The sequence below is a fragment of the Pomacea canaliculata genome, linkage group LG9, assembly GCF_003073045.1.
Source record: "Pomacea canaliculata isolate SZHN2017 linkage group LG9, ASM307304v1, whole genome shotgun sequence".
Classification (NCBI taxonomy): domain Eukaryota; kingdom Metazoa; phylum Mollusca; class Gastropoda; order Architaenioglossa; family Ampullariidae; genus Pomacea; species Pomacea canaliculata.
In genome coordinates this window covers 19601931-19725335 of record NC_037598.1, presented here as the reverse complement: position 1 = coordinate 19725335, position 123405 = coordinate 19601931, and the positions used below count along the sequence as shown (strand labels likewise).

At 38.7% G+C, this 123405-nt stretch overlaps 9 protein-coding genes and 1 non-coding gene across 22 annotated transcripts in view; 6 read left to right on the top strand and 4 right to left on the bottom strand.

Annotated features, from left to right (window-relative positions):
* Positions 1-6506: 6506 nt before the first annotated feature.
* On the top strand, positions 6507-13573 carry LOC112572731. 2 transcript variants are annotated; one of them, XM_025252562.1, is made up of 5 exons: positions 6507-6916; positions 8340-9397; positions 10396-10566; positions 11235-11774; positions 11982-13573. In XM_025252562.1, the coding sequence occupies exons 2-4, from the start codon at positions 8837-8839 to the stop codon at positions 11310-11312; spliced, it is 810 nt and encodes a 269-aa protein (XP_025108347.1). In that variant the 5' UTR covers positions 6507-6916; positions 8340-8836; the 3' UTR covers positions 11313-11774; positions 11982-13573. The 2 variants fall into 2 exon arrangements, with proteins under 2 accessions (XP_025108347.1, XP_025108346.1); XM_025252561.1 differs by having other exon boundaries at positions 8334-9397.
* Positions 13574-14044: 471 nt separating this feature from the next.
* Positions 14045-25164, bottom strand: LOC112572726 (RNA helicase Mov10l1-like). Of its 3 annotated transcripts, none has more exons than XM_025252552.1 (19): positions 24861-25160; positions 23480-24365; positions 23143-23211; positions 22736-22859; positions 22279-22377; positions 21632-21778; positions 21339-21430; positions 20721-20782; positions 20230-20463; positions 19849-19958; positions 19569-19646; positions 18996-19151; positions 18714-18779; positions 18342-18506; positions 17916-18089; positions 15834-15980; positions 15475-15582; positions 15162-15302; positions 14045-14652 (listed from the first exon to the last, which is right to left on the bottom strand). In XM_025252552.1, the coding sequence occupies exons 1-19, from the start codon at positions 24958-24960 to the stop codon at positions 14530-14532; spliced, it is 3081 nt and encodes a 1026-aa protein (XP_025108337.1). In that variant the 5' UTR covers positions 24961-25160; the 3' UTR covers positions 14045-14529. The 3 variants fall into 3 exon arrangements, 2 of the variants coding, with proteins under 2 accessions (XP_025108337.1, XP_025108338.1); XM_025252553.1 differs by having other exon boundaries at positions 24815-24906; XR_003101063.1 differs by lacking the exon at positions 14045-14652 and having other exon boundaries at positions 15838-15980; positions 24861-25164.
* Positions 25165-27866: 2702 nt separating this feature from the next.
* Positions 27867-27938, bottom strand: Trnad-guc. Its single transcript has one exon. It is a non-coding gene; the product is annotated as a tRNA-Asp (tRNA).
* A 710-nt stretch (positions 27939-28648) lies between these two features.
* Positions 28649-41599, top strand: LOC112572719 (potential E3 ubiquitin-protein ligase ariadne-2-like). Of its 3 annotated transcripts, none has more exons than XM_025252540.1 (16): positions 28649-28804; positions 29262-29389; positions 30251-30484; positions 32555-32622; positions 32941-32998; positions 33334-33484; positions 33949-34070; positions 34311-34420; positions 34527-34644; positions 34952-35002; positions 35660-35705; positions 36027-36154; positions 36653-36796; positions 37150-37218; positions 37724-37807; positions 38357-41599. In XM_025252540.1, exons 2-16 carry the CDS (start codon positions 29381-29383, stop codon positions 38426-38428), a joined length of 1464 nt encoding a protein of 487 aa, XP_025108325.1. In that variant the 5' UTR covers positions 28649-28804; positions 29262-29380; the 3' UTR covers positions 38429-41599. The 3 variants fall into 3 exon arrangements, with proteins under 3 accessions (XP_025108325.1, XP_025108326.1, XP_025108327.1); XM_025252541.1 differs by having other exon boundaries at positions 28701-28824; XM_025252542.1 differs by lacking the exon at positions 28649-28804 and having other exon boundaries at positions 28844-29389.
* Positions 41600-43653: 2054 nt separating this feature from the next.
* Positions 43654-46115, top strand: LOC112572244 (histone deacetylase 10-like). The gene is made up of 6 exons (XM_025251819.1): positions 43654-43699; positions 44086-44128; positions 44222-44369; positions 45059-45196; positions 45826-45897; positions 46107-46115. The coding sequence occupies exons 1-6, from the start codon at positions 43669-43671 to the stop codon at positions 46113-46115; spliced, it is 441 nt and encodes a 146-aa protein (XP_025107604.1). The 5' UTR covers positions 43654-43668.
* A 465-nt stretch (positions 46116-46580) lies between these two features.
* Positions 46581-62672, top strand: LOC112572718 (histone deacetylase 6-like). Of its 4 annotated transcripts, none has more exons than XR_003101061.1 (22): positions 46581-46686; positions 46940-47008; positions 47325-47451; positions 48058-48123; positions 48358-48417; positions 48795-48884; positions 49098-49204; positions 49619-49744; positions 50711-50866; positions 51298-51348; positions 51871-51919; positions 52684-52764; positions 52997-53022; positions 53728-53820; positions 53992-54063; positions 54330-54420; positions 55073-55138; positions 55608-55661; positions 57282-57374; positions 57674-57774; positions 58049-58111; positions 58390-62672. XR_003101061.1 is itself a non-coding variant. In XM_025252538.1 (22 exons), exons 1-22 carry the CDS (start codon positions 46601-46603, stop codon positions 58431-58433), a joined length of 1773 nt encoding a protein of 590 aa, XP_025108323.1. In that variant the 5' UTR covers positions 46581-46600; the 3' UTR covers positions 58434-62672. The 4 variants fall into 4 exon arrangements, 3 of the variants coding, with proteins under 3 accessions (XP_025108323.1, XP_025108322.1, XP_025108324.1); XM_025252538.1 differs by having other exon boundaries at positions 57285-57374; positions 58044-58111; XM_025252537.1 differs by having other exon boundaries at positions 58044-58111.
* Positions 62673-65331: 2659 nt separating this feature from the next.
* On the top strand, positions 65332-68173 carry LOC112572721. Of its 3 annotated transcripts, XM_025252545.1 has the most exons (4): positions 65332-65500; positions 65821-65892; positions 66293-66383; positions 67378-68173. In XM_025252545.1, the coding sequence occupies exons 1-4, from the start codon at positions 65465-65467 to the stop codon at positions 68154-68156; spliced, it is 978 nt and encodes a 325-aa protein (XP_025108330.1). In that variant the 5' UTR covers positions 65332-65464; the 3' UTR covers positions 68157-68173. The 3 variants fall into 3 exon arrangements, with proteins under 3 accessions (XP_025108330.1, XP_025108329.1, XP_025108328.1); XM_025252544.1 differs by having other exon boundaries at positions 65821-66383; XM_025252543.1 differs by having other exon boundaries at positions 65332-66383.
* Positions 67710-90530, bottom strand: LOC112572722 (glycine N-acyltransferase-like). Of its 3 annotated transcripts, none has more exons than XM_025252548.1 (8): positions 90248-90530; positions 89589-89671; positions 87899-88018; positions 87527-87650; positions 87239-87350; positions 84918-86721; positions 84569-84796; positions 67710-69512 (listed from the first exon to the last, which is right to left on the bottom strand). In XM_025252548.1, the coding sequence occupies exons 2-6, from the start codon at positions 89664-89666 to the stop codon at positions 86301-86303; spliced, it is 855 nt and encodes a 284-aa protein (XP_025108333.1). In that variant the 5' UTR covers positions 89667-89671; positions 90248-90530; the 3' UTR covers positions 67710-69512; positions 84569-84796; positions 84918-86300. The 3 variants fall into 3 exon arrangements, with proteins under 3 accessions (XP_025108333.1, XP_025108332.1, XP_025108334.1); XM_025252547.1 differs by lacking the exon at positions 90248-90530 and adding an exon at positions 90016-90219; XM_025252549.1 differs by lacking the exon at positions 90248-90530 and adding an exon at positions 90119-90215.
* Positions 90531-94014: 3484 nt separating this feature from the next.
* LOC112572042 lies at positions 94015-100822 on the bottom strand. The gene is made up of 5 exons (XM_025251549.1): positions 100329-100822; positions 97384-97525; positions 96924-97148; positions 95783-96052; positions 94015-95314 (listed from the first exon to the last, which is right to left on the bottom strand). Exons 1-5 carry the CDS (start codon positions 100796-100798, stop codon positions 95030-95032), a joined length of 1392 nt encoding a protein of 463 aa, XP_025107334.1. The 5' UTR covers positions 100799-100822; the 3' UTR covers positions 94015-95029.
* Positions 100823-109550: 8728 nt separating this feature from the next.
* LOC112572041 (adhesion G-protein coupled receptor G2-like) overlaps positions 109551-123405 on the top strand; it is a 23944-nt gene continuing 10089 nt past the window's right edge. The window contains exons 1-14 of the mRNA XM_025251547.1: positions 109551-109717; positions 110284-110444; positions 113654-113863; positions 114688-114826; positions 115079-115171; positions 115664-115789; positions 118193-118355; positions 118692-118832; positions 119335-119429; positions 119718-119883; positions 120329-120568; positions 120917-120956; positions 121241-121338; positions 121815-121939. Of these exons, the coding sequence (XP_025107332.1) occupies positions 109584-109717; positions 110284-110444; positions 113654-113863; positions 114688-114826; positions 115079-115171; positions 115664-115789; positions 118193-118355; positions 118692-118832; positions 119335-119429; positions 119718-119883; positions 120329-120568; positions 120917-120956; positions 121241-121338; positions 121815-121939 (1931 nt within the window). The 5' untranslated portion in view covers positions 109551-109583. The remainder of the gene's footprint in view (positions 109718-110283; positions 110445-113653; positions 113864-114687; positions 114827-115078; positions 115172-115663; positions 115790-118192; positions 118356-118691; positions 118833-119334; positions 119430-119717; positions 119884-120328; positions 120569-120916; positions 120957-121240; positions 121339-121814; positions 121940-123405) is intronic.

Below are 123405 nucleotides of genomic sequence, written 5' to 3'. Positions count from 1 at the left end.
TGTCTTGAGTATCCGGGGGCCATGTGGCAAAATGGCGTCCGACCCATAGCGAAAGTGAAACCGGGCCGTAACAACGGGGTCATGTCGGTTTTAGCCTGTGAAACAAGCGTGGGACGCTTCTTCTCCCCCTTGTGACCGCTAGTCAACCCTGATGGCTCATAGGTACGTCCCATCTTTTTTTTTTTATATATCCCACTATTTATATCTTCAGATTATTGGTATTTTTAGGGATTTCGGCATATCCTGATTTACATATTTCCTAAATCAAGACATGCCAAAATTCCTAAAAAAAATACCAATATCAAAATGGATTAATAATTTGTGTATTTTGCAATAATTATATATATATAACAAGCAGCAAAAGAGTGCACAAAAGTGCAAAATGTTATAAAAAAACAAACAAAACATGATTTGTTATTTATTGGCGTTTATTGAGGTAAAATAAGGATAAAAAGCAAACTAAAAAAATTTTTTTTAATATAAAATTTTTTTTAAAGCATTGTCTCATTTGTATACATAAACAATTTATCATTTATCAAGGTAAAAAATATTATCACAAATAGGATAAAAAGCAAACTAATAAAAAAAAAAAAATAATGTTAAAAATATACAATTTTTTTTAAAGCATTGTCTCATTGTATACATAAACAATTTATCATTTATCAAAGGTAAAAATGTTATCATAAAATAGGATAAAAAAGCAAACTGATAAAAAAAAAATAATTTTAAAAATATATAAAATTTTTTTAAAGCATTGTCTGTTGCATACATAAAAGATGTTTCCTCTTGATATATTAATGCAACATTCGTTATTTAATTATAAGTTGTAGAACGATGCAAAAACCATGTATCCATTGACAAAACAATTAAAATTAAATTGCAGTTTCCTTAACACTAATTACATTTTCCCAAAGAAAAGGTTCAAAGATCTATGACAATATATCAAATGATAAGTATGAACTGAATTGCTGTCAAAAAAGAGTGATGCTTTAATAGACATTTCTAAAAAATAAATCAAAGTCATGAAATTAACTATAAAAGGTTCTAGGTTGGATTGCAGCTTATGGTATTAACTACAATTTTAAAACAGATTAAAATTTTTAAATTGCACCTTTATCACTAAGAAAGGAAACCATCAAACACATGTTTGAAACACAATTATGTTCAAGAATTTTAGAAGGTATTAGAAAAGAACTGTAAACATATAAATGATTCTGAATTTACCACAACACATCTCTTATTGGATCGGGTGAAATATCCTCATTGATAAATTAATGGGTTAGAGTAAATAATAATCACAGCACAGTTTTATATAATTATATAAATCCAGATTTAGTATATGCAGGTTTATGTAAAGAATTTTACAACTGTAGGTAGAAAGTTGCACAGCTTTACTTGTCCTCCCCCAGAACAATTAACTGACGTATAGGCTGTGCTCAAACCCTTTCCCTTCTGCCATTCTCTTGATCCCTAGCACCAGCTAACCAAGTTGATGCATGCAAGTCAGCATCCGTAGCTTCAGGATAACTTTTTCTTGCAGCATCTAAAAATAGAACAAATATAAGAATATGAGGTCTGCATAAAAAAGTAATCACTTAATTGTAGGTTACTGACCCTAAAATCCAGAATATAATGTGAAACAAAAAGAGGTACAAGCAAATTATACTGATATGTAAAGTGGCATAAAAATTTAAAGCGTTATAAACAGAAAGGAACTACAAGTGGAACTGCATTTGAATTTCAGTTAGAATTTCTATAGGCAGAAAAACTCTGGAAATTCTAATTTCAAAAACAATCCAATACATGGGAACTGTAAAGATGTCTATAAACTGTCATTTTAATTCCTTTCTACACAGTGTTAACCAGCTGATTAAAGGACTACAGTCACTAGAAATTGCGTAAACATGTGTCCATATTTTATTTTGGCAATGTAATTCAATCACAATAAAATGAGGTAGGGACAGTTTCTCCAGGCCTGATTTATTTCCTGTCATGCTTTTTTTTTTTTATGACTCATGAAAATTCTTGTCTGCACCTAGCAGAGTCAAAGGTTAAGGTTCATAACTAAAAGATAAAGAAACAATCCAAACAGTCCTATTTTATGACAGGCATGTATTAATGTACCGTATACACACACACACAGAGTCAAATATTTAAATCCTTACCCTGAACTGTTTGTAAAATGAAGGGTGGTTCTTGAGTCCCATTGAAGTTGTAAGATCAGGCCAACTCAGTTGAAAATAGCACAGATAGAATGCCCCTCACTACATGCTTAATGTGAAGCCCGACGCATCACCGAATGGCATTCCTGAAAACAGACAAAAATAAATACACATCATTTAAAAAAAAATTGCAGTGGGCAACATTATAATACCTGTTATGACAACTAGTATTTAAAGACACCCCCCCCAAAAAAAAAAGACAGCAACAATTCAGGAAGTTTCATACACCAAGCAAAAGTGGGTACAGAAAATTTACTATCTGCTCTAATCAATGCACCATAACAATGCCTTTATTACTTTTTAGTACTGCAAACATGTCATTAGTTTTATACAATGAATGGTATGGTATGGAAACCTTTAAAGGGAATCAGATAAAAAGATTTGACTCCTCCTACTAACAAATCAGAATAAAGCACATACAAGCATGTCTTTTTTATGGGTCTGTCTTCATATCTCCCTCAAGACTCTCTACATCTTCTGCTGATTGTTAAGCGAGACTGGAACCCCTCTGGCAGATTTCCGTGTCATTTGCCTTTCCTGTTCTTGTTCCTCCATCCATGTAAACATCCTTTTAAGGTTGTTTGTATCATTCTTCATCTCTTCCAGAAGAGACAGTTGTTGCATCCCAACTTTCTCTAGTTTAGTTCTAACCTAAGAACACAATAGCAGAAAACATGTAAAATAATGATCTTTTCTAGCTTTGCTATAGTTCACAATGCTGGAAAATACCATTAATTTTGGTTAATCTTTACCATTTGTCATATCTATCTGATATGTGATCCATATTTGTTTCAAATTTTTTCACTATGGCAAAAGGCTGGGATTTTCCGCTTCCAGTTTAACTCATAAAAGCACTGTTCATAACTCTTGGCCAAGGGTAAGAAGAAAAAAAAGCTAAAATGATTATAAACAAAATGGCTTTAAATTACCTTCCAAGGGGTTATGGGTCTTTATGCTGCAGGCTGAAAACCAGACAATGGAATCGAAGGCGCTGGGGGTGTGAAGGCAAAGGTGAAACAGTCCTTTTTTGAAAGCTGCTACTTGGGGACACCCTTGAGATGGTGCCAACCACTAGTGGCAAAGAGTATGGCAATGGTGGTGGACATTGCTGCATAACTGAATGGTCAGCATATAGTGATTCCTCGGCATCCTTCTCTCCTTCGCTGTTAGCTGTGCATCCCTGTGTCAAATGAATACATTTGCATAAACTTTTTTCAGCTTAGTACATTTAAAACTGTCAGCTGCTGATAGGTTGTTAAAATTTTTTTAAAGAACATTTTATTGTTATTGTACAAAACTTGTTTATCACTGTATGCTATTTTACCAGAAAGAGGACACAGCTTGTGTCCCTACATGATGTCCACCAAAAAAATTCCCTAAAATTAAGCAGAGGAAATGAAAACAGACCGAAATCTAATCGGAGTTATCCGTATCCTTTTTGGTTGAGTGGGAGCATTTTTGTCATCACTCTCCACCTCCGACATTTTTGTCCCTTGCAGATTCAGCTAGATTCTTGGTAGTTACCTGCATGGAAATAAATATAGAAGGCAAATAAGATTTCACAAATCAAGATCAAAAGTATAATAATAACACACTCTTATAGTGCAGCATCACAACAAAAGCTACACTATCTGTGGTGTAATGACTGTGTTCAAACAGTTCAGGTATTATCTTTTTCTCCTTCCTTAAATCTGCAGCACACAATAACATAGAAGTCATTTTGACCATTAATGGTCACATGCTTCATAAATTTTCTTTCTGCACAAGGATTATGAATATTATGAATCAAAAAGTAAATTGCACTTACTTAATGACTTGTGCAGGAGAACTGGAAGCATAGGACATGAGGAATCAGCTTTATAGCTCTAATTAATGAAGCTTGCATCTGGTTCAATAGATTGTAGTGGGAAGTTGCACACCCTGTGACCACTTCATCTTAAAATGCCAGCAGCCAGCTATCTAGAATAACAGTAAAATAAATATTGACCATTATGCAGTTATTATGATTTGTTGTTGAAAAAGACCATTAAAGTTGTCTGAAATGATACTTCCAGTCACAATCAGTTGTCAATGGGCTATCTATATAAGTTTTTTTTTTGGTTCACCACTGGGAACACAATCCTTATGCGCTCTTTGACAAATATTCTTAATTAGCTGCTGCAGTGGAAAAGTTTGGTGTTTGAAAAAGTCGTTTAAGCTAGCCTAAAAAAATATAAAATTGAGAGGCAGAGTAAGAGTCCAAAGGACCAAATCTGTCAACATTATCAGCAATATGTGACAAGCAAGTACATTTTACACCAAAAATCCTTTACCATACAAACACTGCTTCTTGAACAAATAAACATGAAAGGTTATGCGCCTAATAATCAGCATAGTTCACACACAGCCCAGGACTTGCAAGACAAAAAAAAAAACAAACCCACAATAAATAAGAGAAAAAAATATTATACTGCCCGAAGAAACCTGCATTTTAACGCTATCGTACCAGTAAACAGACGGAACTGTCGAAGCTCTGTTACGTTTCACTTTCGTAATCGCAATTTGAGGAAATTCTGACAGCTCCAAATTCTCTCCATTGCTAACGGCTAAAGAATTATCAAATGCAAGCGTTCAGAACTGCTGAGCACGATTTCTACCTCTGTCTGGAAAACTTGTGCATTTATTGCGTTAATGTGTACTCTTAATCTTTTTTCTCTTAGAATGATATTCTGCATTAAATTTGGACATTTCTGTAGTTAAAATCTCAATAACTATGTTAATATAGAGTATAAAAATTATACGTACTGTTATGAAGCGTCGAACACATGTATCAGTATAGAAATTGACCGCTTGAGAAGCTTTTCTGTTGGGAAAAGTGTAGACTCACACATTTGAAATGGCGGCTTTGCCTGCACGCATGTGGTCGTATGTAGCACGCCATGGCGAAGAGTCATTGCCATTGTTAGGGGTCACGACCCTATATGTGGGCATGATCTCCCGCACTCTGTTTTCGCCTCGGCGAGCGTGGAGCTTGGCTTATGTGCGCATGCGCTGACAGCGGCATGCAAGACGAGTCAAGCATTGCGATAGATTGACCCCCTGTATCACAGTCGGATCAAGACAAACTTGGTGGACCCCTTGAGCTTATGGTTTCCGATGCTGCTAGGGTATATATTTCTAAAATCATTTGCGGGTCATACATATCTGCTCAAGCTGTAGTTTTACCAAATTGTATATTTTTTTGCAAATAATTATAGTGAAGTCTTATTCACTTTGACACCAATAACTAAGGTTCGTGTGAGAGGTTGTATATTTATATATAGTTTTAGATATTATGATTAATGAAGTGAGAATTTATAACCTGCTCTGGAAATGGTCTGCTGCATTCTAAACCTTATCAAAATGCATTTATTTCGTAGTCAAATCATGTTGTGGTAGAATTGACTAAGAGCTGTGGTCATATCAACTGCTGCAGTGGTCAAATCGACCAGCCCCCGCACTAAATATTATATAAACCTTCGAGAACTATTGTTCACATTTGGAAAAAAAAAATCGAAGCGATAAGTAACAGTATACAGAAACACAACAAAATCAGTCAATATTAAAAAAAAGTAAGACCTTTCGATCAATCCTGAGATGCAGTTTGTAACCGCTATGCTATTTGAACCGTGATCTACTTAAATTAATTTTGACGACAGTCTTGATCGAGTGTTGTCTTATATGTCCTATGCTGCACAGCAATGATTTTTCAAGGGAATAATTGAAACCATGCAATGTTTCGCTTAGCACATGGTGACAATGGGTCGCTGACGTCACGGTTCCGAAGTTTTCACCTTCATTGAAACGTTTATCAACAACAACAAAATCAGCGGCCGGCCCAGACAAAATGATTTCGCTGGTCGGACGTACCCCCACCCGATTCATATATAAGATATGTGACTACACGTACAAGGCTGGAGATGGGGTGGGGGACGGACACGCCAAACACGTGGGAATATGATCAACTTTTTCAAAAATTTTAATGTTATAAATATAATGGATGTTTTCTCATACAAGTGTTCCAAGTTGTACTCTAATAAAATGTTTTGAAATGTGAAAGTGTCGATGTACGATTGCACGTCATAATGCGATATAGTTTAAAAATTAAAAAAAGTATTAACTTTTTTCTAATAAATGATGATCCGCTACATTTCAGTTATATATAACGGACATCTTCATTTTGATACTCTTCTATTATCATTATCGACCAACCAGCGACGGTGTAGGGTGCATGTTCAGACATGTATAGTCACCTGCCTTCGAAGTTTCGCGTCGTCTGCTTGCGAGAGGCGACCTAGAAACCAGCCGATTGTGTGTTTGTTTATTCCTCCGGAGCGTGTGTTGCTTTGGTCGTCAGCTTTGAACGAAAGAGGCGTCGACTGTGACAGGCACCGGTAATCCGGCAAGACTTAATTAATACATAACATCATAAGGCGCCTGCTATAATTTTCCTAAGATACAATAGGTGGACAATAATTCCGCGTGACACCCTGGATGACACACGGATCCTGATTGCACAATCAGCTTGATTGCGACCCATTTTTCGGTTCGAGTCATACCTGTATGAGCTTGCCAATTTGTCGCCTCAGGGGTCAAAGGTAAAGTTCATTGTGCAGCGTGATCTGCCGGGCCGGAAACAGCATTACAACGCTGCTTAATTAAGCAGGGACAGTACGGTAAGTGTGAAAATAGTTCGGCTTAGTGGTTGCTAAATTTCTCAGCTAAAAAAGTTAATAGGTAAAATGATGATTCAGTTTACTGATAACAATGCTGGTATCTAAATACTTGTGCATATTTTTTTGGAAGGTTGTGTGTGTGAACTTGATCGAGGTCATACTTGTCAGTGTCTAGAAGAAAAAGTCGGTAGTTTCCTCGTTCAATTTATTCTTTTTTCCACTCATGACATACTCAGTACATAATCTACTTATTCATTTAAACGACTGCTGATCTAAGTTTAAACAAAACAAACAACTCGACACATGTGCAAATTCTTTATCATGCAAGATAATCAGGAAAAGAGGATCTTACACGTTGACACTTGTCTCTTTCCTTATTAGCACTGAACTTCCTGAAAAGTAGTGCAAGTGTACTTAGCGCCAGGTAGGTGTCGACAGAACACGCTTCTAGGGAAACAAGTCTTGTTGCTAGCGTTGCTAGGGGGGCATGTAGGGAGGGTTTCCTCGCTGAGATCGAGGCTTTTGCTAAAGGGTGATGTCAAAGCGCTCTCTCGTGAACCCAGCCGTCAATTGTCTTCTATTAAAAATAAAAATGTTGAGGAAAAACGACCTGATATTTGTATAGGCAAAAGTACTGCATTGCGATCGGAAATACGAAAGCTTTGGAACTAAAAAAGCTTTCTCAACTTTAATCCAGACAAGAATGAAAATACTTGTGCCTCATAATGACCCAACGAGAGTTTGTTTAGGGTTAACCAGTAGTTTAAACGACTGCAAAATACGTGAACCCGATAAGGGTACCTTGGGAGATCATGCTAGGGGTATATCGGTCATTTTCTATGACACCCGTACAGTGTGAGATAACGAGCACCTGCATATCGCGGTGAGAGCATGTTCTTGAAAAGGTGTACTACTAAAATCTTTCAGTAACAGGGGTTAAATGACACACATACACACACAGATCGAGACAAAGAGTGTAAATTTTTTTAAAATATACATACATTCGTGAGTGTGCGGGTGAGAGCTAAATCTCACACAGAGTACAGTCGGACTGGAGCTGACCAAAAGTCACCCCAAAGCACGGATTACAGATAAATGCGCGCGCAAAATTATTAGAAAAAGTGGGCAATCCGACAGCTTCATCCAAACACTTTATGTTTGCATGTCTCGTCCATTTGCTACCGTTTGTGTTTCTTTGTTTTACGGTTAACTGTTGGTTCATTTGTAGTCTTGCAACCCCAGCGGACTGAGCTCGCTTTTGCACGTGGAAGTGTGCTCTATTGCTATCCACTGTGGAAGAAAAACGAAACAGTAACGTGTTTCGTGTAGTAATCGTCACTATGATAATAGAACTAGAGTGTTTCCAGTTGTTGTTTTTGCTGTCAGCTTTATTATTCACCGTTATGAATGTTGTTAGTTGTAGAAGATGAAGCGGAAAGCCTCTCGATCTGCTCACTACGAGCGGCCGGCAAAGATGGTGAAGACTAAGACAGAGAGTACAGTCGGTCGGACTCTCAGCACGCTTCATCGAGAGGTGACCAAGCCCCGAACCCCGCTGCCCCCTCCAAAGTGGCCCAGCCTCCACCCGCCTCCCGTTGATGACAGCGGAACTGCCGCAGACGAGTCGGATCCAGACCCCGCCGTGGAGATGCCGGCCACACCTTTGAGGAGAGCTCCCACCTTGCCTGTGGAGGAACCCAAGGCATCAGATACACATCCATCGAACAAACTAAAGTCGTCCACTCGACGGGGTGAGAGCGTGGTGGCGACGCTGGTCACCCTGGACGACGCCGGTAACGTCACTACGGTCAAACGCCTTCCATCCGGCACGTCGGTAGGGGAGATTACCAGCCTGGTTGCAGCCCCTGCGGAATTCGCCTCGAATTGTCTAAAGCCGCCGCCAGCGTCGAAGAGTCTGGGATGTCCTCAGGCTCCGGTACGGACGGGACAAAAGAGGATGAGGTGGTGGTGGCGGTGGAAGATAAAGAAAAGGAGCGGGAGGAAGAGGCAGCAGAGCCGCTCCCGCCGCCTCCCGTACCGCTGCCGCCCGGGGGTCTTATCGAGATCGCGTTCTCGTTCGACACGACGGGGTCGATGAGCCAATGCCTGGAGGAGGTGCGAGGGCGGGTTGGGGACATGATCCAGCGTCTACAAGCTGATATCCCGGGTATCCGTATCTCTGTCATCGCTCACGGCGATTACTGCGACAAGGATAACTACATCATCAAATGGATCGACTTCGGTTCTTCCCTGCCGGAAATGTGCGACTTTGTCCGCAACATCAGCAGAACAAGCGGCGGCGATTTTGAAGAATGCTACGAGCTGGTGCTTGCACGCGCGCAAACTGAGCTATCGTGGACCCCGGGCAGTCAGCGCTCCCTAGTGATGATCGGGGACGCCACGCCGCATCCCTTCTCGTACTATCGAGACCAGGAGGAGAAGCTGGACTGGGAGGAGGAAGCCAAAAAGCTGGCAAATATGGTAAGCAGGCGGATTTGTTGCCATGTGCGACAGGTGAGCTAAAGATATGAAGCGTTTTACAGGTTAGCCAGTGTAAGGGCAGTGAAGTGTAAGAGGTTCACCGTGGCAAAGTAAGCAAGAGTGAAGAACAACCCTCTCCTTTCGTCGCCTTTTAGTTTCATTGATAAATCATGTACCCATATGCATAGCTCCTCGCCCAGTCATTATTCTAAAGCTACTGGATAAAGCAGGCGCTTTCACAAAGCTTTCTGAGGCCACCAGGCAGCATCTTATTACTCATAATGTCATAAAACCGGCATGAAATATGAATAGATTGACACCTACTTCCTCAGTTTTGAAATCAAAGAACCAAAGTAGGTAAAAAAAAAACCAAAAACAAATACACATTTCAAATCCTCACATCGCCTTACGAGTACCAATATTGCAGTTTGTTGGCTTCAAGCTGAGTCAGTCAGGGTTTGTCCATTACTTTCAGATCAGTGCATTGCAAAGAAAAGTTGTAGGTATGTGTTCTAGGCCGATTGATGGAATCTGCCTAGATGTTGCTACAGCGTGCGAAACGCGTTAAAAGTAATCAATGCACGATTTTTTAAAAAGATAGTCACATATTCTATTAAAGTAGAGGGTTGGAACCCACTTTCCTTACCTCACCACTGTGCCACTTTACAGTTCGTTGTCTTTATATGTGCCGGTTTTCAAAACATCTTTTTTAACTACCAAACATTTCTAATCTTAAACAAAAAGATTTAAGTTCTTCTATGAAAGGGTTTGCTTTATGAAAATGGAACTCATTTTTATTGATTAAATTGCAAAGCTGTCTTCATGTAATAACCCCAAAAGCAGATTTGTTTGTTTGTTTGCTTGAATCTCAAAATGCCAGAAATTTTCTCTCCGACCTATTGTCTCTATTTAAATAAAACTTTTTTTGGAAACACCGATAAAACAAGCAAACAACAAGGATTGCTTTTAAAACACCGATTCATCTGCTTCATTGACAGGATGTCAAGATCTACGCAGTTCAAGCCCTGAATAGGTCTGAGAGTACCAAGTTCTACAGCAGTCTGGCCAGAACAACGAAAGGTCGCCATTTAAAGTTGGATCAGTTCAACAACATCTTCGATATCATCATGGCCGTCTGCTACCGAGAAAGAGGAGTCGAATTCGTAGAAGTAAGCATTTAAAAAGGATACTTGTTAGTTAATGTGTGCGTGCATGCGAGTAGACGTAGTTGCATGGACATGCACGCTGTTACAGTATTTAACAAAAGTTACCTTACATTCATTTCCAGGTTTGTTACCAACCAAAAGTATAGTAACAAACGACATACTGAAAATGCTTTTAGTGAAATTTTTAGTTAAAGATTTAAAAAATATTTAAAGATAAAAGATGTGCTGATTGATAACTGACAAAAAAATAAAACTGTCTTTCACGACTTGATAAGGTTTCTTTGCAGTGCTAAAAACACGGAAATACTTTGTAGGACTTGCACAAAAATTTAAAGTACCAATAAAGAGGCGCACGAGTAAAGAGAAAGGTTGCTGTTGTCGCTAACAGCGCAAAAATACTCGCTTGAAACAAGACACAAACAGTAAAATTTAAAAAAAAAAAAAAAAAAACAACAGAATTTTAACCAGACAACTAGGCTTCGACAGCAAAGAACTAATATGAGTAGACAGTACATAATAACTATCAATGAGTCACTAAAATCAACAAGCAATTCCCAGCGTGCCTTCGAACAGACCGCTCGTATTTTACACTAGTCTTCACACATCGAATATACACGAAACAAGTAAAATGGAGACAAATGTAGTCCTCTGTCTCGATTTCTTCTGTGCAGGCCTATGAGGACGAAGTTCGGGAACGGGAAGGACACGTAGGTCTTCACAAAGACCTCGAGAGCTTGTTCGGGCCTTAAAGATGACGGACCTTCGAGCTCCAAACGCAGCAAGATCTCCAAGGTGACAGCCATGCCAGTTCTGCCAAAGGGAGCTGCTAAAAGGAAAGCTAGTGCAAAGAAACCTGTGCCAAGGTCAAAGGCAAAGGGGCAGCAAAACGAGGACGAGATGTTGAGGTCAAAGGTAAAGCAAAGGCAACGGGTAGCAGCTCCCCACAAAAAACGAAAGCGAAAGGTAGAAAAGTTGCAGGAAAAAGATTGAATGCTAAAGCTTTGCCCAAAAAGGCCAAGGATACTAAGGCAAAAGTTACTAAAGTCAAAGCTACAAAGGCGAAAAAGGAAAAACTGCTTAAGGGAAAAGCGGTGGCGAAAAAGGCCAAAGGAAAAGGGCTGAAGACGGTAAAAGGTTCGAAGAAAACCAAGACTTCAAAACAAGGAGAGAAATCTCCCAAAACTAAAACAAAGACGCCAAAGAAGTTAAAGGTAGGTGGCATAGTAAATTAACCAAGTGTAAAATTATACAAAAGCCAGTACAATGGACCTCAAGGCATTTAGATGCTTAATTTGGTACATTGTCCGGTTAAGAACGGTATTTAGTTTGTGTAAAGGTGTAAACAAGTGAAATTACCGAACTGTACAGAAGTCGCACTATACTGTAGCATAGAACTGACTTTCCACTTGTCTTTACAGCCATCCGCCAGCAAGGTGCTCCGCGAAAGGGCTCAAGACCTTGATCTCGAATCTGGAAAAGGGTTGCCGAAGGTGGAATGGAGTGCTTGGAAGCTAGCCATGCAGTCCGAACGACCCTCGGGATCCAGTCGATCCACATGGCAGCCGCGCCGCAACGGGGCTCTTGGGGTTCGCAACGTCAAGCTGCTCCAGCGCGCCAAGGATGGGTTGACCCCGGCCTTGTACGAGTTCAGCGTCAGACTGAAGAAAAAGCTGCACGTGGTGTACTTCCGCGCATGCGCAACCTGGCGCCGGCAGCTGCTGTGGGACACCGTCCTGCTAAGAAGCCGGCGCTGGAGAAGGAGATCGATGCCATTCTCGCCGCGGGAGGGTCTCTGTTGCTAAGACGGGGTGAGGTCAAAGACGTGGCCTCTCTTCGGCGAGCGGAAAAACATTTGAACACGACCTACGATTATGCTTGGACTTTACGAAGGGCTCGCGAAGGGCAGATCCATCGCCGTTTGAAGAGTAATGGCGTTCTTATCTCGGGAAATAATTTGTAACATTGGCTGATCAGGCTTTTAACCTTGAAGCTGGCTCCAGGTGAAGAAAATAACAGAGGATGGTGCGAAAATGACACTAGTACCACCACCAACACACCAGAAAAGAATGTATATACGTAAAATGTATATAAAGAACCAAAGCTACGTTAAAGATTAGTGATGTCGTACAACACTATGCAATCATGAACCATCGCCAAAGTCTACTTTATCCGAGTTGGGAAGCGGACTGAGTGGGTGTGTTAAATTATCTAAACATGCGGCCTTAATCCTCCCTGAGACATACTCGCAGTCCACGTCCACCATGGCTGTGAGCACACTTTCAGACGTCATGTTCGCGAACTGTATTGTTACCCGTTCATCTAAATCAGTGATGCCCAACCTTTTTCGGCCTGCGGGCCATATACACTTCGGACATGTGTGTCAAGGGCCGCTTCACCGCACAAATACAAAAAAGAACAAAATAGAGCAGATACCATTTTTATTAGAAACAAGTTGTACTTACCATTAATTATGTAGTAATTAGTTAGATATTTGAAGTTGTTTTCCCGAAACCAACTCATGAATGTCTGGCTGCATCGTAGGGACACCCAAGTCGGAGAACTGCATCGAAATGTTCGTCCATCGAAAAAAAAAAAGTTTGAGAGACGCCCCTACGTAGGGATAAAGACTTCTTCTTCCATTTTTTCGGTTGTTTTTTACTTTTAGGTTTTTTAATTACTAACATGCCGATTTCCTGCTCTGTGGGCAGAAGTTTCGCGGGCCGGATGGCACCGAGTCGCTGGCCGGATATGGCCCGCGGGCCGTATGTTGGGCATCCCTGATCTAAATGATCTTTAGTCGCTGACCAAACATTTCTGCACTACTGCCGAATAGTTGTCAAGGTAAATGGAATAACATCGACCATTCACCTTTCCAGTGGTCACGTTTCGATCGTCCGTTTCTTGGCCTAGTATGACATTTTCGATTATGCTTTGAACTTTTCCCTTCTGTTGATAGCTACGGGAGAAGTGGTCTTCTTTGCTGCAATTAAAACAGGTCTGTTCGATCCTTCAGTGCGTTGTTTACCCTTACCTGCGCGAGACACCGTTCACTCTGGCCGCTTTTGCCATCGAACGTGGCCATTTTAACGGGGGCTGTCCCACGGTAGTACGACCCCCTACCCTCGTCATTACTATCACTATTGATGCTTATACTGCTGCACTTACTGCTACCACTGCCTCTTCTGCTCTTAATCTAAGCTGAGCTAGTTGGTAGCGTGGTTCTCGCTTTCTCCCTTTCTTTTTTCTCTTTCCATTTCTGTCCTTCCCTCTCTTCTTTCTCTCTTTCAGTCTTTTCCTTTCTTTTTCCTCTTTCTTACCCTGTCTCCAAAGGATTAATTTCTTTTCAACAAACTCTTTAGTCTCTTTCCCTTCCAACCCTTCATCTAATGCAATCTCTCTAAGCTCTTTTCACTTGTCTCTCTCGAACATGGCAAACTCAACAAAACAAACCGTGCACTATCTCCGCCACAATGAAATTAAGAACAGTTTAGATCCATTTATTTTAAAATATGTTACTTTAACAACAAAATAGTAAAAATTAAAACCTTAAGAAACACATTAAATCCGGAATATAATTGTGGACATGACTTTGATGCTCCAGCACTTAAATCTGCTATCCTTTTAAAAACATGCTCCTTAACTTTAGGATAAAGTAGCATGACTTTCTGGCAGATAAAACCGCTTGCTTGAGGTCCCTTTTCAGGGTTTGAATGTTAGAGCCCTCAGACACTCTTACTCATTTCCTCTCTCTCCTTATTAACACACTCACACATAGATGCTTATAACCCGACTAGTGTAACATAAAAACTGTTGGCAAGTGGCAGCAAACCTGACTATATTTTTAGCTGCAGTCATTAAAATACTGTGTGCCTTGTTTTTCATGGACACTTTGCCCATTGCAGAACTCCACCTGCTGTAGAAAACCATATGTAGTGTCTCAACTTGTTTTGAATCTTTTGCGTCTGTTCACAATGTGTTTTCTGTTTGTTCCTGAGCCAAGTTGGTTCCAAGGAAGACTTCTGGTAATTCACATCCTGTGTAACTTCCATTTTCCACACAGGCTTGAATGAAGTAGTGCCAGTTCTTATCCTGAAAAGAAGTTCACATCCATGCACACACACATGCATGTGCAAGAATATGAATATATAGAAAAAATGAGAAACTACATGAGGTTACTAATTTGACTGATGCCATAATGTAATGCCAAACCTATGGAACAAGCATTTGGAATGCAAAAGAAAGGCAACATACTTAACAAAAATAAACACCTGCTCATAAAGACAGAACAGTATTAATATAATGTTAACCTTCCTCCACTTTCAACGACTCATACATGGGAAAAGAAGGTATCTACCCTAGACAACCAGTTTCATAAATACTTTTGTTACTGTGTAAAGTTAAACAACATACGCAGATCTCCTGCTTAAGATTGACTTGGCTACAATGTGAAAGGATTAAATTCACGACTCTGATAACTACCAATGTAAGAATTATGGTAATTAGAGGAAATTTTTCTACCTTTAACTCTCAATGTCTGGGTCAGGTGCAGTTCAACACTGCTCTGGCAAGTGTAAAGTAAAATAATATTTAGCACTTACCAGTGAAAGAACATATGGGTTTCCAACAACAATCAACAAGGCCTGGGCTCGGGTGATGGCCACATTAAAGCGCTTTGGGTTGCTCACAAACCCCAAGACATGCCGAACATCTGAATTTACTAGTCGGTCATTCGATCTCACCTAAAGTTTGGAAAAAAAAAAAAAAAATCAACCCAAAGTAAAATAAAACAAGATAAAATGTGTGGGAACATATCAGACCACATATTTACTAAATACTTGTTTATAAATATTTTTACACCAAAGTGTCTCCCTGAACATAGCACTAGATGCTGAATGTTTTTAAATCACGTACTGTTGACACAATTATTGCTTGTCTCTCCTGGCCTTGAAATTCTTCCACGGATCCAACTTTCACTTGAGTAATGCCAAGTATGTCCATATATAAGCGAATCTTCTCCACCTGACACCAAGATTAAAAATCCAAACAAACAAAAAGTCAATATATCAAAATTCTTAGGCTCAAAGTTGCTGACAAACTAATCAATATACACTGTCAAAAAATGAGTTAATTAAAATGACAATTTCTCTCCACCAAACAAACAAATGTGCAATCACATCCATTTCATTTTTGACTTAATTGTTCACAGGCAGCTGTGTTGTAAGCTGTTAATGCATACTGCATTATAACATATACAGAGATATGGACCTCACTTGCTTTCTGTAAGGTGTAATGATGCCAATATTATCTGGATGAAGTGGTGCCTTGTTTCCTAGGAGACCTTGCAAGTACTGTATCACTTGTAAAACTTCTCCAGGGTTAAACCATGATGGACTGTCCTCATCACGCATATCTTTGGTCTTCCAGAAAAAGACAATGAATAAAGGCATAAATTCTTTATTCTCAACTTCCTTAGAATGTACATAGAAATATGAGACAATATTATCTTTGCAAAAGTTTTCTTGCCCACACAATAGGAGCAAAATGATTTGCAATAGCGTTTTCTCGGGTTACTAAAAATAGATTGTGACGTCACGCAGCAGAGCTTCATGGGATTGCTTCCCGGACAAACGCTGCACGTTGTTCTGTTTATTCTACGCTACGGCGACTGACGAAAAGCGACATTTTTGCTATTAATCTCTGAAACAATGCTGAAAACTGGAGGAACCAAACACTGCTGTTGGGGTTTATGTAAATCGGACTCCAGATATCCAGAGCGGTTACCGGAGGGGACGTTTTTTATTCCATTTCCAAAGCCTGGTAAGACCATGCAGTGACAAAATGACCCAGTGGGAAAGACAACGGCAAGTTAAAGACTGAGAAAGCAAAGCGCTGGCAGTTTTTATGTGGGCGATCTGATTTCCAAAATGTGGAGAAAATAACCAGGAACACATATATCTGCTCTCTGCATTTTCTTGGTGGAAAAGGCCCAACATCTGAGAACGACAAACCAATATTAGCGACGCTTACTCTTAGTGACTCTTCTAACTGCTGTACATGTTTAAGCAGAGTTTTCTTTCGCTCAACTTCAAGGTCATAGTCTTCATATAAAATCCTGAGTGAAGTCTCCCACATAGATTCCTCTTGTGTAGATGCACTGATATTTTGAAGGTCAATAATGAAGTCATTTATCTGTCTATTAGTTAAACTTCCCCTGTGCTCCTTTGGTCTGGGGTCCCACTTATAAACACGACCATCAGCAAATTTCTTAGACTTGTATTCTGCCTCATGCAGAGGCTTGGGGTTTTTTGACCGTTTTTTCCCCTCTGTCCAAACACAACGTTGTGAAGTGGATGGTGTTGTCACTCGATGCCCATGTTTTCAACGTGATCCACCAGTTTCAGAAGCAGTGCTGCAACATGCACACATCTTCCCAGGGCTGAGACTTACAGTTACAACTGGCCCTGGACACAAATCCACTGACATTACTTAAAACTATCAATACATCTAATGGTACTCGTTTTCATAGAGTGCTGGATGTGTGCTCGCAAAAGTAATCAGTTTTGCTTCTATTGTCCTGTATGTCGTCAATGAACTCACTTTCCATAAGCTTTTTCCCCTTTCTGAGCGGCTTCATGGTAGTAGTATATGATCCATTGTTGTCAGAATCCCCGTCACTGCTGTCGCTGTTACATTCGTGTCCAAAGTGAGCAATGGATTCAATCAGATAGTGGTAAGCAGAGCCATAATTAAACATCTCCGGATGTCCACAGACGGGAATGTTGTCCAGCCGTTGTCGGGCGTTGTAACGGCGGTATCCACTTTAGGTGTCGTTTGGTTACTGATACCCCTCTTTTCAGCTCATACCATTTACCGTTGTCTACCCTGGATTAACTTTTATACCCAATGTAATACACGCACGAACTTTTTCAATTGCCTCTCGTAAAGTTACATTCTTACTTTGTCCGTGGCATTCGAGCCATCGTTTCAGTTCTGTTAGCCGGTATTCAGAGGGATCGCCGACAAGGAAGGCTCCAGGTACATCTTTCTCCGTTAAAACCACCGCTCCATTTGCATTTTTCCAATTTGAAACTGTATTTTTTACACGCTCACGTTTTTGTTTTTGTTTTGGAACAATAAACTGCACAGCAACGCACTCGCTGCAAACGCTAGTGTAGTACATGCGGGGAATATAGTTGTCCGCTTTGCATTCCCAGAAGCCCTTGCGCGGCTAGATCGTGACGTCATCTGTGGAAAGCGCTATTGTTGACTTACATGATTCATCACAGTATTTGTGAAGCCCATACTACAGCACATAAAACCAGCTACCCGTTCATTCTCAATGAGATGCACACCTCTATGCCATGGAAGATAACTGGTACTCCAGGTCTAGGCAACATGAACCAATCCTTGAGGGTATCTGTGAGTTCTGCTGACGCACACTCTCGCAAGTAACCATGGTAGAACAACTTGGAGGGCAATGCTAGAATGGCTGGGTGGCATCGATAATTGTCAATCAGCATTGTCACCTGTAGACGAAGTCATCATTTTAAAAGTTTCTGTTGCTTTTTAGAAGGGAATTCACTTAATGATAATTAGTGAAATAGTTATCTTAATGAGATAATTTAGGATAAAAAACAATGTGTAAAAGCTAACAATAGTTAAACTAGCTGTAATAAAAATTTATATGAAATGTTGATACCAAGCAATATATCAATGTTTTATGTGAGCATTTATTAAAAAAGAAAAAATGTTCTAAAGACAGATTCAAGTAGCTCTACCAGTAATGGGTTGTAGCCTCCATGGTCAGCATACAGCTCTGCATTGTGTTGATATGGCAAGTGCTCCATTAGGCGCTCTAAGAATGAAAGTTCTAGTCCATATACTTTGGCAAATGGTGACAAAAGGACTGGTCCTAGCTGTTTGGGGTCTCCTGCTAGGACAATCTAACATAAAAAGCCACATAATAAAATCAACAAACATTTTTTTTAAATGAAAGAAGAAAAGAGAATAGGTAGTAAAGAAATAATGGATGGATTGTTACTTTGTACAAAAAGATTTGTTTCTGTTTCACTTGTCATGGGACATGCCCATTAAGAAAACAAGCGAGCTTCCAAAACATATTCAGTTTATAAATGATGTTCCTAACTCACCTGTCCACCACCACCAGCAACCAATCCAGCAGGAATGAGGCATTCAGGCTCCGTAGCCTGGCCTGCCTAAAATAAACCACAAATGCAAGTGTGTAATAATTACTGTCGGGTCTCCACATTTGAAAACAAGTTCTTTGCAAGACAGTGTAAATTTTTACTGCTGTTGTTACATGTTCCAAGAACTTAACAAATAAGTCACAAACAGTGTTGATAACAGTCAATCCCCTCATTTTAAGAGATGGACACCCCTTCCCCTAAACAAATCAACTTTCAGAAAGATACCTCATCAACAAAAACATGTGTGAAGTGACCAGTTTTAAGTCCAGCAGTACACAGGAGGCCAGCAGTATTGCATGTGGCAACAATGATGCGATAGTGAGAGATGATGTCCAGTTGTTCTCCAGTGCAGCAGTATGGTAGCACTATGTCCGATATCCCCTGCAAAATATTTTAATGTTTTCATGGACACTCACACACATGTAACATGTTACCTTACCTATGAGAAGTGATACATTAGCTATACCATGACAGCAACATCAACAACTTTTAAATACCCGTATTCCTAAAAACAATGAGTTGTTTTTCTTAGCTTTTTGTCAAACGGCAAACATGAAGATGTGACATGAACTTAAGTGTGGTCAAACTTGAAGGAAAAAAATATGCAAAAACGACATTTTCTTAAAAATAATTTTTAAATAACTTTTCAGATTTAAGATAAGAAACCTGGATATATTCTGTATTGTTAAAGCAGGGGGCAATGAACCTGCATTCTTCCTGTACCACTGTGCCATCCCTATTTATCTTATAATCAATGTGATGAAAGCACAGGTATGAAAGTGTTAAACACTTCCTTACAGTATTGGATCTTTGAAAAGCATTGAGTCGGACCATGTCTGAGTTCTTGATAATTCCACTCATATGAAGTCGTTCAACCTGCAAGACAGCATTTATAATGGATGATCAAAATGAGAATATGGTGATTTTACATTTTCAAGAGTTGTGTCATTCAGTAAGCTCTTCAAGCAACAATTACACAGGTGCACAATCATGTTAGTTGAGCAGTATTCCATATTACTAATATTTTATAAGCATTTTGGCATCCATGTAGCTAGTATAAGATTTTTAAAAAACCCACTAAAAGATCTGCAGCGCTGTTTGAAGGTGTGCAGGCAATGATGCGACTCCTTGGCATATGCGTAAAAATCTGAAGAATTGCCTCAACCACAGTTATTGTTTTACCTGTTCCTGTTGAAATAAAGTTGCAGCAGCATATAAAGATAATGTATCTTTTATTATTCTTTGACCCACTACCTTCTCCATAATGCACTAAAATGTAAAAAGCAGCACAGAAATAAAAAGTAAACATTCACTGCACAGTTCAAAGCCACTTTCCAATAACTCATTGCCACATTTTGTCAATGCTTCATTTTTCTCTTGACTCCATATATTCTGTTGTAATACTAGGTGCAGTATTTTTCACTAGATTTTTGCACAGAGTTTAGTCTTCAATATTTACCTGGTGGTCCAAAAATAATATATGGAAGAGGACGACACTGTCCAAGCAGAACCTGAATCACAGCTGTTTTTTGTTGATCATTTAAAAGAGAATTGTAAAACTGTATTTTGTCCTGGATGGCAGGATTGATATGTGGAATATGGTGATTTGAGTTCAAAGGAGTGGATGCTGTGTGTGGACTGGAGAAAAGCTCAACTTGTGGTGGGTTTAACTTTTCTTGTGAAGGAAACAAAACTGCAACATAAAATGTGTGAAACCCAAGAAATGACATTTTTGCAAAACAAAACAATCAGGATGCAAAAAGAGAGGCTGAACTTTGTAATTCTGCAAATAAAGTTTGTTAGCTCCAAAAGTAAAATCTCATTTAACAAATTTGTTTTCCCCCAAATAATTAATTTTTCCTCCAATATACTAAATTTTTTCTTCTGAAATACTTAATTGGAAAAGCAGTTATCATTTACAGTAGCTAATGCCAGGAAAGGAAAATTTACCTTGATCACCAAGCATTGTAGCAGCTAAGCGACATGCTTGATGACAACGCCTTAGAGACACCCTGTGGAGTTAAAAAAAAGAATAGTTTAAAAAAGGAACGTCTTTTATTGACTAGATCCAAGCTATTTAATATGCAATTCTGACTGCTCGTGTGTTAACATGGAGTGATCAACGGCTACACAATGACTATAGTCATGATCCAAGCCCAGTGTTAAAGAATACCTAACTAATGTTATGACGGTGAAAAATATATGCTACAATTTTTTACAATTGCAATAGCAGTTATTCATTTGTATGCTGCATGGCTTTTTTTTTAAAATATTGAAGTGCAATTATCTGAGGCAAAACTCATGACAACTTGTATTTAAAAGAATGATGAAAAAAGACCAAGAACTCAAGGAATATGTGACAGAATAGTCAAAGGAAATGAGTTCTTAAATAACACTAAATATATATAAACGTTTGTATGGTTGGTTAGTAGGTTTTATGCTATACCAGCAACTAAAGCTATATCATGGTTTGTATGGAGTTATATAACAAAAATCTAATTTTGTTAATAGCACAAACATCATACTTTTTTAGGCTATAAAAATAAATTTTGTAATGAAGACTTTTACCTGTTGAATCTGAATGTAACATTGTAATCTTCTCCATTATAACAGGAGTGGAACTCTGAATTAAACTTCAGCAGAACTTTATCACTGTAAATCTGAGTGAATAGAAAGAGAATAATACTTATATCTAACTGAAACACATTAAAACTTAACATCTTCAAAAAAACAAGCGTGAAATGACTCAAATTGGTTAAATGAGTTTTTTACATGGTAGAGATATCTTAAATATAATTAGATCCCTAACTATCAAGATATTTATATGATTAAACATTTTGGATGACTCATTAAACACTCACCTCATGAATGATTCCTTCATACTGTGGCTCATCAGGATCAACAGGACTCAACAGAATAACAGAATCCCCAATTAACAAAGATGGCCGACCCTCTGCAAGACCAGGCACATGCAGTGTCAAGAACTCTCCAGCAGCTTGCAGGCATACCTAACACAAAAGCATTCCTGATAGTATATATATCTTCAAAATATTGCTCACCATCTACTTAAAGCACCTGTGAATAATTTTGTTCTAAGGCCAGTTGCTAAGGTTCCTCTCATGAAAATCATGGTATAAGCTACATCACTGTGATCATTGGCATGATTAATGATTCATGAGTAGAGTCTTATATTGAGGTTCTTTATATCTCTCATCAGAATCTTGTCCATTCCTCCTCTCCATTATCAGTTGGACATAGCATGTTTGTTAAATGTAAATATATGTGCATGGTTGTTTATGACAGTCTATATTTGATTTAGGTAAAGCGCTCTGAGCAATATTTTTCAGAAAGCCGTTATATAAATCATCATTATTATTATTACACATAAACTTGACTGTCTTGACTAAACTGTCCAAGAGTTTTTCCCTGCCAAGATCCTCCTCTTCATTTTTATTTCCTCCACAAGCACAACACAGCTCTTATCTAAAACCAAGGCAAAATTCCTCACCCTGTAGAGGTCAAACTCGAGAATATTAATCTCCATCTGAATCTCCTCCAGATGTAGCAAGGTGCTCATTCTCTCAATGTAGTTATCTCTCCTGAGTTTCTGCACATATAATAACTTTGTTTCTCCAGCATATCGGGCATCTATGAAAGTTGTACATGAGACAAATACATAGTTTAAAATTTAATATCATGTGTTGGTCTATAGTTCTGAAATCAATAAGACTAAGGTCTGTACATATGCAAGATATATATATAAAGTGCTTGTATGTGTGGGGATACTAGACTTTGCTAATAAGAAATGCTGCCTTGCTGACCAATACACAACTGTTTCAAATAAGAACTTCTCTAGAAAAATAGTTACCTCTGTACATGTGGCACATTGATTTATAAATACAAAAATTTTATGTCATTTCTGTAATACACTTTTTTCTTTCAAGAAATTAAAAAATGCAACCAACTTCAGCCAGATATGGTGCATAGGAAGTCAACTCCAACTGATCAAGGACACATTCTCGTAGTTTTTCTGGCACTGGGTATTGTGGCAGTTTGTTGGGAATAGTCATTTTGTGTGGTCTTAACAGACTGTGAAGCAAAATTAATGCTTTATAGTTTCCCTTCAATTTTCTAGTAGTATTAAAATCAAGCAAGATACATTGTGAGGACCTGTAGCCCAATTATCCGGCTTATTTTCCAGAAATTCAAAGGTATTTTGTTTGTTAAAATAATAATTTAGTTACATTATAAAAATTCCCACAAAAACCAACCAACAGAATTTTTTTTAAATCTTCTTAAAATCAATATTTTCATACTAAACATTCTATGAGACTGCTAGTTAAGTGACTGACATTTTTATACAGTTACATACTTTTGGGGTCTTTGACCAGGAATGATCCATCCTCTTCCTTTGCTTTGAGACTGTTTTATGTATTTTGACCTTGGAATTTACAATAATTTTGGTGAAAGATTATAAATAGTATTATTTCTCATGTACACAAGTGTTTTCACATACACACACACGCACATTTACACACATCTATATACTGATTGCATGTTTATTTACTCTCATGTCCAATGAAATCGATCGTAAGTCATTCAATCAGTCGTTCTGTTCATCAGTCTACAAACTATAATAATTAAATTTATAAGAATTAAAGAACTATCAGAATTAAATTTTAAAAGCAATAAAACGTGTTTAACTATACCTATAGACTCCAGAGTCACTTGACAGAGGACTAATAGTGACTGCCCGCCAACTGCATTTTCCTTGCTGGCTCTCAATAGCGATTACTTTCACACGGTCCCACTTACGAGGCCTGTATCCATTAAGGCAAGCATCTAACCTGAAAAAAACCTCTTCATCAATGTAGCCATGGTCTGGCAAAGATGCAGACACGCACCCTTTAAATGACCATGTCCTTAAAGGAGCCACTTTTGAGGCATTAAATAAAGGTTCTTTCAGGTGAGTGGTAAAGTCTTCCTTCTCTTCCTGAGCTCCACTGGTATCAGAGTCTGCTGTGTCTAGTTCAACAGACACCCAGTCCCCAACATGTGGCAAGTAGCCCTCAACACATTCACCGATAGTGAAAATAATGTTCTTGTTGATAATACCTTCTTCCTCCTTAAGCTCTGTAACCTTTCCTACTTCACCAGTCACAGCTTCAGATGTTAAATCATCATCCTCCCAAGAAGAAACCACAAGGGACACTGACTCTGCCATCCAGCCCCCATCTTTATTTTGTTGTCTAGCAACAACATTGACTGTATCACCAACATGAAGAGGGTTACTTCCAACGACAGATTCTGCTGAAAAGTAAACTTCACCATCGATAAGCCCATGTTCACAAAACAGCTGTGTGATTTTTCCTGTGAATATGGTCATTTGACAGTCTGAATCTTTCTCCTCTTTGTCAACCAAAGCAGTAAGTAATACATCATCTTGATCGAGGTTTCCAGAAAAATTACTTTCGTTGCTCTGACGATCTACCTTAACACAGCTGTTGCTTAAGTTTTCATCTGTTTTCTCCTCAGCTATAACCATTTTAAACAGAAGTCCAACAACTTTGGAAAGAACACTGTACATGTTTAAACCTGAAAAGAGAAAAAAAAAATCACAAAAGAAATAAAGTATATCAATACAGCTTAATTTTAAGAAGCTTTTCATATCAGATCTAAATCATCTGTATATAACTGGGGACGTCATCTAGCAAATACAAAAAGTTTTTCTCTATGGTCATGATCAAATTGAGAGGCAAAGCGTCCAAAGGACCAAATCTGTCAACATTTTATTAGAGGAAAATCTGACAGTTCCGAATTCTCTGCCTCGTTAACGGCTAAAGAATTATCAAACTGCAAGCGTTCAGAACTGCTAAGCCCGATTTCTACTTCCGTCTGGAAAACTTTTGCATTTATTGCATTCATGTGTTTCTTAACTTGTAGTCTATCTTTTCTTAGCATGATATTCTGCATTGAATTTAGACATTTCGGTACTCAAAATCTCAAATAATTATGCTACTTTAGAGAATATAAATTATTCGTACTTTTATCGAAGAATCGAACACATGTATCAGTATAGCAATTGATCACCTGAGAAGCTGTTCTGTTGCGATGGCAAACATTTGTAAATGGCGGCCACGAGGTGCGCACATGTAGAGCGCGCACTTCCGTCAGCTAGATAGTACGCCATTGGCTTAAAGTAATTTCTATTACATGTACATGGTTTTGGAGTCCATCGCCAGCATAAATATGTATGCCATTTACAGTCATTTATCCGACTGCAAACCTTTTAATTATTCCCAACCTACATTCTGACCTTATGACAAAGCCACTGGAACAATTGAAGTCAAAACAATTAAACTATACGCCACTCTTCCCTGTCTTTCCGACCGCCCACCTTTGTGCCGCACTACAAGGCGCGAGGAGGTAGTTCTTACAAGACTAAAGATAGGACACACAAGGATACCTCTTGCGAGGTGAACCACCACCTGCCTGCCCCTGGTGTAAGGGAAATTTTAGTGTGTTACACTTTTTGATTATCTGTCCAGAGCTCCAGACTATCCGTCGACAGTTTTTTGCAGTAAATTCTTTATATGTCTTATTTAGGTCCGTCCCCTCGGCAGCAGTTTTTACCTTTTTAAAAAGGATAGGACTCTATCATCAAATTTAAGTTTTCTTACATTCTGATGGTTCTCTCTTGATTTCTGCATGGTGTGTTGGTGGCCTTTTTGGGTTTCACCACCCCTTTTTACACTTCATTTTTTCTTTTACACCTTGTTCACTTACTATGTTGGTTTATTTTTAAAGATACATGACTTGAGAAGATTTACCCCGAGACATTTAAATTTAAAATTACTTTTGTTGCCGTGATATAGCCCTTGTTGCTGGCACGGCATAAAACACCAACAACAACAGCCAGCATTAATTGGCTCAGCGCACTCAGATTTCCCAGCTGGTGCCACAGCTGTCGCCCGCACGCGCACTGCATTCCCAAAAAATCGAATGTCACAGATCCCGGCTTTCGAAGTCTATTTTTTAAATTTTTGGTCGCACCTTTATTTTAATTTTTATTCTAAGTCAAAGTTTTGCACAAAATAAAGGCCCTCGCCCCTTTTTGTTTGTTTGCTTTTTTTTTTTGAATCTTTCTCCAAACGGCCTGTCCCCATCATGTAAGCATTCTCCCCCCTCGATACACGCGGGACGATCATATTAGTCTCAGCTGACACGTACAGTACTAGGATGATAACGGAAATGCAGTTCAGGCACATTTCCTTGCAATCTGCAATGCCAACGCATTTTTTAAATATCTACAAAGAAAAATAAAGTATTGAAATTTCATTGACCATTTGACGGATCGAGATCCAATTAACTGCCATGATAATGTATCTTTACTCCAAACTGTGTGTTTTAAATGTCTGTATGAGTATGTATGCCTGCCCTTGTGAGGAAAAGAAAAATTTCTGTCTTGGGTCTCCTCGACAGATAATAAAGTCTGATTTGATTTGATTTTTGATTTTTAAACAGTCTAGAGACTCACGCTTTCTTGCGGCATTCAAACGGGCCGAGGCCACGTGCCGGTTAAACGCGCTGGCGATCGAGAGGCCGGCCTGAGTCTATCACTCGCCGATTATTGCTGACCCTTTGAGAAAACACAACGACACTAGGCTCCTTAACAGCGATTTCCATTCAACTCTGGGGAAAATCTTATTTATTTTATTTCTTTTTATTTTTTTTTATTCTCATCGTTATTTTAAGTTTGGCACAAGGCTCACCATCTCCTTTTCTATTTATAGTTTGTATTATTACTATTTTTTTATTCTTGTTATTGTCATTATTGTTATTGTCTTGCCCCCAGCGGCCTGTCCCCTTCATGTCCACGCGCCGTGTACAGAGCTGGCGAGAGGGCGGCCTGATAGTCGATCACTCTATCACACGCCGATTCTTGCCGAAACGTGGGGAAAAAAGACGACATAAGGCATACGTAAACCTCGCGAGCGCTTCTCACCGGACCATAGCCTCCTGCAGGCCATCCGCTCCTGTGGCACTTGGCTTTTATTTCATTTTAGGCTAGGGCAATTCGTTTTACCCAGGTCGAGGATCGAAAGGAGAGAATCTGGTGCAAAGAGAGGGGGGTTTGGTGTATAGGAGAAGGCATGGTGCAACACTTTAACAAATATTTTAACCATCGAGTTAAAATAAGCATCCATCGAAATGCGCCGACCCCCCGAGGCAGAAAGTAATTCAAACAAATCAGAGAAAAGAGGGCGTGAAGGGGGAGAAGGTCTATAATCCCCAGGGGAGGGACTGGTGAAAAACGAGTTGAAGTGAAATCCATATTAAGGCGCTACACTACAGTCTAGTTAGCTTTTATACAAAATGTATTACATGTATGTGTCTCTGGTTAAGCCAAAATGTTACTAAACAGGAAGCTTTGTATACACTATAGCCTCGTTTTAGTAGTTGAAAATTGGTTGCAAGCAGTCCAGTAATACAAGTTCGTAGAAATACCCACACCACTGTAGTCAATTGTGAAATCTACAGTGTTGTCCATAGGAATGGGAATCCCATGGGAAACGTCCCATGGGATGGGATGGGATGGGACAGCACACATTTGTATTTCCCATGGTAGTCGATACTTGATATTGCAAAATAAATTTACTGTTATTTCATTCATCAAGGATTTAAATCTTTCCTCTGAATCATCTATTGTATGTAAAGTAGCAGGAATTATAGAACAAAAGCCGAAAAGTGGTTTTCAGTGTTGTCCATAGGATTGTTAATACCATGGGAATCCCATGGGAAACGTCCCGTGGGATGGGACGGGATGGGACAGGCATAAATTGCCATGGGATGGGATGGGACGGGATAGAAAAATATGTCCCATGGACAACCCTGGAAATCTACTTTTTAAAAATGTAATACAAAAACAGACTAATTTCCGTCATTAATTCCATATCAATCATTGTTGGAAAGTCTTCTGAGATATGTGCACAACTTGTACATACAATATTGTATAATGCTACATCGCTAAAAGTCTATTACGTCAATACTTAGAGTGGGCGTATAGTTACTTAAAGAATGAAAAAAATTAAACTCCTCCCCGGCGGGGAATTGAACCCCGGTCTCCCGCGTGACAGGCGGGGATACTAACCACTATACTACCGAGGAGCTGTTACGCCAGAGAGAAAAAGTAAGTTATAAAAATCTAATTTAGCACCATCCATTGGTCAACTAGCAGGTAGTGTAGTAATTAATATTATTGGCAATGGGTGTGTGGTCAGTAGGCTGTGTGGTAATTTGTATGAACTGAAATAACTCTAAAATACAATCCTATGTTCTGCAAACTGATTCCAATTTATTTACCATTTATATGGAATTTCTTTATAATCTTTAATATAAAATAATTTTACTGTCCAACGATGAATCATCTAAAATACAACTTATTTGAGGAAAAATCACAACAAAAGAAATCATCATGATTGTTGTATGGGTAGCATCGAAGTGCTCTACATAGCGACTGTGCGATCGGAGGCTACAGCTGTCCTCCAAGGATGTTTTGATGACGTCACGTGAAACTGCTCAATGCATTTGACGGATCTACTTACAAAAATCCATGATTGTAATTAACTGCCACAAATAATTTATTAGGTATATATTTGGTAATCGTACTTGCGCTTGAATTACAGCTATTTAGTATTCCTCGATTTTGTTAAAGATATGATTTCACCCTGAAAGTTCTAGCTGTAAGGTGACAGCCCGAGGAATGGGGACATCCTTTGGGGAATACCAGCATGGGGATTCCCTATTGTGTACGTCATGGAAGGATCATTAAAGATTATGTGGCATAGTTTACTCAGGAAGATTGTAGTTCATCAAAATCTAAATGAACAGAATCACACTACTGCTCATAGTTTTTCAGTATTTATATTCACTTAATGGGAAATTGATGCTCGATTATCCACTTCATGAGTTAGCTTTGTCGTCACTTCCGGATGAGAAGGTCTTTGTTGGTTGAACCAAAACAACGCAAAAGTGTCAGTTTGATATAGAAAGGGTCATTAAATTTGGCTTTCTCTTCTGATTTGACGTTAAAAATATATATTCTGATTAGATGTATTTCATTTCTCAAAGATTCTAAATTGGAGATATCTTAAATGGAAGCCTTAACCGTATATGTCGACATACCGAGATGTTGCTGCTTTCCTAGTTTTGGCAATAAACCGTTGAAATTTGCGACCAAAATCTGTTGCCTTTCTGGAGCAATTACGATTATAATTTATCGCTTTTTGCACTAGGAGGAATTTTATCGGTTCTTTAGTTATAAGACATGTTTTAGATAGAGTAATAGTTCCTTGTCATTCCTAGAAAACTAAATTCTCAGGAACTAGTTTGTGAAGGGATCAAGCAGTGTTCTGACATTCCTCTTTTCCTTTAAACGTTCTTATATTTCTAGTAGTTGATATATAATATAAACGATTAATCAAACTTCAGGGTACATTCAGAGAAGGAAGTACAAAGAAAATACGTAAGACAAGCAGGGTTTTCATTAAGAACTCTGAAGGAGGAAGTGAAGAGCGACGACAGCGAAGACTATATTTGTTTTGCATGTCATGTCGCAGGTAAGAAGTCAAGTTTCTTTGTGCTGTCAATGATGAACTATTGTAATTATCTTTTAGCTGGAATTGCCAAGTATCGTTTTGACAGATTTATATGAATTTAGAGTAATGCAGCTGGCCTTATCTGTGAGACCATTTAGATATAAACATATATCGCCTATCATACACTCTCTTCGCTGGCTGCCAGTCATGATTCGTATAGCCTACAAACTTTCCACTTTGACTTACTCCATCATCTCGAATCTTCGATACCTCTCAGAACTTGCTCCCATTTATAAGCCAGCATGACTTCTTTGCTCATCTTCTGACACCAATTTTCTGTGAGTCCCACTAGCTGAGAAAAAAAACATATTTCCTACCAAGCCCCATCAGCCTTCAACACTCTGATTCTTTTACCACCTTTAAGTCTAAACTTAAGACACATCTTTTGTGAACAATGACTTCACTGTGACCCTGCTCTGATCATGAACATGCATAAATACGCATATTATTTTTGCAAAGCACTCTGAGCAAACATTTGGAAAAGTGCTATATAAATCTTCATTATGATGATGATTATTATTGTTGTCAGAGTAATGAACTTCAAAAATTTCTCTTATTTCAAATTATTTGAAGTGATTGAATTAAAGTTGTGTTCTAATGTGTACTGACATAATAAATTGCCTTGATATCTTCAGCTTCTCTGCTTTGATTCTCTCACTCACATTTATACACCTATACATGGATGTGCACACACATGCACACAAAGGTAGAGAGGAAGGGATAGATGCAATACATGCATGTCTTCATGTGTTCACCAAACACATTTTAATTGCTACAAAACTGTAAGACCCTATAATAACTTGTCACAATATTGTTTATAAGGCAGAAAACATGAAGCGACAGCTATCGGATCCAGCATCTGAGGCCAGTGACCAGTCAGAAGACATGGAAGAGGATGAGTTTGATCATTACTATGACGTAGATACAGATGATCTTGACATTGACAAGCCAAAGAAAAGTGATGACCCGGAATATTTTGAATATGACATTCTGCAAGTTGAGGATGCTGAGAGGCTTCTTAATGAAGAAATCGAGGCTTTGTGCTCCACCCTTAAGGTTAGTGTCAAGTTGTTACTTTCTGTCCATTTCACAGTCTTCATTGCTCTATCTATCTTATTAGTGAGGATTTTTATTTTTAATTAATTTTTTTCTCAACAACATTATAGTTTGGTATAGTGGGCATTATAAATTTTATGTTTTAAAGATCTTTATTAAGCATAGTCCCTTTTACTATCACTAGAAAGACTAACACATCTATTGCACGATTTGTGGAAACCCAGCTATGAAAGTGGGATTTCATTGTCATCAGGATATTTTTGTTTGAGTAATAATGATTTGCAGTCTATTTTTCTTAGTCAAAATACTGCATTGTATACTTAAAAAAAAAACTGATAAAAATAACTATGATCTCACAGATTTAAAGGCAGAATTTCTAGCCAGAGGATGAAAGTGGTTTTGCCCATGTGAGGGAAGGTAGAAGTACACGCGATGCTGGTAACTAGGGGCCAGTTGTCTCCAATTACTACACGGATAATAGGCTGGGTAGAGATCACAGGCTTTGCCGATTAGCCTAGCAATAAAACGTTTTTCTTACCAGATAAGCTTTAGGGTCTAAGAGGTGAAGCAAATCAGCTTCTATCTGAACATGCTGTCATGGTTAGGACTAAATGTATGCTCCATAAACAAACAAAAAAAGAATATAAATGAGAGAAGGATGAACAGCACAAATGGCATAAAAAAAAAAAAAAAAAAAACTGAATCTTCAAACTTCATTTTTATTGCTTTTTCCCTTTATTTTCCTCAGTATTTATTTATCTTTCTTTACTCATAAGCGAGGATATAAATATTTAACATTTCCAGTTCAATCCCCTGGTGAAGTGAAATTGGGACAGAAAAAGTAAAACGACTGCAGATCCGTGACATCCATTTTTTCAGATATGTATTATTTACAAGTCCCAAATTGGTAAACTTAGCAAATTTTTTTGTATTGAATGGGGATAATCCCCCAAGTTAATGTATGCAAGTTACATTCTTTCACTTAGGAATAACTGTTACCAAGTGGGGACGACTAATTCCAGACGATGTTATGTCCATTAGGACAACCATCAATTATTATTATGTTTTGTGTTTTTCTCCTTGGTAAAACTTTTTGAGCCCACCTTTAATAAAATCATCTTTATTATTATTAACCAAAGATGATCAGCACATGCCCATCCATTTTTGACATCTTCACATTGAGTGAAGAGGTGCACGAAACTGAATATGCATGAATGTGATCTACAGTATCCTTCACCTTGTGCTCACCAGTAAACAAACCGTGGGGCCTCTTTTGTAGATGGTAAATGGGCACTGTGTTACAGGTGTGAATTGTTGGCCATTTGTAAAAGTATGAACATAACACCCAAAGAAAGACACTTTATGTGCATCACCAGGGGAATAAATGGAAAGTGCTGACTATTGTTATCCCTGCTTATGAGTAAAGAAAGATATAATAGAGATATAAAGAAAGATAAACAAAAGCAATAAAAATAAAGTTTTGAAATTCAGTTTTATATGTGTGTCATTTGTGCTGTTCATCCTTGTCTGCTTTATTTTTCTCTCCATTTTATAGAGAATACATTCAATTGTTGGTCCTAACCCTGACAGTATGTTCAGTTGCAAACTGTTTCACCTTAGCTTTCTAAATGCCAACAGCAAGTAAGCAGCTGACAAAGGTGTTTTATTGCTAGGGTAGTTGGCACCGCCTGTGATCACCACCCTGCCTCAGGGTCAGGGCAACAATTGGGAAAAACTGGCTGTATGTAAAAGTCAGCACTGTGTGTACTCCTACCTTCTTTCGCCTGGGCGTAACCATTTTAAAAACTGCCCACAAGAAGTTCCACCTTTAAAGAGGTTATGACTGTTCCTTTTAGAAATTCATTGGGTTTGCTATATTTAAAAGGCAGAAATGCTCTGCCATGTTATTGTTGAAAAGCCTACTCCCTTTTTTCATTCTGTTATTATGTTGGTATTTCATGAAATTCCACAATATAACTATTTTTACGTGGGCTGACAGTTTTCTCTACTGGGGATGGTGGTAGGTCACGTCTGAAAGAATAGCCCTGGTGATACAGAACTATTTTTCAGATGACACCATCTTTAGCCAAGATGCTGTTGCACATTTATGAATGGCAGAGAGATCACATCATAGAGAGGTATGCATGAAATAAAGCCCTTTCATTGCTTATTTATCTTTAGAAAATATCCATGAATTGAAAACGTTTATCATTGCCTTCTTATGCTTCTGACTAAATGTTTTTCTGACTTCTTGGCTAAGTCTCTTTAATTCATAGTTAAGCATACTAAGCCTCTTTTTATATTTCTTTATATATTTACTTTCTGAGAAGACAAGCACACCTATTAAAAAATCAATTTTTTTGGGGTAGCCTTTATACAGTTAAACCTTACTTCTTTGTTTTAGCACTAGTGTAAACATTAATAATATTATAAGAGGTGTCTGACATCCATTGCAGTTATCGTCGAGATCCTGAAAAACTGCTAGTGGAATCTAATATTACAAGTGCAAAAAAAGCAAGTACATATGACAAATAAAAATGGTTTCACTTGATTAACTGTTAAAATAATATTCACATAAAAACACTTACATTCAGCTTTTGTGCTTTTGCAGAACTGTTATCAGATAGTTACAGAACTTGATTTATTATAATTGGTTGATGTATTGAAGTGTCTACAGGATGGTTATATAAACATACCAGACTTTTCAAATGTTTGTCCATATTTGTCTGGTTAAGAAGGGCCTTAAGAATTGCAATATTACTTTATGTCATAGAAAACTTGGACTGGTAGATGTTAGCATTTAGTTTTGAAAAGATGTACAGATTATAGTTTTTCAAACTTTTTTGCAGGAACCTCCGACAATTGGGAACATCATGTGTTCAGTATGTACAGATAATTTTCCACAGGAAAAATTAATGGGTCTGACATGTGGCCATCTCTTCTGTCAGCCATGCTGGGACATGCATTTTCGCATTCAGATTGTGAATGGCAGAACGATGGGTGAGTTTCAAATATTTCACAAATGAGTTTTTATTATATATGGTTTTGAACACCTTTTTCAGACTTGCCTGGCTGCCTGATTAATCTCAGATAGTTCCCCGTTTAAAACTGTTGCTGAATAAGAAATTGTCAGTGTTTGTTGAAGATATGTACAGATTTTTCTTGCAAAAATAAGGAAGAACAATGCAGGGATGAGAAGAACAAGATTAGGGAAAAATTATGAATTTTTCAGAAAACTATGACTGGTTAAATAATCCATTGCTGTTGCGTTAGAGAATGCATGCTTAATCTTCATGACTGTTTGGGATCAAGTAGATACACTTTAGTGAAAGTACTGATGTCAGCTTTATTTATCTTTATTAAGTACTGAAAATAATTTACAGGGTAAACAAACTAATGTTTGATGCCATCTTTATTGTCTTGCATTTGGGCAAAAGTGACAAAAGTTTAAATTATTTTCACAGGTATAGAATGCATGGGGCAACAGTGCAGGGTTCTTGTACCAGAGAATTTTCTGTATGCCATACTGACAGATCCTAAATTGCGAGATAAGTTTTCCAAGCTCTGTTTTATGGACCTCATAAAGGCAAGTTTACTCTCGTGTTTGTTATGGTTTAGTAAAACACTGAACTGAAAGGGATGGGTCCATTATTGACTGTGGCTTTATGAATGGTAATTTTTTTAAGGTTCTTAGAATTGTACTACTTTTTAAAACCAGTCTGTTATTTTTGTAGTGTGGGAGTGCAAATGGTTGTGACATTTGTAATAAATTTGAGAGCTTTAAAAAAGAGCATCAAAGTAATAGAGTTTTTGTTGTTGTTATCAGGGACATCCCAAATTACGGTTTTGTCCTGGTCCCAATTGCTCTGTCATAATTCATGCCAAAGAACCTCGTGCCAAAAAGGTGGAGTGCTCCACTTGCAAATCTACATATTGGTGGGTACAAGTTTGCTGTTTGCAATTTAGATCATGTGTCTGGTTATTGTGATTGCATAAAGCAGCTTTGGAGATGTGCATGCTTTAATTTTCCACCTTTGTGCAGTTTCAGATGTGGCATTGAGTACCATGCACCAACAGACTGTGATGTTATAAAGAAGTGGCTCACCAAATGCGCTGATGATTCAGAGACAGCGAACTATATAAGTGCTCATACTAAAGATGTAAGTTTCAAACTTATTGGAACAAGCTAGAGTTGTTATCATGCAGCATCTGTTTTAAAAAAAGCATTGAAATACTACATTTTCATCATCATGCTAAATCTGTTGTGCTTAGGACAAAGCATGAAAATATTCTGAATACTTCTGTGCAGGTGCTATGTTAGGAATATTGCCAAAACAGAAATGAGTAGCGAATGTGAAATGTCAAGCTGCATGTAGAATTAAGGTATTTTATGCAAAGATGAAACAGCTACTTGTACAAGTTAGGCATTCTATACAGATATATGGAAGAAGTGTATATTTGTTTCAGTGTCCCAAGTGTCATGTGTGCATTGAGAAGAATGGAGGATGTAACCATATGGTAAGGGGTGCTGTGTTTTTTGCTTTTTGGTTTTTTTTTGGTTTTTTTGATTAGTACTGTTCCAGTAAAATGAAAATATGATCCTCTGGATGAATACTTCTCCATGAAAAGGTGTTTCCTTACCCCATGCCCATTTTACAGTAGTAGATTTGATAATAGCGACCCCATGCTTTAATATACTGGTCCTTGGGGCTTGTTTTTTGCTTTGGTCTTTACACACATCATAGCTGACAATGATATTTTAAGGATTTAATTTATTTCTAGGGATGCAGGTCACCATTGACTGCTAGTCATAGAAGCAGCAATTATACGTTTACCACCCAGACTGCCCTATAATAGTAATAATAATGGACTTTGTAAAGCATATTTTCCCTTTTGTTGTGAAGGTGAGCTTAATGCACTTGGCTTGCAGGACTACATGAAACAAAGTAGTGACATAATAAAGCATATATTAAAGATAATATTTTGTGTAAAATGAAGCACATTTTGTTGATGCAATGTTCAAAGTCATGATTTTCAGACTGTACAAGGTCTAATGAAACAACATTTTAAAATGCACACATTTAATCTGAGGTGTTACTTTGTCTCTGATTCATCTCTTTTTCTTTCTTTTCTTTTTTAATTTTTGTAATTTTGTCTTCTTTTTTTCTATTCCAGCAATGTTCAAAGTGCAAGTTTGATTTCTGCTGGATGTGTCTAGGAGGTTTGTGTTGTATTTCTTGTTCTAGTACAGTACAGTGTAGTAAATTTGTAAAACATGTTAATTCTATTCAATGTATATTGCAAGAGGGATTTATAACTGTTGTTTTATCATCTTTTCATCATCAATATTTTTACCTTTTAATCATCTATTATTTACTGTACCAGTGGTTTGTAATTGTTGTTTTATTATCCACATTATTGCATAGATCTTCTACTACTTGTCCAGCATTTACATTACCACTGGTTCAAAACTGCTGTTTCATCATCCTGGGATCACCCACATCAGTTAGCTATTCAGTGATCTGAGAAAGTTTTTTTCCAGACTGGAAGTCGCATGGCAGCGAATATTATGAATGCAGTCGCTATAAAGAAAACCCCAACATTGCCAATGAATCTGTGCATGTACAAGCACGGGAAGCTTTGAAGAAGTACTTGTTTTATTTTGAAAGGGTAAGATATTAGAAAACAGGAAACCTTTGCGCCATTGGTGTTTGCATCATGCATACATTCCACTAGCATTGTGCTTGGAAAAAACAAAGGTTTCACAGGCCCCCTTCCTACCACATCCTCTTGTTCACATTCTGTTCAGATCCATCAGACTGCCTTGTTGACATTACAGTCATCACAGTATCGGATTTAGAAAGACCCACAAAACCCTTGATTAAGTTGCCTCATTGGTTTCTCTCTTTTAAGATTTTTTTGTTATACTGTTGTATGGTTTGCTATTTACATGTCTTACAAATCTTTATATTTTTGACAGTTACGTGACATTTTCTACATAATTTTACTTTTTAATGTTCAATTTTTTTAAGCAGTTTTACTAAATGCAAGGTTCATGACTAGAATAGGTATAACCAAAATAATCTTCCTAATAATGTGCAGAAGCATTTAAAAATCACTTGGTATATGTAAGCACATACTTTTTATTCATGTACTTGCTTGTGACAGTGGGAGAATCATGCTAAGAGTCTACAGTTAGAGGAGCAGACACTTCAGAAGATTACATCCCGCATTACATCAAAAGTCATGGAAAATGAGGGAACATGGATAGACTGGCAGTACCTGCTAAATGCTGCTGCACTGCTCAAAAAGGTATGTGCATGTAAACTGAAGTGGAAATGTACACATTTCATGAATCCTCCTTAATTCAAGCTTTTTACATAGCACTGGTGCTTACTCATCACTTTGCTTGTTTTAAAATTTCCACAATTCTGATCAACATCAGTTTCTGAACTGAGGCTAGAAGCTAAGAGATTCTGGCATAATGGGAAAACTTAATTTTTCCAGCATTTTTTTCTTGATAAAATTGCAAAGTGTTTCAGGAAATTTTCAGTTTTTTACTGTCATTTGTTTGAATCTCAGCCTGCATCATGTTCACCTAAAAGAAACTATAGATATTACTTACGACGCTCTGGCTGCTAGCTCTGTATTTTTCTGGTTTTCAGTGCCGCTACACGCTACAGTACACATACCCTTATGCTTATTACATGGAAAAAGGAGGAAGAAAGCAGCTGGTGAGTAATATTTGTTATGTACTCATTAGAGGAGAAAGCTTAGTAGTATGGTGCTTCATGTGCCTAGCTGTTAAGCAGAAGCTTGCTGGTCTGAGGTGTGCTCAGACCTATGGATAGAAAACAGTTCCCCCAACTCCTTACCCACTCAGCATCTGATGAGCAGAATGGGGTATCAGAGTTTTTAGGGAAATTAAAAGGCAGTCAAAGCATAGGGTTACTCCTCCTTCCACAAACCATGCCCTAGACACAGTAGCTCACCCTACAACCACTGGGCTATGGAAGTCTTTATTTTTAACTTGGAAGTGAAGGGATGGGAGGGTAAGGTTGTGAGGTACAGAAAGAAAAGATGAATCAAAGTGGTGTTTAGAAAGGTTGTTGACTGATAACCTGTATGGAAGGCTGCATGGCTGTACATTCAGGTAAAGTTAAAAGTATGTGGACTCATCTGCATGAAGCCTTTTGATATTTTGTTTCTATTTGGTATATTATATTGCTTGTATTTTAGTTTGAGTACCAGCAGGCTCAGTTGGAGGCAGAAGTTGAAAATCTCTCATGGAAAGTTGAGCGTGCTGAGATTACGCATCGAGGGGTAAGTAACACGAAACAACTGTGAAAAATAACCATTTCTGATTGTGTCCTTTTTCCTTTATTGTGTGTGTATGTGTGTTTAAAATGTTAACTTTTCATAGTTGACCCTGGTGTTACCCAGTTACAAATTTTTTAGAGAATAAATGTTTCTGTAGTGTTTATAATTTTGAGTGTGATCAAATAGAATGAAGTAATCACATTAAAAAACAACATTTTCCTTTCAACATGAGCTTTTCTTAACTATGATATATCTTGCTACAATTAGCATAAGCATATGGCATCTCTAATGTCTAGGTCATGTTAGCTGTTGAAGAGATGTCTTGCTTGACTGAGAGGCTATGAATCAAATGTTATTAGAATGTAAATGAAATCTACACCTTTTTACAAGATAACTGTTGATGTGATGAGCAGATTGCAATAGATTGAAAAAATCTGTTTCCACCATATTTTTGAAGTAAAAGAGTGAAAAAGTATGGCAGATTGGCTTAATCCTTCACTATTAAGAGTGAATGTGGATATTCAAAGAAAAAAAGACTATTCTTTGTTTCAGGACCTTGAAAATCAAATGGATGTTGCAGAGAAGAGACGACAGACCTTACTTAAGGATTTTTTAGAAGTATAGCACTTCATGCAGTTATCTCAACCTTTGACTTAATGATCCCAGTGAAGATAAGCGCGTATTCCTTGGGATTGTAACTTACAATGTGACATGAATTTATGCATATTTAAGTTGGGGTTTTTCTGATGGAACTCACAATGTACAGAGGGAGCAGATACTACTTTCTAACTTTTAAATCTTAACCGAATTTAGGTTTAAGAAATGTGCTAGTGTGGGCAACAGGATGGCATAGTGAAGGAAATTATGCAGTGGAGCCTGAATAGAGAACAATTGGTGAGTTCTATGTAGATGGTTGTGTGACAAGATGTACAATGCTGTGCCATTCTGTTTGGACACTTCTATAGCAAGAGGGAAAAGAAAGCCACCATTTCAGTCATTCCTTGATTTGGTATTTAGTTTCTTGGTGCTGTTCCATGGTCTTTTTATTTCATATTTTACCAACAGCTGATGCAAGGGCTTATCTGACATAAGGAATAGTTTAGCCTGTTTGTATGCCTACCTGCTGTTGTCTGAAGGTAACAATGTGCTGGATTTTTAAACTTGTCATAATACTTGCTATGAAGTAGTGTTACTTTTAATAGTGTAAGTTTGTAGGTGTGAGCAAAGTTTTTTCCAGGATTGTTTCTTTCAAAGACTGTCACAGGTGTAGAAAGCATGCCCCACTTTTTGCTATTTTAAATGCTGATAAAAAGTGACCATTTAAACCACAAATCTTGCAGTTTTTCTAAGACTTGTTCACAACTCCACAACTTACCTTCTATCAGTAGTACAAAACTTTCTTCATTTGAAAGTACAATAAGCTTACATTGGTAGTTGACAGCATTATCATTCTCTAAATAGCTATTTTACTAGAATGAAACGTGATCCAGAAACAGCTGAACTACAGCTGGTGCAATTATAAATGAATTTCATATCGATGAGGATGACTAGGAGAAATACTGCTTTGGGCATGGTAAATCTATGACTGTTTTTGTGTTGAAAGGGAAATTGTGATAATCTCATGACCTGACACTGCTTAGTTCATTCAATATATGAGAATTTTTCCCAAGAAGGGATTTAAAAATTTTGTGTATGCGTTTTGCAGTCGTATTTGACCTTCAAAAGCATGGTCTTGATTGAATGTTAGACTACAGCAGTTTTGTCGGTGCTTGAACATGCTCATTGAATGCGTTTGAATTTTTAAAATTTTGTGGTTGCTGGGTAGAGAATTTTGGATCCACTGTGATGTGTACTTAAATGTGGCTTATACTGCATGTATCTTAACTGCTGATCGTTCTTGATGCTCAGCAGCACCAAAGACTTCCATAAGCACTGTTCATGGGTTGGCCATAGGCAGCACCATTTACTTCAAAATAAAGGTCATTGGTGACTACTTCTCTCCAAACACTGTTTCTAGCAAAGAGCAACCTTGTTCCAGAAACTTTTGATCTCGGATCCACCAATATGTATCTTGGAGGTGCATGCTTCAGTCTGAATGCATTCTATCTGCTAGAGACATTGTGTTGTTGTGACCCGCAAGTAGGCCTGATTTTTGTTTTCTCCATTAGTGATGTTCAGTCATCACAATATTTTTTTTATCATTCCCATTCTGCAGGATGTAAGATTATAGTTTTATCATTATTTGCAGAGTGTGGCAGTTGTTCAGGAGTTTGCCCTCGCCAAGCTTTGTTGTTTGCTTTCTCAACATTCAGTTAGAGTTCTCGTTAAAGCACTCATTATAGACTGAATCCCTCTTGACTGCAGGCACTAAGTAGCCCAAGGCCAGTCACCCACACAAATAATTATGCTTCCATTCATTAATGTCTAGGAAGTTCTGTTCAATTGTGTGGTTTTGGTTTTACAAAACATAGCATTGGTCAAGAGAGGTGTCTCTGTTGGTTTTTACTCCAACTTCTATTACTAGAACATTTCAAACAATGTTTTTTTTTTATTTCAGATCTTGGAAAGAAATGTATGATTTTGTGAACTGGTGACAACTTTATGTAAACATTTTCTGCATTCATTGCACTGTTATCTTCTGTCAGAAAAGAACGAAGAGAAGGGATGACAAGTTATGTAGCAGAGTAGTTAGTGTGAATGGATTTAGTCATGTCACGAGGAAAAGATTCTCCCAAAAAAGATGTATTTTTTTTTTTTGTAAAAACATGTTCAAAGTGTATGTTAACATATTTTGAATTTTCTGTGTGGTACCTTCCAGTGTGAATGAGAAAGTGTATGGCTGAATGCTTTTGTGTGGCTGTCTTTTTTTTTTTTTGAAAATAAATACAGATAGAATAAAAATTAAGAAAAATACGTAGTTCTATGCAGCTTTGTTAAGGCTAGTGTTTCAAACTGATGACTAGCTAATAGAAAGATTTAATACAAAGGAAAAAGACGAGTAAGGAAACTGTTTTTGACAAGATTATTTTACAATTTTCTCATATAGATCCATCGTGTGAGTCTGGAAATGGGCAAAAATGAAAACTGTTCTGAGTGTGGTTTTCAGTTATCCAGCTGCTTGCTGGATTAGTATGAGTTACATCAATTGGTTTACACGCAACTTGTAGTTCAAATCTTATTACATCTGTTATAGCATGTTTAAAAATCTTTAATAGTAAGAGTCAAAGTTACTTGAGAGTTGGGCTGAATGAATACTTTGCCTTTTGCTCAGGGATGATGGGAAATGTCAAGAAGAAAAATTTTGCAAGGTGCTTCAAAAGACTGGGCTCTATGATGAACAAATGTTTTCTTAAACCATATTACGACTTGGAAAGCTTCAATTGTCAAATCAGTTTTTTTTTTCAGTTAAAGAATCTTGCACAAGTGAGTGACGCTGTTTAACAGGTCATGTTCACAAATAAAAATCTTATATAAAAATAGAACAAGAATTATAACTATAGCTGTAAAGGCATACATGTTTCTAAGGCATAAATTTAACGAACTGATGTCTATTTAAACTGGTCTGCATGGAATGAAAAGATGTCTAAAATAATAATCAGTGAAATATTTGTGTCATTTCTTACAACTTTTATTCAGTAGCAAAAACATCAAAGTTGGCAGTTCTACATGAACGAGCCATTGCACTGTATGTTTTGTATACATTGTTGTCCTGACTTGGAAGTCGATCATGAGTGTGTTTCTGAATTTGAGTTTAAATGATTGAAAGGTAAAGTAAAAATAAGACGACAACCTTTTGCATTGCCATATTGTTCTTTTTCTGCAAGTCACCCTGGCTGTGATTGGCGATGGTGTTGAAGTGCCACTGCCATTTACAAGTTGATGTGGAATACAAAGTTACAGTTGGACATTTAAAGAAAATTTTGTTCACTTTCACAACACCCATGCAAGAAAATTCTGAGTGTAGTATGGCACACAGATTGTTTCCTTTTCTCTGCCTAGCAAATAACAGAGAACTCAACAAAATATTTTTGAGCAGATGAATGCAACTTTTTCACAAGAAGACTTCATGTTAACATTATCGCTACTGTAGGCCTTTACAAAAAATCCATGTTTCAAACGGCGGTATGTTCATATAGCGTTGACTACATAACATTAAATTATGAAAAACAAAGAAGTATAGCTATAGATCAGTATGCATAAACGTAACACGCATCCTCAGACGCACCACAATTTTGCATCCACAGGAACTTGAAACTGCTAATGTTCAACGCTTGGGCTTTTCTTTACTACACAGTACTATGAAGTACAAGAACTCGATGAGCAATCATCCTGTGTTATACAATGAAGCTGTCACAATTTAAAAGTCGTGAATTACAAGTTACGAACTATAACCGTTAATTTGGGGGAAAGAGGGGGCAGGAGAGATCTCAATAAGTATTTCTCGAGACATTTCACAGTGCTCTCAGTAAGTTGGACATTTTGGCTTCTTCGTGTGCATAACTACGCAGCTGACTAGACAAGAATGCTTGCGACAGGAAACATCAATAACTCTTCGATAAACGCTGTAAAATACTATACCCATCCAAACCCTAAAAACAAAACACTGGCGGATTAGAATCAGACCACGAACTAATATCCACGATCAGACCGACACAACCTCGATATTTACCAAAGTTGGTGATTAACTCCCCTTCTCGTGGTCGTTGGTTCTGCAAATTACTTATGTTCGACAGCTTACATTGTATTTACAATAACAACAGATTTAGAAGGTGAGCAGAAGTTTTGTAAATCAGGGAATAGGCTGATATGATATCCACTCCATAAACCTTTTTTGTTGACTCGAATTGTTGCTCGATGAGCGGTGTGTTTTGATGTAGCGATTCGCAAGCACTGCACACAACATCATCCAGCCAACACACTCAGGGAATTAAAAAAGCAATGCGGCTACGTGCCAACCAGCAGGATTATCAGCAGCTGGGGTCACCCTTGCAGAGAGCACGGCGTTAAGGAAGTTTGTGAATATAGTGTTATCAAAGTGTCAGACCCGAGGGTACGGATTGCGCACTTTTGACTTGGTTCGTGTGTTTTTGACATTCACCTTTACATTTCTCCCTTATCAATATCTATGCACGCTTCGTTCGGGTCTTAACCACCGTTTTTCAATTAAAGCAAGCATTCCTCTGTTAAAAATATACACTGTAAATGAGTTTCGTGTTGTTTTTCTGGTCATTAGATCTAATTCACGTCTAAAGATTGAAATTATTTTGATCCAGACGTGTTGAATCGGTCAGAAAGTTGATGATGGGATGGAATTTTAGAGTTATGTCAAGACTGACATCGCGCTTATTATTTGATAATATAAAGACTCTGTGGTATATTAGAATTATTGGTGTTGAAACGAATGAAGTAAAATATAATGTGAGCAAGTTATTTTTTGACCGAGAGCAAGGTATGAGTTTCGGGAAACGAGATATAACGTTAATAAATAGTGAAGACAACAAGATAATTTGCTTTTTGATGTGTCGACTGTTGATTTAATAAAACACCATTATGTAACACTGTGAGTTTATAGATGGCCAGTTTTGAACTTTTCATGGACAAGCTATCAGTATTGACAAAAAATTTAAGTTAATAAGGTTAAGAGTGCTAGTAATGCAATAAAAATTGGGAGTTTGTAGTACACAAACCAGAAGCAGATAAATGTGTATGTGTATGTAAAACCTCATTGATATGCTTTTGTAAAGTTCTCTCATTTTTCTTTTAGGCCTATAGGTTTATTCTTTTGAAAATCTAGGGATTTCTTCAACAGGACATGCTAGAATAACATAGATCACAATACAGCAGTATGACAGAAGACAGATGAGATGCATAGTAAAAAACAGGTCCAATTAACAGGTCAAGAAGTTAGTTCTGGAAATTCTTATTTGACTGGATGAGTAATTGGTTTATTATCATTTGTTGTTTAGAGTGTGTGGATAATCATGATATTTATATATTTATTATTGATGAGCTGTGGTTTTGGTATAGTTTCCACAAGGATCAATAAAACTTGCTGTTATTATTTATCACATTAACTTAATTTGCAAGGTACATAATTCTTTAAGTGCTAGTTGAAATGAAAGAAATTTTTTTTCCACCATTTTAAAAATGGGTATTTGCTTTGATTGAATAGAATTAAAGTATTTTTCAAACAGTATTTTGAAGATTGAGAAATTAAGATGGGGATATCATCAGGGTACTAGAGTTTATTTTAACTTATACTTATGTTTTGACATGTGCAGTGGGTGGTATGGCTGAACATGGATGTTCAGAAGTGGATACCAGGTAAGCAGCATATCAACATCTCAGCAGAATGTGCTGTCATTTTTGATGTGTCAATGTCATGTAGACTTACAAGTGTTCTAAATTGCATTGCAGCCCCAAAACTGGATTTGTTTATGACGGTCGCCTTACATCACATTTCTGTGCCTGGAATAAAGACTTCACTGAACGACCAGAACGCATCGAAGGCTGTTATTTTCGTATTCAAGAACTGGGACTGGTCAGTCGCTGCAGACATGTGCCTGTAAGTATGTCACTGTAAAAGTATTTTTTTGAACTTCTTTTTTTACCATCTGATCTGTATTCCACCAGGAACAATTAAACTACTTTTATTTCACATTATTTTTTTTCTGTTAGTGCTTTAACACATTATGAACATGACCTTGATTTTCAAGAAATTGCTGAGGTTTAAACACAGTTTTAAGTTTTAATAAATCACGAAGAACTGAATGAAAATAAGTATTAGAAGGGCAAATCAAAATAATTATTAAAATTCTGATTTGTAGAACTTTTCTTGCATAAATCGATCATGACATCGCACTTCAAGCAATGGAAATTAGGTATATTAATGGGGTTTCCCAAAAAAAAAAAATTTACAGAGGGATAAGCAAAATATGTGATCATTAGACACTCTAATCTTGTAGGCAATGGATGGGATGTTCTTGAGATTTTTGCACTAACATCTATGAGGTATATGTTGTTACCTCCCTTTGCAGCTTGATCATTGTGTACTTGTGTGTGTGTGTTACATGTGCACATACCACGTTAGAGAGAGAGAATGTGTGTGTGTGTAATTGATAGTACAGTGCATTTGTGTGTGCCTGTGCTTGGCAAAAGACTTGTACATTCATAAAGTGGTAAAGGTTTTGAGGTTTGGGGGAAGTTTTGTTGTTCCAATTAATAGAGCTAAAGATGATCATCTTCCCTTCAAAGGTGAGGCCAGCCAGTGATGAAGAAGTGCGGCTGTGTCATACAGATAAGCATATAGAATTACTGAAGAAGACTAAGACAATGACCTCAGAAGAGCTGAGCCATATGTCCCAGTCCTATGACTATATCTACTTCCACAAAGTAAGTAGGAAGTATGTTTTTTTCTGTTATGTATTATTAAGCAACATGTTAAGGAAATAGAAAGAGAGATAGAGAAGATGACTGCAGAATGTCTCATATGGTTAATATCTTGAAGATGCAGTAGTATTCCTGTGCCAGTGATGTGCTCAATTTTTTTCTCACCCAAGGACCACACTGGACATGATATAAACTCTCGTGGGCAAGAACACGGTGGTTTTGCCAGAATCATGACGTTATAAATTAAATTATGTTGTGTCTTGTTAAAATGAGTGGGCAGGATGAGGCACCTTCTCGACCCGGATGTGGCCCATGGGCCATAGGTTTGGCATCCTTGTTTATGCAATGCCTATGTGTGTGTGCACGTGCACATGTGCTTGCACATGGATGTACTTGTCCATGTGTACATGGCTGGAATGAATGGATTCAAGAAGTGAGAAAGTGAAGAAGGTTACTGTATAATGATGGAGAAGGTGAAGCACTAAAAGAAAGGAGGAGTAAACATTCAGTTGGATAATTGTTGCTGTTGTAGCTTGCGTTGGCAGCTCTTGCTTCTATGCTTATGATGCTTATAATGCTTATAATTTAGTTATACATATTCTAGTTTTATACACTGCTTTCTTCTCTTGTAGAATGTGGATGAAAATGCACGCCTTGCTGTCGGAGGGGCAATTGATCTCATGGACCAGATTATGAGTGGCAAGGTAATCTTAAACAAATCCATTTTGTGCACCAGAACTACTTAAAAATCAATGGTAGATGTGTAAAGTGTGCCAGCTGTGCCAGGTCAATAAGTGCACTTTTTAAAACTCATTTTTGATTTTTGATATATATATATGGAGATGTACACACTGGTAGGTAAGCTATTTACATTTGTAAATTTGTAAAGTACTTTGTGTTTTTTATACATCAGGGCTGTTAGCATACTCAGCAAGATGGCTTTATGTAATGGCCTTTATGGAGATGATGTAATTTTTTCCATGATCATTAAAGTTTGACATTTTTTTGCCCAATCCTAAGAAATTCAAAGAGATGATACCAAAATCGTAGTGCTGTCAGCTTTACAGTTTACAAGGGTTATCTTGCCTGTCATCCGATGCTACAAGAGCAATATGAAGATTCACTGTGTATTTCTTGAGTGTTGTTCTAGACATACATATTCATGTTCTTTTAGCTGTGGAGGTGATCTGGCATTTTCTGTAAATGTAACTTGTCACCAAAAGATACAAATTATGTCAGACATTTAGTGGTGAATTTATTATACAATACATTGAGAAATAGAGTTGATAATATTAGATTCTGAAATAGCAGAACCATTGTAATGAAATTAATCTTTTGAATGTAGAGCAAGGGTTGTTGCTTTTTTTATGCAAGAATTTTGTTTACAGGCCACCTGGGCATCATGCAATGGCTGAAGAGTTTTCTGGATACTGTTACTTCAATAACATAGCCATCACAACACACATTGCTTTAAAGAAATATAACCTTGAAAGGTTAGTGCTACAGAATAAGTGTAGCAATTTTTTATTTGGGAATTTTAACTCAAACCAGTTCTTCCAAACTCAACCTCTTTTCCTGTGTATCTATACACACACATGCACATATGCAAGGACATATGTATTGATCATTTATTAGAAATAATTGTTGTTCATGTTAAAAAGATTATTGAAGATTTATGGATTTAGCAAAGAAACATTAGTCTTAAGATTCTGAGCAGAGCAATGTGAAGGACTTCTACTTTTCCAGAATTCTGATTGTTGACTGGGATGTACATCATGGCCAAGGAACTCAATTTGCTTTTTATGATGACCCAAGGTAAGTTGTGCATACATATAAGCAGTGTGAACAGTGAACCAATAATTTGTCTCCTGCTTCGCTAGCACTGCCTAGGTGAATAGAAATGTACTTTATAAGCTTTGTTTAGCTGCTTTTGCGTGAGGTCTGTTTATACTATTCTTTTTATAAAAATCCAAATAGACATAATTAAAATGATAAAATTATTTTAATAGAAAACATTTGAAAAAGTAATTAGACATTTTGTAAAAAGGGTCAGTTTTTAGATTTCTTTTGTTCATAAATTGCTAAATCTTTGTAAGCTGTATGTGTTGAAAGCTTATTTTTTGTTTTACAGAGTGCTGTTTTTCTCCATACACCGCTTTGAGCATGGTGAAGAATGGCCACACTTGCGAGAGTCTGATTATGACTATATAGGACAAGGAAAAGGAAAAGGCTTTAACGTCAATGTTCCCTTAAATGAGGTGGATACAAAGAAGAAATGAAAGAACTTTCTTACAAAGATACAGTGCGTTTAATGCGTAAACTTTTAAACTGTTTTTTTCTGAAGCAGTTGGCAGTATTATGAATATCAGTAGTTTCAGTCACTGTGTTCTTATTGCCTTAATTTCCAGACATTTGTTCTTGGAGAAATATTCAATGTGTTTTTGCAGAAATATCCAATATAATGTAACAAATATCTAAAATATCTGTAGTAAATATCAGATATCTAATGTGCATTGCATGAACAAATATATAGCATTTATTAATACTGGTGTTTAGACTTAATAACACATTTTCATTATGTAAGTAATTTTAAAAAAGTCATGATTTCATTTGCTAATTTTTGCCAGTAATTTTTCCCTTCTCATTATATAAGTAGGTTTAAATGCTTTCATTTGCTAATTACTGCCAGTAATTTTTTTCCTTAGTCGTAATGAAGTGGATGTATTGATTCTTTTATAAAATTTTTAATTAATAAACGAAGTGTGTATCCTGGTGTACAGGTACTTCCATATTTTCTTCATGCTTGTTTGTGTTGTAGAAAGATCACAATTAGCTAATTTAAATGGTAAAATCTTGGTTTCCAGATTGGTTGTGATAACAGCGACTACCTTGCAATAATGTTCAATGTACTGCTTCCTTTGGCCTATGAGGTGAGTTGAGCTCAATCACAGATGTTTTTGTTTATTTCAGTTTTCTGCTATTACCCAGAAGTTTGTTTCATACTTACAAAATATCAGTTGGTAGAGATCAAAGGATCTTATAGTAGATCAAAAGTGCAATGAGTGCTTTATATTTGCTTCTTTATAATTTTTGCTATAAAATTGTTTATTTTCAAAACTTGTAAGAAGAAAAACCTGAAGGGATAAACTAAAGGTTCTTTGCAGTTTCAACCTCAGCTGGTACTCGTTTCTGCTGGCTATGACAGTGCTGTTGGATGTCCTGAGGTGAGAAAGTTTACTGCTTGCATTTGTTTTTCATTATAACATTATTCTTCTCAAGACAGCATATGTAACTTAATAATTAATATTCAAGAGTAGCATTCTAAAGTTGACAGCCATATTTGCATGTACAAATGTGTTTGGGTGTGTGTTTATATATATCTGTTCTTTAGTGTATTTTGGTAACTGATAGCAGACATAAAAATGACAGCGCATTTTATATTCTGGATTAGCTTTGATAATTATTCTGGTAACCTTTTATTTATTTATTAAGTAGATTTTTTAAACTGTTCATTTGAATACTACCAAGATAAAGATTGAAAATTAATAATATGTTAAACAAAGGATAAATATCAGGTTTTCTGCTGCTGGTGCTGCCACAGGGCCAGATGACTGTCACTCCAGCCTGTTTTGCTCACTTTGTGAACCTGTTGAAAACATTAGCAGGTGGAAAAATTGTTTTGCTGCTGGAGGTAGGAGCATCTTTGTTCTTTTTGATCACATAAGTTTGTTAACATTCCTGATATAGACAGCTTGCCATTTTTGAAATAGAACTGTTACTTTTTCTATAATTGTTCCCCCAATTAGTCTGTGATGGATAAGAGACTGATTTGATTAGACATTAATGGTGGAGAAAAAAAATAATTTAATATCATTATTAGTAGTGGAAAATTTTCTGTTGACAGGGGGGTTACTGTGTAAGAACCCTGGCAGAGGCATCTGCTCTTTCTTTGCGAGCTCTTTTAGGAGATCCAACACCAAACATATCGCCTATTACTGGAGCTAGGAAAAGGTGACTACATTGTGAATTTTATGAGTAGGTGCTGGAAGAGATGAATGGATAGGAAAAACAGATTGTTTCCTTTCATTTCTGCTTTCACTTCCATTTCTAGTGCCCACTATTTACTGTTTTTCTGCACTTCGATTTGCGCCGGAATTAATTCTCTCCTCTTCCCTGCAGCTTTGCATACGTTCTACTCTACTGACAATTTTTCTTGTTACAGTTTTCCATTGCTTCTTTAGATCCTTGATCTATGGGAGTCAGCAAGTATAGGCCATCCCTCCGATCTCTTGTCTATCTATAGTCAACAAGCATAGACTAACCCTCTGATCTTTTGATAGTTGGAGTGAATGTTCGTTTGATGTGAGTTAGAGATGTCCCAATGCAGGTGTTACCTGAGGTGATTTTGGCATGATGTTCTTGCAGTGTAGTGGAGTCTGTTCTAAACGTGATCAAAATGCACCGGGCTGTCCACCCTAGCCTGGCTTTTCAAGACACACAGCAAGAAGGAAAAGAAGTCGGCCACAGTTGGCAGACCTACTTGCCACCTGAGTACAGCTACCATTTTGCTTGGTTTTCTCATTTTATATGATTTTATGGTGAACTCTTCTCAGCCCTGCCTTGTCCTTTCTGTCTACAGTTTTGCCTATGTATTTGTATAGTAGTGCTTGTATCATGTGGATAGTAGTGTATGTATTTTATGTAGTGTACTTCATAGCTATATAATAAGCATATTTATATAGCACATTTCTCTACTGTAGAACAAAATTGATGCACTGTACAGAAATAAAAACAAATGACAATAGGGTAAAGAGCCAAAGCATATACAGATTATATGTGCACCACTCGCAGTCAAGAGAAATAATAAGTACACAGAATATTAAGAACACATAAATAAATGCACATAACGTAACATGCAAAAGGTAAGTCTATAAAATGACAAAATGGGATGATGAAGCATATAAAACCACTAGTTGCTCCCAGCCTCTGCACAGTCCATTTGAAAAACTGCAAACGAGGCTGCAAATCCTCTTATCCACAGGACAGTTCTGGTTGTAGGATAGATCAAATGGACGCAAGTCATTATTGTTTTTCCTACTTATGTGCAAAACTGCTTCTCAGAAAACCATGATATCCAATGAGCTCAAAGCCAGGGAAGCAGTGCAAATTCACTGATATAGTATTTACAAAAATACATTCAAACAGTCGTCATCCATAATGCATCACAAATCTAAAGGTGATTCATATATCATTTTGTATATGTTAATGTATATAGTTGTCTGAAGTAAATAGAATCAAAGTGAAAGTGGTAGATTTAATAATGTCATTTTGTTCATTAATTTAATGCACATCCATCGTATTTTCTGTCTGAACTTTATTCTTGCAGTAAGATCACTTTGAAGATATTAAAATATTTCAATCTGCAACAGGCTAATTGTTGCATGAAATGCATTTCCTCTGTTCATTATTTATGTATACATAAATGAATTTTACATAATTTTTTCCTGGATTTTGAAGGCATAATATCCAGTGCAGAACAAAGTATAATCGACCAGAGCAGTTTCCTCTGATGCAAGAATGCTTTGATGAAGTGTCAGATGCTGTCCAACAACAAATAAATCAGCAAATTGAGCAGCTTGAGCAAGATACAATCCTCTCAAGACCAGCCCACAGGTACTGCATGAAAAGGAGCAAAATTACCTGTACTATGAGCAAAACTATCACTGACACCATGGGCTTGTAATTTGTGATGTCTCACTTCTTCAGGTAGCTGACCACAGTGTCTTGCCAGTGTTTATAAATTTGTCGATCATGCTGATAGCTTCTAGATGACTTTGGCTTTACGCAGTTTTATCAGTCTGATTGTCAGTGCTGTGGATTAGGTATAAATCCATGGGCAGAGACTGGGATGGTGGCTTTGGAGACCAATTTCTATATAATTTTAAGCATTTTAATGTATATTTACTCAGTTTATTGTTTACATGCAGGCTGCAGTTTGTTTAAATTAGTAGTTACTATTTGTTAGTAACTAGCTACCTTTCACAGTCAATATCAATGCCAGGAAAATGAATTAATATTTTTTGTAAATACCATTTCTTTTACAGGACTGGTTTTCTTTATTATCAAGACTTACATCAAAATGGCAAAAATGGAAGGTATGCACTGAAGGGAGCTTTTTTCCTGAATGAGCTTTGTATTATATACAAATATTCCCATTTAACCCTATATTATTTAGTACTATTTCAGAATAGACTGTAACACTTTTATTTGAGAAACGATTTCTTCCCCTACAGATATGTAAGTGTTTTTCACTTGAATAATTGGAGGATAGAGGATATTGATAACTGCAGTATATACTTTCAAACAGATGACTTTGGGATATAAACCAGACAGCTTAAGTCCTTTATGCAGATACATAGTTTCCGCCATACTATTTCCCTCATTTTTATATATATACACCTTGTAAATACTACTCGCCTCATACATATTTATATATATCACCCTCTTTCCTCTATATATATATATGTAAAAGAGTGGATAAGAATAAAGTTGAGAAAGAATGGGTAAAAGGTGGACGAATATGAGTGTTTGAGAGAGGGAAGGATGGAGAAGACCTGTGCATGCACATATGTATTTAGTATAAGAAATTGGGAATGCCTTTGGATTTCTTTTTTCAGTGTTTGGGATAAAGCAAACACAAAAGAACTACTATCACGATGTCATGTGGTAAATATTTTCCCCACTCTAAGTAGCTGTAAATCGTCATTTTTTGTAGACCCAGCATTAATAAGCAGGAGTTTCAGTTATAGAGAGCAACTGTATGTAATTATTTAGAGTTGTGTTGTAATCCATTCAAGATAAATGATATTTTTCTTTATTTTTATCCCTCTCCAGTTTTAGAAAATGCAGTAGGGAAGAAGTGGATAGCCAGGTAGTTAGAGCACCAACATTTGAGGTCAGTAGCCCAGGTGTGTGGCACATATCATGCTTTTCCTCCAGTTGACCCAGCTGTTGACTGGGTACCAGACCCCTTATAGAAGGTTGGGAAAGGAAAAGCCAGCAGGGACAACACCCTGAAGAAAAAGCTGACCTCAAGAAAAGTATGATCTCTAAAACCTTGCTCTCCAGCAACTGGAAGGTCATATGATTGCTTTTAATGTTTAATGAAAGCAGCAACTGCTATATAGAACATAAAGCCATGCTGTGTATATTGTGATGGTGTTCTTTGCAGCTGTTTGCGCCTGACATTCTTTTCATTCTGACGATTTGGAGATTGTTGATTTTTTTTCAGCTCAGCTGAACATGTACAGTTGAAAAAATGCTTTTACTTGGCGGATCTGCATAAACTCTGAATTGTAAGGGTCAGTTCACGTAAACTGTGAACAAAATCAAACCATGAATAATTACAGAGCCTTTAAAAAGACTTGAAAACCTGTAATTTGGTGAACTTGGTAGTGACATTAGAATCAGTTATGGCTAATTTGTTGCAGGTGCCAATCACACATGATGACAATAAAAACAGCATGGAAGCATGTGTCTCATCTGCGATAGATGCTATTTTGGAAAATACAGTCAGTGTATTACTCATATTTTTTTTTTGTGAGACTCTGTGGTGATAGCATGTTTTTGTGTTTATGTGTGTGCATAGATAGGTTTGAATTTGTGTGTAAGTGTGTGCATATGTGAAAGAGGGAGAGAGTTTGCGCATATATTGGACTATGAGTACAAAATAATAAAGTATTACTAGTAAGAAAAGATTGTAAATTACAAATAATAAAACAGTAATATTTAATCTTTTCCCAGGTTGGATCCTGCATTCTTCTTCCATGGTAAGTAATAGAAGTTGTAATTTAACTTGTTGAACCGTGATCAGCATGGAACAACTAAACCCAGTCTTTGCAGATATGGGGAAGTGGATAGCCAAGTGGTTAGAGCACAGTGATCTGAGGCAAGCACACTTGTCAGTTGATGTAGGTCTGAAACTCATACCCCTTGTCCCTGCCCACTCCCCCATCCCCAGATGACTTTTGAATTGGATATCTGATCTTGAAATGGCTGGGGAAGGAATGCTGATCTTAAAACGTTCAGTCTCTAGTACTTCACTCCCTAATGACAACAAAATTAGAGATAGTCTTATTTGTAAGTCAGTTTTTCAAAAGCAATAGGTAACTGCTGTGTCATCTTATGAAAGTATATCCTATAATAACAATTATGAAATTAAATCATAATCGAATCTAAATGACAAGTAAAATGTGTTCTTCACCTGACTTTTTCAGTAGCCTAACTACTGACAATCTTATTTATTCCATGTCACATGAGAAAGCTCCTTTATTGTGTCCTTTTAAACTTAAATTTCCGTTGAATTTTGTGTGTTTTCGTTAAACAGATTTCCTTAGCTGTCATGCAGAAAATGACAAATCATTTGCATAGACATTTTATCGTGTTGTTTAGCTTCTGATCTTTTTTATTGTTTTTATTTTGACTGGTGTATGTATTATAACATACACAAAAAAGACTGTCAATTTGTCCAACAGTGGAACTTATTCTGAGGGGACAACACAGGATCTGTGTTACACATTTGCTAATGCTCTTGAAGCTTGTATACACAAAAATTCTCAAATTAAAAGGTAAGCATTTTTGTAAATTTATTCTTATTTTTGTTGTATGTAAATTTTGGAACTCAGTATTCACAGTTTAGGTTACATTACAGGTCTTTTCTGTACTGCATATATTTACATTGTACTGAATGTCTGTTACTTTTTTCTAGATAATTGTGACTTATAACTTTCCTTCTACAGAACCCTGGTTCTAAATCTTGCAGTGGGTGAGGATGAACCTTTACTGACCTCCTTTGCTGGTACTAAATCCTGGTGAGTTCAAAGTTAAAAGAAGGAAACGCTTGAGACCTGTGTTAGGCCATGCTAGCTTGATGTCAGCTGAAATTCTTTATATTTGTAGTCTAATTGGACTTTGCGTATTTCGTATTGTGTAGACTTTTAACAGTTTTTTTTTAACACTTTCTATGAAAGAGTAAATCCTGCTGTTGTAAATATTTTGTTTTTAGTCTGTTATGTCTTGATCTTCCAGCTTTAGATGATTGCATGATTATGTAATGAGCTGAGATTTGTCTTTGCAGCATGGTTGTCTTATCTGTGGGGCTCAGTCCAGTTGAAAAAAGAGCCAAAGATCCTAGCTGGAGGCACATTATTCAAGTTCCTCTGACCACTGTAAGTTGTTTTTCTATTCCCTGTCTCTCTCTCACACATACGTTGAACTAACTGACCCCAGTGCTACCATGGTCCATGAAGCTTAATGTGCACACTTTGCATATGAGAGAGAAGACCTATGCTTTGCCAACATACCTGCACGTTTTGTTTTGTTTTTTCAAATTTTGGCACTTTAACCAACACATTAACCTTCATGGATCAGATCTTGGTAGCACTGGCATCAGCCAGTTCAGTTGACACGTCATACACATCTAATGGCCCTAGAAAGTGGCAGTACTGGATCAGCCAAAGAAAAATCATTGTGCTAGTGTACCCTAGGCAGTGGGTAAATAGCTCCAGTTAAAAATGATGTTTAAAAAATGCAAGTGGTGTTCATTTGACATTGTGTCTGCATGCATACATGTGCATATCGGTGAAAACAAGACAGAAATTAAGGACAACTAAAAAATCAGCACTAGCTGCATATTACGTTAAGCAGATTGTATGATACTGTCACAGGGAGTACCATGGACATGAACAACTTGCCACATTCTGACTGCAACCAAGAAAAATTATGATTTTTTTTTATTTTGGTGACTGCAATATGAAATGAATGACATTAGTGTAGAGCAGGATTTTAAAATCTGAAGAAATTTTCTGGCCTTCGTTGCAGAGCCAGATGAAGAATGGGGACCTGATTTCAGTTGGCCTACAGGTGTTGTTACCCATTGCTTATGAGGTAAGTTGAATGACTGAGAGGTTCCGTTGTCCTAATGAGTGGTGTGGCAGAGTGAAGTCCATGGTACTATGAAGTTTTAGTCAAGTTAGGGTCAGATTATGTTGCCATTTCTAAGCAGCTGGTTGGGTTGCTGCAGCTGATTGGATTGAAAGTGGGATTGTCTTATCACAGGATTTTGACTTTGGCTTGTATTATGTGGACCTTTACTTATTACATGTAATTAAGAGATATGTCTTGATCAAGACATCATAACTTCAATTTAATTAAAGTTTTAATGTGGATCATTTGAGAGTGCTTTGTATAGCTTGGGAATGTGTACTGCTGGGAACAGCACAGCATGTGTTCATTTATTCATGAATTTGTTCAAGTGCATTTCCGTGACCCTGCTGATTGCTGTTCTAGATAAAATTATGGTTAAAAGACAGCATCAGTTTAATCTGGGGACTGTTATTTTCTCTGTGGAGTCTAGTTTGCTCCTGATCTTGTTGTCTTCTGCCTGGGATCTTCAGAAAAAAAAATCAGTGTGAGTACACTTGTAGCTTCTGCCTGTGACCTGCATGTGTAATTGTTGTTAGCATCTATGACATTTCCTTGGCATCATGTCATTTTTGTTTTAGGTTTTTGATGATGAATCATTATCATTCTTATGAAGAGTGCATGATGGTGAGAGAAATGAATATCAGGAAATGATTGAGAAAGAATACCTTGAAATGTCCCTTCTCCTAGCCATCATGTGGAGATTACTATCTTTTTCTGACTCTCCCATGAATCTGTTGGTCTCCAGCCATATTGACTTTGACCTACCTCAATCCCTGCCAAGACTAAATCGACCCACTTTAGACTAATGTCATTCAGCTTGAAGCGCATGTGTAATGTCAAATGGTTTTCATCATTTGTGCATAGGTTGATTTGAGCTGTGGCATGGCATTGGGGGATTTGGTTTTACCCTGTTTGGTCTTGTCAGGGATTGATATGGGTCAAGGTCTTTGTGGTTTTGGGTCAAAACCAGCCCCTATCCTTTCGATTTGCTTGTAACCTATTGGTCTGTGCTTTTTGTGGCTGTTTACCTCTGCTCTGAATCATTCTTTTAGGCTTGCATCAGGCCATTTCCAAGTAAAGACTATTTCATCCCCACATGCGACCATTTCTTCCTCTTGACCAAAGTGGTCTTGTGGTGCAATGGTTAGTGCCTCTCTCTGAGGACACAGTTCTTTCTCTGCATAGCACATCTGTTCATAGGACTGGCTGCTTTGCCATGATACAATCTTAGTTGCCGGCTTGGTGTTAAACACTGATTCCCACCTCCTTTTGACCATCTTGTCTGAAGTTTTTTGTTTAATGTGATTACTTCTCTCCGCTTTTCACCTTTTTCTGATCATACAGTTTTCACTTTTTCTGTTCTGCAGACCATGTGCTTACTTGATATATTTTCCACTGCTTAGATTTCTGATTTGTGCCATCCTGACTTATTTCATAGACTACTAGTTCACTTATGATTCCTTGGTGCCAGTCATCTTAAGGTATGCCAGAACCGACAAACGTGTTGTGTCACTGCTAGAAACTCATTCTAAGTACAGCATCAAATAAAGTGTTGAGACTAACCTGTCTCTGGGTTGCCATGATGACCAGATCTTTCTCTACTTTAATGCTGCATTGTTGTGTCTCTAAATTTGTTGATGTTTTGATCATATTTTTTATCTTAAATGATGTTAGTGGTAATAGAGATGATAACAAAAGCAATAATTTGATTCAATACCAATTAATGTCTTGCTTAAAGTTAAAAAAAAAAAACTTTTTTCCAGTCTGCACAGTGACGCTTTTGTGGGTCAACTTTATGCTAATGTTTGAATGTATGAGATATTCTTTAATTTACTTGATTCTTATGTTTGTGTGTAAGTGTTTTTCAGAGTTTTTGTGGGTTTTTTTTTTTTGTTTTGTAAATGCTGTGTACTTCCTCTTAGGAAGGTACTTGCATCCTGAATATTTACAATTAGTTTTCTTACATATTATTTCTTTTTTAGAATGGGAGAAAAAGCATTAAGACTCATTATGTTTATGTAGTAATGCAAACAAAAGGAAATAAATGCAAGTTTGGCACAATTACAAAATTATCAGTATTAGTTTGAGTGTCTCATTTATTTAGCAGGCTGAGGGTCAGACAGACTTGACTTGCATGGCTCACCTGCTGACAATGCTGAACGGGTTAGCCAGGGGACGCATGCTGCTGTTTGTGAAGGTAATGGCTTGACAATATATGTTTTACAGGAAGAGCAATCTTATGACACTACTAAGTGTGAAAAGTCTTTGTAGCTATGAAATAATCATTAAGCATTGAAAATCTTCTAAATGAATATTGAAAAAGGGATGTATGATGAAATTGCGTTGACTAACAAATTAAATATTCCCACTTTACAGTTTCTTTAAATGCATTCAGTCAAATTACCATGTCCACCAAACCAGTTAAGGAGTATGTCATTTGGGTTAAGGAAAGTAGAGCATTTCTATCATTTCCTATTATTTTGTTACTGTTGACAGCCATCAGCAGAAGTACAAGAGTTTGGCGTTGTGATGGACTGCATTTCAGCATTGCTGGGTGATCCTCTCTCCATTCTGCAGCCCTGTCTCCCCCAGCAAAGGTAAAGGGGTTAAAGATTTGATTAAGAGTTAGAGTATTATGTGTGTATAAATCAGTTGCAATTATTGATCTTGCTTTTATTACAGCCTAGAATTCTTTATACTAGGCAGATTCTGTGTATAGATGCCTGAGAAATAAGGGATAATTTCATAGAAAGTGTGTGGACAAAAGTACTAAGATCTAAATATTTGATAATACCATTGCTTATTATAAAAGTTATTAAAATTTAGACAGTTAAAATATATGTGGTTTTTTTCGCACATGATACAGTACAGTTGAGGTGATCAAGACACTGCAGGACAAATACAAGTCATCATGGAGAACCCTACAGTTTAGAGGTATAGTTGCTTAAGTGATTTTTTTTTCTCAGTACTACTTATTTGTTCACTCAGTGAAAACATGATTACATAATTTGAGGCATGTGAACACAGAGATGACCATTTGCATGAAAAATGATTAGAAATGAAATATTCTGTCCAGTTAATTCTGTGTGTGTGAGTGGGGAAAGAGTTCAAGATAAACTGCTAAGGGAACATGATAACTCTTTGCAATATTGTTTTAATACTTGGTATAAATCAATAGAGCTTCATGCTGGTTGTGTTTGAACAATTTTCAGAAAAGCTGCCCTCACCCAGGCAGACCCTAGAGGAAAGTGTCTAACAACTCTATGAGACGTCTGTCACACTCATGACATTTAGGTTTTTATTCTCTACAGGACTCATATCTCTTTCATTAGGAGAAAAAGAGTTTTGTTTAATGTTCACCATGCACATTATGTGTATTCCAAGTAAAGCTTAATTTATTTGTAGATTGGTACTTGATTTATTCATTCATGATGAATGTGGTAGTTTTGTTGTAAAAGTTTGTTACTTATTTCATTTTCAAATGATACATACAGAACTCTTGTTGTGCTAAAGATCATGACACTGTTGTTGTTAAGAACATGTAGAATTCTGTAGTCATATTCTAATTCTATTATTTTAAGACAGTTGCAACTACTTAACGGATTTTTATGAACTGAAAGCATTTCATTGTTTATTCTTTTCCTGTACATTATTTCCTTTTGGTGCTTGTAGTTTTTAAGCTGAATTTTGCTGTACATTTTTGAAACAACAAAATAAGTACATTTCCTTGATCTGCCCTCATGTTTAATATCTTGCATTAGCTGTTAGCCAGTTAGACTGCGTGTGGAAATCATGCTTGCTTGTGAACAGTAGTATTGCCATTTGATTATGTTTTTTATATTTATTTGTTTATGGTGTACAATATTTTTTATTCAGTTTTGAATTCCTTAAGCTCAGTAATATTCACAACTGGAGAAGTGAAATAGCAAAAAAAACCATCAAATATATGATGCTGCTTGATGCTGGTCTTCAGAATTCTCATCACATTTCAAAAACAGCATGATGTTGTTCAATACATCTAGCCTACAAATAATGATGTGATTTTCTTACTTCTGAACCAGGACAGCCTAATTTAAGAATTTTATTGTCAAAATTTGTGTTTATTCATATTTTTTAAGCATTGAGGCACTTATTGGTCCACACCAGATGTTTTGTCCGTTCACTACTCTTTCTTAATAATTTTCCTTCATTTCACTCAGGGAATAATAAACTGTCATCTGCTCACTCTGTGGTAGTTTTATTTTAGCTTTGATGTAAATAATTGTAAGATGTAACCAAAATTGGACTAAATATTAGCTAACTCAGGAATTGTAACTTGCGCCATTGACAGTTTCATACCATGGGAAGCAAAATATCAAATATACTCCCCAAGTCTTTGTAACAATATTGAAAATACTTGGCAGCAAAATTGTTTTCTCATTCAGCGATCATGTATACTAGACTGGATCATGCAAATTGGGTCATGTAAACACAGGTGGGTTATATGATATTGTTCTTTTTACTACGATTGAAAAATCTTGGATATTTATGTATTTGTAAAGCCTGCTAATGACCATGTTACTTGTTGAATGAACATTTTTCTCAGAAATTATTGTGAGCATCTTTCAATCATACTGATGTAGGTTATGGTTGTTAAATATTTCACAGGCTCTTACTGCTCATAAACCAACAAGCAGATGACTTCTTTGTAATGTCCTGTTTCTGTTCCTATACACATTTCAGTATGGCTTCTTACTGGATGTATAAAGTTATGATCACTTTTAAAATATTTATTTCCTTTTTACATGGCCTTTAGGAGCTGATATCATTAATTTTTGTTCTATGCATATAAAACAAGTGGTTTTAGTTTTATTTCAAAGCAATAGTAATTGCAGGATGTATTGTTCAGATTTAGATTTCATTGTAGAAACCTAGTCATCTCTGTTCTTGATGAAATTGTAATTGTGAGCGTCGTTAAAATCTTGCAAGATTCTGGGCAAAGATGTAGCCGAACTTCCATTATGCCCATTCTTGTGATCCTAGTGAATGCTACTTTCTGGCCAACCTTGCATTTTTTAAGCTGCTTTGGAGGGGAAAATGGAATCCCCTGCATATATAACTTATATTTAACATGCATAACTTGTGTGAATATGCTTACTTTTAGTTTATGATTAAAGTGGGCTGGATTTCTCTGAGGTAGAATGGTGAAAGAGGTACTTGTAATGCTGGTAATATGCCCCATGAAGCATCTCACCTTTTGTTTTTGGAGAGGTCTTTAGTATGAAACTTGGTTGTGTAGGCACTTGTTTTAAAAGTATTTTGAAAACATAAATAATGTATGTGTTGAGAGAAATATTGCCTGATGGTTTCTTTTGCTTTATTGTGAAACCGGTGCATGTGTGTGGATTTTTACATTTTGTTGTCCCTCTGTCAAAAATCTTTCAGTTTTGTGAAAGCAAAGTGGTTCTGGTCGTTACTTGAAAATCTGTGTTCATACTTCAGCGATTGAAGATATTTTGACACTTATAACGTGATAAAAATATTTCATGTGTTATTCCTGAAACAACCTTTAACTCTTTCTGTCAGGGTGTGTGCATATGTATGCATGTATGTGTTCATTCAAGCATGCATTTGCACAGAATCGAAGTACTCAGATTTTGTATTTCTTCTTGACTGCTGAGCATCTTCAATGTGTATTTTTTCAGCAGTTTTGTAAGATGCAATTTTATTTTGTTTAGATAATAACTTTAACCTTTTTTTTTTGGTGAAGGGGAGATGACAAGGTTGACTGAAGGTAGGATGAAACTCGTGTTACATAGTTATAAATATTTACAGAATCCAAACCTTTTCACGGCCATGACATGCACTAGTCCATCATGTCATGCATGTGCATTCTTTTTTAAATTTTTTGGGAACTAATTCTTTTAACATGTGGAGAAGTGTCTGTGTTTTCACCCATACTTTTGCTTATTAGATGTCCGTACTTAGCTTAGGGACTGTAAAGACTAACCCTGTAGTAGCATTGGAAGGGGCCATATGGCAAATCAGCCTGGGCCCCATGGCGAAAGTGCAGACAGGCCTAATAAGGGCCCCATGTTTGTTTTACCTGGGAGGCGGGGGGAAATGATGTAGATCCCATTGAATTATTGAGATTTTCTTCAGGTATTTTGGCATATTCTGATTTACATTGTTTTTAAATCAGGATATGCCCAAACAAGATTTGTCTTGCTTCTTGTGTGGACCTTTGCTCTGACATCTCACTTCAAGATACATGTTCTTCAAAAGTAATTCACACAGTTCAGCAGTGGATAAAGGAAATAACCATAAATGGATCTATCTTAGATCTTACACCCACCTAATGTTGAGATAAGCACGTTCTAGCCAGTTTACCAAGTGAAAAAGCTGTCTGAAAAAAAGGGACTTTCCAATTCTACAACATACAATGGAAAAGCAAATATGCTAACAATTTTAACTTTTTTCCCTACTTTTCGTAAACCATGTAGGCCAAACAGCAGAACAAAATTATTCCTAATCATTGTTTATGAAATGGAATATCTGGAGCAGTGTTTTATTAATTATCGAGATTTTGAAGACAAACACTAGGGACTGGTGGCATGCTTAGTCTGCAATCAGCCACAAAAGGAAAGAGATTTTTCTGGATGTTGAAGTTGCATTTTCAAAGTATTGCCACAAAATTCTCTTACTTAAAAGTCCATGTTTTTATTTTTTAAAACAAACTTTGCCACATATCCTGGTGAGGACTTTCGGTTGTGCAGTGGTTAAAGCACTCACTAGTCACCACTGCAGATATAGGTCCTGGGTTCAGCTATTGTCTTGGGACATTCTCTGTATGTGGCATTTGTTTGCAGGGCCGGTTGTTGGCAATTTATTCTTGGCCCTCCAGTTTCCTTCACCATCCCTCTTCCCTCAGAGCACAAAATTACCTCTAGGGGGATGCACTTTCTTGCCAAACAACCAACCATATCCTTGTGTCTCATTTGATCTACTGGATACTGTTGTATTAACTACTGATGTGTTTAAATGTATGTTTCAAAATGGATACAAAGTTTTAAACTTGTGTTATTATTGAATCTTGCAAATTTTGACTTATCTGCCCATTCTTTTCTGCTTGGTACATGTGAAGTAACTGGTTATGATCTGTTTTGGTTTTGTAAACAATTTTAATTTTATTTTTAAGTATTTGTTATAGTTAAATACCTTGCTTTGTTTAATTTGTTTTTTTCTGATATCAAATACTGTAAGTTTATGACAACTTAATAGTTGTAATATTCTCGCTTGCACAAGTTTATGCAACGTTCGCATTTTTAAAGTCAAATAAAAATACTGACAATATTTCAGATCTGTGTCATTTATTACATTGCAAAAGATATCTCTTCAAGGAGTCCTCACATTGTGACTGACAAGAATAAATGAATCGATAACCTATTTTCAAAAATATAATGGACAGCACAATTCCATAAGCTATATTTTAAGCTGGTATTTCAGAAGAAAAAAAGACAAGCTAAAAGAAAAAAAATCAGCAAAAGGTGTGACATAAGACATGCATGATATGAAAGTGATAATGTGATCCAATATCCAGCATCATATGCATACTACACACAAAAAAATAAGTTTTAACACTAGAATGGCCCTGTTTGTTTCTTACTCCTACAGTTTGCCTAGAGCCATAGCCACTACCCTCCAGCTCTAAAAGGAATCCAGGATGGGATGGCATGTTGGCGTTCTAAGGACTTCGAAAAGCTTTAAGAATGACAAATTGCGGAAATCTCCAAGACCTAAATTGGAGGCAAATTCAATGCTTTAAAGATTGAGTGGGCTGTAATGCAAATAAATACCCTCATTAAAATCATTGAGGTGCTATGTTCAGGTAGGTAGGGAGAGGAAGAAAAAAACTACTCTGTCTCAAATTATTCTATCTTTATCAAAGTAGAGCATTGAAGGAAGAGAGGAAGAGCAATGCCAAAGCATATTCCAAATCAATGAACTGCAAAATTAGGAAAGGAACGAAGCCAATTAAGGATACCAGTGCAAAGGGGGGGGGAAGGGAAGGGGAAGAAAAGCAAAGGTTAGCTCTACTCAATGTTACAAAAATAAGTGAATGCAAACAACTGTCCAGAGAATGGATGCAATCGCATGTCATACCCCATTTAAAGAAACACTTAACAGTACCAAAGCTATAGACCTGTAAATCTGATCGCTTAAAAAAAAGAGATGCTGTAAGTAATCTAAAAATTACCTCAACACCACGGATGAAGAACAGCTAGGAAAATAGCAGATTGTCTTCAGACAATTCAGGATCACGGTTAAACAGATCTTTTCTGATAAGGGGGGGTGGGGGGGAAAGAAAAAATAAGAAGCAACTCTCAGGCTTCACATAGGCAAGAAGTCAGTTGATCAAGACACCCCCAAAACGATACTGGTAGTATTTGTTGTCGCGTCGGTGATTGTGTTATGGTCTGTGTTTTGCCTTACGTACAGTGCTGGCCTATCCCTGGGTGAGCGCGTGCGGATGGAGGAATCAAGGGATAGTTCCCGCGACCCTTGTGTAGCCCTATCCGCTGAAGACCCATATGCAAGATTAGCCAATCGTGATAGCTGAAAGCTATCGCAGCGATTGTCTCCCCACTAACGTGGTATGCAGAGACACTCCGATAGAGCTCCACTAGCTTTCGGCGAGGTAAGGCAGTTCTATAAATAACTTCCGGGGGAGGCCCGATTTTCATGCGTTATTGAGAATGTATTTGTTTTGAAAGTAGCGTATTTCCTTTTCCTCCTCGACTGTTTGGTAGTTGCAGAGAAATGGAAACAAAACGCATACAAAAATCCAATTTTAGTAAAATGGAAATTAAAATTTTGTTACATGAGATAGCCATGGAAAGCGAAATTCTTTCCAGTTCTTTTTCTAATAAAGTGACTGCAAAAAAAACAAGAAATTTGGAAAACCATTGCAGCCAAGGTGTCCGCACGTGGGGTGGCTGTCCGGACGGTAGCAGAAATAAAAGACAAATGAGGTCTCTTAAAGAAAACAACGCTTCAAGAGAAAGAGACACCAATAAAACAGGTGGGGGCAAGGGACTGGCACCACCTGAATAGGAAGAGACTGTTGTTGCGATCCTTGGAAACAACACTACGGGCCCCGTATGCAGGTAGCACCGATAGCAGTGCTATGGACGTTTTTGTAATAAGGTGCGCGAAAAGATATGCGCAACTTCCTGTCCAAGTATTTCGAAGATGGTTGAAGCGCAAACGTCAAACACCTCTTTAGATTACTGTCAAAATTTGCAGCGTGTTACTAATATTTCGTTCGGAGATATTGAGGCATTTAGTTCCAGAGGCCCGGCAAAACGCGACCATGACCGTGGATATAACTATTTTGCCGAAAATTATTTATTCAAGGTACAATATCTCTATCGTCACGACAGCGCGGGAAAATGTGCATGCCGGGACCTCACCCCTCCGTTAGCTCGCTATCGCACCGAAAGCACAATATGGCGGACTGGATAGTATTGAACCGTATTAAACGATGTTTGCGCCGAGAACGTGTTTTTAGGGACAGAAATCATCCCCTCGACCGGTACAACGACCAAGAACTTTACAAGAAATTTAGATTTAGAAGACAAGATATTTTACAACTGACTAACGAGATTGCAGCAGCAGTCGAATTATCGAATCGACGTGGGTCTTTGTACTGTAACCCACATTTTTTTAAGTTTTGCATTGCATCTCACTTCTGAATACCTGTTGCAAGGGGTGTGTGTGTGCGCTGAGGCTATGTACTGTAACCAACATGCCGTTTTGTATTGCCAAGTTCTAAATAACTGTTGCAGGTTTTGTTGGCACTGCGATTTTATGCCACAGGCCAAGATGTCCATGGTGAACTAATTGGAGTTCATCAAAGCACTGCAAGTAGGACCATAAGGCAGGTCACACAGGCCATTTTAAGAACCCTGCCACAAAAAATTAGACTGCCAAATGCTGAAGAATCTCAATTAACAAAAGAAAAATTCTTTCAAAGGCATCAGATCCCAAACATACTTGAATGCATTGATGGCACACAAATTCCAATTCAGTCCCCTGGTACTGCTCGAAATGAACATGAATATGTCAATCGCAAGGGATATCATTCTATCAATGTACAAGTAAGTGTTGCGGCGTGAGTTGCTCGCAGGGCCTTCACCACGGACCTTCATACCTGGATGAGTGACTCTCCTTCGCTGCCTCTTTGCCCTATCATTGAAGTTCGAGGCTTGACAAAGAAGCCCACTCATTTCCGTTTCCTATTTCAAAATGGCCGATCTCCCCATCATCGAACAGATTCTAGAAGTGAGTAATTACGCTTTTCTTTTATCAGAAAACTTTCTGAAGAAGATTGATTGTAAAACTAATAGTAGAGTTATTTGTAACATGTATTCTGTTTGTTTATAGAGATGGACTGACCTTATCGAGCGTGTTATCATATAAAATTCATCGTTAGGACATACTGTATTGATTTGTTTTACCACAGACATTGACGTTTTGAAACAAGTGAACGGAATGTTCTTTTCTGAAAAAAAAATATACTTTTAGACATAATTTATACCACAGTTTAATCAGATTTCTTTATTGAACGTGCGCTTAATAATATAATTTATTATTTTGTGCAGAATGAAATCGAACTCTGTTGTGCTGTTAATAAGAATGAGATGGCATCATCTCAAAACATACAGTTGAAAGAGGTGGGCAGCTATATTTGCTAACTTTTTCAGTCCTTTAGAGATATCACAATAAGTGTGTTATGTGTCCACTTGATACGAGTGTTCATTATTATAAAACATTCTTATTTTAAAATTTTAAAGAAACCTAAGTTTGTTGATTATAGTAGTGTCAGTTTGTTTATTTAAAATAAATGTAATTGTTATCTGATCAAAGTATAATAAATGTAATTGTTTTTCTTATTTTGCAGAAGCGTCTTAATATTTAATAATGTTGCAAAGCAAGACTAGTATATTATCATATATAGCAATTAGCATATTATCAGTACAAGCAAAACAATATATTTTGATAATAAATGATTTTGGTGATTTCTTTCTAATCATCAGAAGTATTGATCAATTAATAATTGCAATATGTTTGCAGCTTGACTTGGAAATAATTGACAGTGTGTGCACGTCACTGTCACAGAACTGCGTGTTACACAGTGCAAGAGATTTCTTCAAGCAAGCATCAAGTGAGTATGTAAAGCAGTTCCTAGACATCAGGGATGATGATTACAATAATTTTTACACATGTACATTGATTTTTACTTTTTTTCTGCAACTGGTTGGTAAGACCTTCAACAGCTGAGGGTCTGAAAACCAATAAAAAATTTAATGGGGAAGGGGGGGGAGATATTACAAACTACATACATTTATGGATGGGTGACACTAATGCTTCAGTTTGTTTCTCTTCAGTAATCAGACAACTAATGCTACCATAAAATGTATTCCACTGCATAGAAACATGCTTCAACCAAGTAATTGTTCTCCAAATTATGCAAAGAAAATTTGCATCAGGAGTTTAGGTAGGAGGTCTCCTAGTATAAGATATTGTGTAATAAACTGGACATGGAAAGTATTACTTGTTATGTTTAGGATATACTTTTACATATATAAGAACATGGGGTGGGGTTTCAACAATTTTAATGGATGGTCTGAAAAACGCTAGGAATTTGTTGTTATGCTTTTTATGGATGGAAATGGGTTAGCTGCCATTTACATTTATGAAGTCTTCATAGTGGTCAGCTAAAATTGCAGTTTGTTGATTTGAGGCTTATCATATATTATATTGTTCTGCCTCTCTTAGCTATCTGTCCTGCTTTTTTAATGTTCTTGTTAAATTTGTACCTGTCTTGCTATGCAATGATTTCACCCCAGCACACCTGAAGGTCATGGTGCTGTATATAACAGATGTTTGCAGAATTTTGAAGTGCACATTAAAAGCGTTTAGTATTCTCAGACAGTACAGGCAGCTATGCACTTTCTTAATAACATTATCTACATGAGCTTTCCAAATAAGTTTGATCAGTCAACAGTAATCTGTATTTTTTATAATCCTTGATCAGTCAGAGAGTGTTACACAGCTAACAACATGCATAGCATGAATACACGCTTTAAACATCAGTTTTTCTTTTCTGAACACAGATTGACTTAGTTTGCTTATAGGTGAATTTTAATGTTTTACAGGATCACAGCTGCTTGACAAGATGGGATTTTTGAATGCCTGCTTGGTGCACAAGACAAAACTTCCCCATTCTGACAGAGAAAAGTCATGGGGAAACTTCCATAAGGCAAACATTCAAAACATGGGAGCATTGAACAGCGTGACAGGATCTCCAATGATATCATCGTGGTTAACTTTACGATGCTTTGAATGTTTACTTAACAAAAATTACCTGGTAATCGCCTCCTCAACAAATATAGACAACATAAATGAAGAGTTGTCAGAAGATATCCTGGACATAGTAAACTACATTGGAGGGAGTATTATTACTAAAATGAAACAGAGGCTGCAACGGGGTAGGGAGAACTCTTCAAAGGAAGAACAGCTGTTGTGTCTGGCACATCTAACTCAGGAAGATGATGGTGTGCACAGCCTTACTAGCACCTTAAATAGAGGTGGTCTGGTATTTTTAAAGCCTGCAACCAAATATTTTTTCCATCTGCTGGAGAAAAAGACCCTTGAGGTCTTTACTTTAGAGTCTGTAGAAAGGTGCAGACTGGTTGATTTTCAAACCATGTGCAGCCAGGATAGTGTAATAGCGTCGGCATTCAGCGGACTGACATATGAGGCAGAAAGTGCCGAGGACAATAAGGAGGCTGTGTTTGAAGGGATTGTCAGATTATATTTTAAGGTGCGAGTTCACCATGAATGCAGACAATATATGGAAAAACAAAAACTCAGTGCGGTCTTTGCCAAAAAAAGTCTGCGAAAAACCCTTAAATCAAACAGCCAAACACAGTAAGTTTTATTGTATGATGTGTTGTGTGCCTATTTGAAATAATGTCAGCATGAATTAATACAGCATGAATTAATACAGCTTTTATATACTATATAGTGTAAGCTTTGTTATTGTTAATGTTATAGGCATAATCTGTATCACATCCCCACTTCCCCTCCCACACACATAGTATATATGTTAACGCAATGAAGTGATGTAAAATTTGCTTCATTTCAAAGTTACCCCACACTAACAACACTTAATATGCACATAAACATCATCCACTTAGTCTGCACTCACAAATACAGTTGAAAATCACCAATTTTTAGTGAAAATTTAATAATAATAATAATAATAATAATAATAAGTTTATTTATAGAGGGCCTTTTCCAATCAGCAGGCAGGCTCAAGGCGCTTAAACTCATGAAGATGCCTAAGCACGCACTTTTCAACAGGCATCAAATGCATCTTACAGATACAATCATCATCATTCAAATCTCTCTCTCTCTCACACACACACATGGGTGGAGGAAACCAGCAGAAGCCAAGAACAGAACAGGCTTGACAGGGCTATAGTAATCCACAAAAGCCAGTGAACCTTGGCACACTGCAAAAATCTCCTGCAATCTTCAGGATCCTGGTTTCAATTTTTCACAGTCCATGATTTACAATTTGGCGTTCTTTGGATTGAAGCTTTTATCGCACCGATTGATAGCATGAATCAAAGCCGCCCTCCACTTGTCTTGATCTTCGCTCTCGCCTGCTTTAGGAATCGATATGAATGACAAGCCTCTACACTTCGCTTTAGTGGTATGGCACCCAACAATGCAACAATGTGCACCTTTCCATTTTTTTGCTGGCTCTTGTGAATCCATTTAGGTCTGCGAGCAGATGCCGTGTGTAAACGTATATCGGAGTTCATACAAGCCGCCGTACCGGAAGGTAAGAGTGTTCGCAGTCTCGGTTAGCCAACGAAAGCAAGACTAACCGCGGCCTTGACCCCCAAGTCACGCATCCAGGTATGAAGGTCCGTGGCCTTCACAGTGGCGTGTTGCATAGCACATAAGCTAGCTTAGCGAATCTAGCGGTTATAGCTAGTGGTCCCTGTGCAACGCAGAGTAGCCGGAAGAGTTTCAAGATGTCAGACATGATGCGAGGTTTGGGTGCTTTGCAAGCTACACCCCGACGTGCTGAGGTGTTGCAAAGGCTTAGCCAAACTGCCGCAAATAAATATCGAGCTTGCGCCACACAAATGACAAAAGGGAAAACTCCAACGCACATGTGGTCGATTTCGTCGAAGTCACTGTTCCACGTACGATACTTGACGTATCAGTTTAAGTCTCACTTTCGAATGTTACCGGAAGCCTTTGATGTAAATTACTGTAATAAAATTTAAATACCAATATCAATTATAGGGAATGTGAACGTCTTATATATATGCATAAACGCATGTACTAAACTTATCTATAATTATGCTCACACACACAAGACACAAACTTTCATAGAGATCTTTTGTGAAATTTTTCAGGTTCTCCAGGCTTGGATTGAGCCTCATCTATCACAAGAACGAGGTTTCAGCAATAGATCCTAACTTCTTGCCACCTTGTGGTTGCTGGCAAACATGGAGACCTATCACAGTGTGGCAGATCGTTTTGCGATGAACAAGTGTTCACTGCACAGATGTGTTATGCTGATCTGAAGGACACTCGATTTTTTGGGGGTTATTTTTATCTGTGCAATAAATTTGTTTGTTTTGTATGTAAATTTAGTCTTTGTCATTGCTGTGTGGTCTACACTCAGCTGCGGTTTGACTGGAACGTCGCGAGCCGTCTCTGGCCGAGCGAGTGTTCGTATGTTTGAGCGGTTGCGAGCGTGCATCCAGCGACGTCTGGGGCAGTTAAGCGACATTTGTAGCATAGATTGTCTAAGAGGAAAATGGTATAAAAATACATATTGACAAATGTATTTCCGCTGTGGATTAATAATAAACTTGTCTTGTCTATAAAGATAGCCGCAGAATTTTAAAACCTGGAAATATTTTGTCAAAATTCTTCGATTCTGCAATTCTGACCTGTGCTTTAGAAACAGGTTGCTTTGGTTCTCTCACTAGGCAACACCTTCAACCAGCGGGTTGACACTGTTTCTGGTGAATGCACTGGAACAGTGAGCCAGCTTTTATCATTATTTGAACCGACCGTGGCACAGTTTGGTGAAACCTTGTAATTCTGGTGAAGTTTGATCTCTGCTCTGACTAGCTTGTACACCTTATTGTCATGGTTGTAACCAAACTGACTGTACAGGAAATTAAGGCACACCCAAGTTAAGTAGTAGCTATAGACAATTACTATTTCACCCAGGCCTGACGAGAGGGGGTCAGGGGGGGTCTGGTGTACCCGGGCCCACCCTTGGCCTTCTTCTTATTGAGACTCAAATTGTAAACATACATTATGTACTGGGAAAATCATTTACGATTACAAGTACAAGGGGCTCGGAGAGGTCGTCTGTCCCGGGGCCTGGGCTGGCTCTCGGCGGCCCTGATTTCACCCATACTCTTTACCGCCAGTAGTTGTCAGCCCTACGGTGTCCACAAATAGCAGCTATCAACAAATAACATGTACTATTTTACCTTTGCTGTTACACTTCCAGCGCCCATTCTCTGATTTTCGTCATGCCAACATTGGGACCTACACCCATTGGAAGGTAATTGAAGTCATTTTGTTTATAATCATTTTAACATTTTGTTTTTTCTTAACCTCGGCCAAGAGTTATGAACAGTGTTTTAGTGAAATATAACCAGAAGTGGAAAATCCAAGCCTTCTTTTGCCATAGGGGAAAAAATATTTGAAATAAATATGGATCACATATCAAATAGATATATGACAAATGGGAAAAGCAACCAAGATTAGTGATATTTTCCATGCATTGTGAATTATAGCGAAGCCAGCAAAGATCGCTATTTTACATGTTTTTCTGCTATTGTGTTTGTTGGTTCGCTGCCCTACGTGCCGACAGGCATAACGGGCAGTAAGTAAGTTTGTTGGTTCCAGCCAAGCTTGAGAAAATGGAAAAAATGCTGCAGCAGCTAATTTCTCTTGTTGAAGAGCTCAAAGATGACTCAAAGGAGATGAAAAGGAGGTTGGTGAAGCTAGAAAAGCACCATGGAAAGGAGATGACACGGGGTTAGAGTTTTCCCTACAATCTCCATACGATAAAGATGGTATGGAGTGGGATCTCAAGACACACAGTGATAAAAGGACACACTTGGTATGTACTTTATTCTGATTTGTTAGTAAAAGTCAAATCTATTTCTGCTATTCCCTTTAAAGGTTTTCATAGCATTTTATTGTATAGAGCAAATGACATGTCTGCAGTATTAAAAAGTAACAAAGGCATTGTTACCATGGCATGGATTACAGCTAATAATTAATTTTCTGTAACCACTTTAGCTTGGTTACAAAGAAAAATATGAAACTCCCCTAATGGTTTTCATCCAAAGATAGTACACATGTGTTAGCACAGTACTATAATCTTCTTCCGTCCAAGAGCGTCCACTGCCCGTTCCAGAAATAGCTTTATAAATAAGTCTGTTGTCTTGCTTAACAAGTGTTATAAGGATTTGTGAGTGTGTGGGTTTTTGTGAATATAGTTTTAGTGATGTCTTACTGAAGTCTTATTTAGTTGGGTTATTTACATGGAATGCAGGTGTTTGTGCGAGATGATAGTTTATTGGTTTGAGTGGAATTAAGTTTTTATTATAAGCCAGTTGTTTCACTACGTCTTGCAATTTCTCCTCGTTGAGATAATAAAGTTGAATTGAATATTTTAGAACTGCTTATATTTAATTTTATAGATTTTATTTATTTTAAGAAATGTCTATTTAAGCTTAAATCACTCCTTTTTGAAAGCAATTCAGTTCACCCTCATAGATCTTTGAACCATTTCTTTGGGAAAAATGTAATTAGTGTTAAGGAAACTGCAATTTAATTTTAATGGTTTTGTCAGTGGATACATGTTTATGCTTCTTCTACAACTCATAATCAAATAATGACTGTTGCATTAAACTTTACTAACACTAACGACTGTGGATTATTGAAGTGTGCTGCAGTGGATGTTAAATTACCATGCTTTCAATTCTATTGGACTTCAGACCAGAATCTTGCCTGATTATTAGTTGATTATGTGCTGTAAACCCTTAATATAAAGAATTTATGTTTACACACAGCCACCCAATGTTAATATGTATATTACCAACAGCATTTGATGTTGATGTGGGCCAGATGGACTTCTAAAAACTGAATAAAATTTATTATTTCTGACTTTTATTATTAATGCATGACATAGCACGGGCATGACATCAGGTGTTGCTACACTCAGCGAAAAAAGGCCTCAACCTTTACCCGCGAACCGGGTAAAAATAATAGCCAGGAATATAACGTCCAACGTCTTTTGTAAGCTGCCTTTCTAATACCAGTGCGTCCCAAGCGCTGAGAGAAAGGCAGGGATAGAAAAAATTTACGTACATTTTCATCATCTACACTGAAGAAGACTTTTCTTGGAAAATTAGAGATCCACAAAAGCGTCTTTCTGTACACCTGAAAAGTCATGCATTGTCTGCTTGAGTGCCAAGTTTGCTGCTCGTTCTAGCAATAGGGGGGTACACGGACTTTTCGCCGCCGGACGTTTCGCCGACCGGAGTTTCACCGCCGGACGTTTCGGCGCGGGGCACTTCATTTCAGCATTTCACGCGGACCTTTAGCCGAAGTCAAGTGTGTGACGCCCCATAGCTCACACATTTCTCTCGCCATTGTATCAATGTATCAGTGAACTCTCTCTCACTATCCCTCCTCATGTGAACCGTTAGCTCACACATTTCTCTCGCCATTGTATCAATGTTTTTTCTCAAAGCTGTTGCGCATAATCTGTGACAATCAAAGTGAACTGTCTGTGAAGTCTGTGTGTAAAATTTGTTTGAAATAAAGAATTATTGTGTAATCTAGTAGTTACTTTCATTCTTTGAGAAGTAAGTAAGCTCTCTCTCTCTCTCTCTCTCTGACATATTGCGGCGAAACGCCGGTCGGCAAAACGTCCGACCCCGAAACGTCCAGTCGACAAAACGTCCGGCGGTGAAACGTCCGTCGGCAAAACGTCCGCACACGCAATAGGGGTGCACTGTTCACTGCCCTCCCAACTCTGCAGTTTTGTTCCGAAAAGCCTTCATGCGCTTTAGTAAGTAACTAAGACGCCATCACTGGACCCGGGAGCATGTACGTTTCGCCCAGCACAAGAGCAGAACACCACACAGCCAAATACAACAGAGGACCTGCTACAAGAACTGAATCAAGACGTTCAGCAGTTGACGAAAGATGGTAGCAGCCAAGTGATGAACATCACATAAAAAAATATCTTATTTGTGACTTTACTTTGTCTTTTTCTTTGGGACGAGAGTGATGTCCCATCATCTGATAGTCATGAAAGAACAAGATCTTCGCTTTTTTCAGTTTCCTCTAGGTGCTAGTGTTCCGATCTGCACTTTTTTCTTACGTCTTCGGCATTGCGTTGGGCTGTTTACTTGCCTGTGGCTTTTTATTTCTTCCTCTGCTACTATCAACATCTTCCACTAACGGCCACTGTCTCTTCTTCTACCATCTTGCTTTAGATTTTCTTTTTCGAACTGTACGTGATTCTGTACATGAGGCCTCGTTTACCGACGCTTATTCTGGAATTGTGAACCAGTGTGGACCATGTCGTTTTCCATTTTGATTTATAATGCTACATATTGTGTAGATTAGAGCCTGGATCTGGTGTCCAGTCACCTAATCCCCAGACACTTCATCCCCGACACTTAATCCTTATAAATCAAGTGCAACCTATAATAGATTGTTGGATGCAGTTTCAGAGCTAATGCCAATGCAGCTCCAGAGACTTTAGTCATAGACTTTGAGAAAGCTGCGATGACCGCTTTTAGTCATGCAAAGTAACGGACTGTTACTTTTGCTGAAGTCAAGCGGTATTATGCAGAGTCACTGAACTGGGGATGAGAAGTGACGATGAAGACGACGAGTGACGTGGAATGGTCAGATGCCTCTCAGCATTTGCCTATGTACGCGAGGAAGACATTGTTGATTCCTTCGAATTGCTTGCAGAGTCAATGCCACAACATGATCGCACGCCGGAACTTCTATCCTCCTTTGAGCATATGTAAATACTGTATATATTGTTAAAGAACATTAAATTTACTAGCTTATATGAACTTTAACTAATGTTGTAGATGTTCAAATGACGTTGAAGTTAAAAGCATGATTTGAATTTGAATTTGAATTAAATTTTTCGCTGACTTCATAATTTTTTTTAGTTAAGGATTTCGTTTAGGGATTAAGTGGCTGGGGATTAAGTGCATAGGGATTAAAAGTCTAGGGAATGAAGTGTCTGGGGATTAAGTGACTGGGAACCCCTGGATCTATGCGTGTCCCGATGCCGTCTGGTGATGAGATGCAACAAAACCTGTGAAATAGTACACCACCTCTAGAAAAGTGCCCCAATAACTACCACCACAACAAACCGACACCCGGATTCCAAGGATTTTATTGGTTGTTTTGTTCAAAAGTGTTAAAAAGTGTGTTTTTCTCCAAGGACACAGACCAACAGAGCATGGGCGAGAATCTTGAATCCCAAGATGGCGGTTAGTGCCTCTTACTCCTCAATGTCTTGCTAACCGTACTCTGTGGCTAGAGCCACCAGCTGGTAGGCAACTATGGGCCCTAACACAAGAGCCCGCCTCGCCCAAAGTCTCCTCTACATCAAGGAGGATTCATGTGGGAAGCAAATTAAAAATACACTTGATCCCATTCAAAAAACATTTAAAACGCAAGAGTAATACTTGGCAGCCTGGCGCTTTGTTCTTTACCAACGTTATGCCGGAGAGCATAATGAAAAAATCCCCTCAACTTTAAGGCAGTCGAAAATCGACCTATCGGCCACAGAGAAACTCTGAAAACAGTATTAAAAATACACTATCCAACGTGCAACGTATACTATCCAACATGCACTGTCCTGCTTCAGGGGAAAGTTTGTCTTAAATGGGTGGAAGAGGAATTTCAAACCCTTGTAACAATCATCCACACACTCGTAGACATGAACATGGATGTGCTATCCCTTGCAGGCCCTGCCCTGAAGGCACCGACTGTCACCGAGTACAATGCGATTGCGCTTGAGGTTACCCATCCTTCTCAGGATGACCTGTCACTCCTGAAATATATTGCCCCCTCTCAATGCCAATTTTCCCCCTTTTTTTTATTTGCAGAAGCTGTATGCAAGAACTATGGATGTGTTGAAGCTTCAGACAAAATTATTGAAGAAGCAATCAAAGAGTGGCTCCGCTTTGCAGCCAAAAGAGATGGGGGTAGGAAGGAGAGGGAGGACAGAAAGAAACTTAATAGTAGCTCATCTCATGGTGGTAACAACTGTGATGCGTAATGTTTACAATATGTGCAATACAATTTCAAATTGTATCTTTTTCAGTTATTTTTTTAGAGAGTTATTTTGCTCGATCCAGATCATCCACTCCACGGCACACTGACTGAACTACGCATGCAACGTAGTGGAAGGTTTTCTATGCCGAGGTGTAGAACGGAGTGGTTTCCTCGTTCATTCATTCCGGCTGCTGTCAGACTTTTTAACAACAGTATGACCTATCGACTGGCTTCTGATTTTATGCTTTGAGAACGGTTCTGCAGGTTATATGACTGTGGTTGTGGGTTTTCTTTTATAGATGTATGGGACTGAGTAAGTGTGTGGTAGCATGGGAATGTTGAAGTATGTGTAGTATTTTATGCCCCTGATGTTGACGAACTTATTTCCGCTGTGGATTAAGGCCAGACACCGGTCGAAAATCTGACCAAAATCTTCATTTTTGGCCATTTTGAGATATTCAAATGTTAGGATTTTCCAACTTACATTTTATCCACCCTTAAACTGATTTTTCATAAAAACATCTAGAAATATGTTAATTTTGCTTATAAAAACAGCCCCTTTTTCAGAATTCTCCTTGCTTTGGTCCGAATTCGTGAAAATAGGGAATGTTTGGCGCATAGCAACTCAATCGGTCGTTTGAAAAACTAGGCCAACCATTATATCAGCATAAAGAGGATTCATTCAACTTTCGAACAAACACGTGTTCAGGGCCGTGGGAAAATTCCACGCGCAGTAATACACTCTTTTCGAGACTAGACAAAGGAACGGAAAATTCCATATATGGATGATGCGTACACACAATTTGCATACAGCCAATCACAAGTGTTCACTACCGGCCTTGGCCGACATATAGGTCACCCGAACTCACTTCGGGAACGTTCGGCTGTCCCATCAACCACTGCGCATGCTTTCCGGTTGTAAACAAATGAAGTAATGGGAACTATAGGATTCTTTCTTTCTGAGACGTTCACGCTGCGTGTTAGACGTTTACTTTGCTCAAAATGCCACGTAAAGCAGGAGTTAAACGACAAATACATCTGCAGAAATTGGCAGAAGCAAAAAAATCAAAGAAACTTCACACATCTGCCACTTTCGATACTGAGATAAGTGCCTCGCGGAAAAAAATCGAAACTCTGAATCTTGCAGGCAATATCGGTGCTGTTTTCCAACTGATGTGGATGATTGTGAATGTGTCTGAGCTGAACAAGCCTCTTGCAGATGTATCTTGTCCGGAATGCAACGAGAAGCGGCTTTCCTACAGTATTTGTGAAGGGGAGAATTCGGGCTTCAATTCAAAGTTTGTGTTCAAGTGCGGAAATTGTTCTTATCAACGTTTTGGTAACTCGTCACCACGTGTAGATGGCAGTGAAAGCACAAAAGAGCCCTTTGAAGTGAACCGTCGAATGACACTTTTTAGTCACGAAACGGGAGGAAGCCATGCTCTTTTGCAAACCTTCTCCACTATTATGGGCATACCAGGCATGGCCCTATCGACTTTTCAGAATCATGACAAAAAAGTGACAGGTAAGTGATTTTTCATGCTTTGATGCAATCTGTTAATGATTCTGTACAAAATTAAATAACATCTTTTATATTTTTACTATATATTTTTTGTAATAGTTTTACCATTTTACTTTTTTGTATGATATGATGGTTATTATGATTATTGGGAATGACATTTTCATTAGAACTGTGCAGATATAACAGGGTAAGCAATGTAAAGAATAATATCCATTTAAGATGGAATGATTATTTTTACTGCGGATATCTTTAGTAAAAGCATGCTTCTTTCCATTTAGCTGCTGAAGTTAGTTCAGGATTTACTTCGCTTGAACGCTCTGCGGCTGTGATTCGAGAAGCCTATGCTGAAACTGATGAAGATCTGAAGGAAGCACTTAGGAAAGGAGAAAACCCTGTCATTAACATAAGTGTATCTTGATGGTACATGGCATAAGAGAGGATATACCTCTCTTACTGGTGTTGTATTTGTATAGATATTCTAACAGGTCTTGTTGTTGATTTTTGTGTTTTGTCAAAATATTGTCATGCGTGTAAAATTGCAGAGGTAAGAGGGCTATCAGCAGCTGAACTAGCTGCTTGGAAAGAAGAGCATGCCCCAGATTGCTGTAAGAATCATTCTTTGTCAAGCAAGGCTATGGAGTCAGAGGCAGCCAAAATTATGTGGGGAAGGTCTGTAAATAAATTTGGTTTCAGATATATGGAGATGCTCTCGGATGGTGACTCCTCAGCATATAAGGCAGTTTGTGATCTGAATCCATACCCTGATTATGAGCAAAAGGTAGAGAAGCTAGATTGTCTTAATCATGCTCATAAGAGACTGGGGACAGCTTTGCGCAAACTGGCTAAGGAAGGAAGGCTGGGTGGGCGTGGCTTAGGTCGCCTCACTGAGGCGAAATGTGATAAGTTACAGAGGTTTTACAGACAAGCTATTGTAGAGAATATCCCTAACATTGATGATATGAAGAATGCAATCTGGGCAAGTTTGTGGCATTCAATGTCTACAGACAATGAACCCCAACATCGCCAATGCCCAAAAGGGAAAAACAGCTGGTGTTTTTACCAAAGGGCTTTGGCTAACAATGAGAAAGTGCCTAGTCATAAAGAGAATCCGTCTTCAACCTATCTGACCACACAGGTAGCTCACAAAATGATCCCTGTGTATAGAAGAATGTCAGATGAGGTGCTGCTTAAAAGGATGCTTCATGGGGGCACACAAAATAATAATGAATGTTTAAATTCAATGATATGGTCTAGATGCCCCAAGACTGCTTTCATGGGCTTGAGAAGAGTAGAAGGTTCAGTTGCTCGTGCAGTTTGTGCTTTTAATGAAGGAGCTTATGAATTAATTTCTGTAATGAAAGAGCTGTATGTTGATGTAAACACAGTTACTCTGACACTGCTGAATAAAAAAGATGAACACAGAATGTCTGCTGCTGATGCTGCTACTTCTGCTGATGCTCGCGAAAATCGCAAGGAGTATGCGAGGCAGCGCAGGCTAAATCTTAGACATGAAGATACTAGAGATGGCAATACTTATGAAGCTGGTGGACATTGAGCCTCTTGTTAAATAACTGAACTTATAACTGTATAGTATAAATTTGAGAAGCACAATTTTTTTTTAATTTTTTTGTACTTTTTTTGCAGCCTGGTCAACATTCTCAAAGTAAACAAAATAATTCATTTTCTTAGTTATGTTAAAGTTATATGTAATAACACATTGAAAGATGGTTATATTTATCATTCAACAGGTAAATTACATGAAAGGCTTAGATAAAACAAACTTACTAAGCTTGAACTTTCTGTTCTCGCTTTTTCCGTTCCTTGTTTATGTTACAGTTTGTTTACTTATAAACCCTATAACTTATATTAACATGTGCTACAGCTTTAAAATTTGGTTGAAGTTTCTTTATACATATCCTACACATATCCATGAGAGCTTTTAAAAAAACTAATTAGTGGTTTAGTAGTTTACTAAGCTTTTAGTTTGTTTTCACTTGCCTTTTCAGTTTCTTGTTTTGGTAAGCTTGGTTAGTTCAAAAGCTTGTAAATTAATATTGACATGTGATATAGTCATGAAATTCGGTTGAGAGTTTTTTATATACATGACAACATTTAAATGAGGGCGCTTTAAAAAATATTGAGTAGTTAGTAGTTACTAACTTTCAGTTTTTCTTTCCTCATTTTCTCAGCTTCTTGTTTGGTTAGAGACTGTTTACTTCAAAAGCTAACTCCTTCTTTTGACAAGAGATATAGATCGCAATTTGTTGAGCTTTTCTTCATACATATAAAAACATTTCTATGATAGATTTAAAAATTACTTAGTAGTTTGTAGTTATACCGTTTTCCATCAAAATTCTTAAATTTAACACACTTTTTACAAAAATAATAATAAAAAAAAAAAAACTAAGAGGAATTCGCAAATTATTTATCATAGAAATGTAGATCTGTCTTTTAGGTAACTATTTTCAAAAGAATTTGAGTCTACTCACAAAATTGAAGAAGTTTTTAGCTTTTAAAATTGTTTGTTTTGGCGCCATTTTGGATTGTTTCCATGCAACGATAGCGCGACGAGTGCAGTAAAACCATTTTTTGAAACTCCATTCAAGGGCTAAATAGCTGATACAAAAAAATCCGCGCTATCCCGTGAAACAAAAAAAAATTTTTTTTCGACCGGTGTCTGGCCTTAATAATAAACTTGTCTTGTCTATATATTCTCAACCATCACCTTGTAAATATCCACTCTTCTTTATGTTTATTCAATTTTTTCTATAATGCTTAATTAATTCATTTATTTAATTTCGTTCCCTGTATAGGGCGAGGGCTAAATGGAAAAAAGCGCTCAGTTGCTTATTTTACCCCTCGTAAATAAAGAATTGTAATAGTAATTGCAATTAGCGTTGCGTGTGTTGTGGGGATTGGTTCCAGCCTCTGGGAGACAATGCAGTGAACACCAGAGCGTAACGTCCTTTGGGGCATCTTTCCTAAGATGCTGAGAGAAGCAGGTTAATTTTAGAAACCAGTGGGAAACCATGTTAGTGATGTAGGCAAGCTGCCATGTTTTGAGTATTAGCCAGGAGTGACCATGCAAGCTAGGGGTGGGCTAGGAGGCTGGTACTGTTAGTGAACACAGTAGCCAGTAGTGACCACCAGGAGCCAGTGGAAATCAGTGGGGTTGGTGCATGTTCAGTATATAGTCGGTTGGTGACCAAAAGGGGCTGTGTGAGATGGGAGTGGGCTTTTGGTACTGTTGGTTGTGAGCGGGTGACCGCCGGACACATAACAAGCCACGTGGGTGAGTGCTTGATGTCTTGGAGGTTTAACATTTTTTTATATACACACACGTGGAAGCCTTAACGAACGACAGGCTGCACGTATGTGTGTGAGTGAGTCTATGTTTATTCTGTGCTAGGGTTCATACTTTATTTGCTAAGAGAGGGGCTGTTATAGAGTACCTCATGGTTGTTTATTTAGATATGTGACAGAAGGGTAACGCATTGGGCGCGCACCTTTTTTGTCAGTTGAATCTGGAGTGTCGCGCACGCGAACTCTAACAGTACTGTGCTGCAGGTGTTTGGCTTCTTCCTTCTTTTCTTTTAATCATCATGTGATTAAACTTATTATTTATACCGTTCATTTAGTCTTTGTTGTGGTCTATGCTCATCAAAGGTTTGATAGGTATGTCGTGTCCTGCCTCTGGCTGAGTGAGTGGGTGTGTTTTTGTGCCGGTTCTGTCAGCGGTTGCTAGTGTGCATTCGGCAACGTAAGGGGGATTCCATGACAGTAAATATTAATTGATTTTACTTTATGCATTAAAGCTCTTTACTCTTACAGGCAAATGTGTTACTTCTGACTTGTGTGATGATGTGAAAAATTGAAAGTGTTCTTGCACACACTGGAATGGCCTACTACTTTGAATTACAATTCAATAACATCAATCATACTTTAGCACATGACAATATACCAAGAGATGTGCTTTTGTCAAAGTTACAGGGATGGTAGAGGGTGATAAATTTAAACATTCCTCTAATTACGGATATAGTAAATGTATTTTCTACTATAGCAAAAGTTTAGTTAGAGTTTAGACCACCAAAAGTGGACTGGTCAAGTGGCAACCACTTCAGCTAATGACACGACAGGATGCTCAAGGCAAGGCCCATAAATCTGACCAGTGACATGTGACACACTGGCCTTAACACAAGGCGGCAGGATAGAATAGGTTTAGCTACCTGTGAATTTCCCTGAATTGGTTTAGGATCAAAGAGTAACCAGGGACGCCCAATTTGTAAGTGGAGGAGACAGCCTTGGAGGACTATGAGAGAAGCATCACTTTCCGAGTATGCATGTGGGAGAGCGGTGGTCCGCCTCAAGGAGATGTAAGAAAGTTGTTTGCTGGACTTAGTATATAATATCGTTGGAAGTTTATGACAGCGCGATGTTAGACTGATAGTATTGATCTAAATAAAAAAGTCAACTGTGAACATTGAAGTGTGAATATAGAATTACGAACTGTGAACTTTGGATTACGAACTGTGAACATTTATGAGGCAAGCAACATCGAGGAGAGATAGTTTTGAAATTATGTTCGGACCTACATTTAAACTATTTCTGTATATATGTACTACTTATTACATTCTTTTGATTCATATATATATATAGAGATCTATTCTATTGATTTGGTAAATGTAGTCGCCATGAGTCATTCACACGAACGTTCTACTTGTATTAGGTGCCGCACAATGGTGCACCGAATATGCTTGAGCCAAAAGATGTGGTGTTGAGTTATCCATTGAGCTCTCCCACAGAGCTCTCAACCATTACAACTGCCCTGCCTGCCAAACCTTTACAACTTGCCACCACACACCAACCGTTACAACTGGCAAGCCTGACTCTAAGCATTAATTAATTTTTAATTTATCTGATTGTAATTCTCGAAATTTCTTGATTCTTTGCATTTGTATTTGGGCTAGAATTTTCTTAAAGTGCGTTGAACCTTGTGTGACATAGAAGTAGGGGATGATACGCCCCAAACAGCTGAACCCTCGCAGCCGGGCAGGGAACAGTCTTTCTGTGAACTCATACAAAAGTTCAAACGACAAGGGGAAATTATGGGACATGCCGGACAATCCCTGACACCTATATTCACTGCAAACTGACACCATAGTCCATAAGAAAGGCAGTGACATTCCTGAAATGTTTGACAAGGGGAAATTATGGGACATGCCGGACAATCCCTGACACCTATATTCACTGCAAACTGACACCATAGTCCATAAGAAAGGCAGTGACATTCCTGAAATGTTTTCAATAACAGGGTACTGGTTTGCTTATGAGTAAACCTGAGCACCAAACATCCTTCTGATGAGTCACTCAGAATGAAGGGTCATTCATAAAAAAAAAAGTGTATCATGCCAGTATCAGCAACAGGAAGTAACAATGTTACATCAAAAATCCCTGTGCTGAAAAACATTAAAGACATAAAAAACAAACCACAAAGGTATTCTCAAATGCCATGACTCATTTTCTTGTTAGCAACAGTCCATATAAAGCTACAGATAACATTTTACAGCTAGAATATAGACCATGAACAGCAGCTGGGATAGTCCTGACAGACGGTGAAACAGTGAAGCGCCTCTGGTCCTATCTCAGAAAATTTTCAGCAATTAGCAAAATGATGATGCCACAAAGGAGAATGGATTTGCGGACAGATGCACTCCTCCACTATGCTTCAAAGTTAAGCAAGTGATTAAATTAGTAAAAAAAAATTCTGTTTTTGGTGTTTGTGCAATTTGTTCCTTCATTTTGTTTAATGGCTGGAGGAACAAGCTATATGACTCATGGTTGCTGAATCAAAAAAAGTAATAGGAAAGCTTTATCATCATCACTTCTGCATTAATTTATACTAATACTTGACCAGATTGATTTGTCCAAAAAAAAAAAAAAAAAAAATCAAATCATATATTTCTGTATGGTTAACAGGCAAACATCATGCTCAAAAAATGGCAAAAGCAGAGACCACAAGCCAAGACTCAGCGACTCAGTTTCAGGAGCTGACGAGCTTATTTCAATACAATGATTCTTCAGTATATTTAACAAAAAATCTTAATGGGCCAAGTACATTATTTTGCTACTATGGAGGGTGGTACTCTACATAAACAGGTGTTCTCTTGTAGCAATTTGCTGTTTTCTTACACACTGTTCTGCAGTGCTAGTCTCATTTTTTTCTAGTTCTCGTCTTTTCTCTTCAATTTCTTGCATATATTCTAACTCAAGTTTTCTCATTTTATCCTGGGATGCTAATTCCAGCTTCTGCATTATGAACTCAACTACGGAATGTAGTCCCAAGTACTATTGTGCTACTTTCACTTTGTCTCGAAATAGTCTTTCCTCTTCAGTTTCTTTCAGATATTCTAACTCCAGCTTTTTTCATTCTTTTCTGGAATCCTACTTTCAGCTTCTTTAGTTCTAACTCTGTTTCTGACGTTTAAGGGAAGAAACTAGTCCAAACATAACCATTCTTAACTATTCACTGCAGCAAATACATCACATATTTGCTTAACTCAATATATATACAACTACTGAGCTTACACGTTTAACAGTGTGTTCGGTGTTTAAATTCCATTTAAGCTGGCGATCAAACATAGTTCCCAGGTACATGAAGGAGTTAACAATTTCAACAGGTTTGTTGTCTAAGCGAATACCAACATGAAGCAGTGACTGATATTACATATTATGTGACATTCAAAGTTGATCAGTAAACATATAGTATAAAAGTTCACCAAATTACATAGGTAAACAAAATATTTAAATGGAAGAACACATTTGAAAAAAGAGACAACCAACACACCTTCTTGGACTGCTACCGTGGTCTCTATCTCTGCTAAGTCGGGTTACCAATGCATCGACAAACCCTTCTGCTGAACACCTGAAATGCCAGATTCTGTGATGCGCTCTAACAAATCCTCCTCCACGAAGAACAGATACGATGGCTCACAATCCAAGCAAAGCGGATTGCATAGGTAAATTGAAGAGCCACTTACAGATATAAAACTGCTTTGATCTGAAACAGCATACAGAACTCAGTATGCACAACCAGCAAGTATTAACATGGTGTCATCTTTCAACCCATGTATTTAAGTCAAAAAAAAAACGATTTACTTTATTTTACCAGTAAAAGCTTGCTCCATTTTCTGGATCTACGATTAATCCTTATAAGAAGTAAATAATATAGATTGTGATATGATAGTCGTTGCGGTACTAGTTTAAACTATAGCTTTAAAGAATCACGGCCATTACAAAAAATGTACACAAGAAGGAAGATCTAAGATGCAATATAGATTAATAACGACCATAATAATAACAAGCAAGCAAAAAAAAAAACCAAAAAACCGAAAACAAAACTGTCACCGGTTTACTTAAAAAGTTCATAAAGGGCAAATCATACATACCTACGGCCACAAAACCTGAATCGATGCATGTGGTTGTCGGGATCGGCTTCTGGGAGAAAGCAGCAAAATCTGTGTCTGGTATCTGGGATCGGTTGCTGGAAGGGAGCAGCAGAAACCGTGTCTTGTTTCTTTCGTTTATTCTCTTAAACGGTTACCCATCGCCCTGTCGAGGAGTTGATCTTTGTCGTTCTTGAGACGAACACGTGGTCTTGAAAAATGGCATTGTACCTACACAGGAATGTCAAAACTGAATACAAGTTTCAAAATATAAGAGAAAGAGCAAATTTGCAATGATAACTTCATAGTGGGTGACTATGACGAGATATGACATTCGGAACCAATTTCTCACCTATATATGAAATGGAAAGAGTCCTTGCGTCGTGCACGTGAATGGCTGAAACGGAAGTGGGTCTCTGTACAAGATGCATGCTGGTATATTTAAAAAAAAAATCCGAGAGAAAACGTCCTCATAACTACAAGTACTTTTCGAGAAATTGAGAGAATTTTTTCTCCTTAGCTATGTTTGTATGACGTTATGGCATCAGGAAGGCAATGGTGTGCTTTTTAGTTTTTACTGCTATCACCGTCACCAATACACTGAGAGTTGTCTGTCTTGGATTCAGTTCTCGTCTCGGGCACGCTTTTCTTTCTTTATATGTGGCATCTGTTTTCATGGCTGGCTGCATGCCTTGCCATGATATAGCCTTAGTTGCTGGCTCGGCGTAAAAAAAAAAAAAAAACCCCTCTGTACAACAAAAATACCCGCTCATACACAAAATAAATACAAACAGACGCTAGACATATATATATGTATATGCTCATCGTCAAAACAGGATCGCAGTAAAGTTGTTGTTCAAAATGTAAATAACATTGTTTTAAATCAAAATTTCTTAAATTTTAACACGCTGTTTTACAAAATAGTTCAAAATAGAAAAAATCGTGTAATTGACCTTCATTCCAAGTGGCTGGTATATATGTCACTGTAACTGTTAACAGTATATAACCCTCTTTATAAACTGTATACACTTCACATACAGTCAGTAAGATATTATCATTATGCGGCTATTATGACCGACATCGTCAGAGAACTATGGCTTCATAAAAGCACAGCTGGTGGCTTACTTTTCTGTTTCTCAATCATCATTGTTACTTTTGGTGTCACCAGTCAATCCCTATCCACACCAGGCATAATCAAATTAGCAGACTGATTAAGAAGACAAGTTTAAACATACAAAGTGTTAACAAAGGCACTTTAAATGTTATCACAGGTTACATATATTGAGCAAATATTTACTATTATCGTCCCATAACATGAAAACAAATGTATGGAATTTTTTAGCTGTATCTTGAACTGTCCACTTTGCAAGTTCCAAAACTTGCCACAAAAGAAGAAACAATAACAATAACAAACAAACAAATAATGGAAGCATCGTAATTAAAGTCTGCTTCAAACTCCTCCTGCATGTCCAAAATTATTTTTTATAAGCATGTATATGTGTGGATCTGCAAACTTTAATCAAATATTTAATTCATTTCCCTGCTTTGTGCATATATACTCCACATAATAATTACATAAAATCGATGGTTAATACGTATATTTAAGAATTAAACAGCTGGCAACAAAATATTAAGAAAATAGCACATTTATTAAGTGTGTAAGATAAAAATCAACATTCAAAATTAAGTGTTTCTGATACGTTTGCCATTTCACACAATCACAGTTGATTTTTTCTTAACTTAAAATGCTGTTTCTTGGATGACACAAAACAAATTCAAGCATAATATCAGAGACAATCTGAAAGCCGATGCTGGTATGTAACTTTAGTGATGGAATATCTGGCCTTTCAATAATCACGTATGCATTTGCACCATGCTGAAAATAAAGTTGTGCCAAATTAGAAATAATTATTTTGGCAAATCCTCGTCTGCGGAATTCTGGCTGAATGTACAACATGCCCATGCAGTTTGTGCTGTCACCAACCATATGACCAACATGACGCCCTGTGTTGGTCACCAGTGCCAAGGAAGGAAAGGTTTTAACATAGGCCTTGATTAGTTCGGCACTTTCTGGCCGATTGAATTTCCATGTTCTGGCAACAACATCAGCCATTTCGCTGTCCACTGGTAAAAGTTTCATCCCATCTGGAACGGGCCTTGCATATCAGAAATAAATCATATGTAAGTGCTGTCGTTGCATGTTTTGGGTGCATCTTTTTTTCTGTTGTAGTTGTAGTTATCGCTGTACATTTGTTTGCTGATATTTTTATTTCTCTGTATGTAATCTTTGTGCATTTTGAGTCTATATTTGTGTACTTTTGTTAAGTACACTGAGCTACTGTGTGGAAATGTGCTGTATAAATTCTCTTTATTTTTAGGCTTTTATCTTTACCAAGGAAGCAAAATAAGAGGTAGGCTCTTTAAACCTAGGTAAACACTCTTGTTAATGGGAGTAAGGGGAATTAACTATTACAGACAGATGCAGGTAAATTCAGAGGCAGAGACAAGATGGGACTTTTTTTTAATAGAGGCTCAAGCACAAAGGTTCATTACGTGCTCACATGCAGCCTACCATATACAAACCCCCCTAAAAAAACTCATACAAAGCTTCATGTGTACTCACATGCAACATATACTACACACAAACAGCAATAAACTCACACTTGCACTCACAGTGGGGCAGTGACATCAGGTTTTGCCATCAGTAGGTAGCATGACACACTTGTACACTGTCCATGCTTTGAACACACTTCTGCCACTGTATCCAATAGTCTGTTGCTCACAGCTGTGCAACAAACAATGTCAAAGCAATGTCAAATCTTAACACATTAAGACTAAGTAATGACTGACGTGGAAAGTGCAGAATCTAAAGAATGAGACAGTTGGTAAGACTACTTATTAACTCATAATTAGAACATTTTGATTTGGAAATGACCAAGAAAGTCTAACAGATAAACCTACCACAAACAGTTTTACGAGTGCTCCAGTCAACCACCTCAGGATCTTGTAACAACTCACAAAGGGCCTGACTGTCATCAGCATATAATGCTACTATGAGCCTCTTCAAATAGTCCTCACACTGTGCCTGCATCAGAAATAAGGCAATGAAAATTTCTTGAAGTCTATTTTTAGTCATTTAGCTAACTTGTTCTTAATCTGGAACAACATCTTTCCAAGAGTTTATTTAAAATGATGGCCTAGTTTGGTTGTGTCATCTATAATGGAAGTGTACAATATATACAGTTTCTGTAAAGAGTATGCTTACACTTATTTGATTTATATAAGTTGGTACTGTATCTTTTAAAATGTTTGAATCATGAGCCGAATAGCTACCTTTTCACTTGCATTTGAATCCAGCATCTCCAGCACAGCCTTGGGTTCTGGCCACTGGTCAACAATAAACTTTAGGCCTGGCCATTTACCATTCAGATAGTTGTGGAGGTCTTGATAAATCTGTCATGCAAGTAATCATCGTTGTTACTGCCTATATATGCTAATTTTCCTTCCATAATAAAATTAAAATATGTCAAGTAATACTTACGGCACAACAGTCTTTATTTGCCTAGCCCCTCAGCATAAAGCATGTACTACTAAAAGTTACTTCAAATAGTTTATATAAACACAACTTTAAATCTAGAATGGTAAAAGTTGCTGCAATGTGCTTTGCTTTCAAGAGTATAGTGTTTAATCTACCTATAAAATAATTTTTTGTCTCCTCTGCATAAATGCTTTTTACTATCTGGTATTGATGTGATTTCCAACAACAAAAAAGGAAACACAGTAAAATAATTTTGACATGTCTTCATGAATGAAACTGAATGTTTCAAAACACTAATTTATTTGATACTTTGCTTGTCAGAAAGAGCATGTGCTGCGTGCACTCTTAAATATTTTAGCAGCTGGCATCATGCTCATCCTTAGTGTGTTAATTATTCATATGGTTATAACACATCAGGGATGCCAACATCTCAAAGTCAGTTAAGTTCATACTATTTTCAGCTAAAGGATTTTGGTTGACTGATAACAACTAGCACAGCTGTGCACTCAGCTCCAGAAATTGCCAGAACACATCCACATTCCCCCACACAAATATCCACTTTCTCTCTCTCACACACACACATATTTATTCTCTTTCCAACACACATCCCCCTGTCTCTCTCTCTCTCACACACATACATATATTAAAATGAAATTATTTTCTCTTAGATTTGATTTTGTTTGGATTAAAATAATTTTACTAAGAAATTGGAAGAAAGATTGTGTGTAGGTGGCAGGAATAGCCATATTAACAATAGGGACAGATTCTCCTTTTATTCTACATTAGTTACATTTAACATTTGCCACATATCTAATGGTGAGTTTCATTTGAAGAGTACCATGGACGAATTTTAGAATGGGAGTTTCAAATGTTGCTGTACATGCTACACAGGGTTTACTTTGGTGAAGCAGCTGAAGAAGATAAAGTTCATTTTGTATTATGTTGTGAAGCCTTTACATCTTAAAGTTAAATATATTTATATAAAATTCTACACTTTGCCAAACTTATTTAAACTTAATATACTGTTAGCATCAACAAGCTTAAATGTTGCAAAGAACCTGTCATTATATCTAATTAGAAAAAGTCATGTTGGTATAGACTGATTGCAGCATCTGGTAAAATATGCATTATAACTGCACCTTTACATACCTAATCAGTTACTTTATAGATTATTCTCACAATACAGTACAACTTTATTGATTCCCAGGGGCAATTCAAAATAGGGCTCATACTAGCAATAGTATATACATATATACAAGATATAATAAAAGATGTTATTCTTGTTTACTGTTTTACCATTTTTATATTTCTCCCTTTCTATATGGCAATGGTTAATCTCTCTCTATCACACACACGCACACAATGTGAATATATAGAAAGATATGAAATTAAATGTATATACAATGAACACTTCTGCACAGCATGAGTAAAAACAAAACTTGTTTTTTTATCATTGGTTATCCAGTTACTTTTGGTATTCTATACCTTAAATGATGCAGGTAATGCAGCTTTAAGCCATGGCAGCAGCATTGGTAAATCTGGCTTTGGAACGATACAAGGCATCTCAGCTGGAATTAAACATATAATGACAAGGCTATATTGTTTAAGATTCTTCATTTATTTTATTATATGTACAGTTCTCATAACAGATAAATATATACACGATATAATTTTTTGGAAAGTGAAAATTCAGTAAAATCTAGGTAGTAGGTAGTAATAATGACTTAATGGCGAATGCCTGTCACGTTTGTCTCGTAAATAAAGTTGTCAACAATCAGTACACAATGCAATCAGCTTCAAGAAAATGAATCTAATAGTGACTTTTTAATTTTGAGTTTAATGCATGCCTCCTAGTTTATCGCGACCAAAATTTCAGGTAAATCAATTCAGAGATCTGTATAAATATACAGACCGTGGTCAATAATGTACCTCCACCGAGAACATACTAATTAAACAGCCATATCCATCGGCTGTAAGAAGTTGGTCAAATGCAGTCTTTATTTTTCACAACTTACTTTATCTGTAAAAATAAATATGACAGCTAAATAATGCAGCATGAAATTAATATATGTTTAAAGCGGAAATGGTAGCGTAATGAACTTTAGACCCGGGTAAATGGGTCGAATTTTTTTCAGGATATGTACCGTGTCCTTAGCAGACGACAGACAACAGTTGATCCAGGCATGAACGTGTATTTAGCAGCTGTATATGGGTTCATGATTCAGGTAAAGAGGATGTTCTTGGCAATGCATATAAGTTCCTGGGAGAAAAAGCATTCATTGGTACACAACAGGAGATAATGCCCAAGTACATGGGCGTTTCATACTTTGTCGATTGTTCAATTTAACAGCTAGATGAACTTAGTCCGCGCTAACCGCATAATCAACAAGAGTGCAAGGGAGATCACTCCTAAATCAAGTTTGTGTAGCAGACGATTGAAAACTCCGCCGCCTGAAGAACCGCGACAAAGGGGCTGAAGTGCGTTTTGTTACCGAAAGAAAATCGTACGATAAAAAGCAACCGCTTCCTCTTGCTGAAGTTAAAGAAAACGTAATGATGCCAGCTTTATACCGTACGGTTTTCCGTCAGTAATGTGACTTATCCCGCTTCAGACGTGTGTTCACCCTAATTATAGGTTAGTTCATGGACGTGTTGTAATACAAGTTCCTGTTTAGACATTAGGTTTCCGCTCCATAGTGGGGACAGCGAAAAATTGCCACTGGAACTAAAGCAGACATCGATTCGTACGTGGAACGTCCGTATATTACTTTAGTGCGGCAAAATGAAACAGCTCACACATGAACTAGAATGGTACCGGTGGGACATCGTGGGACTGGCAGAAGTCAGATGGACAGGATTAGGGCAGATAACAACGGATGAAGGCTATAAACTGTGGATCAGTGAGGATGACATGAGCAGTGCGCGGTCTTCCTCCTACATAGGAAGGTGATCAGAGCCGTCATCAGCAGCACACCCATATCCAGCAGATCTCCATGTGTCTGCCAGGCCCCATTGTGTCACCATTTTTCACGTTTACGCTCAGGAACAACGATCGAAGGGGAAGAGTTTTACAAACAACTAGACAAGGTTATGAAGTCAGTACCGAAACAGTATATCATTGTACTTGCATGGTGATTGGAACGCCAAGGTCGGCTCAGATGCTTACCAGCAAAACGCAGGAAGGTTGGGTAAGTTTTCCTTGGCAAAACCAACGACAGGGGACTTCGATTCCCTCGCTGTCGGCAACTCAGAAAGTTCTTGGGCGAGTAAAGAAGAAAAACCCTGAGTCGCAAACGACATCCTATATCTCTGTTACGAAAGGAGGACCTTGAAGACAGAAAGGAAAAGCAAACCAAAATCAGATTCCAAATACAAAGAAGTGAAATGTGCCATTAAGAAAGGGATGAAGGCACATAAGAAGAAATGGATCGAGAGGCAATGTCGGATCATAGAGAAGGGTATGGCACGGGATGACAGCAAAAAGGACTATCATCTACTAAGAACCCTTACCAAGACCTCAGACATCGAAAGCAGCAATGGCCACCTTCTCACAAAATGCACTGCTGTATTCAACCGATGGACTGAATATTGCAAAGACATATACAACTTCCAGCTGAAGAGTTCTATAGGAAGAGGTCGATAAGGCTGTCCGCAGTGTGAAGATAGGAAAGTCACCTGGTGTAACGTACTAGCTGAGCTGCTCAAGCAGGGTCGGGAAGGAACTACGAAGGACCTTGGTATTCTGCGCCAAAGAGTCCCGGAACGCAGAGAATGGCACAAAGAATGGATATAGTCATTAGTCTTTTGACTGTGTCTGGCAAGAGGGCTTTGGCATGTGATGAGAACATTCAACATCGAAGTGGGCCTCATCCATGTCATCGAATCACATAGGAGTTTACCTTCACATGACAGTTGGGGTACTTCAAGGGTGACGCCTGTCACATATGCTGTTCAACATCCTCTTGAGCATCATGTGTGAAACCCTCCATGACCACCACACTTCCATTTCCACTGGTGGAAGGCCGATTTGCAGCTTACACTTTACAGACAACAGAGGTCTGTTAGTAAGCACTAACAAAGAACTGCAAGGACTGACAGATACTTCGAACACATATGGAATGGAGATTAAATTTTAAAAAAGTAAAGACACGGTCATCGGCAATGTTAAAAGCAGAGATCTGCATGAGCAAGGTAAGGATCGAAGAGGTGTAGGTCATAGACCCTCTTGCAGGCCTGACGAGAGGGGGGGACAGGGGGGTCTGGTGTACCCGGGCCCGCGGCTGTGAAGGGGGGCCCGGCCTTGGTCAGTGGATTTTTTTTTCTTCTTCTCCTTTTCTTTTTCTTTTAAAGAAAGGTCTAAGGACAGAACACCCAAGCATTACACATGCAGAAGTTGAGTTTGAGTGTAGATATTGAGATTCGAATTGTAAACATACATTATATACTGGGAAAATAATTTACGATTACAAGTACAAGGGGCCCGGAGAGGTCTGTCCCGGGGCCCGGGCTGGCTCTCGGCGGCCCTGCCCTCTTGTACCAATTGATGACAAAGTTTATTTGTATTTCTATGTCACGAGTAATAAAATAATAAAATATTTGTTTCTGAATTCGCATAGACACAAGAGAAGTGCCAAATAATAACTTCTAAACACTTCCAAACGTACGTGTGTGTGTGTGCAGGGCCGTGCTTAGGGGCAGGCGGACGAGGCATCTGCCTAGGGCCCCACGCTTTTAAATTAATCGTAGGCTTATGTTGCAATGTGTATGCAGCATGCTGTCAGTGATAAAAGACGAGATATCCCTGAGGAAAACAGTGACTTTAGATCACAACCAAAACCGTGTGATCGTGGCGTGAGGGCCCCGCACATGCCCTTTGCCTCGGGCCCCACGGGGGCTAAGAACGGGCCTGTGTGTGTGTGTTCGTGCGCGTGCGTGATTGCACTGAACGTCTGTTGATAACTGAAACGTTCGAAATTAGTTTCTCTGCCTGGGTAGGGCTGAACGAGTAAGTTAAGCAAAATAATCAGCTGATATTTTTGTCAGTGTTCAGATGATAACCAACACGTTGAAGTTTAATTCTTGTTGGCCGATAAGACTGACATTGACACTTTGTTAAAAGCTTAGAAATAAAAGCGGCCTTGATAATGGGTGTCAGATATGGTATCTCGTCTTTCACGCTCTCAAACGCTTAAACTTGAAAAAATTTGAAGATTTATTTTCTCTTAAGGCTCGCCAACTTTGGTTATGTACAAACTATCAACCAAACAGACAAGTAAAATAAAGTCGTCATGATAGAGCTGGGTAAACACTTCCCGTAAACAGCTGTAAAAGATATGATAAACAGATAATACATGACATCCATGATGATAAAAACAATAAGTCTTATTTTGCTCCCGGTTCTTGCTAGATGCTACTCAAGGCGCGCGCGTGCACACACACACACACACGTACGTATGCAAAGTAATCAATCTAGGGAACAGATTTTCTAGCTGGAAAATACTTCATCCAAACTGAAACCAATCAACGTTTCTAAATTATTTTATAATTATTCCATTTTATAGACTAATTCGTGTAAGATATCTTTTTCAAAGATTTGGTTTCTATTTGGTGTTAATATAATAACCCCCAAATTTTAGTGACCAGAGATCTCTGGGTTTAGCAAAGGGGAGAAACAGATTGTTTATTTGCTATTTAAAATGAAAACACCAGGAACCGAGTGATAAGTAAATATTCAACAGTGGCGGAACACACTCGCAGTCCACACTGAGCCTTTCTTGCACATAGTAATTCTTGCGTGGTAATTCACCGGGTCTAAAGGTAATTAATTGTCAACAGACCATAAAAGGAAGTCAGGACTGTTGGTCTTTCCCATCCCACCACCCCAAGTTTCCACTTCTATAGAGAGCTGCAGCTTCGTATAACAGAGATTTTGTCTCAACACAATTTTTGATACTCCATGTTTTACATTTCGGTAAAAGATAGGAGTTAAAAGATTGAAGATAACAGAAGGTAACAGACTGACGGTAAAAGATAGCATACGATAAAAAAATAAAAGAAAGGTAAAACGGTGTCATAGCCCAGCTATGATGAAGGTAGTGAAGTGACTCTACAGCACATGACATTCAGCTTTTTTCTTTCTGATAGCTTTACACTTACTGACCCGTGTAGCCTTGATCATACCAGCGACCTTTCGTCTGCACCAAGGCCGTTGCCATAAACTACAGGTACCTTTGTTTCGTGACTCACTCAAAGACCAAGTATAATTAATCTTACCTAACTTACTGTCATCCTTAAGACAGTCTTGACTTCTTATCTCGCCACTCGTTAGTACCACCTTTTGCCATACTTCATGGCAGAAGGGAGTTTCCCCAAAGTTATTCCTAGTTATGGATCATAGACCCTTGTTATGTCACCAACATAACTTTTGCTCAACATTGGGGTTAGAAGGTTTGTGACGAGATAGCATATTTGATCCTTAAGCCATTGGCTGAGCAACATCTGCGGGGGAAAACAAGCGAAGAAAAACAATTTCCTGATCCCGGAGCCCGCTTTTTTGGTCAGTCGTCGTTTTTTTTTTCTTTTTCCACACACGCAAATGTCCACTCACATGATAGCGCATCCTTTCAAACAGCTTAAATTTTCACAGTTACATATATACACATGCACGTATGCAGTCATGCAGTTAACGTCACGTGACTTTCATGCCACCAAAAAAAGATGACTGCGACGGCAGAAGCGTTTTCTTCTTTGCACGAATCCAGCAAGGGTGTCTTCAAAAGCCCTGACAACAGTGTCGGCAAAATGACTACACATTGCTGACAGAATGTTAATCCTCAGTTTGGTTTGCCGTGTCACGAGTACTGTCAGGTTCCAAGAAGACGTTCAAAGAAAAAAAAAATAATGATAGCAATGAAAAAGATAACAGTTCACCATTGCCTGTTGACGAACCTCATATCTCGTCGAAACGGTTCTACTTTCCCGTTGTGGAACAAGTAAAGTTCTTGGTCCGTGTTCCGGAGGAAGGCAGCGATCTTCCCCAGTCCACTTTCCGAGATGACCAGCACGTCACACGTGGACAGCGCAGTCTGCTCCACGATGACGTGTCCAAAACCAGCACATGCGTCACTTCCTTTCGACTTGTCGACGTGAGTGATCGGCCCTGGTATTGTTATGACGAGATTGGGGAACTTCGCTTGGCCTAACTCCACCACCTGGGGTGCGGATTGGGGGTGGGGACGGGAAAGAAAGTTTTTTTTACTAGAAATATTTATGTCAAATATTATTCCTTCTTTCATATTATTGACGAGGATGAATAAATAGATAAATAAACAAACAAATGAGAATTTTTGTCTTCCCTGTCCTCTCTATTTGAAATATTATTTGTAATGCTTGTTACCCTAACAACAAAGATCTGTGAAATTAATTGTTGAGTTCTACTATGTTTCATTCCTTCTTTCTTTTTTCGTCTGATTTCAGACCTACATGTATACATACCTAAAAGATCGCAACAGCTATACCATAATCTGAACCCAGGACAACCAATCCTCACTATATTGGTGACAGGAGCTAACCGTTACGCCACCCGACCGCCCAAACTTAGTCAAAGGCAAAGCACAGCAGCAACATTTCAAACAGTACGCTTCAATTTCTTTGTTAAATCAGTCGATATCCGTTCTTACCTTTTGGGAATCGGAACTGAAATACATTCTGTACTTGGTCGAATCGTTATATCTGGACAAGAAATCCATCAGGTTTTCCACGTTGGCCATGGAGTTGAAGGATTCCGAATCATTGTAGTCTTTACCTGCACCTCCCATGCGCACCTGGGCGCACACTAGCTTAGTGTCGGGGGATCGTGACTCCATGGCAACATCAAGGGTCTTACGTAATCCAGAGGACAAAGTGAAGAGTTTGCCCAACGACTTTCGGTAAATCTCAGGCACGGAGGTCTGGAAAATTACAGAGTTAGAGCTCTGAATTTCATCAGCACGAAAATATTATTTTTGGATGTGTGTGTGTGTGTGGTGTATGTGTGTTGATTGATAACCGAATGTTACGCTCTTTTTACATGACACTATCGAAAACTATTACCACAATCCTGTCAATCTAAAAGGGTAATTAATGAGTATTGTAGCTGGATTAAAAATGCTTCGAGCAGTTTATGGTAAACGAATTTCACATCATGATGAGGATTACGATGGTGCTGTCATACTCGTGGCAGTGGCGGTTGTGATGGGACTGGTGGTGACAATGATAGCCGTAGTAATGATGATGAGAATGATGTTGTTAAACGCAGTAAGAAGTTATTTGTTGGAAAAGCTGTCACATTGAAAACTACGGCAGGCTAGTGAGGACCGCTACTCCTTCAGTAAGACAGAGCCTAATGCCTAATGCTTATTCAATGCGGATTATATAAGCACATGGTCAATTCTTTTCTCCCTAGGTGCCCCTCTTAACCGGTCAAATATGGACAAAGGTCTTTCGTGACTGTTGCATAAAAATGTCGCCCAACGTGGTCAAACATTTGTCCCTTTTCCTCAGCTTAGAACAGCTAGAAGTTAAAGGGCATTGTGCATCCACGCTCTGCTGCTTTTATTCCTTTCATTTAAGCCATTTACAGTCAACTGACTAGTGGATGAAAACTCGTTAATTTCGTGCAGATTTTCCCATCCTATTAATTGTATTTTCTAATAATAGTTGTTTATAGTGTCCTGTTTTCCTGACATGCCTGGCCTTTGTCGACTTGTCTGTCTTCAATTAATTTCTGTTTAGTTTTTAATTATCACATCATCATCATCTATGGAAGAGCTTGTTATCTACCTCGTTCGAGAGCAAAGGAACTGTCTTGGCGAGAGGATGCTTCTTGAGCTCGTTCACCGAGTCCATATTGGCCGTGATGACCACATAGTCGGCGTCCATCTCTGGGATGGACAGGTCGCCTTTCTTGAGCAGCTTGTCCACGAAGTTCAGGCCGTGACCGTCTATTGCCTCGATCTCCTTGATGCTGTGACCTTTAGTTTCGCCAGGTCTCATCAGCCAGTCGACCTTTGTGGCGCAAGAATACATTAAAGAGTAGGGAGAGCAGCAGTTAAAGCTTTGTAGAAAACAGAAAACACCATTCGAAACATCATCGACTCAAGCTCTATGGATGGCAGAAAAATGGGATAAATATTTTACACAAGTTATTCGTTTTTTTAAATTATTGAGCACAAGATAGAACATCGCAATCTATTGGCGGTTAAGCTGAATACACAGCAAATGACATCACACCTCAAAATACCTCGTTGGGTACGAGAAAGAACTGCAGGTCACAGGGTCTGGGCATGTCAATCCTGAACTTCCGGTTCATCATGAGGGCAATCAGGTAGGTCACGACGATCCCCTTCTGTCTGTCTGCCCAACCGCCGCACACAGTGATTTTGCTGCAAACGTTGCCATAGTTACAATCTCAATTTACGTTTTTTAAAAAAATATTCCAAATCTTTTCATTGTACTGAGACGAGGTTATGTCGTGTACTTTTTAAATCTAGATGTATATACACAAGTATGTGTGTGTCTCACAAACCTTCTGTTTTAGTTTTAGCTGGGAAAGGGATAGGAAATGGAGAAGGAGGGATGAAGGCGAGCAAACGGCGTGTTTGTCTGCCTGATGAGTCATGAGATGGCTGAGTTTGTAATTAAGGTCGAAATGTGAGGGTAGGGAGGAATGAAAATGTGTTTAGTTCTGCTTTGTTTTAATCGTGTGGTGGTCTCTCCCTTGACTGGGCCAGGGAACGCGATAGTCTCCTATGTATGTAAAAGTCTTTTAGAGTGAAATTTTTCAAATTAAACATGTTGAGATGAGTCGGTGTCTATGCCCATGTTTGTTTAAAAACGGTAGTTGATGCATTTTGGATGTCTGTAAATTAATGGGGAGTTTTTGTTTTGATAAAGTGATCTGCGTTTTTTTCTGTATGATGTAAATAGCTGCCAGTGACAGGAGTGGATACTCTTGTAATCTTTTGATGCGGAGGCTTCATGAGGGACTGCGTCGTCGGAAGTGAATGAACATTGGAATTTTGACTGGAGAGGGAACTATAATAGAGTGTTTGGACTTTGCGCTATTTAAGGACTTTAGATTATATATATATAAACGTCTAATATTTTAATTGCTTGTAGGTGAAAACTTTTTCTCAAATTATATTTATCTTCAAATTCAACTGTTTTTGTGCTTTATTATATAACCTTGTCTGAAAGTTACTGTAGAGTGTAGGTGACAGTGTGCGTGTGTGTCGTTGTGAACGAATGAAAAATAGAAGATTTGTAAAAGGAGATTTTTTCAGCATTAAAAAAAAAAGAGATAGAACCTGCTGCAAAATGCCTAGCTATTCTAAATAAATCCATTTTCAACACTAGAGAAGCATCCAGCTTGCCCGGAATAGAATAGAAAAAAGCACAATATTTAACCAAATGGAACATCGCCACACTAGATTTTGACACTATCAACCACTCTCTGCTCCTTCGTAGATTACACACCCTCTACGGAATTTCTGGACCTGCACTAGTGTGGTTCAACTCTTATCTCACTGATAAGAAGCGATGATTCGTTGATGATCAAACATCTCGCCCTGCTCCACTTTCTTGTGGCGTCCCTCAAGGCTCAGTACTCGGCCTAGTTTTGTTCATTCTGTATTAAAAAACCATTTTTATATTACATCCAGTCACAAGATTTCTCACAATCGTATGCTGATGGCACGCAGCTGTACTGCTCCACTCCACCTGCTGAGTCTCACACTGTTACTAGCACTATAGAGGTCTGTATCAACGATGTCAAGGACTGGATGGTGTCAAACAAACCTAACCTCAATGATAATAAAACGGAAGCCCTCCTATGCTGGAGAATTAGAAATCCATCTTCACTCGTTTGTCCACCAAGTCACATCAAGGTGGACGAAACCAACATCACCTTTCGTCATCCACCAGGATCTGAGATTCATTGTCACTGCAGACAGGACTCTTGCTGGACAAGTCACAGCTTTCTGTCAGTCTGCCTATTATGATAAACAAGTTACAGCTCTCTGTCAGTCTGCCTATTATGATAAACAAGTTACAGCTGTCTGTCAGTCTGCCTATTATGATAAACAAGTTACAGCTGTCTGTCAGTCTGACTATTATGATAAACAAGTTACAGCTGTCTGTCAGTCTGACTATTATGATAAACAAGTTACAGCTGTCTGTCAGTCTGACTATTATGATTTGTCACCTGCCCTGATTATTTCTCTGAACTGCTCTTCCCATACGTCCCAGCTAGACAACTGGATCCGCTCTTCGTCTCTAACTATTCTTGTCACAAAAACAACAATATGGCCACAGGATTTTGTGTAGAAAAACAATGGAACTCTCTGCCTTTCCATATTCGCCACCTACCCACTATTGAATCCTTTAAATGTGAGCTAAACACGTACCTCTTCCTCGAGCATTACTCTTAACAACGGTCCACACAATGTTAGTCCTTCTCCCCTTTTCCTGCTTATTGATTCTGTAACGATACTCGCAGTCCTGAGAACCCTATCAACTGGTTATATTGTCGTCTTTGAATTTTCTACCCGATTTGAGATAAGCCGTATAAATTAAGTAATGGGTACATAAAAAAGCTGTAGTGTATTGGAGCAGCAACGTCACTGTTTTACGAATTCAATGCAAATGCAATCAACTGTTCCTTGTTCCATGCGCGTGTGTGTGGAATATCTCAAAAGCTTAATAAACCTGATTCATTGGTGCAAAGACACTATCTACTAAAGCACTATCCCTCCTTCCACTTGGCAATCCATAGGACGTGCCAGCCAGAAATGGTATTCACTAGCATTCCCATAACAAGTATGCACACATCAGCATTTGCTGTCCTCCCAAAGAAGATAATTGCTTGTCAGAGAGTCAGGATGACAGCCACAAAGCTCATGCAGTCAAGACAGTTCCGATCGTGGATTGTAGGATCGAATCTCGATACACGTAGAAAGAAATTATGTATTGTACTTAACAAGACATATCAACAGGGTTCCATAATATAGCTATAGTTTCTGAGCAGATAAAAGCAAAAAAAAAAAAAACCAACAACAAAAAAACAAAAAAACAAACAAACAAAAAAAAAACAACAATCAAATAAATAAAAAATAAAACTAAGTAAATAAACAAATACAGAAAAAATGTAAAAAAAAAAAAAAGAATCAAACAAAAGCAGCAACTCACTTGCAAGAATACACAATAAAGCGACTGAGAGACTTAGTTGAATTGATTCCAGCATTCTGCGATGAATTGTCGGCTTGAAAATCGTTCTGTCCTTGATCTGAATGTACAGGTACAAGCGGTTGTGGCAGATGGGTTTCCGATTGCTGCACGATGTAGCCATTGTACAGAAGGACCAGAGCCACAGCCGGCAACAAGACGAACAGAACCTTCCAGGACTGCAACAGCCATTTCCGAACCAACGGTAGGCAGCGGGTGCCTTGTCGACCCCCGGGCATCTTGTTGTAATTTTCCCGTTGCTCTGAAGAGAACCTGCTGTCAGAATCCTGCATCGGGGGCAAGAAAACAGGCCACGGAACTTGGACACAGTTCTGTCGTCGTGTCGTCCGTGATTGACCTGCAGTACTTGCACTGGGAGTGACAAGCTTCGCGTTATCAGTGTCATAGGTCAAGACATCATGTGGACCGCTCATGTAGGTCTCGTGACTTTCCCTACACAGGAGAACGCAAAACCAAAATTTTGTTCATCAAGATGTATCCATGCAAGTATATATTTATTTGTGTGTTTCTGAATTTTTGCATTGTGCCTTAACCTCTATATATGTGCCATTATTTCATTATATATCATTATTAAAAAAAATATAATAAAGCTGTAAAGCTATTTTGTCTCAGGTGAAATGGAAGTTTTCGGGATGTGTGTGTGTGAGAGAGATAGGAGGAAGGTAGGGTACTGCGTCATAATCAAATATCAGGATGCATTCCTGTGTGTTAAGACGAATAAATGTCATCGTCTCCCACATTTTATGAAATTCGAGACCGTGGAGCCATCTCGACCACCTTATAATAATAGTCTTGCATACCACTCTCATTTGAGTCAACGTGTCGCTTTTGTTACGAAAACCAGGCGACATTCTGATTACAAGGCTATAGAAGGCGATTCCCCAACCCACCTCACTTCTTCTTCCACAAGGATACATCGTCAGATAAGTCGCTGCTATCAGTTGTTAGTTAATCTTAGGTGTAGGAGTGTCAGGTACACTGGCGCAGATGTACATGTGCCCCTAAGATTTCGTTTATCTCCGCTTATTGTCAACAGACCTAACAGACCCTTTGTAGCAAGAGGTGTGCACCGTGTGTTATCAATGTCTGGTCTATCCCTGTTTGTAATTACAGGACCTAAGTAACTGTGAGGAATGTGATATCTACTTCATAACCAGCTTCTGACGTGTCACGCAGCGTTATCTTTATTTCATATAGCCAGCCTCTTGCATGTCGTGTAACTATTACCTGTACTGTATAGCCAGCCTCTTGCATGTCATGTAACATTACCTGTACTGTATAGCCAGCCTCTTGCATGTCATGTAACATTACCTGTACTGTATAGCCAGCCTCTTGCATGTCATGTAACATTACCTGTACTGTATAGCCAGCCTGTGTCGTGTCATGTAACTATTACCTGTACTGTATAGCCAGCCTCTTGCATGTCATGTAACTATTACCTGTACTGTATAGCCAGCCTCGTTGCATGTCGCTGTCATTACCTGTATGCCTCCCATTGTACTTAAGCTGGCCATCGTTAATGTTTTCTTCACGCTTTTGCCCCCTTACGTCTTACGTCTTGCGCGCGCGCGCACAGCCTCTTCGACGCGTCATTTTACTTTTCCTTATTGACGTCATGGGCAGTCGTCATGTGTAACATTACCTGTACGTGTATAGCCATGACATGTCAGAGTTTTTCATGTCGACCGATCTGCCACAACTTTTGTAGTAGAGTCCATTCTTTCAGATCACCATGTAACATTAGTCTGTATAGGCGCCTTTGGTGTGGAAGTGCCAGTGAGAGAATCTTTTTATGTTCAAAGCCATAGTCCATTAGATATATGTATCGGTGTGAAAATATTACTTAGAAATTGAGCCAGCCTCTTGCATGTCTGTAACATTTGTATGTTTTATCTAGCCAGCCTCTTTTTTCGTTGTAACTTACCACTCTTCCCCTGTTGTTGCCAGCCTCTTGTGTCACCTGTGTCTTCACATCCTTTGTGTCGCATTGGCTGTCCCTGTGTCCACCTGCTACATCATCATCATCTGTCGGCGCTGAACTCGCGACCTGCTGCCAGTGTTAACTTACTGTACTGTATAGCAGCCTTCTTGCGGCCCACATCATCGCATCTGGGCGAGAAGACAGGGTGTTACGTCGTATAGAGCGGCAGCCGGGCTGCCGTCTGTGGACATCTTCAACGACTTCTAAACTGTCACTGTATCCACAGTGCATGTCGTGTATGGTATACTCTACTTCATAGCCAGCATGTGACGTGTCATGTAATCTTACCCATAACCACAGTGTGTAATGTGTTGCTTTGTACGTTTATCACCCAAGAACAGCTCCGAAGGTTTTCAGCAGGATGAAAATGAATGAAAATTTATTATCTAGCAAATTCTATTGCAGCAAACAACTGTTCTTTACACCTCTACATTTAAAAGTAGAATAAATTTTCTGAACCGATGCATCTCTTGAGATCCACTGGGCAATGTTAGGAATTGAGTTAAGATTGAAAGGAAGAAGGAAGAAGATGACAAAACAAAGGACATATTCCAATATTTCAACAGAGTGTTTCTAAGTTTTTAAGTGGAGATTTGCTTGCTAGTAAAGTCAGTAATTGTACATTAAGAAATTTTAACTTTTCTAAACAACTGATTTTATTTGATGTGCAAGAAGTCATTTGTACCGACAAAATGTTAGACTTAATCATCTTGCTTGCAGAACATTACATTTATGTATGCAAATATAAAAAAATATAACTTCTACACGTGTTTTTCTGAGAATTGTGAAATATAGATATGACATAGACAGATATTATAGTATACTAAGTATTCAATTAGAACTGTGTGTTACTGTGGAAACCATACAATCAACTATTAGTATAAGCAAAAATAGTGGAAGCTGGGATGTTCTCACTAGTTCTATCTTATCTTCAATCTTTCGTTCTTCACGTCTTTTCTTCCTACATCCAAGTCTACTCTTTTTTCTCCTTCTGTACTGAACGAACGTGTTTTAAGAATGAAAAGTGTCTTTGAATGATCTGTATGTAGTAAATGTCATGTACATGTTGAATATCGTGCTTACTGAATAAAAGGATTAAAAAAAAAAAGTAAAATCGTCTCGACACTTTCGCAATTATTCGTTCACTTTCTTCGTTTATTCGATCAGTCGGTCATTTATTGACTTACTAAACCTTAAGCCCAGAGCATTGTTTGCTACCAAGTTAACTAACCAAAAGGATTTCCAAACGTTTGGGACAAAAATGCTTTGTTACAGAAAAAGCTTCTTCCCAACTAAATTTTATTTGAAGGAAAACATACAAAATCGTTTGATGACAATGAAAATACTTTATTGATCCTTTCGGAACACAACCAGAGATCGTCAGTAAGCTCCATAATTGTTATCATTCACTAAAACAACCAATGATCATGACAAATAACTTATTAATTCACTCATCAGACAACAAACAATACAACTAATATTAATCAGTTACCCTCAGACAGCAAACAGGAAAATAATATATGTTAACACTAAAACATGTATTTTGACATACTTCAAAGGATCCAGAATAATGCTGTTAACCTCATCTGCAGACCATTTAGATGTGAACATATATCATCCATCTCTTTACTGATCGTCAATCGCGGATCGAACAGTCCACAAACTTCCACTTGACTTCCTCCGACGTTTCTGGCGCCGGTCCTCAGCACCTCTCCGAACTCCCACCTCACCCCTCTCGACTTCTCTCATCTTTTGACACCAAGCTTCTTCGAGCCCCACTAGCTAAGACAAAGTCGTATGGACATATATCTACCAAGACCCATAAACTTGGAACAGATTACCATTCAGCCTTTGTCACTCTGATACTTTTACCATCTTCAGGTCTAAACTTAAGCCATCTTTTCAGAACGGCGACTTCACTGTGGGTTTTTAGTGATTCAATCTATATATCATGACTGTAAGGCACGCTGAGAAAATCATTGGAAAAGAGCTATGATGATGATTTGATGCTGCTGCTGCTGCTGATGATGATGATGTTGATGAAGAAGTAAAATAGGATCTTACCGTAGGTTGACATTTTCTATTTGGAGTAGCCTCCAAACTAATGCCTATCATTTCTTTCTCTTCTTGAGGAGTGACAGGCAATGCTGATGCGGGCAAGAAAAGGTATGCTTACTTTGCTGGGACTGGTGTTGACTGGACTGGCTCTGACCCTCGAAACATGCGAAGGTGAGTTCACTAAGGGGTTAATATTTATCCTCTACACCAGATATTCTTAGTCATCTTTAGGGAAAAAAAAGAGAACGAAAGAAAGACGAAAATAAAAATGTTTTATTTGATGCGTTGCATTCTTGTGTATATGGTGCTTTATCTCCGCATTTTTTGCAGCATGGTGGTCAACTATTTTGGGGTTGAATTATGTATAAAGATATAAATCTTCTATCCTCCATTTCTTTTTTATTGTTGTTGTTTCTTCTTTGTCGGGAAATCTTGCTGGTATCTATTCCTACAGTTTCGTCTCTTCCTCTGCTTTTTATTCGTTTTCGTTCTTAAGTCAATTTCTGCCCCCTTCCACTTTTTAAGTCTCCAAAATAATTCTTTCTTCTTTTATCTTCTAACGTTCCTCCTAGACTGTTTTTACATTACATACTAGTAGCAAGAACAAAATTTTTTTTAACGCCTACTGACTGTTTCTTGTACAGGCAAAGTGTACATGACTGTATCCCCGTATCCGGCGAGAGTTTACGAGAATGCCCCGGCGGGTGTGCAAGTGCTGACAGTTAAGGCCTACGACAACGTCACAGGAACATCCGTGACGTCAATAGAGCTTGAAAAAAATAGCGATGCCGAATACTTTAGAATAGGCAGTGATGGGATTCTTGGAAACAACTAAAAAGATAGACAAACCCTTGCGGTACAGGTTCCAGTTCTTCATCTTCGCCATCATGCCCGCCAGCTTTGAGGTGAGAGATGACAACAGGAAACCACATCTGTTATTAATTAGTGGCTTTAAATTGTAGGCTGAGAAAAATGAAATAGTGCCTGTAAGTATTTGTTTTCCTTTCCATTGTCGTTAGCGGTGATAGTCGTAGGAGAAAGAAAAGCAACACAGAGACAATCACGCACACCGCATACATTCTCCTACACCTCCCGATACATCCAGCAAACCATAAAACCCAGCTCATCCATAAAAACCCACACAGCCACATGTACACGGGAGCATCGCACACATACGCATAAATCCACTTTCACACGCGCGCCATAGACACAAACATTGCAGCCTTCTACTTCTTATGTAATAACAACACTGAAATCGACACCAAAATACGTTTTATTTCAGGTGGAGTACAAACACGTCATGGTGGAAGTCTCCTCCAAGAACATGTACCCTCCGACATTCTCAAGTCTGATGATAACTTCTGCAAGTATCCTTTACGATGACCCCGGATTGGTTATCGGTTCTGTCAAATTTACGGACTTGGATACAGACCAGTACAACAGCCATTTCGTCATCTACCCCAGGGCGGCCAATCTGCCCTCTCTTACGTGGAGGTCAGGTCCTCCGGAGAAATGGTTGTCACGGCGATACCACCGCAAAGCCAGTCGTTGCTGCAGCTGGACATTCTGGCTGTTGACAGCGGCTCTCCGCGACTCACTGGAAACGCCACTGTGAGCATCGTGATAGAGGCTTCCAAACGTAAGTGCCTTTGATTTTCACGAAGAGAGGGTAAGTAATGCTCTCTTACATTTGCCCTTCCCACAAGGGACATTGCCTCTCAGGCAGGCAATGCATACTCATGTCTGCCCATGTCCATCCTTAGTAGCACAGTAACAGCTGTCTGGGTGGGAAATAAGCCGGTGGGTCTCCGTAACTACTCCCAGAAAACTGATTTATAGGTACATGCTTGTATAAGGATATATATATATACACAAAGGTGCTATTTCACTTACCTGTATATATTTTGCAATAGACGACTGATAATTGGTATATTTAATGTCATTTGCATAATCACTTATGGGGAAGATTTAAGCATAATATTAGCAAAACAAAGCAGGGTATAAAAGCCAATATGTAAGAATGAACATTTTCTTTCGGTCAGAAATCTGTGACGTTCAGAAATTAAAACTGTATTCAGAACCATCATGTAGTTACTTTACTTTAAGGTACATTACGTCGAATTCAGATATATAATACAGGGCCTATGTAATACACTGTGTGTGTTTGTTTGTTCGTGTGTGTGTTTTGAAACATAGATTAACATCATGACAACTTTTGTTTAAAAGAATAAATATGCAATTAAAAAAAGAGTAGTTCTGTTTTGGGGGAAATATCAAATCTGTCAGGTCTGACTTGTTTTTCCAAGTTCCAGCAGACAGTTCTCTGTTATAAATGATCCTGTCCTCTACTAAATAATGGAAGAACGACTTGCTCTTATACACAATAATAATCTTCTCTTATCCCAGGGTTCTCGAATATAATGTTTACAGCATATCATGGTTATTAGCACGTATCTACTTTCCTGAATGCTGACAGCATCGTGTAGACATCTTGCATCCGTCATTTACCATCATTCACCCATCTTGCATCCATCATATACCCATCTTCACTTGTTGGTCTTTATGCCAGAACCAGACACGTTTTGCGAGCAACGACAGACAAGGACACCAAGCTGTGTTGGAAGAACCCAATGCCAGGACGAAACTTCACTGGCTTTCCAAGTAGACGTCCAGGGCCAAAACCTGACCTTGACCTCTAGACTCCTGTTGATCCCACGTTGCAAGAGTTCTGCTTCATCAGCGACAGGATGACGGGGGATAAAAACTACACAGTTAATGTCACCGTGACCCCTCTTAACTGCCAACCATGTATACGGAGCTCACTTGGGATCCCGGGACAGGTGAGGGTTAGGCTAGAAGTGTGGGCACTGGTGTGTATATGTGTGTGAGTATGCGGTTTAAAAAGTTTGCATTTATTTTGATTATTATATAATATTAAAGACAATTTGTTATCTTTTAACATTCCTCCTTTTCAAAATATAGGCACTTTTTCAAGCAGAACTGCTGGCTCCTCATATTGATGGATAACATCTGTCTATACACAGCCTTAATCTCTGTATATTTGCACTCATTATGTCTCAATACCCTGTTTCTAGCAAAGGTTTATTGTTTATGTCAGAAGATGCTATGACATAAATAAATTCTTCTTCGTATTATTATTAAATCTTTTTCATCTTCTTTGTTACATAACTGTCCAGAAATCTTCAAGAACACAGATAACCGGGTGTATCAAATGTTACACAAAAGAAACCCTTTTATTTTCGCAGGATTTACAAAAGAGTGCATGGAGAAACACTTTCAAGCCTGTAGTTTTCTAAAACCATGCAGTAACGGGGCTACGTGCATACCCGGTGAGGGTGGAGGACTGAACTTCACGTGTATCTGCCCTTCCGGGTGGCAAGGCACAAACTGCACTAAGGTACAATATTCGTGAGCATTGGTAAGGCTAGTGATGTAAAAGGGTTTGTCGGCTAATCATATCCGTTCTGTGATTAAGAGATTGATGGAAAGTGGGGACCTGTCCCTCTCACTGACACATGCAGACGATTTCCTTGCAGCCGAACTGAGAATGATGACTCATCTCTCTTCTAACTTGGGAGGTAGCTGCCGGTGACTGATTTCCGCTTGAATTGATTCAATCCCTTTGGATTGAGATTAGATTCTATAGAAATACCGATGTTTACCCTCCCTCCACTTTCTGGATTCAAGAAGAAAGGTGTGCAGCACGAGGGAGCATACATACGAGAAATGCTGCATTGTCCAAACTATGTATGACTTACACTTTAAAAGCACAAAACGTGTTGTTACCGATTATGCACTGACATTCCTAACATTATTAATTTCCACGTAATTTGTAAAATCAGAAATTTATTGCCTTCTGCCTGGTCAAGATTGTAACTGGGATTGAGATGAGATTGCACAGAAGTACCCACGATTAGCCCCTATGGATCAGAAATAAAAGGTGTGCAGCAGGCAGCAGGGAGGGAGGTTACTCTCCTGTAATTTGCTGCGGGAGGTGGGACTGCTGTATAACTGACTTAACAACGGGGGTAACCGAAGCTGTGGGTTTAGCCGGTATCGAGACTTAATGCGTGTTTGACCAGCTCTCAGAATCAAACAGCCCTGCGCCTGATTGCAAATTTTAAAACACTATTTCATCGCCAGTCCCAATGACCGAGCAATGTCGCCTTCTTGACCAGCCTCGTCAATGACCGCGGGACGAGAGTGGTTTGATGGGAGAGGAACGACTAGGTGCAGACGGGCACTTTGCTGCGGTGAGCTGAGCTTACTCAGTGAACACAACTGAGCGTGAGCCACTTGTCCGTCATCAGAGAGGGCGGCCCGCTGCTCACGTCGAATGATTATGACCAGAAATTCCCGGTCCCGAGGATAATTGAGGCAGTGTTACAGCTACCAGTGTCACGTCTGGTGGTCAACAAAGTAATTAATGTCACCTGTCGCAGTCCACACGGAATTGTTGAGAAACATAAATACCAAATGCAAGAAAAACTTTCATCACTGAACATGGTTTCAAATTATTCCTTGAGAGTGCAAAAGACATTGGACTGCTGGTTCTAGTCTTTCACTCTATTACTCAATCTTTTCCTTTTTATTCCTAGATATCAATTTTAAATTTGTCTCTCAATTCTCTCTACATCAATATTTACGCGTTCCTTCAGTTTTCAACTCTTCTTTCTGTCTTTAATAACATGTGTCTTCTTATCTTTTGATTATTTTTTTTAAAACCTTGGAAACCCTAGGCATCTCTACGTCCGACATCAGTTCACAAAACCTGTTTAATGTATGTAGTCTACATATGAACTATTTACTTATAATTTGCCTTTCGTGTGTATCATACTTCAGTACACATTTTACAGTCCCACTGTGTACGTCTATAAAGCATGTGAGTGATCTAGATGAGACCTACAGATTAATGAACAATCAGCTTCGTTGTCTGACTTGTGTTTTTAATGTTCTTATGGTTTCCGTTTCTTATCCTGAATTCTTCCAGGAAGATCCGTGTAGACATATTCCTTGCCGAAATAAAGGAAAGTGTATTTTTCAAGATCACCAGCGCTATACGTGTATTTGTCCCGAGAATTTCTTCGGTGATTTCTGCCAGCATCGGAACATTTGCTCAGCTGACAGCCCGTGCCAGAATGGAGGGAGCTGTCACACCTTTGACAACGGCACGTACTCCTGTTCTTGTCCTGACCACTTCACTGGAACAAACTGCTCTCTTCCTGACCCGTGCTCTCCGTCCCCCTGCGGAACTGGAGGAGATTGTATTAAGGTTGGTATCTTTCGCCAGCATCTTCGTGATTTGGTTACTTTCTTCCTTCTGTTTTTTCTTTTTCTCTTTCATGCAAACACGCAAGTATGCCATCTCTGTCTCACATACACACCTTTGTCTATTGGGAGGGCATTGTTGTCTGCATGTTCTTGTATGAAAATGCATTTAATGTTCACCTTGAAAAAGTGTGTGCCAAATATCAACGCCAGACAATTGATCAGTCAACAACATGTAAGCTAACATTATACCAATCAACAAAACATTGCAATCTGCACCAGTCAACAAACATTTACACTCGATATCCTCAACGATCGTGTCACCCATGTGCTTAAGAGTCAGCAAGCATTTACACTACACGTTAGAGTAATCACCCAATAAATATTTTCCTGCACACATTCGTCAACAAACCTTGTAACGCCACTCACTTGACCAATCAACAAACCTTTACGTCACACTCTCTATTAGTCACCATTCACCCAACAATAAGCCTGTCAGCAAACATCTTATGCCACATCTGTTCCATACACCACAACCTTCTTCTTACCTGGAGGTTTCTCTGTGGCCAGGTGTCTGAGACTGAAGCAAACTGCTCGTGCTATACCGGTCGTTACGGCTCGACGTGCAGCGAGGTTAACATCTGCGAGCTCGACTCCCCCTGTCGCCACGGCCAGTGTCTTAGCCTCGGAAACAGTTCATTCACCTGCAACTGCATGTCCTTTCTATACGGGTAAGTTAACTTTGGGTTTCTCTTGTAAATAAGCTGGGGTACCCTGCTTTTTATGAGTTTGCACGTTAAGTTCTTGCTGTCGGCTGTACCATTCTTTTTTCTTCCATTGCTTTCCCCTCACCTGAGATATCTCTTTCCGTAATTTTTTCTTCTTAATTTGTGACTTCCAAAACACCACACACACACACACACGCATGCACGGTGTCACACACAATTAACTGCCCACAGTCACACACGCACACAACCGCATAACCACTCAAATGCAAACGAATACACATCTACTCACTATCGCGAGCAGACTGAAACGCTTCACGAGTAGGAAAACAAACTAATCAAACAGTATCGTAATATTCTTAAAATATTGCGAAAAATATTAGTTGTAGGAATATGTTAGGAACTTTAGCATGATGAGTCTGTACAAGACCCAATTACTGGGGCGTTCTTTCCTCAAATCACAAACCAATGCCAAACCAACGCTGCCCAAGTTCTATGTTGCTGCAAACAATTGCACCTGTCCATTTTTTTTCGAATCCATTTACGTGTACAAACGACTGACCGACATTACAATGAAATGAAATCAAAGTACAGGTCCGTGCTGCACACTCAGCACTCAAGCAGACGACACGTGACGTAACACGGCATGACGTCAAGCGTTGCCACAGTCTCGACCTTCCACAGCGATAAAAATAGCCTTGAAACTGACGTCAAACGTCGTCTGCTGTCAGCGGCCTTTCTATTCACAGAGAGAAAGGCAGACACAGACACGTGTCTGACACGCGACGTGCTGACAGAAGATCTTACAGACTGACAGTGCAAACGCATAATATGGCTTGGAGACCAGCACTGACAAGAGCAAAGTCATGTTAACAACGGCAGAGATTTACTAGGCTGGAGCACAGCTTAAGGTGGCGAGCAGCTTGAAGTTCCTGGGAGCCATCTTGTCCAAAGATGGCAGCTACAAGGCAGACATCCCATCAGGTGGATTGCATCAGCGACAGCAGCACAACCAGACTGAACAGGATTTGGCGCACAAACACCATCAGGTTTGCTACCAAGTACAGAATGTACAAATTCCCACTCCCACCTGCTGGGCGTTGCGAGAGGTGGACTTCTGCTTGCTGCTACGGAGAGGAGAATACAGGCCATTGCAGACCAAGTGCCTGAGAAGGCAAACTTTTCTGGTTGGAGCACGTGACCCGTATCACAAAGTCGTTCCTTCTGCCTACTTTCGAAATGAGTTTACACCGGGGTGGAGAGAGGAAGAACTGGCTGGCAAGTGTGGAGAGGTCTTTCCATACAGGACCTGCTCACCACCCCTCAAGACTGTCCTTGTCAGCCGTCTATCCAGTTGTCCCTTCAAACCCCCACAGCTAACGAACATCATTAACGACTCGTCAGTTAATACCAGTCAAGGATGTGGGTATGTATGTAGGTTGATGTCACGTGACCGCCCCGACGTCCCCGGATGCACGCTCGCAACCGCTCAAAACCAGCTGGTAACGAGCGCGCGGCCGGAGACGGTTCGCGACGTTCCAGTCGAACCGCACATGAGCGCAGACCACACAGAAAACACAAAGACAAAATTTGACGTAACAGAACAAACTAATTTACTACCTTCGTAAAATACCTCTAATAATAATATAAAAATGTCATGACGCTCTAACACTCACACACACAAACAAATAGGGAATAGATTAAAAATAAAAACTAAAAACAAGGGAGTAACATAAAATAGTTGCCCCGTGCACAGGCATGGTACAGTAGGCGAAGAAGAAAAAACAAAACAAAAACAAAACAACAAGGGAAAACAAACCACCCGCACGCACTGCTGGGTGGCAAGTCAAATGTCCGCTCAAGGTGTTCGCTGGCGACAGCGGGCCGCTACAGCGGTGCCCCCTCTCCTTCTGGACCAGCTGCCCCCCCCCACACCTCACTCCGGGTAGACCTTGGTCACGTGAGTCCCTGCTCGCCGGCCCTCCCCACCCTAGGTGCTCCCCCGATTGCTAGGCCGCACACTGGCGCAGCAGGGTCGCGCTCACGCGCTGACGAGGCGATGAGGGCGCAGGGTCGACACAATGGCGGACAGTCACACAAAAGAGGACGACGATACGGATGAGGAGAACAAGACGTCCAGAGAGATAACGATTACGTAGAACATGTGGCATACGTAGAATACGGAGAAGACGTAGAAGAAAACAAATGGAACCAAACGGAAGCCTGTAGAAAAAAAAACCAAACCAATTTATCCAATCAACATGCGGCACTCCAAACATTGCTCAGTTTCTAATAACATCCTTGTACAAATACACACCTATGACCAGCCTGGTCACGAAACCGCTCGCTCTCCAAAAAAAAAAATGTCCTCATACAGCTACATACATGTATGATCATCAGACTAGTCACAAAACCACTCACCAAAAAAAAAAAAAAAAAAAAAAAAGAAGAAAAATGCTCTCATACAAATACATATATTTTACCGTTAGACTAGTGGCCCTTAATTCACAAATTCATACATGGAAAAACGGGTGTGTGCCACAAGCGACTCGACCCGGCCATCACAAATTCTAACCTAACATGGTGAGGCACCCAGTCTTACACTTAAAAAACGTGAACATAACTTGGACATGTAAAACCCTCTCACGCGCACTTCCACCGCCAACCCGGGCCCTATAGACTAGAATAGTGTGGAACTCAAAGAAAACGCCTCCACTCACCCAAAATGGCTTGTGATGAGAGACCAGCGCCGGCCGCTAGGGCCACGGTCCCGCACCGTCCCCAACGTCCGGCGCCGTCCGTTGCTGGATGAAGACTCTCCAGAAAAGACAAACAAATGCGCCAAGGACCAGCGCGCGTGAAAGTCAAGAAAAAGACAAAGAAAGAGGGGGGGGGGACAAAAGTCAAAGAGAGGAGGGGTTTGCTGTTCCGTCCCGGAAAAAAAAAGATACCTATGAAGACCCTGCGAGCAGCTGACGCGCGACGACGACGCCGCGAGTCAGGGCTCTTGGGCTCGCGAGACGGATAGGGTTACACAAGGACCAGGTAGACGGTCCCTTGATTCTCCCCCAACCGTACGAACACACCAGCGACGGGCCAGCACAATACGGGAAGCACAACACGGACAGCGGAACAATCGCTGGCACGCGACAGTTGGGCTATGTGGTCTTTAAGTCTTGTTGTCTTTAGTCTCTGGTTTTCTTGTGTCATCTCAGGTGCCTTCTGCGACACATTCAACCCGTGCCTTTCGAATCCGTGCCAGAACAACGCCACATGTCACAATAACAACGGTCAGTACAATTGCACTTGTTCACCGGGTTACTACGGTGCCGAATGCCAGCACTACGGTCGTTGCTATGGAAACCCCTGCAATAAAGGCAGCTGCAACGAGAATATAACGGAGCCGTTATGCAGCTGTCCTTTAAGTAAGAACTTTTCGTTTCTTTCTCTGACACTATTGTTTTAAGAATCACCTTAGATAACTTAACCCCGCCCACTTTTTTCTGTTTATTTATTTAAAACATATTATCTTAATCAATCTGCCATCAGGTTAAGATAGCATTTGAGAGTTTGTACGCTGTACTTTAATATATTTCTCAAGAGCGTTGTTAGCATGTAACCAAAGAGTTATTTGTCTATAATAAGGATGTAACATCATCGCCGGTAAAGTGTCATCGCATCCTGACTAAATTAAACAGACTTCCTGACAACTGTTTACTTTGACTTTGAAACATTCCGGCTGGGTTGGGTGTGAGGTCTTGGAGATAAGTTTTATATCGACGGTCTCAAGTACAACTGTATTAAGTTTAAGACCAACGACTTAAAGTTCGTTTTGAAAAACTCAGACACACGCTAGTCAACGACGAGTTTTGAAAGTTTAGCCTTAAATTGTTTGACTCAAGGCCTCACATGTACACCGGGCAGCAACCCTAAAATATTTAGTGCAAAAAATAAAGAGTATTATATTCTAGTTCAAGGGATTTCTAAATAAATCTGGTGCAATGTTTTTATTTTGCAAATTGTAAAGAAAATGGAAGTGGGCATATTTTGGCGAAGCTTGTATTCTTTTCAGTCATGAACCTAGAAAAAATACAGATTATTCCAGGGCACATCATGCCAGTTATCACCCTAAGGCATTGTGTAGATTATGCAGAATCTGCTGTTTTGCCAGTCTTAAACAAAATTCAATTTGGCAGATTAAGGCGGTGTTTATATTTTGCTAGTCATAAACCAAAATGTAATTTTGCAGATTACTACGGTTTCTACTGCGAGCGGTATGATCCTTGTTTAAATGACCCTTGCGGAGGTCACGGAAATTGCGTTGGACGGCCTAACACCACGACGCAAGGAGAAGATGTGGACTTTGTATGCTTCTGTGCATCATTATGGTAAGTTTTTTGTTAACGACGCTGGAGGATCATCTGCTACACACATTCAAGTGACTCAGGAAAGGCACACAGTAAAGGACCTCTTCAAAGTCCCCGCGCTTGGAATCACTGATTTTTTATTTTTGCATAGTTAGCACACAGGCCGTAGCTCTTTGATCAAGAAATTGTTTATTTATCGAGGATGCGACACACCTGCTCTCCAGTTGCTGATTTGCTGTCCTGTCCTGCAGTAGTTTGCTGGTATGTCGGCAGGATGGGTGTACGTTGTGAGAATGTCAACTACTGCTACCTGAATGCCTGCAAGAACGACGCGATATGCGAAAATGAACCGCCAAACAAAGTCAGGTATGTTCTTTTGTTTGTTTTTATAAGGCATTGTGCTCGTGCCAGCTTGGTTCAATCTTATTTAATTTGTTAAAAGTTTTCTTTTTTTCTCTGCCTCAGTCACTCATCTACACACACGCGCGCGTTCATGCACGCAATTACTAATCAGCACCCGAACATCCACTAAGCACGCTCACACGCATTGACACATACTTGGCCGTTGACATCACTTTCCACGCTTTCAGACTGGCGAGGAGTCTGAATAATGTAACGAAACAGCATCACCAAGCCCTTTACATTCTAGAATTCATCGCATGTAAAATTCTTACATCGCTCTGTGCAAATCTGCGAAGGACGCTATAAAGAAAAAAAAAAAAGCAAGTAAAACGCGAATTGGGCCTAACGGATATATTCTGAAGATTCCGCTCAAAATGTCGTTTCTCAAACAAATCGTTGTGGGCAGGAAGCGGTTCATGCACTGTGCAGCTTCGTTTTGTGGCTTTCTTTTGTCAGATGTACGTGCAGTCCCGGCTTTTATGAGGCAGACTGCTCACGGTACAATCCTTGCGATGCTCTCCCAGGCGTTCCTCTGTGTAAGAATGGTGGCACGTGCTACAACACTACTGACGGCAACTTCAGGTAAGTCGAGGCAGCCCAACATAAACTCTTCCTTTCTCTCATAAACACACACACGAACGCACGCACGTCTCCCTCATTCCTTCTTTCTCATGCTCATTCCCTCATGCTGTGACTGATTCACTCACTCCATCACATACTAAGAGCTCTTCAAGAGGACGCCCAGACGAGGGGCTGATGAGATAGACAGGAAGCACTGCTCGACGTTTACACAAGTTTATGTCACGTCAGTGTAATGCAAATGATGTAAACTAGCATAGGGGTAGTGGTCACCCTTAACAAGTGAAACCTAAATATCTAAAAGTAAGATGTTTTTGATGAATACAGCATTTTATTAGTTTTACTGGTTAATAAAGTAAATAAACTGGAAGTAGCTAGTTCTTCAAATGAAACATGGGTGTAATATTATATATAACGAGACTGCATATAAATATAAATATACATTGAAGTGATGGATGACTAGCTTAGTGGCCCTTCTTTACCGGACAAATCGAGACAAACGTCTGACCGAGTCTGGCAACGTTTTATATAACCGTCTTGTAGAATCTTTGCCAAACTTGTATAGGATTAGTCCTTAGTTGTCCGAAGTAAGAATGATCTTAAAAAGAGTCAAATATTTACGGAATGAAAATAATTGAGGAAGTAATAACCAACAATGAATAGGCGCTGACGTAGTTGACAATAAGAGGAAATAGAATTCCCAGTTTGTGGCATTAAGCCTAATAAACTATTTAAGTTAGAGGCAAATCTCATCAATAAAATGTTTCTGATGTGTTTGGAACAAAATAGCAAACTAATGGGTAAGACATTCTGTAGAAGAATTAAGAAAGCACGAGGTGCCATGAAGAACCAGTTGAGAATCGTCCTGAAAGAAGACATTTTTCTCGCTCAGAAACGCAAATGTCTTATTCGTCCCCAAACACGCTGAGTGCAATGGACTTCAGAGAGAAGGAAGAGCATCTGTATCTTGCGAAAGTGAGGCACACAACGTTGATAAGAAGTTTTGGGGTAAAGACCGCAAGATAAGTACTTTGTGAACAAAGAGCGGTCTTGGCGCTGGATAATCAGTGGACTGGAGACTGCCTGGCTCTTGAGTAAAGTACCGAGTAAGAGTTCACAGGTTGTGGGTGGTTAAGAGACAATGTTGAGACAATAATGAGGTTGGGACAAAAAGAAAAAAAGAAGGCTCGTCTGAACGTCTTTCTTTCACCTGACTGCGACTTTAAGACGACTTGCCAACAACTCTTGAGTTCACAGTCTCTCTGCTATCTGTTCTTTGTTTTGTCTGTCTGTCCGATTATCTATTCTTTAGCTGACCTAACTCCTCATTTATTAGTTAATTATCTATTTCTTCTTCTTATTCGTTATATATATATATCTGTCATCATCATCATAATCATCAGCGAGCTTAATGCGCTTTACATGAAAGACGGGAAACAGGACACTACGTCATTATCACAGTCAGAATCTCCTTAATGTTATCTTCTTCTCCTCCTAAAGAGTTTCCTTCTTTGCTTCTCGCAGAGCAAAAATCCCAGGCATCAAAGACCAACTACCCTTCATCAAATATGTGGTTTATTAAGCTTATCAGACGTACACCAGCCATTCTCATTACCTCCCTCGGCTTCACAGGCAAGCCAAACACTTTCAGTCAGGCAATATTACCACAGCTTACTTATGCGCTCTTTCATTTACTTTATAAGACCACCCCACCCCACCTTTTTGGCTGGATGCTGTTGGCCCAGGTGTGGGTGGACTGAAAGTGGTGTGTTTTATTGTCAACATCTACGCCGCAGCCAACTCCTCGCACTTACAGCAGTGAAAGATTACAGGCTGGTGTTACAGGTACGCTGTCAAACGGCACACGCTCCACAGTTTACCCCCTACTTACCTTTCTGTAACAGAGGAATTTCGGCAGTTTTCCCTCTCGTGTCGGGCCATGGCCATGGGTGGCAGGACTGGGTAGAAAAATAGGATTGGGGTGAATAGTATAGGCAAAGTCACAAGACCACCCGTGGAACACGCAACAGCGGAGATCTTTTCTAGTATCCCGAGTGTTCACTATAATATTTAGTGTGTCTCAGACAGTTTTACACGTCTTCTTTGCCCTCTATAAGTCTGAGTGACGGTTAAGATAAGTTTCTCCAGCTCATGAAATAGAATTCTCTAAAGAATAATTATCAGGCTTTTCATCAGGATTTTCGATCTGGCTTGAAACGAAGGCGAATGAAGAGATGTTTTCAGGGATAAACTAAGAATTTTAATATGGTGGCGATTTTGAGAAATTAGCTTGGGTGCACACTTGTTCCCAAAAAACAAACTCCTTTTCATACAAAGCAGACACTGTATTTGTTAATGAAAGAATTTGTAAAGACAATGAGACATTTCCAATTATTTTCTTTTCAGCTGCGATTGTCAATACGGATATTTTGGTTCTCAGTGCCAGAGAAGAGACCCCTGCTTACCAATACCGTGCAAAAATAATGGCACCTGCACCAACTTAACGGACACTCAGTTCAGCTGCACTTGTAGTGAGGAGTACACTGGTGACCTATGCCAAGTCTTAGTTGTAAGACTTTCTTGATGATCATTTGCATTCTCAAATATTTCCTATAGTAATTTCTTTTTTTCATATTTTAGATAAAATACTTAACTCAAATTGACCGGTGACGTTTGACAAACTGCCAGTAGAACAATTAACGGAGGTTAGCTTTCCAGTTTTTCGTAGACGGCATTCTGTCGTAGGAGTGGTGACTTAGAGTCTAGATGAGTGACTTGTCATCGCATCTCGTGAAAACATAAACACAGGAGACTTCTTGACGAGGGAGAGGGCTTAGTTATTTAATTTCTGTGTTTACTTTCTGCATCAGAAATTTCGGAAATGTAACCAATCACTTGTCTGCAGCTTGACCTCATGGAGGCTGGTCGCAGACTCTCTCTGCTGAAAAACTTGACCTCAACTCCATCCTCGCTGGGAACTACGGACGTGGACAGCATTACGTCAGCGCTAGAGAAGCTGTACAGCTTCACGCTGATAAAGCAAAGCGTACGTCACACCCACACCTTTCAACCGCTGGCTCAGTCTCAACAGAGATTTTCGGAAACTTTGGAATCGTTAACTAACTGTACAGACTAGACATACCAGCTTCTTCTGCAATGTATTATGAACAGTTGAGAGGGAGAGAAATGTCCTCAAGAACATGACCAGAAAAATAAATAATTAATTTATCAGCCATACATTGAGTGATACAATTGAATCAATTAATCAGGGCCAAAAGGCGAAGCATCAAACCTCGGAAGTACTTGATAGTTTTATTGTATTGGTATTGTATTGTAAAGCAATTTTGGGTTAAGTTCCCATATGTTATCCAGAGTTTCAATGTCCTTACGCTCACCCCAAAACAATCATTACAAGTGACATTTTCACACAACTTTGTCAAAGCTAGTCAAGTATTCAAAGGCATTCATTGTTATCTATTTCGATTGAAAATACTCTAAAATTCGCTGACCTTGTCTCACACAACATCATTGTTAACATACTCTTGCAGGTTGCAGAAGACATGATGAACGTCATCAGTAACCTCGCTGACGTCAACATTTCCATCACTAACGCCAGCAACAAGATCAACGCCACAAGTGATCGGTCAGTGCCCTGTTCTTTAGATATTTGTTGCAGCAATAACTACATCAGCCACTAAGTCCCTAATGTCTGAAGTGTTGCACTCCAGATATATGACGTTTAGCGATAACTTTATGCAAAATATTTTAGTTGTAACTTCACACTAAAGTAGATAAAATAAAATACATACCGACGTCAAAGTAGACAACTATCTTTGGCAGATTCATGACATCAGTGCGTTACGGATTGCCGTGTATTAACTGTAGTCCAGACGTTCAAACACACGTATAACATGCTTGATTCCTTGAACAGGCTGCTGAAGCTGCTCAACGATTTCAGTGCTGATGTCATCGTCCGGAACGGCAACAACGTCACTATGACGTCACCTAATTTTGAAGTGGTAGCTGTTGACGTGAGCGACGCAGCGTCAGACGTCATGTACATCCCGTCCATCGCGACAGGCGGCAGTGTTAAGCAGGTTGCTCTTTCTCGGCTTCCTCTCTAGCAACTCGTGCAGAGTAATTGCAAACATTCAGCTCATATTGTGTACAAATTAGGTAAACAACAGTAAAATAAACATTGCATGCTGTGTATGGGTCCTTGAGGATTTTTGTTCTGCTTACCGTCATCGTTTACTCTTCCAAAAAGCTGTTTTAGATTTCTTTATCTACTTTATAGGCTCACTCTTTTTACCTTCGTAATGGACTTTCCATAAAATTCTTTTTTGACTTCTCCCCTCTTTCTCTCCTCACCTGATGTTCTTTATGTTACTTTTTTCAACACATCTTTGATCTATTCGCCGTTTGCGCTACTGTTTTTTTTTCCTCCTATGTATCTTCGATAAAAGGGAGAACCTGCCAACTTAGCCCATAAATCACTCGACCACTGGGTTGAAATCCACTTTTGACCTTTGCACTCCACAGCTGGATGTAACGATCACACTCCCTCGACAAGCTCTGGAGCTGGCCAGAGGCCAAGCGTCTTCACTGACCGTCACAAGGGTGCAACTCGCTGGTCACCGTAAATCTCAGTTCTTTATCCCCAGCAACCATGTGTACAGCGATGACGTCATCCAGACCAAGCCGGTGATAACGGCCACCATCAAGGGGAGGGAAATCGTTAATCTAACCTCCCCCGTCGTGTACAAAATACGGAATCCGCAAGTGAGTGAGCAGGGATCATCGTGACCTCTTCTGCTTTCCTTCTTCTCTTCATCTTTCTACTCCTTCTTTTTTATCTTCTACTCTTTTGAAATTGCTCCAGTCAACATCTTTTACTTTCATTTTGTTCTGTCTTCTTTCTCATTTTTTACGACTCCCATTTTTCACTCTTGTTTTTGTCATTCATTTACAATTCCAGTACTACTGCTATTAAAAATACGTGTTTCTTTTGTTTCTTCTAGCATTATAAAAGCTACATAAGAGGCGGAAAATGTAAAATCAGTTTGTAGAAAACATTATGTGGGTTTGGTTAGTGTTTATCGAATAAGAATACTTGTTTCTGTTTTCAAGGCATCGTCAAACTACACCTGTGTGTTCTGGGACCCGGATAGTAAGAATTGCATTTACTCTCTCACTTCATTTGTGATCTTCTATTAACTTCAGTGAAACTGTTTCAATTAAACGACTAACTAGGCGATTAGATAGACAACTATTAGTAAAGGCACTATCACTTTACAATAAGTTGTTAAATATCCATAATATGCATCTAAAGAAAGTCTGACTATCAGTATTTTTTATGAGCAGTTTATCTTGATACATGTGTATATTGTGCCTTGTAGGGGTTTTGTGTGTTTTCTGAACTGCCGATAACCCTGTACGCCATGTTTACTGCAGATCACGCTTGGTCAACAGAGGGTGTAGTAACGGTTTCAAAGAGCGGCAACTACACCGTGTGTCAGTCAACTCACCTCACTAGTTTTGCTGTTCTCTTGGTAGGCACTTACTTCCCTTGAACCATAAAGTTCTGCAGAGATTCTATGGAGTGCATGAATTATCTTCTTCACAACATATATAATATCCCTTGGGATATTAGTTCCTGATGAAAGCTGTTTCCCATATCTGAACGAATAATACGCTAGATGTTCTCTGCAAGATCGTGTATAATATCCCCTGGGACATTAGTTCGTGATGAAACTAGCTTCCCACATTTGAGCGAATAACACGCTAGATGTTCTCTGCAAGGTCGTGGCCATGAAAGAGGTCAATACCCTGAAATCAGGAATGTATATTTGGTTGTCCATGGCAATAGGAGAGCTAGAGCGCCATATGTCGATTAGCAAATATGTAAACATTAGTGACGTCACAGTTTTGAGTGCCAGGGGAAGGTTATTAGTCTGGATTCTGCCAGCTACTTAGGTCAAAGGTTGTTTTGAGTATCAATAATATTTCGTGGTCATGTGCTTTGCAGGATACATCTCCTGACTTTACTCTCAACAGCGCCCACGAGATGGCGCTAACCTACATCTCTTACATCGGCTCGGGCCTGTCCCTCCTCTGCCTGGTGGTAACCACCTTAACCTACAGTCTCTTCAGGTTTGTATCTTTAACGACTGATTACTGTAGCCAACAATCCTGTCAGGTTTGTGCCTTTAACAAATAGTTACTCTAGTCAACAATATTTTCAGGTTTTTGTTTTGTCACTAGTTATTGTAGCCAACAGTCTCTTTAGATTTTGTCTTTAACAATTACTTACTGTAGCTAACAGCTGTACAGATTTATGCCATTAACCACCTGTATTGTTGCCTGCCATATCTTCAAGTTTGTGTCTTTACTAACTAGTAATTATAGCTTTACATTCCTTCAGGTTCTTTTTATTAACAGACGTATTGTAACTCTTCACAATCCTGTCCTTGACAACATTTGATTAACCACTACGCAGACTGAGCACTTGCTCAGGACAGCAAGAAAGGGTACCAACGCACGTGTTATCCCTTAAATATCATGCCCAAACTGATTTGAGATGTTTATTAGCCTTTCGTCCCCCTAAAGAGGCATGAAGAAAAAAAAAATTACGTGAAAAGAATATCAAACACTCGTAATGTTTTCTCCTTCCTTGCTTATATATTCCTACTAATATTCTTCACCATCGCCATTTATATTATAATATTCATGTCAATTTTATAAATAATATTCATGTCAGTTTTATATCTTCAGTTATATCGCAATAATAATGTCTAACGCTCTCATTTCCTCTCTCTTTCTTCACTAGCACCCGCTAGTTTCATCTCTTTTATTCTCGCTTTCGCTGCGAAGGGGCGCGAGTTTTGTCCCAGTCAGTATTTACCCCATTCGTGTGGCATGTATCTACTACCATTTGTGGTCCCAACAGTTGCACTGTTTAAGCAGACGCACTTTGTTGGGGTACGGTGTGTGTGTGAGAGAGAGAGAGAAGTTGATAAAGGGAGAAAAACCATAAACAGACAAATCATCTTTTTTTTTCTAGTATGAGTTCCTTCCCTTGTGTCATTGCAAACCGGAACATTCAAGTTTGCCATGATCATCTTATCTGATCGATGTCTCATAAAATTTTTTATGTGCTTCCTTCACATTAATTATAAAGATTCAGGTCTGACGAGAGGGGGGGACAGGGGGGTCTGGTGTACCCGGGCCCGCGGTTGTCAAGGGGGCCCGGCCTTGGTCAGTGGATTTTTTTCTTCTTCTTCTCCTTTTCTTTTTCTTTTAAAGAAAGGTCTAAGGACAGAACACTCAAGCATTACACATGCAGAAGTTGAGTTTCAATTCTGTAGAATACAATTTCGGGGTACCGGGGCCTGTCGTGAGAAGTGTAGTCAGCGGGTATCATATTCTCGCTGGACAAGCCAAGAGGTGACGGCCGCTGGACACCAAAGATTTTATCGCGTGTGATTCGCCCTGAAGAACGTTGGTGCCATGAGATTGCTGGCTACAGGTGCCACTACGGGGAAGGATGGGGTGGAGGAGGGGGTGGGCCCTGCAAGCAAATCGGACTTTACAGTGGAGATCAGGCAGGTAAGTTACTG

Coding starts and splice junctions, on each gene's coding strand:
- LOC112572731 (XM_025252562.1), top strand. CDS start 8,837: ATGTCCTCAGGCTCCGGTACGGACGGGACAAAAGAGGATGAGGTGGTG. Junction 9,398..10,395: donor CCAAAAAGCTGGCAAATATG/GTAAGCAGGCGG, acceptor CTTCATTGACAG/GATGTCAAGATCTACGCAGT. Junction 10,567..11,234: donor GAGGAGTCGAATTCGTAGAA/GTAAGCATTTAA, acceptor TCTTCTGTGCAG/GCCTATGAGGACGAAGTTCG.
- LOC112572726 (XM_025252552.1), bottom strand. CDS start 24,960: ATGGCGTACTATCTAGCTGACGGAAGTGCGCGCTCTACATGTGCGCAC. Junction 20,783..21,338: donor GTTACATTCAGATTCAACAG/GTAAAAGTCTTC, acceptor TTAACTCCACAG/GGTGTCTCTAAGGCGTTGTC. Junction 18,090..18,341: donor GAGGCTACAACCCATTACTG/GTAGAGCTACTT, acceptor CTTCGTCTACAG/GTGACAATGCTGATTGACAA.
- LOC112572719 (XM_025252540.1), top strand. Junction 34,645..34,951: donor TAAGTGCTCATACTAAAGAT/GTAAGTTTCAAA, acceptor TATTTGTTTCAG/TGTCCCAAGTGTCATGTGTG. Junction 35,003..35,659: donor ATGGAGGATGTAACCATATG/GTAAGGGGTGCT, acceptor TTTCTATTCCAG/CAATGTTCAAAGTGCAAGTT.
- LOC112572244 (XM_025251819.1), top strand. CDS start 43,669: ATGCATAGTAAAAAACAGGTCCAATTAACAG. Junction 44,129..44,221: donor TGTTCAGAAGTGGATACCAG/GTAAGCAGCATA, acceptor ATTGCATTGCAG/CCCCAAAACTGGATTTGTTT. Junction 45,197..45,825: donor ACTATATCTACTTCCACAAA/GTAAGTAGGAAG, acceptor CTTCTCTTGTAG/AATGTGGATGAAAATGCACG.
- LOC112572718 (XM_025252537.1), top strand. CDS start 46,601: ATGGCTGAAGAGTTTTCTGGATACTGTTACTTCAATAACATAGCCATC. Junction 46,687..46,939: donor AAGAAATATAACCTTGAAAG/GTTAGTGCTACA, acceptor CTACTTTTCCAG/AATTCTGATTGTTGACTGGG. Junction 48,885..49,097: donor AAATTGTTTTGCTGCTGGAG/GTAGGAGCATCT, acceptor TTCTGTTGACAG/GGGGGTTACTGTGTAAGAAC.
- LOC112572721 (XM_025252544.1), top strand. CDS start 66,140: ATGTTGCAAAGCAAGACTAGTATATTATCATATATAGCAATTAGCATA. Junction 66,384..67,377: donor TTTCTTCAAGCAAGCATCAA/GTGAGTATGTAA, acceptor AATGTTTTACAG/GATCACAGCTGCTTGACAAG.
- LOC112572722 (XM_025252548.1), bottom strand. CDS start 89,666: ATGCCTTGTATCGTTCCAAAGCCAGATTTACCAATGCTGCTGCCATGG. Junction 88,019..89,588: donor CATTACCTGCATCATTTAAG/GTATAGAATACC, acceptor CTTGCATGACAG/ATTTATCAAGACCTCCACAA. Junction 87,351..87,526: donor CACTCGTAAAACTGTTTGTG/GTAGGTTTATCT, acceptor TTTGTTGCACAG/CTGTGAGCAACAGACTATTG.
- LOC112572042 (XM_025251549.1), bottom strand. CDS start 100,798: ATGAGCGGTCCACATGATGTCTTGACCTATGACACTGATAACGCGAAG. Junction 97,526..100,328: donor TTTATTGTGTATTCTTGCAA/GTGAGTTGCTGC, acceptor CAACGTTTGCAG/CAAAATCACTGTGTGCGGCG. Junction 96,053..96,923: donor TTCCTTTGCTCTCGAACGAG/GTAGATAACAAG, acceptor GTAATTTTCCAG/ACCTCCGTGCCTGAGATTTA.